The sequence below is a fragment of the Ochotona princeps genome, chromosome 12 (genome assembly GCF_030435755.1).
Source record: "Ochotona princeps isolate mOchPri1 chromosome 12, mOchPri1.hap1, whole genome shotgun sequence".
Lineage (NCBI taxonomy): Eukaryota > Metazoa > Chordata > Mammalia > Lagomorpha > Ochotonidae > Ochotona > Ochotona princeps.
The window spans coordinates 34,131,195-34,275,373 of record NC_080843.1 but is presented as its reverse complement, the minus strand read 5'-3'; positions in this window follow the sequence as shown (position 1 = coordinate 34,275,373).

Sequence of the window (144,179 nt, the reverse complement as noted above, 5' to 3'; positions counted from 1 at the left end):
AAGCAGGGAGCTCGATGGAGAAGCTGGCATTAGAACAGATACATCTATAGGATCCTTGTGGATACAACATGAGGGCTTTAGTCACTAGGCCACCACACTGGGCCCCTAATTAGTTAATTAATTAATTAATCAAAATTGGGGGGAAGCCAGATATACAGAGATGAGGAGAGCCAGGAAGATGTTCCATCTGTTGAATCACTCCCCAAGTGATGCAGTGGCCAGAGCTGAGCTGATCCAAAGCAGGAGCCAGGAGCTTCCTGTGGGTTTCCCATGCAGGTGCAGGTCCCAAGACTTTGGGCCATTCTCGACTCTCCATTCCCAGGCACAAGCAGGGAGCTGGATGGTAAGCATGGCCACCGGGACATGAACTGGAGCCAGTATTGGACTTTGGCACGTGCAAGACAAGGATTTAGCCACTCAGCTACTATGCTTGAGCCCCTTATTCTTATTTTTAATACTGGTTACATAGTTAACAGGGTTACCTACCCTTGTGGGTTTCCTTAAGGATAGGGAGGGTCAAGGTATACAGGACGGTGTGTGGAACAAATGCTTCTTATTTTTTTCTCCTTTCCCCCTTCACCTCCTTTTTCTTCTTCTTTCGCCTCCTCCTCCTCCTCCTCCTCTTCCTCCTCTTCCTTCTTCTTCTTCTTTTAATTCTCTCTGTTGCCTGCAGGAGGGAGTGGAGTAGGCCACTCTTTGCTGTGAAACTGCACCAGTACTCAGAGAAAGGGGACTGTCATTTGATGACACCTTAAAGACCCTGATATAGGAAGAATGTTCTGAGATTGTTGATTGAGTTGTTTGAATAGTTATGAGATGTGGTCAGCTTTTTTGGACCAGGGTTGAGAACTTTCCAAGCTTGATTGGCTGACCACATCCACCTTAGTGCATCTGCAGTCGCAGGGACATGCTGTGAATATTTTCCATAGGAGTGATCTAATCTATTCTGCTTTCCATCCTCTGACGAATTCTGCTGGTCAAGATGATCTGGCAATCATGTCTCCCATGTGCATCTGTGCAAGCTGCCCACTGCACATCATAACCGGCCCCAACACACCCATTCCACGTGGCTTAACATAACTTGTAATTTTTCCTGTGGCCATGTCTGAGTCCAGAAGTCCAATTGGAGTGGCCTCAGACTTGACTGCTGTGAGTATTATCTAATACAGGGTCAGGTTCAATCTGTCACTTGCACCAATTAATGCACATATTGGTTCTTGCAGCTAGTTGCCTGGACACTTTTACCCCCAGCCCCATCTTCCCCATGAACTGATGGGTGTTGCAATCTAGCTCACCCCAGACTACCACAAGCCTGGTGTTAATGCATACCAGCACATGCGGCAGCTTATTTAGGACAATAAGCCTATTGGGCCTGCCCCAGTCTGTTATTTCATGTGTGGACATGTACTGTGGACTAGCCCACTTTGCCCTGCATCCCATCTGACTTTCATGTATATCCATGGGTGCTGTGGATTAGCTTAGCCCAACCTGTCCCCAAGGCTAGCCTATGCGTATGCCAACCAGTGCTGCCATCTGGTTGGCCTCCAACCTAGCTCTCATGCTTACCAGTGGGAGCTGTAGCTGTGAAAGATAGTACCCACAGTTCGCATGCAAGGTCTGTCCCCAGCCCCAGATCTTGTGCTTTCAACAATACAGCCTGACAGGACTTGCACCTGGTGCTGACATTTCTCAGTGGGTATTGCAGATGAGCCAGCTGGCCTGCACCCATTCTGGTGCTCTCTGTCTCTCCAGTGCTCGTGGCAGCTTAGACCAATCCGGCACACCTCCAGACCCAGTCTACATGGTAGCATACAGGTGCTCTAGCCCTGCCAAAACTGGCCTGTCCCCAGGACAAGCTCTCATGGTCACCAGTGGAAGCAGGGTCTTAACAGGTGAGTCCCAAAATGTATCCTATCAGTCCTGCTCCTTGCCAGCAGATGATGTGGCCCAATCTTAAATGACCTGCCCCCAGGCTCAGCATTCAGAAGTAGATGCTACAGTCTGACAGCCTAGCCCATTTCCAGTTTCAGGTGGGAATTTACCTGGAAGTCAAATCAAATTCCACTATCACAAATTAATAAACAGGTATTCTTTGGTTAATGACTCATCAGCTGAACAGCATTTGAATTATTTCCAGATTAAACTACTCTTAATTCTCACTGGATATTTATTGATGGATGGAGTTTCATGGGAACTTAAATTTCACTTCACATAGTAAAAACATTAGAAAGGGAATTCTTGAAAATTAAGGATATATTCACACTTTTAAGAAACTGATATACTGTTTTACTGATTGACTAGCCATTTTACAATGCCTCCAGTAATATACAATAGTTCCAGTTCAACATCCTAACTAATACTTCATCTTGTCAGCGGCATTTTTGTGTTTATGTATGTTGTTTCATTTTATTTTTTCCATTTCAAGAGCAATGGAATAGTATTTTTCTTTATCTCTTAAAATTACATTTCTCTTTTGATGGATGGAATTGAATATCTTAAGTATTCTCTTTTATTATTCACACTTGGTACATAGCAGCACAAAAAGCATTTAAAAAATAGACTGTATTGGTTTTTTTTTCTGTTTTAAAGATTTATTCATTTTAATTGGAAGAGTTACACACACACAAACACACACTGAAAGAGAAATGGGGAAAGAAAGAGAGAGAGAGAGAGGTGGGGGAGAGAGAGAGAAATAATGCATTAGCTGGATCACTCCCCTGATTACCACAAGAGCTGGAGCTGGCTATTCAGAGCTTTGATCCAGAAACTACTTCCAGGTCTCCTATGCAGGTGCAGGGACCACAGATTTGGGTCATTCTTTGCTGCATTCCCAGGCCATTAGCAAGCAGCTGGATCAGAAGTATAGCATCTGCTCTCGGAGGTAGCCTACCTGCTAGTCTTTCTTTGAACGCACCGGGATCCTATATGGACTCCAGTTCAGATCCCAGCAGGCCCTACCTCCCATCCAGCTCCCTGCTTGAGGCTTGGGAAAGCAGGTGAGGATGGCCCAAAGCCTTGGGACCCTGCACACATGTGGGAGACCTGAAAGAGGTTCCCAGCACCTGGCTTCAGATTGGCTCAGCTGCAGTCATTGCGGCCACTGAGTGAGTGAGTCAACGGATATAAGATTTTTCTCTCTGTCTCTCCTCCTCTCTTTATATCTGACTTTAATAAATAAAAGTAAATAAATCTTAAACAAATAAAGTAGAGCATCCAGAACTTGGTCAACATCCACAGGGATACCAGTGCCACAGACAGATTAGCTTCCTGTGCCACTGTGCTGGCTCTAAAAAAAAATAGCAATCCTAATGTTTGAACTTTTTTATGTTTTCCTATACAAGAAAAGTGGTTTAGGTTTCTTCTTACTTAAGGGGATTTTTTTGCATAAATTTATTATAAAATCAATACTAAAATAAGATATTAAACTGCAGTAAATGCTATAATGCATGATCTCATGTTAGGAATTATTCCAAGGGTATTAAGCTTAATATTACACAAGTTAAATCTGAACTTAATATTTGTAAAATTAATGATTCACTCATGGATTTGAGAAAAATATTCCAAGTGGTCACAATTTAAAAATATATCCAAAATTATATTGGAAACTTGGATTTCTTACTTAACAATAGGTTTTGAAGGTGATTATTGGACTATTCTTACATTGTAAACATCTATAACTATGAAATTTATTTGAACTACAGTTATATGATGATTTTAGTTTCTATCGCCAATCGCTACTTTGTAATCAGAGTTAGATCTGATAAAGCTGAATAATTTATGCTCTGAAGCAGAAAATAATTTCCTATATATTCATTACTTTATGATAATTTATAAGTACTATGAATTTTGCTAAAACAACATAACATACATTTAACATAACACAAGTCAGACAGAGAAACTCAATCACTTAATCTAATAAATAGTGACCCACACCCTGTTGCAGCAGGATTAGCTTCTGCCTGTAGCTCTGGCATCCTATATGGGCAGTAGTTTGAGTTCCAACTGCTTCACTTCCAATCCAGCTCCTTGTTTATGGATTGGGAAAGCAGCAAAGTATGTTTCAAGGCCTTGGGTCCCTGCACCCATCTGGGAAATACAAAAGTGGCTCCTGCCTTCTGGCTTCTGATTTGCTCAGCTGTAGTCTTTGTGGCCAATGAAGCAGTGAATCTGTGGGTAGAAGCTATCTCTTATCCCATCTCTCCTTCTCTGTAATTCTTCCTTTCAAGTAAAAAGAAATCTCCAAAAATTCTTAAAAAATCATGAAAGTAAACAATGCTTCTAGACAGTTGATGCATTTGTCATTGAATTATGATTTTAAGTAAGCATAGTTCATAGTTGGAGATAATAAAGTCTTACCACTTTTCAACCACTATTTGCCCTCCAGGGAGTTTGAAATCACTTGTTCTTATACATTAGGATTTTATTATCACACGTTATAAAAGATAATATAAAGTGACTCTGTATTTCATGTCATATAAACTAGTCAACATAACAGGTTTCAGGGGAAAAAATATTTGTAGAAATAAAGCAGTATTTGACTATTTTTCTCTTAAATTGCATGCTTCCTCAGCTACAGAAAAATCACATAAATCCATTTATATAAAGAAATTGCAAAGTATAATTTACATTTCATTTCTCATCAATTTTATTCAGCTTCAGTTAAAACAAAACCAAATAAAACAGAACTTCTCTTGATAGTAAATGATGAATGCCTTGAGAGTTTGTGGATATATTGGTATTTAACAATGTAGCATGCTTAGCTTTTACGTAAAAATTTCAGTTTCATCCTCTGCCTTGGCAAAAAATCATGTGCTTATAAGCATGATTACAGAGAGATGACTTCCTTATAGATGGAAAATATATTTGCCATAGATATCATGGATATTAAAATTTATATATAGCCACATCATTTAAAGTTTCTTAGGACAGCAAAGTCTTGGATAGTTAATTGATCCATTGAAGAAAAGAAAAAAAAATAGAATTGTATTGGTGAATATGACAACCATAACAGCTCCATTCTTTTCAACTTTTCTAGTCGTTTTGCCTACTTATCTTTCAAGTGTACCTATTACAAGTAGCAATTTATGTGAGTGTTTTTCTTGATGTGATCTTATTTGCGAATCAGTGATGGGTTTTGACCCAGGGATTCCCAAAACCTAAGCTGTGTGCTTTGTCCAGTTCTCATCACCTACCATAGCAATCCAATATATTTCGAGACTTACCACATTCACTCATCATCATGTAGCACATACTAACTTTGCATCGGGTACCAGGCACTGTGACGCTTACTTGAACATAATTGTACTCACTGCAGCCCCAACCCTTACCACTGGAAAAGGATAAACTAAGTTGCTAAGGGTACAGTTTTTTGTCTCTTGAGGTTACCTACAGTCATGTGTGTATGTGTATAAACTTGTCTTTTCTGTTCACAATGACCTACATGTTCCAGTTGTATTGTTTTTAAAGATTAAAAAAAAACTTGTATACCAGAGATAGGAAGACACACAGAGATCTTTGTCACTGGCAGAGAACAAACGCTTGGGCCATCACCTGTTGCTTCACTCAGGCAATAAGCAGGGAGCCGGACTGAAAGTGGTACGCCTACATACAGCGCAGCCCACATGTGTTGCTGCCAATGAAGGTGTCGGCCTTCTGTGCTGTGCCCGTGTCAGCCTCTGCAGTTGTACATTTCCATGGAGAAAGACAAGGCAAGCTAACACTATCTGGGAATACCCCCAAACATAGATAGGCCTCTCTATATGCACAATATTATTTGGAGTTCTGGCCCCTGTAACAATTTGAAGCACACATTAATAAGTGTTGAAGTAACTATAAACAGGAAAAATATGAGTGGAAGTTAGCCACTGAAGCCTTTAATTAGCAGATGAAAAGTGAACATAGAGTTTACTTAGTTTATATTACTGGATGATGAATAAAATCCTCTTACGGACATCCATATTTTTGAAAATATTTCCTGCCATTATTGATCTTTTCAGTGAAAAATCTTGCAGTTTTTTCTTTCCTTGTCAACAAACACTGCATCCCTGAAACAATAGAGCCACATTAGGTATTATATCTAAGTCTATGTCTATATGAAATTTTTATTAGGATGAGGTTATTTATCTGCTCCCTCACAATTTGGAGTGACACAATCTAGTATGGGTTATAACCAATAATAAAAATCTCCAAATCCCAGCTTCATTCATATGCATTACAAAAAGAAAACATGCTATCTCTCTTATGGGCACTGGCTTATTTCACTGAACAGGATGGTCAACAATTGTATGTATTTTGTTGCAAAGAGAGGATTTTGTTCTTTCTATGGCTCAACATTATTCCATCATCCATTTCTAGCAGTGTTTCTGTATCCAGTCTAGTTGACAGAATCTGTGTTAATTCTGTATCTTAGTTGTTTTGTACGCTCAGTTTTCAGATACAAGTTTCCACAGTACACTTCCAGAGGTCACTCAGTAAGTGACTAAACACTGCTTATCTAGGTCACTTGTTTATTTCTTCCTCATTCTATTGCTTATTGTGCATGCTACTGAAATCATGTGTATACTGTTTATACACACATACAGATTGGAGGTATAATCACAGATGTGCTCTCCAGGATAACAATAGTCTATTATACCAAAAAATAAAATAAAGTAAAATAAAATAAAATAGGATTCAGTAATATTTAAAAATCAGTGTTTTTTATCTTGAGAAAATTGCATATCTTACAGGGCAAAAAGAAAAGGGACACTGTTCAAAATTAATACTATTTGTGACAATTCAAAATAGTTTTTAAATTAAGAAACATTTTATTACTCATTCCTCTAGTCTTGTTTTCAGTTTCATGTTTACACAAGCTCAGAACATAACTGAATTGCACCATTCCAACCCAACTAGTACCTGAGATCCTCTTTTCCCAGAAGAATATGGGTATGTGTTGCATGCCTCTATTAAATACATCCAGCAAACACAGTAAAAGCATAATTTTGAAACAAGTTTTCATATTCAAATTCTTGTGATGTCTGGGAGTGCACAACTTGCTGCATTGAAATTCCCTCATGTCCTGTTACAAGTGTTTCTGGCATCGGTATCATGTAGAAACCAGTTAAGGATCTGGAGAAGCAGATTCATGTATGGAAATACAGATAAGAGTGTGGATATTATTACTTGCTGAATTGTGCTACTGCTTAGAGGAATAATATACTAATGACTAATGCTGATGTTACAAACAGAATGTTGAAGTTCTTAAAAAAGTCTCATACATACACAAAACAACTTGTGTCAACTTCTTAACTCAAAAGTTAGAGGAATTTTAAGTTTTTTTTTTTTAAATTCTCTTCAGTTTTTAGTCTTTTCTATTTAAGACTAGGTTCACAGCAGGAACATCATTACTTGACAAAATGTAATGGGGAATCGAGGATAGGGTGATGACATGAAATGATTTATATCTATTCTATCATTTTTTAGAGATTGTGGATCAAGATAAAGTTCATTTTTTTAAAGATTTATTTTATTTTTATTACAAAGTCAGATATACTGAGAGGAGGAGAGACAGAGAGGAAGTGGAGCTGCCGGGATTAGAAACACCGGCCATATGGGATCAAGGCGAGGACCTTAGCCACTAAGCCACGCTGCCGAGCCCTTTTTTTTTTTTTTAAAGATTTAAAGTTCATTTATTTTTAATAAGAAGAAATAAAGCCTTATTGTAAGCATCTGGTTGAGTGTGTGTACTTCTACGTGACTGGCTTGTTTTAGAAAGCAAAGCAAATAATAATTACATATCTATTGATATCTAATTTAAATTCTGCTGAATTAGAATCATATTGGTATCTAAAGCAGGCAAAAATGCAAGAAAGAAATATTCCCTTTAGATGATATACACAGAGGAGGAGAGACAGGGAGGAAGATCTTCCATCCGATGATTCACTCCCCAAGTGAGCCGCAACGGGTCGGTGCGCGCCTATCCGGAGCCAGGAACCAGGAACCTCTTCCAGGTCTCCCACGCAGGTGCAAGGTCCCAAAGCATTGGGCCGTCCTCGACTGCTTTCCCAGGCCACAAGCAGGGAGCTGGATGGGAAGTAGAGCTGCTGGGATTAGAACCGGCGCCCATATGGGATCCGGGGCGTGTTCAAGGCGAGGAATTAAGCCTCTAGGCCACGCCGCCGGGCCCTGCAGGCATACTCAGAAAAAGCAGCCTTAGCTTTGCAATTTAGATGTATATCATATATACATGCAAAAACTGCTATACCAGTAATTGCCGTAGTTTCAAGTTATGAAATAGACACCAATAATCTTTGCTTTTTGGGAAACAAATAAATAATTTTGCTCCAGACATAAGTTTTTTGTAACAATTTCTTCCTTTAAGTTGTTTGACTTCATGAGTGTAAAAGCAATGCAATCATTAATAACATTAGCCAATGAACAGCTCATAGATGTAATGTTTAATATGAAAAATTAGTTATTTTTCATCACAGATCAAAGATCTTACTAAATTATAGTCTTATGATATAAGGTCATAATGGAATTGTTTCTTAAGTTCAGATATCGAAATGCTAAAGATGCACAAAACAATGGGAAAGCAGAAATGTATGCTGCTGCCAGTGCTTCAGAAAAATTCATATGATTATGTTTGGCACTTTAGCTCTGAGTGTAGCCATTGCCTTTGAAGCTGACATTCTATACAGGCGTTGTATAAGAGCTGGCAGCGTTACATGTGATTCAACGCCCTGCTAATGTGCCTGAGGAAGCAGCAGAAGATGACCCCAAATGCTTGGGCCAGTGACGTCCATGTAGGAGACCCAGATGGATTTCCAGTTTCTTGGCTCAATCCTGACCCAGCCCAGGGTTTTACAAATATAAGATAAGTCAAGCAGTAGAAGAAAGAACTGTGTGTTCTCTCTTTTATTCTGCCTTTCAAAATTAAAATAGTTTTTTTTTCAGAAAATGAGGTATTATTCTTAAGGTGTAATTTAAAAAATTTATATGAAAATATATTTTATCTATTGAAAGGATGGTTGTTTAAAAAAACCTTCAGTGAAATGTAAAACTTATATATAAATAAAATGATTATATTATATAGGGATAAAAATACTTGTATTATGGTAAGCTTTTTACATATACTTTGTGAAGTCTTATGACACTAAATTAGGAAAACTATGAACAGTTAAGGATATATAACATAATACCAAGTCACTAATATCCGTAGCTTAAAACTAAATAGGAGATTTAAAAGGATATTTTATATACACAGTTTGTCTCAAATACTTAAAGAAAAAGAGAAAAAGGAAAATATAAGATAAAAATAGAAAATAATCGACAACATGGTGGATAAATATTAACTAAATGTAGAAGTGAGTCTAACAAGTCATTTCTCTGCATGTTGTGTGTGATTCCTTAATCACAAACACTGAGGTGATATTCCATGTTTATTCACTCAACAGGAAGAATAAATGAAGGGTCTAGAAGAAAACTCAACAAATTTTAACTTTTTCTCATATATCAAATTATATCTTTCACATCACACTTATGTTGTAGTTATATATGAGGTCTTGGTTCCAAGATGATTTTTCTTCTGAAATTGAATACAAAATGTACTCACCTCCCGTTTTACCATTGTGTAAATATCGATGTAAAGCCTTCTTGTATTTTTTCTTACAGAACAAGCCCATTTATTCTTTCAACAGTATGACAGATCGTTAACATCAAATAAAGAACCTTTTCAATAATTCACTTTTTTACAATTTTTTTTATTCTCTAACGGTGGAAATGTTATTATAAAGATGTAGAAAAGAGGGGAAAAAACCTTCTACAGTCTGTTCCTTCTTACATTGTACTGTAGATTATAGAAACTTTTTCAACTTCCTATGTAAAACCACTACACAGGCTTTCAATTGAGAAGAAAATTATAAAGACTGGAAAGGTCAAGTCAAAAATTTTACACATGCATTTCAATATCAAATATCAAGACGGTTAATCAAAGGCTTAAAGAAATAGCAGCATTTTTGAGTTATTTGAAAGAAGGCAAGGTAAGAACTTTCTTTAGTTTCCCACGTAATTAACCACTTAGGATTTTGCTGAAGACAAATGCATCCTGATGAATTATGTGCATTGCTGTGAACTGTATCAGACAGCAACTCCATTCACAGCTAATGTTTCAGAGATAGAATCTTTTATGGGACAAATCAATATACCCTTAGTGTCTGGTAAATAATCAATGGTGTTGTAAATTACTATCTCTATGAAAATAAACTAAGAAAAATAAAAGTCATTTTATTCCCATTCCAAGGAAAGCGGCATGCCTTTATTCAATGCTTTAACTTGTTCTGGGATACATGAACGATCTAGCTCTGACTTACACTTAATGTACAAGCTCATTTATCACATCGACATGCATTGTCGATGTCCTCTACAGAACAGTGCCATTCCTAAATAATCTATACAAATTTGAAGATTCCCTCACCTTCTTTAAAGATCTGGAGGAACAAGCGTATTACATAGTTCTTGGTAATTAAGTATAATATTTTTCAAAATTAATAGCAACCAAATTTCAAATCTAAATTAATAAGAGTGGTACAAAATGAAGTCTTTGTATTTTTAAATTTACATGCATAATGCATGTGTGATATTTTTTATATATTCATATATTATTCTTTTTTTTTTTTTTTAAGATTTATTCATTTTATTACAGCCAGATATATACAGAGGAGAGACAGAGAGGAAGATCTTCCGTCCGATGATTCACTCCCCAAGTGAGCCGCAACGGGCCGATGCGCGCCGATCCGAAGCCGGGAACCTGGAACCTCTTCCGGGTCTCCCACGCGGGTGCAGGGTCCCAATGCATTGGGCCGTCCTCAACTGCTTTCCCAGGCCACAAGCAGGGAGCTGGATGGGAAGTGGAGCTGCCGGGATTAGAACCGGCGCCCATATGGGATCCCGGGGCTTTCAAGGCGAGGACTTTAGCCGCTAGGCCACGCCGCCGGGCCCTATTATTCTAAATGTAAATAATTTCCCCATAAAGAGTACTTCAGTGCAAAACAATCTTCAGATATTTCAGGATAATGTAAAAACAGATTTAAAAATTGGTCTGTATTCCGTTGTGCTTGTGGCTTCTATTACAAGGAGGCATGCTCTATGATGCTTCTGGCAGAAACAAATAGAAGAAACAGAAAAACCCACAGGAGTTTTGTATTAAAGAAGTATCGTCTTAGAAAATACACCTTTCCTTCCCATCAGGTAATGGATTCAGGGAATTTGGAATTGCTCTGAGAAATTCATCCTTGACATTGCATTTCCAGTTATTTTAAACTGTTTGAGTCATTCAATGCCTACACACATAGATTTGTCTTTATAAATGATCATTTCTTTTACATACTGTGAAATCTACATCTATAAAGCACAACCTCAAGGAGCAACTCAGATTCGATTGGAGTCCAAGGCATAGCTGAATTGCATTAGTAAGAAAAAAATCTTGCTTTGCAAGCTCTGTTAAAATTCTTGAATTCCAATTTTTTGGAAAAAAAAATATTTACCATGTTGTCTTTAAAAGTGTTAATATTCTTAAGATGGTAAACACTGTTTTTAAATTAAACTTTTCTATCATACTGATAATGTCAACAAAATACATCAAAACAATTTGATTTCACTTATATGAACCTTAATTTTGATTAAGCATATTAAACAAAAGTTTTTTTCCAAATTATGAAATTTATACCACCAATTAAATGAGAAATGTACTTATCAAATAAAAGTGTTTTGTGTCTACAAAGAGGAAGAAATTGAAATTTTCTCCTTAATACTTATATCATCAATAAAATCCAATATGAAAGACAATTTTGATTTAGGTATCATAAAGAATATTTTTTTAAATGTCAATTTAAAGCAACATGAGATTTAAACAATATTTGTTATGCTTGAAGGTTGTTTTATACTATTGAGGTATGAGTATGTACGTGTGCATATCCAAGCTGATTTCAAACAATGGAAATGAAATAATAGGCAATTCCAGATAACTTGAGACCCTTCCTACATGAGGTATATGTTAAGACATTTCTAAAGTATGGCATATAATAATAAAACTAAAAAATTTGGTTAAGAATATAAACTGGATTTTATACCATTCTCAACTTTTGACCATTGTTGAGGGACTAAACTATTGCTACGAAACAGGGGTAAACAGTGAAGGAACTAGGTGAGATAGGATGGAAGGGACATCACTGGCCCTCACACTGTATCATGAAAAATAAAGGGAAAAATAAATGTATTTTGTGGTAGCAATTTCTACATAAAAAAACATTTTTAAGCGGCATAAAATTGAAAAATGATTTTGTGAATTTTCAAATCCTTAATCCTTGAAATAATTTTTTTCTGTGAGTTTTGAATATTCATATTAATCATGCTTTGTTTTTATACAAGAATGTTCACAGTAAAGATGAGATAATGATAAAATAGAACATGAAAAGAAAAACAAAAGGCTTAGACAGATGTATCCATCCATTTTCAGATCATTTTATTCAGTAATACTACGATTCTAAATCATAATGAAATTAACTGAGAAGAGGTTATTCTCATTAGAATCCACCCTACCAGAAATTATCTGTGTGCAGTCTGCTTCCTGCTTTGCAACTCTTCGTAGTCTATGAGGTTTGAGGTGTGACGTCATTATCTTCATGGCAGGTGGCTGCCAGAAAGATACTTATTTTAGTCTCTTTATATTTGCCATAACTGAACATGTGAGACTAGAAAACTTATGAAGAAAATTCATTTATTTCTCATAGTTTTGGAGGCTTGGGTATCAAAACCCTAGGACAAGTGCTTTCTTGCTACCCTGTAACGTAACAGAGGATTTAATGGAGAGGCTGAGTAAGAGCACTGGGACAATTCTCGCATCGTCTTCTTATAAGAAAATTAATTCAATCATTGGGAAGCAACAACCATGAATGTATAGAAGCATAACTGACCCTGAAATTGCATACTTCCACAGTAGTAAATGACATGTCAGTTATTTTTATTTTAATGTTTCTGGAATAAAATAAAATTATGAAGCTATTACATCAAATAAGTCATTTATTACATTAGTATGAAAAAATAAAAAGCATGGAACTATACATGTATCTTCCTACAGTTCATTTAGTAGTTCTTCTGTTGTATCTTTTATTATCTTCCATGTAATAATGACAATAATATAAGTGTATCCCAGTCACAATCATTGCATATATATTCTTACAAGTATTCAATAGTATCAAATACTATCACTAGTTAAAGTCATTTAATATTCATAGGACACTTGTAAATATATATTTAAATCTATTGACAGTATCCATAACTGATGAGTTTCGCTCTAACTTTTAGCAGTTCAGTGGTCACTAACAACTCATGTGTACTTGAACTCTGTCTAGTCTGAATCTATAGTTACCAAAGCTACTTCAGAAGCTTATCGCAAGCCTCTTTAGTTCACTCCACATGTATCTGCCTAGTTTTGTCCCTGAAAAGCCTGAAGGACAGTCAGGGTCAGACCAATTAAACTAGATGTCATCATAGAGCTAGGAAGCAGTTAGATTGTTTGCTTTGTTGATGATAAAATAGATTGCTCTTCCTTTAATGAATACAAGAAATGGTGAGTAATTTAATGAATCCATAGCCTTCTAGGAAAAGCCAAGCAAGTTGCCTTAGGGAGGTCAATTATTTTTTATGTCTTTTTAGTGTTCATTTTATAGGTTGGTATGTCTGGATTAATTAGCACCAGAACTGTGTAGGAAAGCAGCACAAAATAGGCTGTTTTGCCTAATATGAGGCTGCATGACATAAAATAATTAAAATACAGTCATTTCTTGGACGTTTTCTAATATTATTTTATGTTTTGAAATAAACCATTGCACAAAGTATAAGATATCATTAGCACACATCACTGAACCTTGTATGTCATATATTTTTGTATTTAACTCAAGATTAAAATTTCCTTTGCCTCTTTGTACCTTTTCTATTTGTGGTTGTGCAGATGATTCACTTTCTTTGTTTTTCACATAGAATGGGTATATCTATATCTGTATGTATATCTTATAATTTTGGTATGATTAAGATCTAGGAACAACATATTCATGCATGTTTTGGGGTTGCTTCACCAGCATGTGAAATACAACCAATGTGTGATATCAATATGTGATATCTCCTGTTTGTCTATCACATAGTCAAGAACTTGACTAAATGTAAAGCTAATGACACTTCAGGTAGTGCACTCCTGTACAAATGGAAGAGTTGATGTACCCACTGAGTAATTCCTAAGAACACTCTGCTCTACTTCAAACAGTATTTAACAATCAAACACCACATTCAGCATAACATTCTTATTTGCAAGAATTTCAAGCAAATCCTGCCAGTTCATCAGAAAGGAAGTTTATTGAAAGTGTATCGGGCAACTGACACAACCATTAGGTGTTCTGGGAACTCTGCCAGATGATAAGCAGTGAGTAAAGTGCCCCATCATCATACTGCTGTGTATTGTGTACTTTTCCTATAACATTGTCTCTAAATTGTTTCTGCTGATAGACCTGCCTGTTTGTTGCTACTCTTTCAACTTTCAAAAATCAGTGCTGATGTGCTTTTGTTTGTTTGTTTGTTTGTTTGTTTCTCTGCCAGTACTCATGTGCCCATCTTGTAAGGGTATGGATCACACAGTTACATCTAGTTGGGATCTGAGTTCTAAATAACAAGGAGCTTATAGTTTTTACTCTAGCAGGAGGAGGTAGTGTTTGGTGAATGCTTAAGAATGTTTGCCTTAATTTAAGATGATATGATGTTATGTATAACATGTTATGTTATGAATGTTATATGTTGCGTATAAACTAAAATTGAAATGTAAGTGAGGTGGTCACAGAAGGTGGCTAGGAACTCGCATTTACTTTTACCATATTGGTTACTCATTACTATGTCAATTAATTCCATAATGATGTAAATTTTTGCTGATGGTATGTTGGAGCTTTCAATTGACTGGGATGATACTCTGCTGGCTCTGTCTTCAGACCAGAAAGAGTATACCTAAGAAGCCGTTGAACTTGACTGGACAATAAGATGCTGAACTCTATGTTTGGTATACGCTTGCAATGGGGGAATCTCAACTGAACTTGAACTGTGGTTATGCAACAAGGTGGAGGAATCCACCATGGAGGCAGGGTTTGGGGAGGGGTGGAGAGAACCCAAGTACCTATGAAACTGTGTCACATAATACAATGTAATTAATGAATTTTAAAAAAAAAGAATCATAACACGGGGCCTGGCGTGGTAGCCTAGATGCTAAAGTCCTCGCCTTGCATCCCCCAGGATCTCATATTGGCCTTGTTTCTAATTCAGGCAGCCCGCTTCCCATCCAGCTCCCTGCTTGTGACCTGGGAAAGCAATCGAGGATGGCCCTACACCCATGTGTGGGAAACCTGGAAGAGGATCCTGGCTCCTGGCATTGGCTAGATTCAGCTCTGGCCATTGCAGTCTCTTGGCTAGTGAATCAACAGACAGAAGATATTCCTTTCTGTCTTTCCTCCTCTTTATATATCTGACTTTGTAATAAAAATAAAATAGGTCTTAAAAATAATGTAGAGAGTGCTCAAACCATCAAAGTTTATTCAGACATACATGTGTGTACTCTATGTTTGGAAGTGTGTAGGATAGAACCAAATGTGCACCTTGTGCGTGAGAATGGGAAGGAGAAGATAAATACTTTGTCCAAGATCACAAATGTAATAACCAACCTTCTCAATATTCTAAAGGCTTGGTTGGAAAATTTCTCTTTATCTACACTTGAAAAATTAGAAAGAAATTAAATGGCATTTAATTTTTTCTTAATAGCTATACTTATTATATGACAAAATGATTTAAATTTTCATTGAGCTTCAAATTATTTCCACACACAAAATATTATTATAATGTATGTACAAAGATTCTGAAAGTAGCATAGAGTAATGGGATTCGTCCTCACAATTCACAGTGATTAAGCTCTTGTTAAGAACATATTTTTTCTAATTAGTCACATCAGTAGACTTAGGGTTTTAAAGGAAATCAAACATTAATATTACTGCAAGTGAAGAAATTGTGAGCTTGTAAAATGACATTCTTATATATGAAATGATGCAATTTAATATTTTAAATGATCCCCTCACTGAATTGCTGCTCCCTGTTTAATGACAGATCATCAACTATTAACACTGATTTGGTCCTCTCTGAACATTAGGATAAAATCATGAAATACCTCAGGAACTATTATAACAGCAGAAGTAAGTCTCTATTTATTTATACTTTACTGATAACACATCAGACGTTTGAATATAAAATTAAGCATGATGCAGCGTTGAACTTTAATAACGTCCAATGTTTCTAATGAGACTTCAGTCTGCATTTCATGGAAACGATCCTCTGAAACTGCATATCTTTCCCCTTATTCTAAGGAAGATTACAGGACAGGAAGCAAGAGATAAAAAGTGAGAATCTATGTTAAAGGTAATGATCTTTGATAATTTTCCCTAATTAGTAATTTGTGGCTCAGTGGATTTCAAGAGATTATTGGTTTTGGAAATGAATTCTATCAACTAATAAGATAATGAAAATCATTAGTACTGAATCAAATAAAACAGCAAATTTATATTACACGCAAGCATTCTACAAGTTTCTAGTTTCAGTGAAAGTTGAAAATATTTTATAAAAACATAATTATGAAAAAATATCTCTGTAGATTAATATATTTCTACACATGCAATGAATTCCTGTTTTTCTCCAGAGGTAATGTTCTTTGCAAATTTTGAATACAGCAATTACAGCAGTGTAAAATTACAATGTTGCTATAAAATATGAGAGAACAATTATTTGCATGAAATTCATACAAAGTAGTTGGAATATATATAAATTATATTAAAACATTTTGAGAACTTTTTGCATTATATATTTGAAATAATAATTGTCACTATCATTTTCATCATTTTTAAATTTGTGTATGTCATACTAAGATCATCTAAAGAATTCATTCACATTTTTTATTTTTCAAGGCCTAGAGTTGATTGTAACCAACTACCCAAATGGCCTTAATGGCTGGAGCTGAGCTGATCTGAACCCAGGATCCAGTAGCTTCCTCCACGCCTCCCATGTGGATGCATGGACCCAAGGACTTGAACCGTTCTCCACCTCTTTTCCAGGGCCTAAGCAGGGAGCTAAATGGGAGGTAGAGCATCTGGGACACAAACTAGCACCCATATGGGACGATATCAGCACTTGCAGTTAGAGGAACAGGACATTGAACCATTGCATTGGCCCAAGTGACAATGTTTTCTAAAAGGCAAAATCTTATTTATAGCAAAAAAGAAATGTCTGAGTAATGTTGATGAAAGTAGGATAGATTTTCATGGGGGATTCCACTTGACTAAAATACTAGCTATGTAACTTCATCTAGATTTCAATTGCATGTCCAGTTATTTGATTACATTTCTTCATTTATTACTAAACCGAATAAGTTTTGATCTGCAGTTCATACCTTGATTTACAATCAATCTAACAAAATCTTACAGTTATTTGAACTCACATTGGTTATGTTTTTGTGTTTGCTAAGAGATACTTCCAGTGATAAATATTTGCTTGCCACAGTATATAGCCAATGTGTACCCAAAAGCTTCCATTCCCCCACTCTAAGGTCACTAAGTATGTCATATAACCCTTCTTGATAAGGCAAGCACAAATACAATTCATTGTAACTAAAAAGCTAATCCCAGGGCCCGGCGTGGTGGCCTAGCGGTTAAAATCTTTGTGTTGCATGCTCCCGGATCCCATATGGGCTCCAGTTCCAATCCGGGAAGTCTCACTTCCCATCCAGCTCCCTGCTTGTGTCCTGGGAAAGCAGTCGAGGACAGCCCCAAGCCTTGGGACCCTGTACCCAGATGGAAGACCTGGAAGAGGCTCCTGGGTTGGAATTGGCTCAGTTCCAGCCATTGCGGCGGCTTGGGGAGTGAATCATTGGACAGAATGTCTCTCCTCCTCTCTGGATATCTGACTTCACAATAAAATTAAGTAAGTCTTAAAAAAAAGAGTTTATGTAATTTCCTCAATATTTTTATAAAACCACTGAAAAATTGCTAACTGGATAATGCATGTCAGTTGTTCATTTGAAAAACTCCTTACACTACACTTACTTTTCCAAAATATAGGCAACATATCTGCAACTACGTTGGGTTAAACACTGTTCTTTGATATCACAAATAAATACTGCATAAGACATTGGTAATGAATGCCCTCTGTCTTTTCAACTATGTAATGAGCTGTACCAGTAAAAGTGTTCATTCATGAAGCCCTTATTGGTGACTTTAGCAGTTTCTCACCACACTTGAAGATATAAAGGAAGTGCAAGTTTAAAATTATTTACTTTCTTAATCTTATGCACACACACGTGTATATAAATATATACACGTATTTATTTTTAAGTTGTTTTGATAATTAATTTATTGGAAAGCTGGAAGTACAGAGAAGAGAAAGAGAGATGCTACATCAGGCGGTTCCCTCCCCAAATGTCAGCCATGGTCCAGCTGTGGTCAGAAGTGAATCAGGCTGAAGCCCTGAACCAGGAGCTTCACCCAAATCTTTCACATGTATACCAGGAACCCTCTCATTTGTATTTTCTTCCACTGGTTTTCCAATTAACAGTAAGCTGGATTAGAAGAGCAGCTGATACATGAACAGCCAACATGGGATGTTAGCTTTGTAGTCATCAGCTTTATCATATATGCCACAATGCTTGACCCTTAGTTTTAATTTTATTTATTTCTGAACTTATCTATATATTCTTACTCTCATTCTCAGTTGGGGTTTGGCATGTCCATGATTTTCTAAGTATTTGAGAGGAATTCACAGATTAATTGTTTCAAATAGTTCTATTTTTAACCTTAAGTTCAGAATAGTCTTAAATTTGTAAAGTATCATGAAGTAGTACATAGAATTTCCATATACACCACACACAGCTTCCCAATAATTGCTTTTATATAAGTACTGTGCATTTGTCACAATCACATGCTTCATCTATTGTTAGCATCTCAATTTACTATGATTTCTTTTTTTCAGAATATATTCACTTACTCCTTCTAATTTTTAACTTAATATCTACAGATGATGTATTGTGTCAACACAGAAAGTTACCACCAGTTTCATATACCAGAAAGTGGAAATCAAGAAAGAAATTGCATTCACTTCTCGGCAAAAATAATAATAAATACTAGAGCACCAATTTAAAAAAGTGAAGTATATGTTCAAGGAAAATTGTAAAACATCAATGAGCAGTATCATAGGGAGAAGGTAAGGAAACAACAATATTCCATATTAAAATATTAACAAAAGTCCACAGTACCTAAAGCATTCTACATAATCAGTGCTATCTCCATTTTATCCCTTTGATGACCTTATGAAAATAACAATTGTAAAATACACAAGAAACCACACACACACACACACACACACACACTAACCATAAAGGTCCTGACATACAACAATTTGGAGTCTTCACAGATTCAATTTCAATGCATACTGAAAGGCTACCATAATTTAAACAAGAAGTGGTTGGTGTACAAATCAACAATTATTACCAAAACAGCAAGTCATGAATACTTAAGGCTTTGTAGAAAGGGGAGCTCACAAAAGTTTCTGGAAATACAAAGTAGCAGATGCACTATTGAAAGCAACATGAAAATTTGTGTAAAAAGTGAAAATAGAATTGTCATGAAATCTGATTATCTCACCATTTGGTACATACACAAAATATATATAGTTATTGTATTAAAAACATCTACTCCATCATGTTTAGCATAGCTCTATTTATAGCTACCAAGACGATCATGAAGTCTGTCATGATTTGAATGAAGAACTGTACAATGTATACACAATTGAATGTCATCCAGTAATAAAAAGAATGACAAAATGGATTAATTGGAAGTATGTACTGTTAAGTGAAATAGATCAGACACGGCGAAGTGATTATCACGTGTTCTCTTTTACTTAGGGAAGGTAAGTAAATATAAGACAACCAGAACACAGAGTTTTGATTCCCAGAGTCTGAGGCTGAGAGGAAAAGGGAACAGGTTGGTTTCAAGCCAAAGTTTGGTCAAAGGTGCAAGTTGCCAGTGTTGCACGCCATAACGGGGCTGATTGCACTTCATAGTAATGCAGTGTGTATTTAATGTCCTCCTGGAAGAAAAGAGAACCAAATGGTCCATGGGAAAGTGATGTCCAAGAACCCATCAGTCACCATGATTTAATTGAATTGTATACGTACTTTGTAATGCCATACTGTATCCCAGAGACATGTAGAATAAGTTTAGCAATTCAAAAGTAATACTACTTACAATTAAATTTATGAAAAAAAAAATCACAGGTTAATTCAATCAGGGTAATCAAGAGGACAAATCTTCATGCTCTCAATAAAAAGAACATACTGTAGCTGTTTTTTATTTTTTTAATGTTAATACCTAATTGCTAAGTGTATACCACATTATTACACTTTCTATTTAATTATTTCCATATGACACATGTTAAGGCCTATAAACAGAAAACAAAGGAATAATTATGTTGTGTATTTTTAATATTGCTTATGAGGGAATCTATGATTGCGTGACACTAACAGTGTTCTTTGAAGACCATCACCATTAACCTCAGGAAATTCTGAGGGCTAGCAATGCAGAAGAACATACCCAACATTACTTCCCTAGAATTCTTAGATGCGGATCCAGATTTTCTGCTGTAATAATTACCTATGGTTTAGATCCCCTAAAAACCAGGTAAAGAGCATAACATGTTTGAGAAAAATGAATTCTTGAGGAGGAGGTCAGGATTTAGCCCAGCGGATATGACTGCATCTACTTGCCCATGTCCCGTATCAGGGTACCTGAGCCCTGACTCCAGATTCCAGCTTTCTGCTGCCAACTCTCGGGGCTAGCAATGATGGCTGAAAACTGAGCTCCTGCCTCGTATGTGAGAAACCACTGCTTACCTAATTCTGGGATTTAGGCCTGGGTTATTCTGTTATTACCAAATTCCTAAAAGAACTAGTGAATGGGTATTCTCTGTTTCTCTACTATGTATAAACGTAAAAATAAGTAAAGGCAAAAGTGGTGAGTGTCCATATTTCCGAAACTGGAAGGAATTGGTATTGACATTTCAGTGCTGGCATCACAGTATCAGAGGACGAATTAGTGTCTCCGCTACTGAACTTTCACTATGGCTTCCGTTATGATGCTTCTGGAAAGGCAGCAGAAGATGAACAAAGAAATTTAGACCTGCAAGCCAAGTGAGGATCTTGTATGGAGCTTCCTTTAGCATGGTTCACCCTGGCTGTTTAAAGCATTTGAAAATGGACTACCAGTTACAAAAGGTTTCTTTCTTCCTGCCTTCCTTCTTACTGTTTTTTTCTTCTCTTCTTCACTCATGCATTCCTATCTTCCTTTCTTCTTCTTACTTTCTCTCTCTTCTCTTTTTCTTGCCACTTCTCTATCACTCTGCTATTCATATAAATCTAAAAATATCTTTTCAAATAAGCTATAAAAATTATAAATTAGTGATAAATATAAGATGCTTCATTTCTCATAGGTTGGCACAAATTTGATGGCATGTTTCAATGTTAACATGCTTCACTATTTTAAGATGCAGCATTTAAAATTGTGTAATATTCTGCTAACACATCTCATATACACCACAGAGTCCACAGGGATTTTAACTCACAGCAGCAAGAATGAGAAATGCAACCTCTAGATGCATATATTTTATATTTACATTTTTTCTAATAATATATTGGGGAGAGATTTTAAAAGCTGCTCTGTACATGAAGTATTGATTTAAAAGAAGGAATAAAAATTGCATCATAGTTATAGCATTCTGGAAAAGTTTAATGAAAGTTTGTTCTTCATATTCTTCATAGAAATAATTATTTTGTCAGTGAAATGTACTAGTGACAACTTTATGAAGACACAAAGAAGACCAGAATAGTAATTGTGACATATTCATCAAATTTTTACATTAATAGAAATAGCTTTACTAACTATCACTATTATAACTAAAGTTTTGCATGAAAATTCCAAAGAACTAGTTCAAATTTATTAAAGGCTCATAAAATTTTCTTGTCAGGGTTGAAAGTTAGTTGGAATAAAATTTTAAAGAACTTCTGCAAAATATCTGCGAACACTAAATCCAATTGTCTACAAACTGTTCCAAAAAAGGTGAAAAGAATAGAATTCTGACATAATCTTTTATAAAGCTAACAATATGCTGAAACCAAAATCAAGCAGACATAGCAGAAAAAGAAAATTAAGAGCACACTCTTGATGCATATGAATGCAAAAATTCCCATCCCAAATAGCAAACTGTATAAAAAATACCATACATCACACAATAATTTATCCTGTGTTCTAGTGGTTTGAGATTGGTAATTTAATAAAACTCATAAATCATATCAGGAGAATGATGAGTAGAAACCATGCAATCCCTTTAACAGGTAAAGAATCAAGTAAGTTTCTATTTCACTTCATTATAAAAATTCTCAAACTAGATATAGGTATGGAAAGAATAAACCTCAAAATTATAAAAGTTAATGCAAACAAATCAAAGGCACATTTTACTGACTGAGGAAAAGCTGGAAAATTGCTTAATTGAAATCTGAAATTTGAATGTTCAATCTTAAAACTTTTATTCAATATAATATTGGAAGCATTAGTAAGAACAACGGAGGGATGGAATAGAAATGACATCAACCCTGGCATGGAAGAGGACAAAATATTCATGTTTCAGATGACATGGTTTTATAAATAGAAAAACTTGAAATTCAACCAAAACAAACTGTTGGGGCTGTTAAACATATTCAGTAAATTTGTAGGAAAGAATGAATATGTAAGATGAGATTGTTTTTATACACCAATAATGACCTTGTGCAAATGGAAATGAAAAAGTACTACTGGCACCATAGTCATAGAAATGCAAATATTATGTGGGTAATGAAACCAAAGAGGGCAAGATTTCAACAATGAAGCACAAAATACTGATGAGAGAAATGGAGAGCACACACAGATACCAAAGATATTGTTTGTTCATGAATAGGAAGAATCAATATTATAAACATTTATTACCAAAGCAATCTACAGAAACAGTGCAATTGCCAACAAAATACCAATTAAGTCTTTACAGAATAAATCCTAAACTTCATACAAGTACATAAAAGACCCAGGAAAACCAACATGATCTTGAGGGAAGAATGGGTAAATATGTTTGGGGCATCATAGCCCCTGAATTGGCAACATACCTCAAAAATACAATAAATAACTCACCATAGCATATTGACCCTATATTATGACACAGTGGGTTAGAAGGACACAAAGGTAACATCCTTTGTCATTCTGCTGATCCAGATACCTGCCAACACCTGTGGGAAAGCAGTAAATGGCGCCACAAATACTTGAGTTGAGGATCAGAAGTGGAACAGCTGAATGCTAAACCCACACCCATATGGAAAGCCAGAGGAACGGGCAACAGCTCAACCTAATGTCGAAGTGCAGGTGGGAACCCTTTTGTTCTGTTTTCTATCCTTGAAGTTGAGCATGTTAAAATATGAATAATGCAGTCTGAGAGACACAGCTAATTTCTAGAATTATTGAGCATTAGTACATTTTTTTTCTTTTCTGATAGTAGTTAACCAATCCTAAGATTTATAGATTTGTGTATATATATATATACACTATATATATATAGATTATATATATTATCTATTCAGTCTTTCTCCTTTTTTCTCTTTGTAATCAAAGTGAAACGCTATTAAAAATTTAAGATATAGATTTCTGACTTTTCAGTTACTAGAAAATCTTGATGCACAGTAAGATATAATGGATTGAAAAAATACAGTTTTTAAATATAAAAGTTATGATACTAGGCAAAATTAGATCTATAAATTTTTAATCCATAAATATTCATGAAAAATAGCAATGAAGTATGAAGTGCCATCTCATATACAGCAAATAAAAATATAATGTATATGAATATGTACTTATATCTAAATGTCGTAACCTATAGTAAAATGATAAGAATTTACAGCACATTTAAAACTCATAAACAGTATAAATAATTTTAAGCTTAGGTTGGCTCTATATAGATTTATTTTATTAATATTATGCTACACATTTCATAAAATATATTATCACATTTTATTTTATTTTAAAGGTTTTTAATAGACACAAATAAAAAAAAAAAGAAACAGAGAGTTACAAAGAGTTCTTCTATCCCTGGTTAGCTCCCCAGATGCACACAAAAATTGGTGCTGGACCACCCCCCCAGCAAAAAAAATAAAGAAAGAAAGAAAGAAAACAAACAAACAAAACAAAGGAAATACAAAACCAATTCAAACAAACAAACGCCCTGAATTTCTTTATCTGGGTCTCCCTGGGTAGTGGTAGAAGTCAGCTACTAGGGTGAGGATTTTCAGTCCTTCAGCGCACAATTAGCATGAAGCTCAAATTAGAGGCAAGTGGAACTTGCAGCCATGAACCCCGAGGTAGGATATAGACATCTTTGTCACCATACCAAACACTAACCTCTGATAAGAATGAAAACCTGAACTCCAAATTGAGGAGAAAATTCAACAACAGGTAAAAACCCTCCACCCAAACAGCAGTATATTTGGATAACAATTGTTGTCCTTATATTTATGTGTACATAATATATGTGTATGTATGTGTGTATACAGCAAATTAAGTAAGAACTAACATTTTCTAAAATTTGTTTTTGTAAACATTTTTTGTTCAACATAAAGTGAATTATCCCTTCAAAAGCTCTGGAATTTGTAACCCATATTTTGGCACATAAATTTTCTGTAACTGGGAAACAGAGCTTTCCTTGTATTAAAATTTGAACTAAACTGTCAACAAATGCATACTATTATAATGAAACCCTGTTTTGATTGTTCATTTTTAATAAAACTTAATTTGAGATATGTTATCAAGCCATAGATAAATGTCTCTCTCTCTCTTTTTTTTTTTTTTTAGATTTATTTTATTTGTCCTGGAAAGTTAGATATACAGAGAGGAGGAGAGACAGAGAGGTAGATCTTCTGTCTGATGTTTCACTCCTCAATGGGCCACAATGGTTGGCGTTGAGCCAATCTAAACCCAGCAGCCCAGAGCTTCCTCCAGGTCTCCCGTGCCAGTGCAGGGCCTAAGGCTTTGGGCTGTCCTCAAATGCTTTCCCAGGCCACAGCAGGGAGCTGGATGGGAAGTGGAGCTGTTGGGATTAGAACAGGTGCCCATCCAGGGCCCATGTGAGGTGAGGACTTTAGCCACAAGGCTGCCTCGCCAGGGCCAAATAGGTGTCTTTTTATGTTAGTACTACCACGCGGAAAGTTTTAGTCACATTATTGCTTTAAATAAATAATCTGAACCGTTAAAAACAAAGCACTACTAATTTTGAATTGCCTGTACCTGAAAACATTATCATTTTCCTATATTTGATGGGAACCCATAAACAGCAAATTAATTGATGACCATAATAAAATTTAAAAAGATCATGACAAATCTTAGAAAGGCTGTTTGTCTTTTTCATTATTATCTTTCAAATATTGTATTGCGTATAGCTTTTCTACTTTAATTTTCAAAAATCAAAGTAGTCATATCACCAGGAACGTGACTTTGCTTGAAGAGTACTTGGACTTCTGTTCATTTGTAAATTTTCTACAACTTAAATAGATCCTTTGTTATCTATGCAAGCACACAGCTAGCAATTCTTGGTAAATGACAAGATTGTGCACACTATTTAAAAATGCCTTATATTGCAAACAAAAGGCTTTTGTTCCTGTAATTAAGAACTAATTAGAGAATGAAATATCTCCTTGTTTAGACAATCTTCTGTGGCTGCCATGAAGAGATGTGGCATGTTGACATGATCTTTCAGAAAGTGATTTCTACAAAATAAAATAAAGCAGTTTTAGAAAACTTTGTAAGTAAATTTCTATATTCTTACTTGGTTTCATAGTTTTCAAGTCAGTATGTAAATGAAAAAATTCACTGTTGTTAAATTTCTCTTAGCTGTTTACTTCACTGTAAGATTTGAGTCCTTGGTTTATCTTGAGCATGTGATAATATAATTTGGTTCATTCAATTTCTTTTTCATGTATTTTTGACATTTTTTATTCTATAGAAAAATCATTCTCATTATGTTCTTTACATCAATAAGATATGTTTAATCATACATGCACAAAATATTTCCAAACTGGCATTTTTCTTCCAGTCATTAGACAGTTATGCATTTTTTTCTATCTTGTTTTCATCTTCCTTCTAAACCTGGTCTCTATAGTAGGAGATCCTGTTAAATGGGAGCTACAGGGAGAAGAGAAGAGACATGTAAAACAAAACAAAGACACGGATGCACAAACACTCCTTCTGGGAAATGTATTAATTTAAAAAAAAAAAGAAAAGCAACTCACAACATGGCACCTGTTGTGCCCCATTGTAAAAATCATGAAAATTCTACCACTAATCTAGATTCGTTTCCTGAAATAAACATTGAATTAATCTATTTTGATATCTATATCTATATCTACCCTCTCTATATATCATATAAGGGACCTAGCAATTTTTGAATGACTAATATCTATATACAGATATATTATTTTTGAATTATATCTGTATAATTTGAGTTATAGGTTCAATTATAGATATGTTATTTTTAAATTATATATAATTTGAATTACATATATTTTATTTGAATATATAATATGTAGTTAAATACATAATATATACGATATATACAATTTGAATATGCATATATATATTTATATTCAAAAATTGCGAGGTCCCTTATCAGGATACAGAACATAAGCACTATCTAAGTGTTAGTTAATCATGTACATGAAATACACAAGCACACCTCTAAGTATACGGGCAGATGAATGTATACATATGAAACTGAGTCCCAGGCAAGGACTAAAATGCACCTGCTTGGTGCCATCCTTCCATTTCCAGCAGTCTTTCTACAGTCTCTCACTGCTTAGCTTACAATTTTTTTCTCCTATTTATGACTGCGTCTTTCACTAAAATCAGTTCACTGAAGTGAGGGAGTGGCTAACAGGACCTATAATTTCCCTAATCACCTGATGCATGAGGTCATTTATCTTCTCTTGATTATTAATAAAATATTCTTATCAATAAAAATAAAATAAATAAATGACAGATGAATCAAATATGTAACATGCAATTTTCCGATTTTATGCCAAGACTGATATAGCCTCGCTCTCTATCATTAAGAGGAACATGTCTACATGATACGAATTTCACTGTTACATGGAATCAGAGCGAAACAGATATTTTTCAAAGCTGGCATTGTGATACAGTGGGTTGGTTTGTCAGCTGCCATGCTGGAATCCCATGAGTGCTGGCTGAAGTCCAGGCTACCCCACTTCTCGTCCAGCACCACACCCATGAGGTGATGCACCCAGAAAGGCTCTGGATGGTGACTTCAGAGCTGCGACCCTTGTTATTCATGTGGGAGACAAGGTTAGTATCTAGACTCCTGGCTTTGGCTCATCCAGAGTACTGTAGCATCTGGGAACAGAACCAGTAGATAGAAAATCACATTCTCTATCTTTTGCTTTCTCTTGCTTCCGAAAAGTTGACAATCCTTTTTTATTATTATTTAAAGATACTTTCCTATACAGTTTAGCTCACTAGAAATTTTAACACAATATTGTCGAAGTCATGATAGGGAATTCACACTAAGTTTCAGAATATACCATCATGATCTTCATTTAGTTATGTCCTGGTGCTATGCCTGTTAGAGTTCAGTGATAAAAAATTAACTACTAAAAAAAAAAAAGCAAAGAAATCAGCAATGGTTACTATCAGATCACCCATTCATTCTTTACAAAATAATAAAGTTCAAATAGAACCTTAGAAAACTCTGTCTCTTGTCAAAATTACACATAAACTTCAAATCAAAACAATTTCCCCCAAGACCTAAACCTGTAGAATCTAGGATAGAAAGAGCTCAACAGCACTGTGTATGTCCATTGTAGCTCTCCACACACACACACACACACACACTCCAGAACCAAGTAGTTTCCCTCACCGTCCTTTATCACATTGGTCACAAAACGGCATCTCAAGTCATGAGAGTCCATCCTTACAAACCTTTGGTGAATTCTTCACTTTCCCTCTTCTCCCAGAGGTCTCTAAAATTCCTTCCCCAAAGACAAAGAAGACAAGATGTAAATAAGACATGATCCTTGACCTCAGAGAAGTTACATTTTAATGTAATAAGGCAAAAATTCCAAGTACTCTTCTGTGTAATAGTCTTTCAAACATATTGAAGATTGGCTGGTTAGCGTGCTATTTCCTGTTCTCCTTGACAGTACACTCTAGGAAACCCACCTTGAAAATGTTGCTTAGTGAAAGTGAGTGATATTGAGCCAAAGGTTAGTGTTGGTAATTGTTTTCCTTGAGGATTTGCTGTTTTCCAAAAGCCCCAGGGGCTTTGCCAGCATTGCTGGGATTAGTTTTCATTTCTAGGACCCTCGTTTTCATGACCTGATGCCCCTCAGTAAGCACGGAAACACAATCTCATCTTCAGGGAAGAGATTGTGTGTGATGGAGGAGGCTCTTGTTCCAAGCTGATGTGATATAAGGAAAGCTACATTTATTTAAATTACAAATTTGAATTTCATTTTGTACTGCAACAGAAACCAATCAATCTTCATGGGAAACAAAGAGTGTGAAGCGTGTGTGGTGGAATCAGCATTTAAATGTGATGCAGCTTTATAGCAGCACTTGTTTTAAGCTCCAAAAGACTGATTAACTTAAAAGTGCTTTACGTGAATATGTTTTAGCTTCAGTAATTTTTACGCAGGCTACAGTCCATGGTGTTATATGTGCTTAAAAAAGCAAATTTAAAATGGACAAATGAAAATGTATCGTAGAAAACGTATTTCTTTGTGATGGAACCTAACACTGTCATTAAAAAGTATAGTTCGATATTCCTAAACACAGTATTATCACTTTTAAAATGTTTAAATATAATTTAAATATTTTATTATTTTATTATTAATTAGTATTAAATATTTGTAATATTTATAAATATTTAGCTAAATATTATTAGTTAAATATTTATTTTTTTAATCTGTTTATTTACTGGAAAGACAGATTTACACAGAGAAGGGCATACAGAAAGAATTTCCATCCATTAGTTCATTCTCCAAGTGGCCGCAACAGCCAGATCTGAGCTGATCAAAAGCCAAGAGCCAGGAGCTTCTTCAGGGTCGCCCACATGGGTGTAGGGTCTCAAGGCCTTGCACCATGCTCTATTGCTTTCTGAGGCCACAAGCGGGGAACCAGAGGGGGAGTGGAGCAGCCTGGCATCCAGCTGGTATCCAGACAGATGGGGGAGGATATAGCACAGAGGCTATTGCGTGGGGCCCAAAAGGCAGTATTCTGAGAATTATACCGGAACATTCAAAAAGTATTTAAAATAAATTATGCATATTAGGGCAGCTTTTGATCCAAATTGACTTTTATTTGTTAAACCCTACGAAGAACATTAGGACACATTAAAAGATCAACAATGCAACAGAGATAGCCAAAGGAGAAGCAGAGAAATGTGTGATCTGCTTACACAGCCTTGATTTCAAATCTGACTGGATGATTTCATATTTCGTAGACCTGAGTCTCAAAAGATTGAAGGGAGTCTCACTGGATTAATATGAAAGCAAGAGAAACACTGTCCCTTTCCGGAGTTTAGGGGTCTCATCTGGTCCTGTGTCCCCGGATCATTTACTTATTTTCCTTCTTCATATTTATAAGTATGGCAAGTGAAAATTTCATGATGCGTCCACTATATTTTTCTTCTTCTTCCAACTTTGAGGACTCTTCTGAATACATTCACCTTATTCAGATGATTTAGGATAACCTTGCTATTTTAAAGTGAATGGATAGTAGCTTTTTTTAAAAAAAATTCATCGTATTTGAAAGGTAGAGAGAAGAGTGGAGGGGGATAGCGAGAGTCATTCTGCATTCACTGATACAATGGCAGAAACTGGGCTAGTGGGCAGCCCAGAGCCTGAAATAAGCTGCAGAGCCAAAGTGTTTGAGCCATATTCTGTTGCATTTCCTAGTCAAAAAACAGAAATCTGTAACAGAATGTGAGCAAGCGGTGCTTGAACCAATGCCTACATAGATTGCCAGCAATGTATATTGTGGCTTAACAAGCTATTCAAAAACATTGTCCCAATTAATTGAATCTTAGGTTTCATTGCCTGTTTAATAGCTAACTTACTTATTAGGTAAGCTAACAAATTCATAATTTCTAGGTTACCTGTCTCTGGAGGACCATTCATCTGCTTATCATGTAGAGCATTCCAATCAAATGTATGTTTGTGTGTGTGAGTGTGTGTAGCATTGTGTGCACAGATACAGAAGTATCATGGATTTAAGGTGGGTTATAATAAAAAATGTATTTGTGTGATTGTTGCTCAGAGTTGGTTAAGCAACTGCTTACAACACTGGCATCACAGGACGGACTCAATTCCTGGCTGCTCTAAACTCAACCCATCTCCCTGATAGTGTGCCTAAAGAAGCTGAAGACAGCCTGCCCTCTGCCTCTTTCTTGTGCATGCATCTTCCCTGACTACTAGGATCATTTCTAAGACAAACCAGTGAATAAAAAACGCTTCTCATTCATTTAATTTCTGTCTCTTTGCTTTGTGAATAAAAATAAAGCATCTTTTAAAAATATGTAAAATGCTTGCTTAATTCATATGAGAAAAATTTAGTTCTGTATGTCAGTATTTTGATTGACACAGATACATTTTTCACAGCACATGTATTTATAGATACTGCCATCAATGTAAATAGAGATGGGGCTTTTAGAAAAAGATGGTATCTTTTAGAAAAAGATGGCATCTGTGGGGGGGGTTTCACTCCCTGTGTTATAACAACAACAGCTAAGACAGGAATGCAGAGGATAATGCGATTACTACAAATGGATAGAAAAGGAAATGTTGTTTCAGGGCCAGAAGTATTTAAATCCACTCATGCAAGTGTGCATGAGGCTCATGCAGTTATGGGAAATGGGTTCTTGCTGCACTTAGGAAGCATATATGATGAAATATGGAAGAAAATGTAAAACACAATTAAGAACCGCTTTTGCTCATTAAATTGGAAACAATGTAACTGCTCATGAGACAACTCAATGATATGAAATTTCTAAATCATATAAATTAAAAACTATTTTAAACGATATCTCATTTCTAAGTTACATTTCACGTTTTCTTGACAAATAGTTTGTGTCTAGGCACTACAAGAAAACTCTCTTTGCCTTACTGATTTCTGATAGTGATAATTTTTTTAAACATTTATGTATTTTCTTACAAAGTCAGATATACAGAGAGGAGGAGAGACAGAGAGGAAGATCTTCCGTCCGATGATTCACTCCCAAGTGAGCCGCAATGCCCGGTGCGCGCCGATCCGAAGCCGGGAACCTGGAACCTCCTCCGGGTCTCCCACGCGGGTGCAGGGTCCCAAAGCTTTGGGCCGTCCTTGACTGCTTTCCCAGGCCACAAACAGGGAGCTGGATGGGAAGTGGAGCTGCCGGGATTAGAGCCGGCACCCATACGGGATCCTGGGGCATTCAAGGCAAGGACTTAAGCTGCTAGGCCACGCCGCCGGGTCCAGATAATTTTTTATAATAGTGAAAATCATGTTTTTAAATGAAATGAAGTGAATTTCAAACAACACTAAGCTTCATTAATGAATAATTGGTGCAGTTAATGTCAAAAGTACAAGGATGACAAGTAATCTTATTTTACAGAAATAAAAATTGAATTGTAATTTCAGAGTTATTGTGATTTGGGTTCTCATGGTTCTTCGTAGACCCTTTTATGTTTTTAATATCTTTTTTTAAGATTCATTTTATTTCTATTAGAAAGTCAGATATGCAGAGAAGAGGAGAGACAGAGCGGAAAATCTTTCATTGAATGATTCGTACCCCAAGTGGCCTCAACGACCAGAGCAGAGCCAATCAGAAGCCAGGATCTTGGAGCCTCCTCTGTGTCTCCCATGCAGGTTCAGGGTCCCAAGACTGGGGTGTTCTCAACTGCTTTTCCAGGCTACAAGCAGGGAGCTGCATGGGAACCTGGGCTGCGGGAAATAATCCAGTGCCCATGTGGGATCCTGGTCCAGGCAAAATGCGGAATTTAGGCATAGGCAACTAAGCCGGGCCCTGTTTTTAAGATCTTAATATTTCAGTTTAGCAGTTTGCTTTTCATGCTACCAAACTTGAGCACTGATTGGGCAACTGAAATATGTCTTTATATTTGAAAAAAAGTTAAAATGCTACAGCAGCAAATTATGCAAGTTATATTATGCCGAGGAAAATATTAGAGTTCAAATGAAAACAATTTCTGGGATACTACAGTAAAATGGAAGCCATGGGCTGAGATTGTGTGCAGCACAGTTCCAGTGCTTTTGAATACAGATGGACGTTTTCACTGGAGGGCTTTTCCTACTCCCAGAACGCTGAAGTCTACACACCAGGTTAAATCAACTGACCACCTCATCCTAGATTCCCCCAGGCTATTTCTTTTCTGCCTGTTCTGTTTAACCTCTAATGTATTTTTCATAAACTCTTTAACCTCCAATAAATGCACTAGTCTTGAAGTTTGTTACTATTTGTTTTTAATTGATTGAAGTTTTCTTAAAAAAAAAAAAAAAGAATAGCAAAGCAAACTGTATAAACACACAAATGCAGTACCCTGAGTGAACAGCAATGTTTAACTTTACTGCCTTCTTTAAAAACTCAATTGCTCTAAGCTAAATTATACATGCAATTTGTTGGTAGATTATCAAAGCAGGTTACCAGTTGAGAAGAAATGAAACATAAAACATAAAACATATAGTTGTAGATTCAAATAGGGAAAGTAGACTAGAGGATGAGAACATAAACAGAGTAGTTTGGAAGAGAGAAGAAATACATAGTGAAATGGTCTGTTAAGTTCAGTTTTAACAGCTACTATCACCTATCCTCTCTGATGTTAAGGAAAGTATACACATGTTCATTCATAAGTATTTTCAAAGAATTATCAAAACCAAATAGTATAAGGTTAATTTAGAGAGACTTATAATCTAAGTTTAAAGTCTGTATTTCAACCATATTTTAGCATTCTGACAAAAATCAGAATACAAAGTAACTTATACCATTGCTACTAAATAAAGAAATGAACAAATGGATGATTGAATGGATGGTGGCGTACATTTCTAAAGAGAAATCTTATCAAGAGAAATGTTATAAAGAAAGATTACATATAAAATTACAATATGTTTGCCCTTATTTTTCAATCCACAGAACTATTATCATATACAATGGGATTTAATTTTTATAGACTGAGCCAATTGCATGTTTCCCAGAATTGAGTTTCACTAATCGATGTGTCTGACATATGAGTGTATTTGTTTCTAAATACATGGTTGCTAAATCAGTTCACTGTATAACTATTGTGCACCTAGTAGTGAAATGGAATGGCTTAAAACAGATGTAGAAGTAAAAAATAAATAGGTGGATCCGTCACATGTCTCTGCATGCACAGGGTTGAGAGCAGGGCTTCCATCTTTCACCTGAGAACTGGAATTGCTGAGATTATGAATCGGAAAGTTTTGACTTTTTTGTGACATTGTATTTTATAGGTGATTTGCTTAAACTTACGTTTGTAACGTTACTTTTACTGGATTTCCTAATTAAAGCATGGCAAAGCAGAATCCTGTGGCAATAAGAATAAGTAAATGTTTTTAAAAAATAAAATAAATTATTTCAATTCTGACACCTTTGATGTATCATTGGTTAGTTTCAACGTGCATCCCACATTTCTAGGGCTTTAAGCAATTAATTTATCAGCGCTTAGATTGTTGAACTTACCTGACCTCTCTTTCTTATATATAATGTTCACATATATTCTAAAATGTGTTATCCTGAATAGCCACACTAAAAATGTGTGAAACATGCCTATGCCAAGGAAATGATTTAACACAAAAGTGTTGGAGTTGAATATCATTTGGTTTTTAATAAATAAAGTGGACATCATGAAACAATAAACTTAGAGTAACTAATCCATGGAGGAAGACCTCAATGTTAAACAAAAATTGAATGCATTACTTCATATGCATGAACTTCATATCCTAACAAAGTCTGTTTTATTGACATTACAAAATTCATCTTTCTTGGATTCCAAGATTTCACTCAAGATGCTTGCATCTTTTTGCACATGGAAGTTACACCTTAATCACCAGAGTACCTTACCATTTTGAGAGGAATTTGACATCTTCAGTGTCATGATTCCATAGCATTTTCCTAGAGATATAAGGAAATGTCATTTTCTCAATCTTGATTAAAATGAAATTATGTCTGTGCGTTTGGGAATTGGGTCATGTCAATATGTAACACCATTTGAAATACTGGCTTTGTGCCAGGCCTGGCAAGGTAGGCTAGTGACTAAAATCCTCACCTTGCATGTGTCAGGATCTTGTATGGGTACCTGTTCTAATCCTGGTGGTCATCCAGCTCCCTGTTTGTGGCCTCCGGATGCAGTCAAGGATGGCCCACAGCTTTTGAACCCTGCACCCACATGGGAGATCTGGAAGAAGCTCCAGGCTCCTGGCTTCGGATTGTCTCATCTCCAGCCCTTGCAGCTGATTGGGGAGTGAATCAGTGGATGGAAGATTTTCCTCTCTGTCTCTCTTCCTCTCTGTATATTTGAGTTTGTAAGAAAAATAATTAGTCTTAAAAATATATATTGGCCTTGCGCCAAGTTTGACCACAGAAAATTTTGCAGGGTTCTCCAAGCTCGGGTTTTGTTCACTGTCTGGTAGAACAGGGACAAGAGGAAGACTTCTTAGAGTCTCTGGGGAAAAGGAAGGCAGCATTGGAAAATGAGGTCTTATATTGAAGAGACATTTCCAGAGTAGTTATCAAGCTCTGTCACTTGTGAGTTGAGAAAATAACAATAATTTATCCCATCAAGTGTCTGAAGCAATGGTTCTGATACATATGATAGTAGAACTGCCATCATTATCTGTACTACTAAAAATATTTAAATAAAATCAATTTCTACTACTAAGTTTACTATAAAGGTCTATTAGTCATTTTCTGAGAAGTCAAAATTCTGATTCTTTCTTTAAGATTTCAGGCATAATTCTTAAAAATTTAAGATGTTCATGCTTCCTTCATTATAGTTGGTTAAAGCGGATGTTTATTATAAAGAGAATACATCTTTTAGAAAGCATGTTTTATTTGTAGCCTTATCTAATAGTTGTTAGGTTAATGGCAAGTAATTTTATGTATGTGATTTCAGTTTCTTTCTGTTTGACCCCATACACCTGATCTAATTTTAAGGCATGATGATACAGGTATGGCAAGTACTTAGGATAAGTAACTTAAGAAGCAATGCAATAAAGGATGCAAAGATTAAACATTGAAGAAAATATGTACTGAAGCCGAGGTGAGGCCAAAGAATGGAGAAGAAACGAAGCTGCAGAATGAAATGCGTTACTGCAGCGAGGGGAATCCTGCATGGAGAAATCTACATGCATGAAAGGTTGTGTTTAAGTATTTTGACTGTGAAATCAAACAAATGCGGTCTTATCAGATAGGAGAAAGATGAGCATTTATCAGTACCGAACAACTGTTGTGCCAAGGAGTTATTCAACATTCACTCCTGTAATTCACTCAATTTTGCATGGTAACTTTCATTTTTTCACAAAAAGAAGAGAAGTCGTAATGTTTCCATGTAAACTTCGTAATGGCTAGTGTCTTGTTTCATTTTTATAATTTTGTCGGAACAGCACATTCTTAGAAAAAAAATTAGAGATAAGCACATTGGATTATTCTCACTAATTTAGGCAGGAATGAATTTCAGTGTCTGCTTTGATGCAAACGTTGATGTACAATGTATGAAATCCCACTACGAAAGTTATTTTTAAAGCTGGTTGGTTTCTACTAGTCTCGGCATGTGAGTTTCCTCATATAGTAATGAAAAACAAAGTTCCTCCTCTGTAAGTGAACAATTCTTTCTCTAATGTGCTTTCAGCTCTTAATTCTAATCTCACTGAGTGTTTTCTGCTCTGATTTGATTTCATTTTTGATACTCAAAAATTGCACATATGTGAGAAATATCATGTAATATTTCTGCACATCTGTAAACAATGTAATGTGCAATAAGGTTAAATGTATTTGTCTTTTTAAGCATTTATTATTTCTTTTTTAAAAATCTGGGCCTGGTGTGATAGCATAGTGGCTAAAGTCCTCGCCTTGCACATGCAGGGATCCCATATGGTTCTGATATCGGCAGCCCTGCTTCCCATCCAGCTCCCTGCTGTGGCCTGGGAAAGCAGTTGAGGATGGCCCAAGGCCTTGGGACCCTGCACCCATGTGGGACACCTGGAAGAGCTCCCGGCTCCTGGCTTCAGATTGGCTCAGCTGCAGCCGTTGTGGTCACTTGGGGAGTGAACCATGGGACGGAAGATCTTGCTCTCTGTCTCTCCTCCTCTGTATATCTACCTTTCCAATAAAAATAAATAAATCTTTAAAAAAAATCTTACAAAATCCCCTCAACTAGTTTTGTAGAGGAATTTGTAGCATATTATCATTATATGTAGTCACAAAATCGTACAATATGGAGTACCAAAATGTCTTACTCCTATTTTCATATAAATTAGTAATCATGGAACAATATTTCTCCACCTCTCCCCAATTGCAATCCCCAAACTCTGGCTTTTGTAGGTGTGAACAAACTTTAGTGCATCATTATTGTATTTCCTTGGTTCTAAGTATCATTGTATTGGATTGACATGTTGGAGTTAACCAAAATAACCTATCCTATCAGAGTAGAGATAGTTCTTGCACAACAATTCCAGTAACGCAAAGGAATTGCCAACCCTAACTCACCCTCCTTACTAGTATTTCCTGTATTTCCAACCTGAAGTTTTGCTTGGAGATTATCGTTTGCAAGCTATTTGTGTTGACATATGTACTCAACAGAAAACAATGTTCACTTCTCCAAAAACAGTTTGTGCTGGCTTGATGAGCCATTATTTTCACTTATCACAAGTGCATCCATAATTTGAAAGTAATCTGTAACACCCATTGATGATTTTTCAAGTTATGGATCCCAGTAAAAATATTTTCAAAGATGAGGGAGTAGAGGAAAGTGATGTCTTTATGGAATATTTAGGGCTCAGCTTTGTCTTGGAGGCTTCAAATCCAGGGAAATAAATTTGACCTCAACACAATTTTATTCCCAGTCTTGTGCCATGACGGGGTGAGGCAAACATGCTTATGTCTTTTCTGAATCATTCCTTTAGCTGCAAACCTTTAATCAAGCACATGGATTCACTCAAGGTGCATGTATTTATGTGTAAGTTTTTACATTTTGTAACAGATCTTTGGGATCTAGCGATTAAAAAAATAAAAGGAAAGGAAGAAAGGAAAGCAAAATCCTCCCTTATGAAATTGTCACTGTCTGGGAGTAAGTGAGAAACAAATAGGAAAAATAGCATAGAATGATAGTACTGAATAAAAAAAAAGTGACAAGGAAAGGAACTGGTTTGTTGCGAGAATAATATGGTTGCGTCTGATTAGAAAAACTTTGACGAAAAGGTAACATAATAAGAAAAGGAAAATAAATTGAAGCCATGAATGACTTAGTTGCAAAAATCCAATAAATGAACAATTCCTAAGGCCTACAGAATTCCTATGATTTTCCCAAACAACGGACACATCAGAACTTCAGACAATGAGATTTCAATCCTAGGCAGTGGAGGATTGGCATGCCACATGTGCCTTGGTTTTTGTTGTGGGTAAAGTTGAAAATACTGGGGCATTTTTGTCTAAGAAGTAATGCCATCTGGCCTATCGTTTGACAGAATTATGCTAACTGCAATGTGCATAGGAGATTAATGCGGACAAAAGGGAGACTGGTTAGAAGACATCTTGTTTAATCAATGATTGTAATGAAAGGCAAGAGATTACTGATACAGTCATAAAGAGCTATTACAATGATTAGAAATTCCTGAAAAAATAATAAAAGACCCTAGTTTCAGTGCTGTGGAGTAGCATATAAACTAATACCAGCAACACTTACATCCAATATGGATGATGGTTTTTTTTCCAAGCTGTTCCCCTTTGCATTCAGCTATCTGCTAATGCAGGAGGGGAAGCTGCAGAACATGACACAAGTGTTTGGTTGTCCATACCCACATGGGAGACTCTGATAAACTTGATGATCTAACCATTTGGGGTGTAAAACTGTAGCTAAGATCTTTCTCTCCCTCTTTTAAATCTTTTTTCCCTCTCTCTTTATCGCCCACCATTTCTTTGCAAGTTTGCCTTTTGAACAGAATAAAATAATGAATGAATGGATAAAAAATCAGTAAGTCAAGAGGCTATTTCAACATCCAGGAAGTGACAATGAGCCTATTGGGCCACTATTACCAACGGGTTATGGCAATACTCAGGCCGGCGATGCCAGTGACTGAACTGATCGTAGCAAGGAGAAGGTGTAAAAGGACAAGAGCCATGAATTAGTTCTCAAAAAGCTGCCACAGACTTTCTGAACAGATAACATCTATCAGTATCAGAAAAATAAAGAATGTAAGAATGACACTATGACTTTGTTTACCTGTTTTCATTAAAACTGAACCTTTAGAGTAGATGGAAAAGAGTGAAACTGAAATAAGTTTTGGACAGCTGCAACACAATATTGCTGAAGTTTGAAGGTCAGTATATGCATGGCCTTTTGCAGAAAGTATCTGTTTCTTAGGAATTGATGTCTCTGCCTCTTAAAAACACGCAATCACTCTTTAAGTACTCCAGTCTATCCCTAGTTTATCTTCTCTTTAACGTGTAGTTTTGGCTGTTTCCTTTAAAACCCGTAATTATATGAAGTGTTTCATAGCTGTGGAACTATTTAATATATGTGGAAGAAATTTTAGGAAATATTTACAGAGATTGAAGTACAGAAAGCTTATCAGGTTTCTTGAAAATGTCCTTTTTACTTTATCCTGTAAAAAATTGCAAATGGTCATTACTTTGCAAATTATCAGTTGATTATAGTTCACTTGTTAAAGTAATACATTTGCCAGTTTGCCCCCTGGAGAAGAAAAGACTATCCTCTTTCATTTTCTTACTGCAAGAAGCCACTTGTATTATGGGATTTTTTTTTCCTTTAGCTGATTGAAACATATGACTTTTAAGGTATCAAAAGACCACACATCTTATACTATCCAGATAATAGCAGCTATTATTAAGATAATGGATCGTGACAAAGGACATAATCTTCCAAGCTTTCGCCTACAGTGGACTGGTTGTTGAAAACCAAGGAAGCAGGATGCCAGAATATTGTCAGTAGTGCTAGGTTTCTGGGTTATTCTAAAATTAGATGAACTCCAAAATCCTGCACATCAGGTTGGAATCCATAGATCTAGCTTCCACATCAATCCATGTTGTTATATTCTACAGGACTATCCATTGCTGAGCCAATCACTCACTCAGCTACAGGCTCTTACCTGCTTTTAGAACAGCCCAAAGACAAATGATGGATACAACCCTCAGCTTCTATCTGCCCCTGGCTAGGCCATTAACACTGGCCTTACTCCTCAGCCCAGCAGTCACAGACATAGGTTCTGGGTCAGCTTAATGCTTGCCCAGTAATTGCAGCCTGGTTTGTCAAGGTCAGTTTCTGTGTTGGACTTGTTCCAATTGGCCCAAGTTAAAGAGCACCCAGTGAACCTAAGTTGTAACTTTGGACATATAGCCCCCAGACCAGACATCCTTTTTTGGACAGCTTCAGTGGAAATAGGATCCAGATTGATCATATGGTCCTAAGCTCCAGGACAATCCTTAGGGCCCTCTGTTCTTGAGGTCCCTGAATCAAGGCCTCATTTAGCTAAGACAGAGTCAAAGCAGCCCACGCTGGTAGAAGCTGCCCTCAGGGTTGTCTCCACAGAAGAAAAGTCTCCAGATTCAATTCTGAAGGAGTCAAAGTAGAGCTCTGGTGGACTCAGACACAGACTTCAGAGTAGATTCAAGTCAGGCCTGCCCCTGTGCCAGGCCACTCCCATTGCTCAGCTATGGTGCCTATTGCAGTGGAAGCAGGCACCAGAACCATTACAGCACTTGGCCAGCCTCCATAAAGTCAAGGACTAAATCAACAAAATGTCAGTACACGTGCACCTAGGAATATGCCTCGGGGATGCTAGCAATGAGTCCATGCTTGTAACTGTAGTGAGTGATTGGCTCAGCAATGGATAGGCCTGTAAATGTAGACTCTCAGCTCAGTCTTAGCCTTTGAATGCAGATGTCATGCATGCCCACTTTCATAGTCAGATACAGGTCAGATACAGGTCATCTTTCCCTAGGATACAAGGATAAAGGCAGCAGTGGGCCATTCCAGACCCCAGTAGATGACTGGAAAAAGGTGTAAAACACTAAGGCACAGCCAGGAAGATCACAAACACTGAGGAAATCATGATACCGTAATAGAATCACAGCAAAACAGTGAATTAAATCCTAAAGCAATTTTGAAAATCGAAATTTATGACACATCCAGCATTCCCTTAAAATGTCTGGGACAGAGCTTGGGTCAACACTTATAAGTGAATACTTAATCCAGCCTCCAATAAGGATGACAGGGAACCGATCACATGAGTCATCTGCTGCTTCAGTGGCTATTCATTAGAAAAATGAATATTCATTAGAATACATATCCGTGAGAAGGAAGCTCAAATTGGAAATCAGAAATCAAGCTTCGATGTGATATGCTCAACTGTGATGTCAAATCCAGGCTCTCAATGAGAAGTTCTTGAAATAAATCCAGCTGCCTTCTTCAGACTGCATTTTTTAACTAGTAAAATCATTTTTTTTTAAGATTTTATTTATTTATTACAAAGTCAGATATACAGAGAGGAGGAGAGACAAAGAGGAAGATCTTCCATCCGATGATTCACTCCCCAAGTGAGCCACAACAGGCCGGTGCGCGCCGATCTGAAGCCAGGAACCAGGAGCCTCTTCCGGGTCTCCACGCAGGTACAGAATCCCAAAGCATTGGGCCGTCCTTGACTGCTTTCCCAGGCCACAAGCAGGGAGCTGGATGGGAAGCGGAGCTGCTGAGATTAGAACCAGCGCCCATATGGGATCCCGGGGCGTTCAAGGTGAGGACTTTAGCCGCTAGGCCACGCCGCCGGGCCCGTAAAATTATTTTTATTGGAGAACTACAACAGTTGTTAATATGTTAATATGTGTGTAAATATAGTCTAAATTGATGTTTTGGAGAGTTATATTTCATTCAATTATATAATGTGAATATATTTACGTCAGTTATTCTAAATAATTCTCAGTTTCAATAACTATAAAATATTACCTAATACAAGCTTACAGAATCAGATTCAGTATTTCTTTATTGATGGGAAGATTTGCTTAATTTCCTTTTTCCTCACTTCTATAGTTATAAAAAATCTGCATGTAATTTTTGAAAATGTGTTTAATTATTGTACTATGGTATTATTTATGGATATTAAATTCCTGATACAATTTGTCCTTCAGAAACCTGAACTTATATTCTCAGCAACAAGAATCTGACAGTATTAACAATGTGAATTTAAGGCAAACCAATTATTCAAAAAGCAAAGTTTCTGTGTGCATGCACACATACATACAGCGTTTCAGGATTATTTTGAAGTTATTATTCTCATTAATTTCAATGTATTCCTCAAAAGCAGTGTGATCCAAAGTGCTTGGGGGATCTTTGAACTGTTTACCATGTAGTCTTCATTATATCCATATGAATAATTTCATGTGAAACTTTTGACCATTGGTAGCTTTTAACCTTTGACTGAATTATTCATTAATCTATGCGAATGCAATTTACACTGTGAACATTATTTCTGCCTCCTTACTTCATGACAAAAAAATCAAATAGTCAAAGAAAACCCCCTACTGAATGCGATTTTTCTATGCTTAATCTATAATGGCACATAAAAATTAAATTGTCTCATGTGGTATTATAATAATCTCTTGAGGGTCTATAGAAAGCATTAAAACTTAAAAATGTGGGAGGAAATGTTAGTATTCGAGCTGAGCATTCTCATGATATACTAAATTCAAATAGTTGCATATTAAATATAATTTCATAATTCACATGATCAAATTAGTTTTGAATGCTTTCTAGCTTTGGAATTTTCCTTGGCACTATGGAACAAATAAAGATAACATATAAAAATGGCGAAAACATAAGTAAACACAACTTTACAGGCAATGTCACAGGTTGCAGTTTTGTTATGAAGAATAGGAAAATAAAAGCCTCTTTTGGTAGAATTCAGTAATTTTAAAAGTTCTTGAGGAGTAGACTATTAGCCAAAATCTGAATGACTTTTAGGCATAAATGTAGGCAAAAAATTGTTGCCTGGCAGGCCTCACAGGCAAAATGCTCTTGTCTACCAACTGATGTACAGTCGCCGTGGGAGGCCGAGTCAGGGACTCAGGCTCCTGTCACCCTTGGTCTACATTTCAAATTTGATGGCACTACATGTGACTTTGCATTGTTTCTGTCTGTTTAATCACACCTAGTGGATACATGCTAACATATGTCATTGGCTCCTGCAAATCCTGAAAGTTCTCTCTCCTTAGTCCTACAAGTTCCATATTTTTCCTGTTTATATTCTAGCATGTGTATTTAGTTGCCTCACGTACTTTTTCTTAATAACAACAACAACAACAATCTGACTCCAGATTATTGTGAGGCAGATTCCAGTCTTACCTGTTGAACAATGAGGCCAGCCATCTGAATCACATGAGACGATGCTAAGTTCTTCCTCAAACACCATGGATAGACAACAATATGCACCCAGAACCAATTTTATGGCTAAATGCCAGCTTGAGAATATACACAATATGGGTATGTTGCTGGAGAGGGGACCATTAAATTAGCTAGGTAGACATTATTTGCATGGAGGATGCATTAAAAAATATAATATTTTGCAGGTCAGTGAGGAAAGAAATGAAGAAGCAAATCTTGGCAATAGTCTACCATTAATGCATATCTGAAGTGTTTCTTTGTTCAATAACCTTGTCAGATGGGTCTTTTCTCTGGTTGAATAGAGAAGGAATATAACAGCACGCCAGGATTTACATGTCAAAAGCCTCGCCTTTGTTACATCTCCCCAACCCTGTACTAAGGGACAGTTATGCTTATGTTGACATTCTGAGCTGGGTTTTCAGGAATTCTACACCCAGGAAAAACTGCACCCAGCAATATTCCATAAAAATGGTAAGGGAGGCAGAAGCAGAGATTCCCAGATTCATAAAATCTCTAATCCAGGTGCATATTGGATTTTCAGTTATTCACTGAGATTCCTATCTGATCTGTCAGATGGGCTTTCGTTATTTAACTTATCTGCCAAACTTCCTGATACATACATAATACAAACATACACACATAACACACATAATACATACATAATATATACATCCAGCAAGTAAGTAAATATCATTGAATTCACTAAATTAATTGTGTGTCATGTTAATCAGAATAATTAATCTCTCTTACCCCAACCTCAACATGGAAGCCAACAGATGGAAATAGGGTGAAAGAGGTATTCAGCATCTTTAGTATGTCTGCTTGTATGTCTTCTGTATCTCTTCTCTTTGAGGTAAGCAACCAAGAATGAAGAACTTCAGGATTTATTTGTAGAGTAAGACACAAACAATTGCCATGACCTTGCATTTTATTATGTGTCATAGTGATGACAGAGCTACTCCCTTTACTCTATAGGGAATCCTTTATGGACTTTAAGCTTCTTTCTTGATTCACTCATATGTTGAATTGATTTCAACATATATAATTCTAAAATAAGCTTGTTTATTAATTTTGTCATGATATTTTTGATCTGCCTTCTTATGTGTATTAAAATATCAAGCAGATTATTAGTTTACTTAGGCAATGGGATTTAAGCTGTATTTCCTTCTATCCCAATTCCTCTATGAAGTGATTCAGTAAATGTCAACTGCTGTTGAAAATTAGTGAATTTTTATACATAGTAATGGATATTTATGATTTGTATTTGTTCATAAATTAACATTTATTCCACATAAACCAATTCTATTTAATACAAAGATTAAGGTAAACAAATTATGATTCCAGTGAAAAACCCATGAATGCTAAGAAAACAATTACTTCATATCAGTTGTGATTTTAGAGCTTTTTGGAGTGCCTGGAACAATGACATATTGCTTTCTACTTTTCAAAATACTGTGTATATTACATACTTTTAACTATTTCTACCTGCACAGTAGCCTAGTGTCTAAAGTCCTTGCCTTGAACTCACCAGGATCCCATAGGGGTGCCGGTTCTAATCCCAGTGGTATCGCTTCCCATTCAGCTCACTGCTTGTGGCCTGGAAAAGCAGTTCAGGATGACAGAATATTATCCTGATCAATTAAAAGCCCCAACACAACATCAACAACAATTTACAACATTATGGAATTAACTGACATGGTATTGCGTGACCAATATGTTAAAAAAATGCAAGTTTTTAACCACATCCTGTGACTGCTTCATTGACATTTCAATTTTAGTTTACATACAGAACTGGCTGCTATACACCTTAAAATGGCTATAGGGTACTATTCTGCCAGCTCTACCTGCAGACCAGTGATGGTCTCCCCAAGAAACCGCTGAATTTATTTGGACAATAAGATGCTGGACTCTATGCTTGGTATATGTTTGCAAAGAAAGAACCTTGTCTGAATTTGAACTGTAATACTGTAACAACGTGGAGGAATCCACCCTGGGGGATGGCCCGGGGAGGGATTGGGGGAATCCCAGAGCCTATGAAACTGTGTCACATAATGCAACATAATAAATAATAATAAGAATAAAAGCAGTTTAGAATGGTCTAAGGCCTTGGGACCCTGCACCTGTATGGGAGACCCAGAGGAAGTTCTGGGCTCATGGGTTTGGATTGGCTCAGCTCAGGCTGTTGTAGCTACTGGTTGAGTGAATCAACAGAAAGATCTTCTTCTTAATCTCTCTCCTCTGTATATCTGACTTTCCAATTATAAAAAAATCTGTATTGTAGGTGGTCTCTGTTCAAGAAGATCATTTATAATAAATCAGATTTTGGACATATGTCTAGAATACATTATCAAGGCAAGAGATATATTTGTTGGTAATATATTTATTAGCATTAGCATAATGTGTGAAAATTCATACTGTGTGTGGTGGGATTACCGATATATTCGTGCAGGTATCACATAACCTCAATATAGATTTATATTATTTTGATTTTTCCACAATTTGGCTTAAATATAAACATTAAGTAATATTGGAAAGAAGCACTTTGTTTAAAACATACATTTAAGTTTAAGGCAACTGATTTGATCAGTGAGGAAGAGTATACTTCAGAGAATTCTATAAGAGAAAGAAGAAACTACTACAGAGGTTTCATGGGGATAGTAACCCTTTTCCCTGGATTTTTCCCTGGCTTATATTTTTAAAGAAAGAACTATCACTTTGCTTCTGTATCTGTATTATGAAGCACATGAAACAGGTTAACTGCATAAAAATAAAATGCAAAAGTATCTTAAAAACACTGCCCACAAAATTTATATACTATTTTATGTCCTTGTATAATACTCACAAACCTGCCTATATCTACAATCGGACTACGTTTTTAAAACAAGATAGTGTCATGTTCTTCATTGTGTAAAATGTTGGCCCATGTCTCAAATTTGTTAAACATGAGAGAGTCGTGGGTTTGAATTGCTTAAGTTCTGTATGGATTGTTTAGGACAACTGACAGGCTCTTCGAGATATAAGTATCAGTAAAGAGGTGAAGGGTAGAGGGGAACTCATGCTGGTATCTCCACACAAAATTGCTTTGTGTTAGTCTTTTGTTTTGCATTTTAAAGTGAAAAATACAAAGATAAAAATAGGAAGAATATTATTGTAAGGGAAAGGTAACAGAAGCACAAATACTTATAGTGTTTGAGTTAATTTATTCAATGTGCAGAATACGTAAGTGTTCTGACATGCAAAGTAGATCTATGGGCATCAGAGATTGGCAGAATTGGGAGAAAAAAGAGGGACTACTAACCAGGCATCCGATTTCTCCTTGGAGTGATGAAATGTTCGCAACTGGATTGCGGCCATGGTTGCACACTTGTAAGACTATGATCAACAACTTTGAATTATACATGCAAAACATAGCCTAGCTAAGCATTTTGAAAAAGCCTTGGAAAAATAGCAAGCATTGGACTGAAAAAACAAAATGCATTTTAGATTTTGCTTTTAGTTGTATTTAGTTCATAAAGGAATAATGTTATAATGTTTGTATTTTCCCTTTTGACTATTATGTCTCCAAGGCCAGTTATGCTTAGAAATGTTTGGAGACTACAGAAAAAAGAATTCTTACATATATATATACAATACCTTAATAGCACAAATTCACACTTAAATAACTTTTTTACTTGCTTTGTTATGGTAATGTTTCACATTTGTGGGTTCTTCCTAAAGATATTAGATCTTTCAAGCTTTCTAGCATTATCATTTTATTTGCTAAATTAGACAATGATTGTCTTTTATATTTACAGAAGTGAAAGAAATATATTGATACCCAAAGTAGAAAGAGTAATTCTTTATTAAATGCTAGTTTAGTTGTATGCTGTGAAGATTTGTCAACTGTTTGATGATTCATATTAAATATATGAAATGTTCAATTGTTTTGTTTCTTATATCTCGAAACAATATGCAATTTCTTTCTTACATTAATAGTAACACTTTGCTGGCCAGTTTGTTCTGCCTTTATAATGATTTAGTGACTGACTAGTTTAGGATTCTTCCACAAAATCAAATCATCACATATGGCAATAAATGATATACTTTATCTTTACCATGATGATAATAATAGTCATCCAAGAAATTAACAATTAACTCCTTTAATTACAAGATTATACTCCATTAACTCCTCTGCATGAAAAATCGGAATTAATTAATAGGACAAGAAATCCATAGTTGGCAATTAAAAACTCTAGGACAATTAAAGGGAGGATGGAAAAAAGATCCTACATAGATTCGAAGAAGTCCAAGTAACTTATTCAGTATGATATATCTGTTACAAATTCGCCAAGAAGGAGACTATTTTGGCTTTGAAGTTTATTTTTTTCAGATCACCTAAATAAGCAGCACTGAACACAACAAACTTAAAAAAAGACCTTTATTTAAATAAGCCTAGAGTGGTGAATTAATGATAGCCTAAATAACTTATTAGAACAACATTGCCACTGATGCATTATTTATAGATATTTGTTGAAAAGTTTGTAACAGCGAAGTACTGAAGTGACATTTCCAAAGACATTAACATGAAAATGAGGAGAATTTGCAGAGAAAAAATTATTCAATGTGCAATCTCTTACTACGATAGTTTTCAATAATGTATACAACAACTACATTTTTTAACTTCTAATATACACATGTAATATTCATTGGATTGCTCTAAAGCTTTCTTCAAATTAAGTTTGCATGTATAAATGAAAAAATAGACACCTAGTGACAGTAAAATTTATATGATAACAGAATTATATCCAGACATTGTTACCATATGCACAATACTCCATGAATAAAATATCCTTTAAAGTTGTTATAGACCATAGAATTCTTAAAATAAATACTTATCCACTCTCAGACTGTGATATTAATATTTCACATTTCAGATACACAAACATAATTATACTAAATTTTAGGTGATCTGTACCTTTTGAAGATTAAATAAAAGAGAAAGCAAGTGAACACATTATATTCAGTGAAGCGTGTTATTAAGTTTCAATATAGCAGCAATTTCACTTGTTTATATTGTAAAAATGGATAACATTATGCTATTGTGAGGTAAGATCTTACTGAAATTAGCTTTTGACTAGGGATTGTACAGAAAAAAAAATACTTGACCTGATCCAGAAAATGCAGTAGCCGCTGCCATCATCATTGAACAACGGGCTATGCAAAAGTAAAAATGAGTTCTCAAGACATTTATTATGCATTCAATTTAAAATCTTAGATGATCAAGTCTAAAGCTGGGGTGATCCTTTATGCACGCTGTGTATATTAAGAAAGAAAATGCAATCACAGTACCACAGGGTCATGCATAACTCAAACAGCCTAAAAGAAAAATAGTGTGTTTTATTGATATCTGCCATAATGTTTATTTACATCCAAATTTCATGTGTTTTCCACAATACTGGGAAATGCTTATACCAATATCAAGAAACCATCAATATGTCCTTTATATTTTAGACTTTCAGGCATCAGGAAGTTAATAACCAGAAGCTTCAAGATATAATATTAATTATTTAAATTCACAGCATCTGGAAATATTCCCAGAAATGTGAATTAGGCAACTTTCTACCTTTAATTTATTTTGAGATGGGATTTTATGCTGTTTTTATTATAAAGTGATTTTGCTTGTTTTCTGTAAAATCAACAGATATATTAACAAATTTTGCTGTGTTTTCCATTCTATATATGCTACCCATAATTTGGCTAAGATAAATTCAATCTTCAACTTTATGTTTTACCTAGTCATCATTCATGAGCAGAATGAGTGACAGTTACTGATTTAGGGTTAACTTCTGAGTCACCTAAGTGAACACACTGCTTTTTTTTTTTTTCCAGAACAAATACTGATTTAATGAGTGCTTTTGGATAAGCAGATTTGTTGTCAGATGTAGAGTAAAAGAAATGGGGTGATCACGTGACTCCTAAGAAGCTGATGCTGTAAAGTACGGTCACCTTGAATCACAGTAAATGCACTTATAAACCAGAGAAGGGATAAAAGCTAGTGGTACCTTGAGAATATCATCATGTCATTGGTGCCTTCCTGCACATTTGTGAAATATGTCACTTGTAATTTAATGATATTTGAGACAATATGCTAAATAAAGGTACTTGAACCTGTAAATCTGCAAATATTAGTAATAAAGAACATGTCAACATGTTAGTGATAGCTCCTATTTGTTAGACACTAGATAACTGCATGTAGTACTTGCATTATCTATACACACACACACACACATAAAGCAATCATTCGGTAATGATTGAAATCGAGTGACAAACTGACATATAACTGTCTCATATTCTAGTAGCTAGGCCAAATAAGGATCATTATTTGATAGTGTTAAGAAGATGTTCATAGTATTCTCAGTTTTGTATTTCTAAAGGCACTGTTACACTGTGACCTTTTAGTTTTACTAGTCATAATTGCAGGACACAATCTGGCACGAGTGCCATTTTTGCACTCAACATAGTAGGTTCATAATGGTGAAAAACAATCAACTTTTGAAAACTCATCAACACAACATGTAAATTTTAAAATGATTGTTTGGGAAATCGATCTATAACTCAGTAAAGATGCATCCGCATGAGATAAAGTGTAGTGAATGGAACTGTAATGACTAGAGTAAATATAAGTTATTTCCATTTATTAAGAGATAATAGATGCCTTGCTTGAATTTTTACTTATGAAAGAATGTTTTCTAGCAATTTCAATGCACATTGTTTACTTTTACTCTATTTTTGCATTTAAGCAGCTTTAAGAAGACACTGTTTAGTATTTATTCAGTCAATCCATGTACTTAATTTTAGCAGTAATAGTCTTCCAAAGATAAACAATTAATTTGTGAAACTATGATTTTGCCCATAAATGTGAAAAGTGACTTTGAGGAGAATATACGGTTCTGTATTGCAACCCTTGCCTATGCAGAATTTGCACTAAATTTACAGTAAAATTCTTAGCAAAAGGTAGTTGAGTGACATCTCTAGACTCATGTTGATTCTAATAATATCATAATTTGAATTCCACACGTAAAGACTATTATTTTCCAAATATTATTTATTTCATATTATGTCAAAGTACTCTTTGTATAAATTTGCTCGCATCTAGATGAAAAATGAAATGGAATTTGACAAATGTGATAATTACCGATATTATTTAAGAGAAAAACAAAGACAAGTAAAACTCTGAAATAAATATTTGAAACAAATATCAACTATTTCAAAATTCTAAAAAAGTTAACAATATTTAATTAAAAATCAGAAATTATTTTATAACTTACTTGTATTTCAGCAGTTTAGCTCTTGCTTATGATTAATTGAAGTGTAAGATAAGATTTACAGCCTGTGTATGTACTTCTTGCCAATTAGTTTATACAAGGTATACTGTTAAAATGTGAATTATTACTAATTCACAAATAGTAGGGATTATTTAGACAGAAAAATAAATAAAGAAATAATTTGAGCATTCAAGCTTTATTGACAGTTTTTAATATATTGCCAATTTCCACAAAATAAAAAAATGCACAAAAATTATTTTAGTGTTACAGTAAGTAATACTTTTTAATTAGCACATACAAAGATAGTTTTGGCTTCCAATGTCTGCGAACTATTGTAATTGGAGAAGTGATACAACTCAAAACAAAATAATCATCATTGCTGTTCATTATATTAACTTGTCAGAGCAACCACTACTTGAAGATTAAATAGCTTTTGTAACTTTAACACATGTAGCAAACTTAGTCTACACTTTAACAATTTAGAAATAAAAAAAGAAAAACTGTTTATTTCCTAGGAAGCAGAAATGTTCAACAATTTACTGCTCACAAATTAAACCCGTAAATTCTATGATTTCTAGAATCTAGCTATGCATGGTTTTCCTGTGAGAATATTAAAGAGAAAAAGATGTTTAGAAACCCTATATTGAAATTCATTCACTAGATAATGTTATTTTGTTTGCTCTGTCAGCCTGAACATGTACAGATGATACACTGAATGTATTACTCCAAAAATAGCAGCATAATCCGGAGATGCAAACTGATTTTTAAAATGGCTGAGTAATTTCATGGGTGGTTGATTTGTAACAGTCAACCCAAAAAGCTAGAAATGTCTTCTGTTCGTAGTCAGTTGAGGTTAATACCACAGAAAATATTAGTATTAAACACAGACTCAGATGTTACTGAAGGTTGCGAAACAATATTCTTATCTAAGAATGGTATTTGAAGTTAAGCTCCCAAGTGGAAAACCTATGCATACATGATTCTTTTATCTATATAGCATTCTGGACATTGCCATATATTCAAAGGACAGAACAGACATATAAAGAAATACATATTTACTTTACTTGAGGAAATTATGTAATTATGTATACAGTTTTATGAGTGTTATATTGCACAAAAATATATGGTACAAAGTAATTAGATCCTTAATTTTTGTTTTCTCTCTCTTCCCCTTTTCTGCTTTATAAGAGAAAGAGACTCGAGAGAGAAAAGAGGAGAGAGACAAAGAAGGAGAAAGAGAGAGAGGGAGAGAGAGCGTGAGTGTGTTTATATGTATGAAATCACAAGTTAGTTAAAAATATCCAACTCTTTGGCCCAGTGTAACGATTCAGTAGATAAATCCTGGCCTTGCCACCTCTGGGGTATCGTAGGGAAACCGCTTGATATTTAACCTGCTCCACTTCCCATCCAGCTACCTGCTTGTGGCCTGGGAAAACACTGGAGGCTGGTTCAAAGCCTTGGGACCTTGAACTTCCATGGGAGATCAGGAATAATCTCCCGGCTCCTGGCTTTGGATCAGCTCAGCTCTGCTAGTTGCAGCCATTTGCGGAGTGAATTGACAAAGTTTTTTCTCTCCTTTTGTCTTTCTCTGTGTAAGTCTTCCTTTCCAATAAAAATAGATAAATATATCTTAAAGCAAAAAGAACACTATATAATTCAACATTTTCTATTTGCCTTCACTATGAACACTAGTGAGTGTAATTTTATTTCTATTTTTTCTTGAATCTTGGTTGTTTGTTTTGAAAAATAATATATGATGAAGGTGATACTTTGGTAGATGCAGGAATGTGTTGCTCCTGCTTGGCATGTCCATCTTCTGCCTTCAAAAACATTCACTATTAGCAAACTCCTTCTTGTGAGTAGCAGATGTACTGGGAAGCACAAGTCATGTGAACAGCTAGGTCCAGATTTTCTATTCAGTAGTCATAGATGAGTTTCCATCATCAATTCCCAACTGTATATATCTGCCAGCTTGTCTATGCCGCAAATATAACTTGAACATTGCCAGATCCCAGTAAATATTTGTTGCTTCATTACAGATTCCACGGAAGAAATGTCTTACTTAGTTCAATGAATTCATACATTTCTAAGATTAAAAAATGTGTTTTAACATCTGAGTCCATGCTTGACACTAGTATTTTTTGTGTTATTAATCTCAACCAACTATGAAAATATGACTTTTCAAGGTTTGTTTGATGGACTGTTACACGCAACCTCCCGTGTTTCACTCCCTAGGTGTTTTTTAATCATACAGAAAACAATCTCTAAGTATGTTCGCTGGAGAGAATATTGAGACAAGTGAAGGAAAAAAAAAGTACATTCAGTAGATGACCCGTACGTATGTTGGATAGGAACAATCTGAGATGGTCTGAAATGGAAAAGAAGAAAGTATCTACTAGTCAAGCAATATGAGATATGATTTAGATGTCAACCATGATAATGCAACCATTCATGAGAAGACATTGCTGAGTATGATTTCACAGGAATTTGAATCCCAGGTAGGTGTTCATGCTGGCATGGTAGAGTCACATGGGAAACTCAGCAAAAGGAACAGTGTGTCTGTCAACCAGTTGGTGGGGTCATTTGAATATTTTGTCAACAAGCATTACTGTACTAGTAGATATTTTCAAATACTATTGTACTGCATGATAGCTCTTCAGGTCCGTGATATCTATTATAGATATGGCTTTCCTTCCACCTACGAGCAGAGATTGTCACAACAAACCTCTCTGATCAAACTGGTAGGTGGAATTGTGTGACATGTCTTTATCAGGCTGTTACCATAGTTACACACCCATTCACACTTTTATCACTACAATTGAGCCTGGTATACACATGAAAATACTCAGGTGATTTAAGGTTAATTACTAATTATAATTTAAGAACAAATTAGTCAATAGAACTATATATTACTGTAGCTGTGGAAATCAGTTGTAGGGAAGAATAAAGTTTCATATTTAGAAGGTAAATTTCCATTTTATATGTTCTAAAACATCAATAATCAAGTATTCTAGATAACTTAAGAAAGAAAAATGCAGCATAAATAAAGGTAAAATGTCACTATGGAACTCAGTATGGAGAGTGCTTAGAGAACTCCAAATAAAGCTGACAAATGACCCAGTTATCACACTCGTAGGAATATATATAAAAACAATGGGAACTGCATTGAGAAGGGGATCTGAAATCCTACATTTACAGCAGAACAATTTAAAATAGCAAAGACAGAAACAATGCAGATGCCCATCCAAAGAGGAGTGGTTAAAGAAACTGTTGTACATCTACTCCATGGAATACTACCCATTCATTAAAAAGAATGAAATTCTACCATTTGCAACCAAGTGCTCGCAACTAGAGATCAATGAAATACGTTAATCTCAAAAGGACTAATTTGATATTAGGCAAACTTAATAAAAATTGTAAGATGAATAACCCTTTCAGTAATGTTTTTGCTGCAACCCTTCAGTTTTGATTTTTTTTATTTCTCCAAAATAGTTTCTTTTCTCCTGTTAAATTCTTCACTCACTTGTAAATCACACAGTATCATCATTATACCTAAGAATATTTTGTGTTTTCTTTTTCACTTCTTTATCAACACATTGGTTATTTAGTAGCTTGATACTTAAATCCATGGTGCTGTAAATTTTCTGATTTAACTTTACTCTTATTGCTTTTGCTTCATGGTTTCTCATTTAAGCAAATTTGTGGAGGAAGGGGAAATCCCAGAACCAATGGAATTGTATCATAAAATTAAAAAAATAATATTAAATAAAGAAATAAAGGTAAAATGTTATTGTTTAAATTATGAATGGTAAAAAAAGAGGATTCTCTCCTATAAGAAAGACTTGCGGAATTAGACAATCTTTTACAGTAGAAGACAAAGAAATCTCACAACAACAAATTACCAAAAATCAAACAAACAAGCAAAAAATACTCTACATTGAGATTAAGACATCCTAATGTCATTCAATTGGTTGAGAGCAGTTTTTGTTCTTCCTACACAGTGGATAAGCTGAGGATATATCCTTTAATAGAAGGGCCTTAGAATCAAAAGCATACTGAATATAGAAGAGTAACCAAATAATTAATAAAAACAGGATTAATAGGTGTATTCCAACTGGAAATCTTAAAGGTAAGACAGTATAAGTCATATCCTCTCAAAACATCTGCCGTTGAGTTTAGGCCCTGGTACTCAATACACACAATACAAATCATCATTTATTATGACTTAGCCTCTTGGACAGAATAAAGAAAAAAATGTGCTTTTAAAAATTTTTGACATTTTCTAAGATGAGAAATAATGTTGAGTCACGTGTTTTTCAAGAAATTTCACATGCCAATTGGGAAAATTCATATTATTAAACAAAGACAAATGAATAAGCATTCAGTAAAAAAATTTTCTAGTTCAGAATTCCTCTTACTGATTTTATTGTAATCTCAAGGGGCAACAACTTTGCTGTATTCAATATCTGCTATGGGTGTTTTGCAAGTTCTCCAATACTGAGTAGATAATATGTGCAGTATGTAGAAAGATTGACTCCTTTTGCTTATTTGGAAATTGCTATGTTTAAAATATTTATTATAATTACCAAATGCTATTAGTGTTTTATATCATTTATGCATATAAATTCTGAAAATTACAGTGTAACACTGCATGCTATTTTCAGGAATATAAAGTGTAACATTTCAAGCAAGGAGAAAATAGGATTTCACATCAATTCTTTATACACAATTATAATCTAATAACAATAGTTAAAACAGCAACAACTTTTATGCAAATCTTAAAACCACTTTGTATCCTCACATGGCCAAAGTAGGCTGATTGGTTCTGACTGTGGTCAGTGCTAAGGATTATATTTGCTATTGAGATTTTGTTCATTTCAAAAGAAAAGTTTGGTACCACCAGTAACTAATGATTTTATGTTCTTCAAATTGTACAGGGTTGACCAAAGCAAATGTAGTGTCTATTTGGTAATGATGATGATAAATATTTAGTGGTAACATTTCAAAAACTGGAGTGAAGGGCCCTATGACTTAACCACCCTTGACTTAAACACCCTGGATCCAAATGGGCATTGGTTTCTATCTAGGATGCTCCACTTCCCTTCCAGCTCCCTGCTTGTGGCCTAGGAAAGCAGTCGAAAAGCTGACAGTAAGCCATGGTACCCTGTATCCCCCTAGGAAACCTGGAGGGAGCTCCTGGGTTCAGACTGGATTAACTCCAGTCATTGTAGCTATTTGAGAAGTGAACAAGCAGTTGGAAGATTTTTTACGCTATATCTATTTCATTCTGTAAATCCGATTTTTCAATAAAAATTTAAAAAAATTTAAAAGTAGTGAAAATTACACCTCTACAGTTTGAAGATACTTGAAAGAATATGGAGTAGTAGATGAAAAATTAAGACAGATGTTTGAGTCATCAAGGCTTTTACAAAATATCTTGTAGGGTATATGACATTAAGCAATACATTTATTTCTATTTACTTGAGAAAGGGCTTAGCTGTAACTAAGAACAGAACTTTAGTGGCAATAAAAACCTAATATATGTGAAAACATCCTGTGATTTTTATAGCATGATAAAAATGAAAATTATCACTTCGATTATTCAAAACAGAAACAAGAATGGTTATTCCTTTGTGATTCTCTGCTCTGATGGAAAATGAATAAATTCATGTAGGCATAAGTCAGAGCAAAATCTACGAACAAAATTTGCAGAGGAGAGGCATGGTTTTGCAGGTAGTTATGACACAAATATAGGTTTATGACACATGAAATTTGAAATATAAAGAGTAAGGGGAAAAAAGAAGGGAAACTGGAGCTATTTTCACAGTTTCAATTACTGCTATTTAAATAATAGAAAAACTGGAGAATTCCAATTCATTTGAGTGTAAAGGATAAAAATCATTCTACGATTCTTTTGTACAATATGCTAATTAAGAGGTTTCTTTAATTAATTATCATTCTTTTTTATACTTTTGATTAATTTTCAAAAACAACTGACACTGAGACGATTCATACCAAAAAGACGTATCTGTAATTGAACATATATCTTCTAATTTTTTAAAATAGATATATATTTGGGATATTGATAAAATGATTATGTAATTTGATTTTGAAATGGTAGTGTAACTGTACACATTTCACAAATTTTATTACTCATTCTGCTTGTGTTCAGTTGTGATTTATGAAAGGGTTATAGGAATTTAGTTTGCACAATCCATCTGGGACTTAAGAACCCTCTAATATCTCGGGTAATAATGAAGTAGGATGGTTTCAAAGGGTAATTACAAGATAATGCAGCAAAAACCACTCTGAGACAATAGTAAAGTGTCTTACTCTCTTATCTGCCCTTCAAAATAAATTTGCTCTTTCCAAATACAGTTCAGTAAATGGAGGTAACTCTGGTTCTTCTGTAAACATTTTTGTTAACCCTGCACTGGGCTAAAACCAAAGCTTCCCATCATAGGGAATCTAGCAGCTTTAAGAAAATGAGTACAATTCATCAGGGCACATAATTCTTGGTCAAATATTGTCAAGCATGTCTCATTGACAGAGAAAATTACACTTTATATAGAATAACTTTCTAAAATGGCTGTAATGCCTCATCCAACTATTTTTTTTTACTTCAAAGTAAAATAAGACAGATAACTATAAAACTGCTACTTCCACTGTATTTAGAAACCTTAAGAAATGTTAGTGATGAACTATGATGCTATTATATTCATGTATGAGTAAAGTTGAAGAAGCAAAACTTTTGAATAATCACTTGGTTTTCAATGTAAGAACTTATTAAATTCTTTCGACTTCAATTCATCTATTGTAAGGGTAAATAAGAATATGAATGCATTAAATACTTTAATAGATGAGTTACAGGAAAGGTGCCACTAAAAGTACTGTGAAAATTTTAGTACATGTGTGCACCCGGATAAAGAATAAAGGAAATTGTATAATGCCTTGTTTCTTACTAAATTTTACAGAACTGAAGTATTTAACATAGAAATTGTTGTAAGTCAGATATTGAGGAGAAAACAGAATGGTAACAGGTGAATTTGACATCCTAATTGCATATAATTGTTTTTGTATGTAAATTATGAGAATGGTTGCTGCACATAAACAGTTGAAGTGCAAAGCTGTCTTCCCTGCATTGTTCCAAGAGATCAATGCTTGCTACGCAAAGAAACTACAAACCAAATAGCAAGAAACAAAACTTCCTGCTCCCTTTTTCTGTCACCTTTCCTTTCAAATAACTGAGAATGAAAAATCAATTTAACAAATATGAAAACAAGACTCAGGTGGAGTAGTGTTGTGTAGCAGGGTCTCCACATTTGAAGAGTGAAAAATCAAAGGAAATCTCTCTTACTCTCTGCCTTAAGTCAACTTCTAAAACTAAATCTGGGAGGGGATAACAGAGTGGAGGGGGAGGGAACTAGAGGAGGGGGAGCGGAGAGCCCACTGCCAACAAAACTGTATCAAAAAACAGTAAAAAATAATAAAATGCAAAAAATTAATAAATCTTTGGCTGATGTGATGGCTCAACTTCAAAGCTCCTGGCTTTGAGTTGGCTCATCTCTGGCGTTATAATCATTTGCAGAATGAACAAGTAGATGTAAAACCTTTCTCTTTTTGTAATTCCTTCTGTCTATAAATCCACCAATTATATCAAAAATATTTTAAAAACATAAATAATAAGCATACATGACTTTACAAAGGTACTCTCGAAACAATCATGATTTTCAAACTACAGTAGTGAGAAATGACTTGGTTTTCCTCAAGTGAGATAATTTGCACTATGCATGCAGTATATCAGCTCAAAGTTTGTAGGTTTGTTCATCAGTTTACTGATTTACTTTCTTATTTAGAGATATTTGTAAAATGTCTATCTTGCCAGCATGACAACTGTATCCATGGGAGGATGTAATCGCAGCTTTGCATCTGCCCTCGGTGATCTAAATATATTAGAGGATTCAGAGACATAAAGAGGAGCAATCAGATTCTGAGTAAGAAATTAACAGCAATTACTCTCAAGATAGTGCTTTATAAGCTCAAATTCTATTTTATGTATTTACAAATTACTGGTTGTCTGCTCAACTCATTTACTCCTAGTGGTTAGTTCTAATGTAGAAACCAAATTAGATCAGAACTTGCTAATCATCTAATTCAAGCAAATGAAACTTGATACTCTTAAGGGATGTTTTCATTAAGCTGTGAATTTGGGAAAAATATATCCTTTATACTTCAAGAATACTATAATTCTAAGTGATTCTGCATATTAGGTAAGCATTTATGGGACATCTGTTCTTTACGCCAAAACACCTTTTCAAAATAAGCATTACCAAATTGATGCCTTCTTTTTAGAATATGAAAGATAGTAACTGTTATTGTTTCTACCATTTTTCAACAAATTGATCACACACTAGGAACTTTGCTCTTTGATGATGATGAGTGGTATGTACAGAAGATAGACATGGTTTGTACTTCAATATTAAGATTAATTGCTTCAGGAAAGTGAAATGTCCTGCCATTACAGTTTTTGGCCATGATTTCTTCATTATTTCTTATTGTGAAAAGTAAAGTATTTTGAATTCCTTAGTATATATTTTTACAAATACATATTTAAATATTCTTTTGAAAGAGTGACAGGGTAAGAAAGAAAGGAGAGAAGCAGAGAAATAAAGAACATTTTTCATTCACCTGTTTATTCCTCAAAAAGCCACAACAGTAAGTTTGGACCAAGTCAAAGGCAGGATCCATGAATGGCATCGTGTCTCTCACTTGTGTGGCAGTGGCTAACTGCCACTAACTTCCACCACGTATTATCAGAAAGTTGGACTAAAATTCATGCTCCAACATAGGATACTGGCATCATAAGCAGCAGTAGCTGGCATTTAACCTACTGAGTTACCATTTGCTCTCTGCTGGTTTCCCGGCTCCTTGCTAAGGAGAGACAGGGAAGGAAATGTGGTCTTCTTTCCCAAGGTTAGGTGGACATCCTGCTCGCCCATGCTTAAAATCAGACTCAAAATGAGCCAGGAATATAAGCAATCAGAAAATATCAGAGCAGCATGCAGACTGTTACAGGTTCTCTCTTACCCAGCTCTGAGCATATAGAATCCCTGCCAGTGGGAACTCATTGGCAGTGTCCCATTAGTTGCCGCATTGCTGTGCTGTCCTCACTGATCCAAGGAATCCTTTCTATTTATTCTCCACCAGAAACTTCTCCATTACAATGCCAGGAGTTTGATTCTTCCTCTAGTCTCCTGACTTTCCCTTACTCATCTGTTTTGAATTTCTCCCAATTAGACATTTTATCTTACCACATTTATAACTATTATTAGAAGATTATTCTTCAAAAAACTGTACATAATATTTTAATTGCATGCAAAAATCACAAAAATTTAATTGATAGAAACACATTTCATGAGAAATTTGCACATGGTTCTCTTTGTGCTTTTATTTGATAAAGAAAGCTGTTGGACAAGAAAATTTTCTAGAGGAAGAGACAGGTGAAGAAGCACAGAGGGGCCTCTGGGGACAGAGAACTGGTGTTTGCCTTAAGACACAAACCCCACATCAGAGCATCTTCCAGTGGGGGGTGCCCCCGCCGGGTCGGACCCAATGCTGGGAGCTCATGCCACAAGGCAGTGAACGAGTCCTCGGCCTCCCCCAGGACCCAAGAGAGCTCTTTCTTCAGGGTAAGTACGCCATGAGGGAACTTGGGAACTGGGTCAAAATTCCTAGCTCCGCCCAGCTGCTAATATCTTGCAGCTGGGCGAGTTTGGGAGGGGTTCGGGCCTTGGGTTTGGGGACAAGTGCCGCTCCTCACAGTGTGGCGGCTGTGGGAGGTGCCCCCGCCGGGTTGGACCCAATGCTGGGGGCTCACGCCAAAGACACTGCCGCAAGGCAGTGAACGAGTCCTCGGCCTCCCCCAGGGCGGCCAGGGCACCATTGGTGCCAGGCTTTTCCTGCTTGCCGCCCGGCGGCAAACTCTGAGGTTTTTTAAGATATGTTTGCTACCTGGGGACACCCATGACTAAGTCCAATTTGAGTGTAGGCGAGTAGTGAATCTTGGGTGATTCCCAGTGACAGGGTCATGGAAGTTTTAGGCATGTGTGGGGCCTGAGACCTGGTGGCTTGGAGGGAAGTACCCAGGAGACAATTTCGGTTAGACAGATACACCAGCCCAATTAGGAATACAGAAATGGCCTGTTTGCCTAGAACATCACTTATCGTCACACACCAGCCCACACCAAGGCTATGGATGGGGGCCTCTTTGGCAGTGATGGGTACCATTACCCAACTGTTTGGTGGAGTGGTGGAGTGGTCACATTTGGTAGGGTCAAGACTTTATCCATCACGCAAGAGAACTTGGTCTGGGGGTAGACTCTATGGGGTTGTGTGGGCCCAACCCTGTGGAAATACAAGTTCCCCTGGTTACCTCGCAAGCTGGGGTTGGGATGGACTAAGCTAGATGTGACCATGCCACCTGCCATCACACACGGGTGCAGGAACCCAAAACAGTCAGGGCAGGTCAAGGCAGCTGCACCTGAAAGTGCATCCTTTAACAGGATGTGGGTTGGGCCGTGCTGCCACTGGAAGGGGACAGAATGGGCAGGGCTGAACAAACCTTAACTCACAAGAAACAACAGAAATCAGGTTGGAGCACAGGTCATGCCAAGTAGGTCCTTGCACCTACTGATCTGTGTAAGACAGGGATGCTAAGCCATAGCATCTAAGGGGACAGGACAAGTGAGGGGCTCTACCAAGTTGAATCAGAGCAACCACTGGCCTTCACGAGATCTAAGGCTGGGAATAGGCCCAGTTGGGTAGCTAAGGGGATACTCTAGCTGGGTTGAGTTTCCCACCAATGAGCGCATGGGCTGTAATTGGAGCTGCGTTCCAATCAGGATACGAGTGTAATCCCATTTGGCACAAGTGTGGACTGGGAATGGAAGCACCAAGCTGGGCCAGACTCCAACACTATCTGGTGCTCTGCAGGACTAGGGGAAATGTATGACAGACTAGGCTAGGTCTCAGCTCTTACTGAACCATGTGTAAGCTGTATAGGGGTATGGAAGAGCCATGGCTGAGTTGAAACATCCAACAATAAGAACCAGATTGGGTTGAAGAACAGTCAGGAACACCACTGTTCCTGCTAGGACAGGAGGTGAACTGAACAGGGCTGGCTCATGGACGCACTGGTATGCGGGAAACCTGGCACTGGGAGAGTTTCTGATGGAGGAGCCTGGGCAACTCCTCTGGCAGGACACAGTCCCTGCAAGCAAGCGCAAGAAGCACAATAGGAAACAGCCCAGAACAGGCTATGGAAATTATCCCACTGGTATACACATGGCATGGATTGGGGGCAGACCAGGCTGAACCTGTTCACATCACCCGTTGGTGAGTCAGAGTGCCAGAACAGAGTGTGGAGTCGAGCCAGGTTCGGTTGCGACACATACTAGTATACAATAAGGAATGCCAAGGTGAGATGAGCCGTACCAGATGTGGTTGCAGCACCCAAACAGCACATGTGATAATCAGGGGGAGGAGGCAAAGCTGACAGGGAAATGTGGGCTCCCCTGCTGGACAACTACTTCCATTGGAAAGCGTGAGTCGGGATGGGGGCAGATCAGAATAGGCAGTGCTATTACACCTGTGGGCCTCATGTGGGCTAGATAAGGGAAGGGCCATGGTGGGCTGACTGTTCCGACTGGTGCAAGCAAAAACTAGAGTGGGTGAGGGTTGGTTGGGCTAGCTGCAGTACTAGCTGGCAGAGGCTGGCACTTGGAGCTAATTCTGTCAAGTCAAATGCCAGAACCACCTGGAGAGTGCATAATCTGGGAGTGAGTGTGGCCTAGAAGGGAAATAGTGGGCACCTCCTTTGGGGCTACCACTCTCATTGGACAGCACGAACACCAGGACAGGAGCAGGGGTGGCTGTACAGAAGGGCACCTGCCAGTAAGTGTGTGGGCTGGATAGCAGGTTGATCGGGTTGAGCTGGGCTTCAATGCCCATCGACATGTGCGAGAGCTAAACAGGATGTGGGACAGACTTGACAAGCCTGCGGTGCATATTGGCAAGCATGGGAACCAGGGTAGGGGGCAGAACTGGTGGGGGTTACGGGGAGTCACCCCAACCAGACTGCAGCTCCAACCAGTTTGCGTGAGGACTGAGTATGAAGTGGGCAGGATCGAATTGGACTACAACACCTGCTGGTTCACGAGGAAGACAGGCCTGGAAACAGAATGAACCCAGCAATCCCAACGACCAGCATGTGCATAAGCTGATTGGTGTGACAGACGGTGTCGAACTCTGTACTAGCAAACTCGCGCAAGAATCAGGCCTGGGATCAACTCAGATGAAGTTTCTTTGGAGATCCCTCCAACGGAACTGCTGATCTTAGAACCCCATCCATGAAGAGACTGTCAGCCAGTGGATTCTGAATAGGATTCATTGCGATTGGAACTGAGAGATTGGCAGCAATCCAGAACTGATGAACTATCAAAACTGTATGAGCAGGACCCTCAGAGCGCGCCTCCCGTTGGGGATCTGGGATGGGTGGGAGGTTGGGTGGGGCTTTTCCCTTTGTTTTTTTCCCTGACCCCAGATACAGGGTAAAATGATATTGATGTGGAAACAATGGTATTACCCACTTTACTTGTAGCCCTTGACACTTTGTTCCCTAATCAACTAAGTAAGATTATGAAAAAATAATCTAAAAAAAGAAAGCTGTTGCAATACATTTTTAAAAATTTTCATTATAATAAAGGGATTTTTTCCTATCATTTGGCTTGAATTACCTAACAGTTTCCTGTTTTTCATGTTGCCTGAATTTTATTCCCAGCAATAGACTTTCTTTTTTTTTTTTTTAAAGATTTATTCATTTTATTACAGTCAGATACACACAGAGGAGGAGAGAGAGAGAGGAAGATCTTCCGTCCGACGATTCACTCCCCAAGTGAGCCGCAACAGGCCAATGCACGCCGATCCGAAGCCGGGAACCTGGAACCTCCTCCGGGTCTCCCACGCGGGTGCAGTGTCCCAATACACTGGGCCATCCTTAACTGCTTTCCCAGGCCACAAGCAGGGAGCTGGATGGGAAGTGGAGCTGCTGGGATTAGAATCGGCGCCCATATGGGATCCCGGGGCATTCAAGGCGAGAACTTTTAGCTGCTAGGCCACGCTGCCAGGCCCTCCCAGCAATAGATTTTCATGCACATCTTAATGTTTTGTAATTTAAATAGGTAAATTAGTCATAAACTAAATAGTAATGGTAGGTTACATTTGTCTACCAAAAGATGTATCTTTTTATGTGTCTTATTGACCTTTTAATCATTTACAAAAAAGGAAGAAAGATTAATATATTAATTTTATATCATAATAATTGGGTTCTGTCACCTGCTCACTGAATTATTATTATTACAAATGGAATGAGTTAATTCACCTGGGATTGCAAAACTAGAGATGTCTCTGACATCTTTCAATCCATGATCCTCATAATGCTTTTATTTCACTTATAATAGTTGTCAGGACGCATCTAACACGATAAACTGGAGTGACAGTTGCAAGATAGGGAAGTTGTTGAGTAGAGCTGCAGGGAGAGGCGAATGGTCCCTTGCCCTGCATGCATATTGCCCCCAGTGAGTGCTAGGTGGTGTTTTCATGCTTTCCTTGTTGATAGGCGAGCATCTGAGGTCTGTCCTGCTAGTTAACAAAGGGCAGACAGTACTCCTTACCTATTCCCCACTTCAATAGTGCTTTGCCCAAGGCTCCTTGTTAACTTTCCTTGAACTCCCTGCTTATAAATATGACCTAAATCTGAGTTGTGTTTGAACTATTATTCTACTAAGTGTATAAGAATTGTAAACTTGGAAATAAACTTTGTCAGTTGCCCAAGAGATCATTTTACCTGCCTCCACCCCATTTGTTTTTGGTTGCTACCCTCCTCAGCAATCTTGTAGGTAAACTTGCAGTAGTGGTTATTAAGAGTTTGAAGTCAGTAAGTCTTACTGACTGACAATTTCTAAGAAAAGTTGATTGTAGGTACACTAAGATTCATGTATTACTTTTCCAGTTGTATCTTTCTGGTTATAATTTTTCAGTGTACAAATTGTATTGATTTAACACATTGAGCTTGGAATCAACAGAAAAGATTTATGAAGAACTTTTTTTTTCAAGGATATTGGAAAATATCTACTGCCAAGAACCTCATGAAAGATGTATTAATGACACTTGAAAGATAAATTAGACCTCACAGAGCTGAATCATATGTACACACCTTAGCAAACACTGTTGTGCTTCCTGACAAAATGGAGCAAATATCATTTTCTAAGAGATGCAGTTTTGCCAAAAAAAAAAAAATAATGAGAAACGGTAATCACCCATATGTAAGCTGCTGTGCTTGTTCCTTGGAATAAGTTAATGTGAAAACTTTTTAACTTTTCACTGTCAATACGATCCACCAATGCTGGCTCTTTTGAAGGAAAACATGTTGAGTCAACACACAAACTGTAGCTACATCCTGTAAACTTTCTGGGCAAAGCAGCACTTTGTACTGTCAAGTCAGGCCAGAAATGTATGTGAATACTAACAGGTTCATAAACATCATGGAAAATGTGTGCTGTAAAAAATATCTATGACTTTTAAGAATCTTATCGAATTACACTAATCTAAAACAATGGGCAAATGCAAAATATGAAACAATTTGAAACAATCAATGGATTCAAAAGTTATTTTAAAAAAGGAAGAAAACACTCCAAAGATGATATACTTCAGGAATATAAGCTTTTGGTAGTAATAGAAAAACTTAACAATATATTTTACAGTATTAATTCAAATGATTTTTCAAGTCATTTGATCATTTCTATAGATTTAGAAAAAAATCACAAAGTTCAATATCCATTTGTTTACATATTTTCTTTATCGAATTATTAGAATCAGAATGAAAAATGTAAAAGCCTACAGCAAGTGTCTTAATAGGTCAGTACGTTTGCCAATTTCACTTAAATCACTGTCAGCATTTTTGGTAAAAATTACTTTTAAAAACACAACCTGTATGACTATATTCACAGTGGTTAAACAAAGAAATAATACTATGAGTGAAAAAAATGCATTCCAAAATGAATAAATGATTAATCCTACAGAACTCATAACCGAGCTTAGAAGGTAAGTTAATATAGTTAAAACGCAAAAGTCAATTGTATTGCTAAATGTCAAAAACAATGACTTAGAAAGCAGAAATTTAAATCAGAGTATAATGATTTTTTTTGAATCAAATTTCATCAGGGATTCAGTATATTTTTAATAAATGTCAAAAAGTAGAAGATAAACAGTATATTACACTATATCATAAACATAGCCTCAACAAAATTATGAGCATACATGGTTAAAATTAAACAAATGCTTTTAAATAGAGTAGATTTCAGCATTCATGGAGTACAAATAAAAATTAAGAGGAAAACACAAAATAAAAATGAAATTAAGCAGAAAGAAGTACAAAAATTAAAAAAAATGGGAAGAAGCTTAAGATTAAAGATTTGAAGAAAAAACAAATGTGGAATTTAAGTATTTTAAAGATATGCTTAAATCCAAACACCAAGGTTAAGTTAAAAGTAACTTGCATTTAGCTTATTGACAATATGTGTATATACTGAAAAAACAACATTTGCAGGAAGACTGAAAAATTATTTCAAATATAAAAGCTTGCCTATGTCTTTATCAGTTCTCAAGTCAGGAATTAATTTTGCACATACAACCTTACAAAAATACATGAAGTATTATTTGCAATAATTATTAATAAATAGTAGCCTAATTACCACTCAACACAAGACTAATTAAGCAATGTGAGATATACAATTAGCAAGTGGTAAAGCTGTATAAAAAAATGAAAAAAGCAAAACATGAAGCAATGATTAATATCACAAAATTTATATGAAAATAAATATACACATTTTGTTGCATTAGTAATAAAGTTGTCCTGAAATTGTATATATCAGTTTAATTCCATTTTGCTTCATATCAAAATGACTAAAATGATTTGCTTTTTATCAACATGTTTCTGATTCCTGATGATTTTTTCCTATTTATTGTTATTATCGTTTTCCATGATAGAGTTTTGTAGGTATAGAATTACCCCCTCTCTCCTCTCCCACTATTTTCTCCCATATCATTATAGTAGTATAGTTCTTTTTTTAAATATCCACTTATTTTTATTGTAAAGGAGGATATACAAAGAGGAAGAGAGACAGAGAGGAAGATCTTCCTTGACCGCAATGGCCGGATCTGAGCCAATCCTAAGCCAGGAGCCAGGAGCTCTTCCAGGTCTCCCATACTGATGCAGGGTCCCAAGGCTTTGGGTCATTCTCCACTGTTTTTCCAGGCCACAAGCAGAGAGCTGGATGGGAAGCAGGTCAGCCCGGACTAGAACTGGTGACCACATGGCATCCCGGCGCGTGCAAGGAGAGGACTTTAACCACTATTCTATCGTGTCGGGCCCTCAGCAAGTCACAATTTAAACATTCTCCTATCTAAGTGTATCATTACATTATACATATAAGCAATGGTAGGAAATCTAATATCATATTGTCAATAGATATTTAACGGTTTCATTGGGAGTCCTCCTTTTATTCAGCAGTAGAGACACATACTGCATGCTCTTCTCACATCCCTTTATGCTTGTCTCCATTATGCCGTTCATCTATGAGAATATGCATATATACCTGTTTCTTTGTATACATATTTGTTATGTATTTTGCATGACATTTGCCCTATATTATGAAAAAGTTGATAGGTAGTATAGAAGTGATTGCAATTAAAAATAGATGGCTCCCTTCAATTTTCCCTCAGTCATAGATACATAAATATAGCATATACATACATACACACACACACAAAGATCAAACTGTGTTATCACTAACAGGATGCACCCAGAAGACATTACATTGAATAAAATAAGACAGACACTGAAAGGCAAGTACTTCATGATCTCATTCATATGTGTAACCTAAAACAGATAATTATATAGAGGTAAAGAGAATGATGACAATTACAGCAGGCTGAAGAGAGTGAGGAAGAGGGAGATGGAAAAATTAGCTCGACATGTTCAAGTACACACCTAAGAGAATAAGTTCTTCTGCTCTAGTACACAGTATAGTGCCATAGTCACAAACAGCACAGTATACATTTCAAAATAGCTACAGGAGAAGTTTTTAAAACCCCACAGTATGAAAGAATGCACATTTTAAAGTGATGGATATTCCATTGACCCTGATCTTGATTTCCACTGTGTAAGCAATTATCATAACATTATATTGTATCACATGAATGCGTACAATTATTTTACGTATATTTCAAATGTCAGTATTAATTCTAAACTATTTTTTCTAATATTAGACATTTTATTATGAAATAAACAGAAACATATGCGTTCATTGATCTAGAAGTCTATTGCCTAGGTTGACCTTTCCATTTTACACATCCAAATGTATAATAATATGTCCAACATATGCCCCCATAATATTTTATTGTGTTTTAGATCTCTTACATCTAAATAAGTTAAGAAATGAGCAAATCCAAGCACATACATTTTCCAGGGATGGGGAATCTTGTTTGTCTTGAGATCTGTTCGGGAACAAATTAGGACACAAGTGAGAAAAGTTAGAATAGATGTAGACAGGATATATTAAAAAAGATGATTCAAATTTTAAGTTTCATTTGTATAAGAAAATGAGATACAAAAGCAATAGAATGATCATTTTTGTTGAATGTGAATTGTCCAGCGCTTAAATCTGCTTTGATTTTGTTCTTTCCAATTCCTCTTGCACTCATTGTGCCTGTCTGAAATCTGGTGACTTCCTTGGTTTTGGGAATCCCTCAAATTAAATAAAAGAGATTCTATAATCTGCTTGCATTACAACAGCAAATGCAATAACTTGACAATGATAAAGGATCAATACTCAGGTTCAATATGAATTAAATACCTAATTGTCATCATCACTATGCCTTCAATTAAACATTGGAGCAAAAACCATAGGAAAACATAAATGTAACATTATATAAACACATTTCAAAGTCAATTAATAACCCTAAATCCTGTCAAATGATGTTTCTGATATTTCTTTGAAAAAATAAAGAAGGGTAGTTTACTTGATTCTGAAATGAAATGATGAAAGATAAGAGGAAGGGGAATTCTAAAAGAGATTATTCTCTTGAAACTAATTCATTATGGTAATGAATTGGATTTAGCATGATAATTTCCTTGAGAGATGTAAAAAAATATAAAGTATCATTTAAGGCATTGGTGATCTGTTGATTACATTCTTAAATTTGAGGGAGAGGTGTTATTCTGTCCTGAGCCTAAACTGCCTCTATATGGAGCATTTATTTTCCTTGAACAATGATGGGAAGGGCATGTGCTTCTGTTGTACACTCTGTTCATATATCACAATAGCATTTGAAATGCAAATTCATTGAGAAAGCATCAATTAAGCAGAGGGAGTTAAATGAAGTATGCTAATATGTAATGATACTAAACTACCACAGGGTGGTAGAGATTCACTTTCCACAACATTTATCTAATTGGCTGAACTAACTGCTTTGCTACACTTCTACCACATGCAAATCCCTTGTTAGAAGCTATATCACTGTTAATTCTGAATAAGTATGAATAAGATCCCAGAAGCAAAATTAGGCTTTAGGATACACTATACTTGAAAAAAGGTCAAATATACTAAGAAAGATTATGCATTCATAATCTAAATTGACATCTTTGTTGTTTGGATGCTTTCCTTGTCCTTTTTGTTTCATGAAAAAAAAATGTAAGGGAACTTCGTAAAACAAATCATAAATTCAATATAATTTATATTGATACATTGTTTAAGTGATTGTGTTGTTACAATATAGCAAATATGACAATATTTATGTTTATGAGGGGAGTTTTAAAAAAGTTAATAGCAATTGTGTGTTATGAAAAAAATTACACAATAACTTTCTGTGTGCCAAAATAAATGTATTGTCTTATTTTGCCTGAACTTATTTCATTCACCTGGAATTAGATAGTATTATTTGACATTCTTAAAAAATTTTTATGTGTTCAAATGGGACTGATAAAATCACTGATATATTTTATATTTTTCATAATTTGAGTGGCAATTTTTATTAATGATTTATCCTCTCAAAATTCAACTTGCATACATTCATTAGATTACAAAAATGAGATTTAAAATTGTTTACTGGACATATCAAAATAAAAAAAAGCTTGCTTGTCAAATACTTGATAAAAAGATATTCAACAATTAGCACTACTGTTTAAGATGTATTTATTCATTTAAGATTTATTTATTCATTACAGAGAGAGGGAAAGACAGAAAATTTTTTCGTCTGCTTTTTCACTCTCCAAATGGCTACAGGTTCAGAGCTGAATTATAAGCTAGGAGCTAGGAGCACTTTGGGTCTCCCATATGGTTGCAGTGTCCCCAGGCTTTAGGTCATTTTCTCTACTGCCTTCCCAGTCCACAGGCAGGGAGCTGAGTGTGAAGTGGAGCTGCTGATACAAAAGCCAGTGCCCATATGGGATACTGGTATGTGTAAGGTGAAGACAGCCATTGAGCCATCACACCGGGTCCTTGGAAGCTGGGATTTTTCAAGTTGGTTAGGACACCCATTAAGATGTCTGCCTGGCTGTGTACATTCATTCACATCCTGTTTCTCTTAACAAATTTGGTTTCTTTCTAATGTGTAGCTTTCAAAGCACTGGATGGTGGCTCAGCCACCTGGACCCTTTTCATCTAGTTGGGAAATCCATAATAAGTTCCAGGCTACAAACTTCAGCTTGTCTCAACTTCAGTTGCTGTGAGTATTGGGATATGAACCAAGAGATTAAAATTCCCTCAACCGCTCTGCTAAGAGTAAAATGGAAAAATAATGACATATCTTTTCTCTTCCTTATAAAAGAAAGAATAGATTTAATGAACCATGATATTGAAAAAGATTGAGTATATTTCAAGAAATAGCTATCTCCTTTATTTATTTCATGTCAGTAAGAGTATCTCCAAAGTTTATTAAAATTAAATAAACAATAACTTGAAACTAGTATAAAATATTTGACATATATATGATATATGGTGTTATATAAAGAATCCATCATGTATAATATCATATAATCTCATATAGTCATAATATACATGATTGATTCTTTAAAACAATCCCTTTAAACATTTGTTTTGAAAAACTTATATAGATCTCAAAGTTTTGAAGGTCAAAACAAACTGATCTGCCTTTCCAATAACAAAAAACAAATCATTTTTACAAAAAGGAAAAATATTTTTTCTATTAGATTTGATCCATACATTCATTAAAATATAAGGGATGCACTGGGGTCGCACATGAGTACCCTTGGGATCCTACACCAATGTGGCAGACCCGGAGGAGGTTCCAGGCTCCTGGCTTGGGATTAGTGCAGCTCCGGCCGTTGTGGTGACTTGAGGAGTGAATCACTGAATGGAAGATCTTCCTCACTGTCTCTCCTCCTCTCTGTATGTCTGACTTTGCAATAAAAATAAATGAAACTTAAAAAAAAAGAATATATGGCATTTAGTTGATAATTTACATATAATGTACATAGATTTGCATGAATAATTAAGTGGCCACAAAGCCATAAAAAGTGACATTTGGGGAATGAACAGTGAATGGATGACTTTCTCTCTCCCTTTGCTTCACTATGTAGATCTTTCTGTTTAATAAAAATTAAATGAATCTTTAGTAAAAATATAAGTAGATCTCAAAATAATATGCAAAAAGGAGGGATTATCATAAGCTAAACTAAAAGTGTTAAATGTCAAATTGTATTATTCAAATTGCTTTTAATATTTTCCCATCCAATTAATTTTCAGTGATCTGTGTAAGTTCCTTATTGGATGAAATCAATAATAGATTACCATAAAGTATTTGAGTCACACTTTCCTTTTTGTTAGCATAAATATTTTCTCAATGATATATACACTGCTGAAAAGCTACCAAAACCTTGGTCCTGTGAAAATATGGATGAGTGATTAGTACGCTGGAGGTAAATATACATTTTTAAAAAAATATGTACTTTCATTGGAAAGTCAGATGTACAGAAAGGAGAGACAGAGAGGAAGATCTGTCATTAGCTGAGTCCCTCCCCAAATGGCAGCAAAGCCGGAGTTGAGTCTAACCGACACCAGGAGCTCCTTCTGGGTGTTCCACGGGAGCCTAGGGTCCCAAAACTTTGGGCCATCCTCTACTGCTTTCCCAAGACACAAGCAGGGAGCTGGATAGGAAGTAGGGTTACCAGGATATGCATTGTTACCCACATGAGATACCAGCGTGTGCAACATGAGGACTTCAACTACTAGATTGCCACACTGGGTGATGAGTATACATTTTTAAAAACTATTTTACTTACTGAAATGCAGAGACAGAAAAAAATCAAACAACTTCAATAAGTTGCTTGACTTCCCATATGCCTACAAAACTTTCCACAAAATGGAAGATTTTGGTCTCTGTCTCTCCTTCTCTCTGTAAATCACACTTTTAAACGATAAATAAATAAATAAATAAATAAATAGTTGGAAGACTTGAATAAATATTTGATAATTTCCTCCTGCTGAACCTTTATATCCAATAACTAAAACAATGTTTGAATTGGACTAAAGTGTTCATGCTCAGTTTTAATCTTTACATGGGATTCCACTATATATAGCGTTAGTATTTAGACTCTTTGACTATCTCACAAAGTCATTTAGAATGAGACTAAACACACATTTATCACTTGTCTTTCTTCCTCTGTACTATGTATGTAGTCTCTGTCTCTATCACTCCTAAATCCATGCTCATCATTCCTTTAGGGCTCTACACATTCTGTTCTCCCATCCTTCAATGTACATTTCCCACACATCTGCCAAGAGAACACATGCTTGTTGCCAAGGGCACAAATTAAACACTGTAAAAATGGATTATACAGAATAACACTTTGAAATCAGCACTTTGTAGATAGTAATGTAGTTTTTTAATCACTTCTTTATGATTACAATGTTACAAGTTCCTATTCATAAGCAGAGTGTTCTCAGCTGCAAAGGATCATTTCTTGTCCTTTTTTAGTTAGCCTATTTCATTTACCAATTAAATATCTTTGGACAGAACATTCAGTATTTAATTTCATCTCAAGTTTTTTTATAATCTCACATAATTTATCTGTAGCATATCACTTTATATGAGACTACTTACTAAGCTTTCCAGATTAAATTTTTGAAGTTACTGAATACATTTAACATAATTGTTTAATAAACACAAATGACTAGCCAAGTTAGAAATCATGTCTGATTGCTCACATAAAAACTCCACTTTGTTAAAATTGGAAAGGTTTAGGAAAGATAGGAAGATAGACAACTTCAGAGGATCCTTAACCAACAGAAGGTTGTGAGTTCACCATTAAAATATTCCAAAAGTCCAGCTATATTTTACCTTGTATAATTAACACAATTTTAACTATCTTCTGATATTACAGTTACATGAATTGACATTGTGGGTTAAGTTTAAAGCATGAATTATGTCCCACCAGTGATGAAATGTCAAGGACTGTACTTCATACACTCATACACTTTCTTTATGAAGAAAGAATGTTAATGAATTCATAAACAATGCCCCATGTCCAAAATCTGAAAGTATATTAAAATTGAAAGGCATGACTCACTCACTGACAGTATTTTGCCTTCACAGTGGAAGTAATAAAATGATTCAAAAATCTTTCATGCCAAAGAAAATCCTGATATGATAGGAAATTAGGAGGAGAAATGATGGAGCTGTTTAGTAAGAGACATGACAGTTACTTTCGTAAATAGATGTTAATTGTGGTTATACCATCTATTCACTATTTATTATGGCTTATTTTAATATGTCATAAATACTTATGAGCAAACCTCCAGGAAAAAATATTTCTGATGCACCAAATATGAATTCAATAGTGAATACTTATTTGTGGTCAGTACATTATTAGAAACTTGCAATGCCTTCATTTATTATAGTGTTTTGATAAATTTTGAATACCAGCCTTAGCAGTGCATTGACTTTGTTTTTATTTGCAAACCTTGCTTCCAATATTGGCTTATTGTCTTGGACTATCATAGTAATACATTGTCTCAACTGTATCCATTTGCTATGAACTATCATAAATAAACTTTTGCCAAAACTTGATGTCAGTAAAATAATTAAGTCTTTCAGCACAGACACAAAGATACTGAGGAAAGAGGAAAGTGCCTGGCTTGGTGACTGGATTCTTCCCAGACTCACTGCTCATACACACCTTGGGGGCAGGAGGCCACAGCACAACGAGTGCATCCACGAAGGTGTTCCAGAAGACTTAGACTGAGTTTCAGACTCCTGTCTTTAGTCTGTTCCTGCACTGGCTATTGAGGACCCTTGAGCAGTGAACCAGAGAAAGGAGAATCTCTGTTCTTTTATCTATCTTGCTAATAAATAAAATGAATAATTTTAACAAGGAATAACAACGTACACATTATGCTCCTCAATAATTTTCTCTTTGGGGGTAAGGGGTGTATTTCAGTTCCATTTCTTTCTACCGTGTCTGCGGGGAAGGAAGGGGAGAGAGCTGCTTCCTGCTGTCAAACCACATGCACACCCTGGAATGGGGGACAGTCACCTGATGATGCCTTAGAGATCCCAAAGTGGAGAAGAGTGTGCTGAGGTGTTACTTGGGAGGTTTTCATAGTTCTGAGAAGTTGATGGCTTCATTACTACAGGACTGAGCAAATCTTTCCAAGTTCTATTGCTTGACAAAGTCCATCGTAGTGCAGTCACAGACCTGAGAACAAGCTTCAAAGTCTGACCAAGAAATTGTCTAACGTCCTCTGTTCTCCATCTCGGAATGAGGCCTAGATGAGCTCTCCTTCATGTTCCCTGTGTACATCTGGGCATGTGCTGTGATAATCACTGTGGCCAGGATGTGAATCCAATTGCCAAGTCAGACAGTCCCTCAAGAAACTTCACCTTGATTGACTTCAGACTTTACACTTCTGTAGATCATCCAGTGCAGTGTCAAGTTCAGTCTGTTGCTTCATACAGTGCTCATACTGGTGGATCCAGCTGCCAAGTCAGTTCCATGCTAGCCTTGTATCTCAAGTGAATCCTTAAATGCTACAGCTCAGCCTAGCCATCCTGCTACAGACTGGATTCTCACATGTAACAGCAAGTGCCATGGCCTAGTTGGGGTGGCATACAATAACCATACCAGGTTTGACCCTGCCCTGGTTTTTGTGCAGGCCAGCCTCTGCTGCCACCTAGTCCTCCACAGCCTCTATTCCATCCAGCTGGTGTTTACACCCATGGATGCTACATCCTGACCCAGTACAAGACCTAGCTCTCATGTTTGCCAACAGATCCCTCTGCTCTGTCCGTGCTGGTCTGACTCCAGCTCTGATTCATGTAGTCACCAGGAGCAGATACAGCCAAGCAAAATAATATTACATGCTACCTGCAATGTAGCATTTGCCTAGGTACACAGCAACCTATGCAGTTGCCTTCAGCTGGGGGATAATTTTCTTAAAATATCAATATTTTTCAGTTCATCTTATAGGCAGTTAATACATTTTGATATTTACCTGCAACATTATTCTACTATTTGAATGCATTTTAATATCCACTTATCTGTTTATTCTAAATTTTAGTCAGCGTATCACTTTCCTAAAATGCACATTTTACATAAGGAATGTCCTATATAAACAAATGAAGAAAAAACTTCTTCTATAGTCGATATTACATTAAAGGAACCAACTGTTTACTAGAATGAACATTGTCTCCTTAAAATTCATAACTTAAGTGTAATCTGTGAATGTGATCTTATTTGGAAAGAGGGTTTTTGCAGGTATAATTAGTAAAGAATAAAATATTTTGAATTACATTGGGCTATGATTCCAATAACTTTTTATGGGAAGCATATAATTTGGACACAGACATGAGTAGGGAAATTGCCTTGGGTCAAACAACATGGATATTGGAATTAAGTATAATTCAAAGCCCGAAAGAAGCAAACAATCATCCAGCCCAGTGACTCAAAGCTCACCAAGCTCTTAGAGTTCACAACTATCAAACCATACAATGATAAGGCAGCCAGGTTTCTGTTATTTCATTATACAGGCCCTGAGGGTTAGTACAGGTCCTTGTGTCATGTCAGTTTTCTTTGGATAAGAAGAAGAAGAAGAAGAAGAAGAAGAAGAAGAAGAAGAAGAAACGTGAAAACTGGGGATCTCCTTATCAGCACATGCAAAATCCCATGAAATTCAACATTACTGGAGTATTGGAATAGACCAGATACATAGATGAACTCTGACAATCTATGGGGAGGGAAAACTTTGGAAAGATATCACAGTTAAGAGTGATAGAAAAGAAACAGGAGATCATATCACTGAGCTTTATATGTCTCCAGGACTAGCTCATGCTTTATCTTGTTACAGTAAAATATGCATAATTTGCAATGCATCTGCTACCTAAATGAGCAACTACTTGTGAATGGAAGCAATTTTAAACTCTACTGATACAACAAAGTAAAGCTTTTGATGGCCAAAAATAACATTAAGCATGCAAAAACCTTCAAAATCCTAATTAAAAGAATATTAAATCAATAGAAAATGAAACAAAAATGACATGTGATAGAATTAGTAGCATAAATGTTAAGAAGACTTACTATGCTTCCAATATCATTCCTGACATGAAAAGCAATCGATCAGTTTATCGATTGGTCGATCGGTTAATCAATCAATAAGTCATCATTCTGGCTCTTACAAGTAAAGGATAAATAAGCTGACAGACAGAATCTTAGATTGATCAAATTGTGACTTTTGACATAAATGTCATAAGAAAAATCATGAAAGCATCAATGTTTACAGAAACAAAAAATTCCAGACAATCATAACTAGTACTCATTTCCTGGATAAGAAGTTTCTGGAGACACTAAACAATGGGAAAATTAAACAGTTGATATGATGAATTACTGGAAACTGAATTTAGATAAAGTTGCCAATCAGAGATCCTTAATTGGATTCCCATTTTTTCTGGAATTCCAAAGATTTATTTATTGTTTATTGGAAAGAGAGATTGAAAGAAAGAGAGAGAATGAAAGAGAAAGACTGAGAAAAAGAGAAGAGAGAGAATTATCCATTTGCTGGTTCACTCCTAAGATGCAAAAGCCATGTTCAGTCCAGGCAGAAGACGGGATCCAGGGAGTCCAATCAGGACTCCCACACGTGTACAAGGACCTACACATTTCAACACTCTTGCTTTTACAGGCACACTGGCTGGTAGATGGAAAGCAAGTATTGATGACTCAGATGGACTATTAGATAGTTAGAGTCCCTGGTCCCTGTTGGAATTTCCACTTTTAAATACAAAATTTTACTTTCTCTTCACTTCATCTCCCAAGAGCACATTCCTTCTGCCATTTGTCTTACTATAAAGAACAGTCGTTTCAGTCTGGCGCAGTAGGCTACTGGCCAAAGTCCTAGCCTTGCATGCATTGGGATCCCAGATGGGCACCAGTTAGTATCCTGGTGCCCCATTTCCCATCCAGCTCCACGCTTGTGCACTGACAAAGCAGTCAAAGTGGCCCAAAGCCTTGTGACCCTGCACCTATGAGGGAGACTGGGGTGGGGGAAGGCTCTTGACTCTTGGTTTCAGATCAGATTAAGTCCAGTCATTGCAGCCACTTGGGGAGTGAAGCAGAGGATGGAAGATGTTTTTCTGTGTTTCCCCTTCTCCCTGTAAATCTGATTTCCCAATAAAAATAAATAAATTAAAAAAAGAATAGCCATTTGGGGTGATAGTTTGAGCCTCTATCAATAGATAAATTCCAGTTCATTCAATTCTAGACAAAGCAAGATGTCAGTCCCCTTGAAAGGATGCAAAGGGTCTTTGTCCTCCTCTCTGAACAGGTGTTTGAAAGATTCAACTCCCAAGATTTTCTTATGTCTAATTGTTATCAAAAGCACTGAGTCTTATCCTTAACAAATAATCTCCAGAATAAAATACTTCAACAGGATTTTTATTCAGTTAAAGAAGAGAATGTGTCCAGTTTTGGACACCTGGGAATTCCTGTCTTTTTTCTAAGTAGGAGAAAATGCAGAGAAAGCCTTGTGAAGGTTACGCCCCAGGGACACAGGCCCACTAAAAGACCAAGATTTAATCAAAAGATTATAGAATTCTTCCTCCCACATGTACCTTGCCAACAGAGAAACAAGACTGCTGTATAAAAATTGTGGATTACAGCTGTAAAAGCTGCAACTCTCAGAGGTGTGCTTAAGAAAGCTCAGAATCAATAGCAGAGATGAAAACAGGGGTTCCAGAGGAAACGTGAAGCCTTTAGCACCTACAGATACACCAGACATGAAACAGTACAAAACTCCCAGCAACAGTAATGTAAAACCTACTGTGATTACCATTAACCTCATTTTCTATCACCTCATATTTCATGTTTGATTTTAAATATTTTCAAGACATGTTTAAGAGCAAGGAACATACACATAAAGAAAAAATCCAATCAAACAAGAGGGTTGGCATTATAGGCCAAGTGTTTGGGCCTCAGTCATCCATGTGAGAGATTCAGATAAGGCTCCTGGTTCTTGGCTTCTGTCTGACTCAGCTTTGGCTATTGTGGCCATTGGGAAATGAAATCTGTGATCTCCCTGTAATTCTGATTTACAGAAGCAAGACGAGTCAAGTCACCCAAGACTTGGCTGGTGATACAGATTGAAACTTAAATGTAGCTGTGATTGATTCTTTCTTAATAGTTCTAATGTGAGAACACATGACCAATTCATAGAAATATGAACACTCTAAGAATAAAGGAATAAAATGCTTAAACCTTAAAAATACTGAAGAAAACTCAAGAGCTTGAAGAAGTGTAATAAGAACCTACTGGATGTCATCAGAAAGGTTTATGTAGTTTGAGACTGAATGAGAAGGACTGAATGAGAATCTTGGAGCTGAAGTGCCTCAGGTAGGCCATGCTACATGACAAAGTCCAGGGCTAGCAAAGACAAGTCATGCCTTATAATGTCCTCTTTTGCAAATTTGATATCCTTAATTTCTTGCTCCTCCATAATTGCTCTCTCTCTCTCATTCTAACATCAGTAAGAATGCCAAAAGTGAGCATCCTTACCTTGCTCCATCCGAGGGACGACTCTTTCCCCATCCAGTGATTAGGGTTCTGCTTGGAGTGCCATCCGCATCCCACATCAGGATGCCTGGGATTAAGTCTCATTGCACATTTGATCTGGGTTTCTGCCTTTCTGCTACTGCTTATGTTGGAAGGGAGTACATGATATTTTGAGTGATAACTTTTAAGGCAATTGATGTTAAATCAATCAATTAATGTCCTAAAATTAAGGGACTTTTTTCTGAAAGAAAGAAAGAAAGAAAAAAAGAAAGGAAGAAAGCAAGCAAGCTCTCTTTGCAACAAAATTGTTCTGCTAATGTTCCCAGGTTTTTCCTTGAAAAGCTTGGTTCCAAGTACAAAACATCCACTAAGTCACAGTTATCACTCCATTTGTGTGCCCTGTAGAATTCCAATTTTCCAGCACCATAAATGTTTGAGATACCTCATACTGTATCTTCTTTTTCTGTGCCTTATACTCCCAACTCTTTATTTTTCTATTCTTTGTCATTTCTTTGACTGCATATCTCTGGAAAATTCTAATATGTCAGACAAAAGCCAAGATGATGGAATTATACAAACATGTTGTTTGACAATAAAGAATCATTTAACAGACTAAACATGATAACAAATCAGAAAGAAAGTATGAAACAAAGAGAAAGAAGAAAGACGGAGGGAAAGAAAGGTAAGAAGGAAGGAAAGAAGCAAGTAAAGAAAAGAAGAAGGACAGAATGGAGAAAGGAAGATAAATAAAAGAGAAAGGAGAAAAAGAATAAATAAATCTTTAGATTGCAAAATTCCGAGTATTGAAATACTATTTGAAAATAGAATGGAAAGCACAAATATTAACATATTTATAAATAAGTTATGTATATTCACCTTTTTCTCAATTATTTTTATGATTCATTATAGTCTTCCATTGTGTTTACGGTTTTCAAATATATGCACTAGAGAAAAGAAAATTTTTGTGAGTTCTGACCTCTTGTTGAAATTATCCCCTTGATGGAAAACCCCTAAAAAGGAAAGCCTCAGCTACATACTAAAAAATTCTCACGGTCTGACATTCACCAAGTTTAAAATAATCAGTGGGAAAAATAATAATGGTATGATAGGGAAAAAAACTGGAAGAATTTATGCTGTGAAATTGGAATCGTAAGTGAAAATTAGAATTATGATGTTTCACAGATTGAATCTTTTATTTTTAAAGATTTATTTATTTTCATTGGAAAGATATACAAAGCAGAGGAAAGACAGGAAGATCTTCTGTCCGTTGATTCACTCCTCAAGCTGCCTCCAACAGCTGGAGCTGCACCAATTCAAAACCAGGAGCCAGGATCCTCCTCTGGGTCTGCCATGTTGATGCAGAATCAACATGGGCCGTCCTCAACTGCTTTCCCAGGCCGCAAACAGGGAGCTGGATGGGAAGTGGGGCTGTCAGGATTAGAACCAGTACCCTTATGGGATCCCAGTGAGTGTAAGGTGAAGACCTTAGCCACAGGCTACCCCCACAGATTGAATCTTTAATTTAGAGATACCCTCAAGGAAATGAAGAGGAAGAACAACAACAAAAAAGGATACATTAAGCAAATAAGTAATGAAGTTATCACATTTAAATCTAGTTTGACATGGTACTCTGTACACCACAGTGGCAGATAACCAGGTGGGGTTTATATTGGAGAGTTCATAGAAACAAAAATAACCAGATCAGAGACACAAATTCGTAAAACTGAAATAAGAAACCACAAAACTACCTTTACTAAAACCTTTGAGTCTACGACTATTTCAAATTTAGCTTTTCTTAGGTAAATTCAACTGAAACTATTTTAATAAGCTCTGAAGACCTCTGCGTAATGAGAGATGGTGTCCCGAAGTCATTCTTCTCATCCGTAATGTAACTACATGATCTTGCTTTGACCTGCGATTTTTGGAAATCAAATAAATAACATTTGCAACTCATCTCATCTTTATTCTTGTTTGTTACATTTCATCTACATTCAAAACTTCAGTTTATCTTTTAAAAACTACAATTTTCTATTGCCTTGGGACAGACTATAACACTTCAGAATTGTTTATGCTGTTGCCTTCTACAGGACCTATAGATAGAAATCCATATAGTATAGTTCAGCAGTAATATTCATTCTAAAGTTAAACTTCCTTGTTTCAAATCTTGGTTTTATTATTAAATTGATTAAATGATTAGCTATATTATTCCAACTATATTTTAATGTAACTTTTAATTTTCTTTATGCTTTGCCTTCAAAATTATCTTAGAAACTGTTGAGATTTTTTTATGCATTAAATTTATCTCCTTTTTAAATACTGTTTTCAGATGAATTGACAGGAAAACATAATGCTATTAATAAATGTCAGTAACAAGATACAATTCAAAAAAATTATCACCTTGATATCTTCATTGAAGGGGCATATACAATTTCAAAAAATCATTTTCAATGTAAATGCTATTCCTTCTCCATGTTGCAATCCTTTCAATACTGATTATTTATTATCATTATCCACACTGAGATTCATGCTAAAATTGAACATTTTAAAGTCCTTGTCTCCTGACATTAGTGGATTTTCATTATTTTCCTTTTAATCCATGCACACTTTTTTTCTTTCCACTAAATTCTCCAAATCAATATCCCCCAAATTTTCAATGTTTGAATTAGAAAAATAGAATAAAACTAATAACCTCTGGTTTTATTATCCTGTTCTTGCAACCTGCATGCAACTGTGCCAGGTACATTTCTAATCTTTAAGCTGTCATTTAACACTTCACTGTCCAAAATACCTTAAAATATCTCTATTATGTATTCAACATGTGTTACCTGCAACAAGCCATGCTTGCATGACATGAAGACAATTTTGTTATTGTTATTACTTTAATTAGAATTTGAGTATTATTAGTCCTAGCTTCTCTGCCCAGCTACAACACTCTACTAGTTGTGTGTGTGTGTGTACATGAGCTTCCTATATAGCATATTTACTGGAGCCATGGAAGCCTTGAGTTTGTGCAGTCATTATTAGCAATATTAAACTTTAGTTTACTTTATGAAGACCTTTGTGCACCAAACTGTGTTTATTTTTCAAATTCAACTGGACAACCCATTTCTTTTTAGATCATGCTACTACCATCCCCTTCATAATGGTATGTGAGGTTTTGTCGATGCTGATTTGAAATAACATAACCGTTAGCACCTGCTGTCCTCTCCAGCTGGAATCACATCCTTCTCTTACACATCATCTGCTCAGTGAAATCCAACCCACTTCCCAGTAAACACTTCCTTTGCTAAAAAAATAAGTGTTCAAAAACATTTGCTCCACTTACATGCTTTTAAAATATTCTATGCACCTAAATATAGTCATATAATCCGTATGCTTAAGCTTTAATGATGGTTATAAAAATAAGGCATTTGGGCTAAATGATTTGCTGTTATAACTGATGGAGTTTAAACCAGATGTTGCTTCACAAATAAAGTAATTGCTGTTTTTACTGAGACCACATTGACCTCCCTAGTTATTGTCTGTATTATATCCACTGTCTAGACAAAATAAAACTCTATATGGATTTTAAAAGTTCATGTTATCTAATAATTATTTTAATATTTCATAATATTCTCTACCATTCTTCACCTTAATAATTTGATTTTTGCCTCAACTGTAATAGAAAATATTTAGAATAACTAGATGTTGATAGGCTTTAAATATAGGATTATTTATATTTAGAAAATCTGAAGTCTCCCTTCAATAATATGGAAGGGAGAAGTTTCACACAAACCAAAAAGCATACAGGCAAATTTTTAAAATCTGGGAATTATATCATTGTATTAGGAAAATTTAATTCTCAGGAATTTGAGGGATATGAAGCTGAGTACCATTTAGTTAGTTATTGTGAAAGTCAAATCCAATAACTATTAACCTACACATATCATGAGAAAACCTTGGAAAGGGATAATTCACCAGGAGTAGGCACTCAGGGAGAAAAATTGCAAATCCAAAAATTTTTAAGACCAAATAAATGTTAGAGATGGATAGGAAACACATGAGGTCACGATCAGAAAACTTGAAAGCAACAAAATCTATTTTTTTCTTTTCTATATTGCTCTTCTCCATTATTATTGTATTTTTAAAAAATAAATTAGGGCCCAGTGGCACCGTGGCCTAGCGGCTAAAGTCCTCGCCTTGAATGCCCTGGGATCCCATATGGGCGCCAGTTCTAATCCCAGCTGCTCCACTTCCCATCCAGCTCCCTGCTTGTGGCCTGGGAAAGCAGTTGAGGACGGCCCAATGCTTTGGGACCCTGCACCTGCATGGGAGACCCAGAAGAGGTTCCTGGTTCCCAGCTTCGGATCGGCACAGCACCGGCCGTTGCGTTCACTTGGGGAGTGAATCATTGAATGGAAGATCTTCCTCTCTGACTCTCCTCCTCTCTGTATATCTGACTTTGTAATAAAATAAAAAAATAAAATAAAATAAAACAGAAATTGGATTCTAATTTTAGTCTGTAAGTTTATACTTGTCCTTAAAAAACTGAAATCTCTAACAATTATCTACAGTTAACTCATAAGGCAGCTACTCTGAAGAATGGTTAGATAAACTAGATATATGAAATTCTTTGAAAATATTTATTTATACAGGCTACATAAACCTGAGTAAAATCAAATTAGCAATTCTATTGACTTAATTTATCTCAAGCTAAAAAAGTCTGTCATCCAGGCACTGTTCGAGGCATTGGAGGCTTACGAAGGAAGTATATTGGCCCTAAGTATATGGAGGAATTCAAAATCCAGACAGGAAGAAAAATGTGTACATTCAAGAGAGACAGAAAGATGGACAGAGTAGCTAGAATCTGTAAGTACAGTTAATATGAACTAGGAGCAAATTAAAACCAAATGAAGGTTAAAATCTTAACTAAGAAGTTGAGACTTAAACTGGACATATAGGCTTGGCATTTAAAAGAGAATGTGGGAATCTTGCATGATACCACTACACCAGCGGTATTTCATAGACAGCAGACTCAATGCGGCACTAAACAACAATAAAACTACTATACCAATGCATGAGGGGGGAATCGGGTGCGATCCTGACAACCTCTTAACAGGAGGTCATGTGCGTGGAGCAGGGGGGCACTCCAGAGTGGAGCAGGTGGTAAGGAGGAAGCTTGGATCCCAACCATGAAGACTCCCAGATCTTCAACACAAACTACTAATACGAGCAACAAGGACTATACCCCAACTGCCAAGGAGGCCACAGGGAATTGGATGCCCTCGGAGGCCGAGTACTCTGAGGTCACCCACCCCCAACTGGAGCTCCCGCAGGGGATGGAAGAAGTCCAAACACTACCGTGCAGAAACCAACGTCATCGGAAAGACAGCCAGAAGCCCTGAGCGGTCAGCAGACACAGAAGAACAATTAATGTCCTTCAGGACCAGGGAGGAGAGCTTTCTCTGGTCCGAGCCTGGCTCCACCTCTGGACCCCCGCCCTCCCTCGCAGTGACCATCGGGATCGCTTCGAAAACCCCTCACAGCAAACAAACAATCATACAAACTAAAAAAAAAAAAAAAAAAAAAAAAAAAACCCTAAAATAAATAGACAAACAACAGAAAGTAGAGCTTGAAATCTGACAGGAAAGAGCTGGCATGGATTGGCTCATGCCTTGCTGGGTGGGACACAAAGATTGATCACTCCTCACCATGGTGTTGAGGATTTTCCTGCACACCCTCCCCCCCCCCCAAAAAAAAAATGTTCTGCACCTTAAATGTTGACAAATATCTTGTTAGAGTTACAGGCCAGTCTGGATTATCCCAAAATCTGCCAAGATCAACAAAATTATACTTCAACACAACAAATGGCTAAATACTAAAATGAAATAGACATGAGACAGCTGAATGGTACCCTGTGGCCTTTTCGGGGTATATCGCAGCCGGTCCGGTCCTGTATATAAACTAAAATTGAGATGTCAATGAGCTAATCATAGGTTGTGGTTAGGACTTGTTTTTTTGTTATTTTGTTCTTTGTTTTTTTTTTTTTATTGTTTTTTTTTTTCTTTAACATACTGGTTACTCAAAACTATGTCAATTCCATAATATTGCAAATTGCTGTTGATGTTATATTGGGACTCTTAATTGACTGGGATGATATTATACCAGCTCTGACTTCAGACCAGAAATGGTCTCCCCAAGAAACTGTTCAACCCATCTGGACAATAAGTAGCTGGACTCCATGCTTAATATATGTTTGCAAGGAAAGAATCTTGATTGAATTTGAACTGTAATGCTGCATCAAGGTGGAGGAATCCACCAGGGGGGAGGGGAGGGGGAGAGGGAGGGGGATTCCCAAAGCCTATGAAACTGTCATATAATGCTAAATATTAATTAAAAATAAAATAAAAAAAATCATATTAAAACTGAAAAAAAAAAAAAGAGAATGTGAAGAAAACATTTGAGCTTGTTTAGTTGTTAAAGGGACTAGTCAGGATATACCTGTCAGCATGGGAAGAACTACATCAACAGATTATCCATTCTCAGTCTGTTATTCCATCCCTAATTGTCATCAAGTTTGGAAAATTCATGTCAAGAATTTTTTCATCCCACAGTTCTTCTGAAATAAGCATGCATTACTTATGTTACCTGAAGATATGTGCAGGCTTTCAAAGAGGACTAAAGGATCTGGGGTATTTTCTAAGGATGATTTAAAGACTTTAAAACACAGAGGGTGAAAATCAGTTTTGTTTCTTTGTTTTATTCCCATTTGCTTTATTCATCTGAATATTGAATGATTACGTATAGCATCAGAAAGTTGAAGCAAGTAAGATTAAAACAAACGTTCCAGTGAGACAAAAGCATGTGATGAGCCTAAAATACATCCTTTCCTGAATTACAAAACTGAGGTTAGATAGAAGAAACTTCTAGCGGTTGTAAGGCAAATACTGGGGCCCAGTGTGATAGCACAGGGTCTAAAGTCCTCGCCTTGCATATGGTGATATCTCATATGGGCACCAGTTTCTGTCCTGGATGCTCTATTCCTCATCCAGCTCCCTGTATGTGCCATGGGAAAGCAGTAAAGGATGACCCAAAGCCTTGGGACACTGCACCCACATGGAAGACCTGGAGCATGCCCCTGTATTCTGATTTCAGATGGGAGCTTAGCTCCAGCCATTGAAGCCACGTGGCGAGTGAATCCACATACACAAAATTTTACTCTCTCTATCTCTGTCTATCTGTGTATCTGCCTTGTCAATAAACATAAATAAATATTATTTTTTCTTAAAAAAAAAGAAGATAGACACTCAATTTATCCTGACTTAGGAAGGATACACTTCTGAAAACTAATTTTGGAGTTCGTGAAAGAACAGCAAGGAAAAGGAATATTTCATAACATGAGAATGACATATTTGTTATTAAACTCTCCTATGAAAAGAGCTTAGACTGCTCTTTTGAAATGAATATGAATGAGATGAAAATGATTACTGGATGTAAAAGTAATGTGCCAATCCCTGATTCATTTTTCTTAGCATTTCCTATATAGTCATGTGCTTGCAATTACTACATTAACCTCATAACTAGAAATCAGAAGAGCCACTTGAGTTTGTGTCCGCCCAGTATAGAAGGACATTACATTGCTCACTTTAAAAATAAGACATGTTTTTGAAGCCTAACAGAGATTTAGGAGGCTCTGTTATCATCATCCTTGTTTTTTTGTTATGCCTCTATCGCACATGGGTACCAAAGAAACTATTGTATGATATGACAAATTACCGTAACATACTAAAGTGATGTTAACATTTTCACTAGCTATTCCTTCTGATAAATAAAAACTTCTCCATTCCTTTGTTGCTTATCCGTGCTTCCCCTTAGCAAGTGAACAATTAAGGGGGAATTGAAGAGCTCTAATAGCTTCTAGAGTGTTCTTTCAACAGTCGTGTTTTTAACATCGCCATCGTTAAGGACTTGTCTGCATTTATAAACTCTTGCATTAGTGAAATCCTGCTTGACACACAGGCTTTCAGCCCAGCAGCAATTTTCATTTTAAACGTGAAAACACTTAAAAATCTTTGAGGATATTTGTGATTGTGTGTTGAAAACTTAAAACAAAAGTTTTCTGTTTTCAAATGGTTCCAGAACCCTCCAAAATTGTTCTTTGCTGGTTCTCTCCTTCCATAAAATCAATTAGCTGCCAGTAGCTAGATTTTTACGGTTGTAATGATAGTTACGATGTAGTATTGTACTTTAAATGATATAAACAGTCAAAAACAAAATTCCTTATAAATATGGACTTCTGCATTTTGATAATAAATACTACTCCACAATATTATAGGTGATACTCAAAATGCACATATCAAATATTTTCAATAGAAGCATTACTTTCAACTTAAATATCACAATATCTTTTAAATGCATATAAATTTATAACATTCGTTTACTATGTAGTAACTCATTTAAAAGAGTTCTCGATTCTTTCACTTTTTTTTTTTTTGGCTTCTCCTTTTTACTTAGTTATGGAAACAAGAGAATCCAAAACTGCTACTTCATACCTCTACAATAGACATCTTCCTTGATAGGACCGCAGCTGTGGTGCAACCAGCCAATTCACCAGCTGCAATGCAAGTGTCCAAGATGTGCAATTGTTGGAGCCTCAGTTTCTCCACTTATGATCCAAGTCCATGTTAATGTGCCAAATGTTTTGGCCCCTGTGCTTATACAGGAAACAGAGATAAAGTTTGTGGCTCCTGACTCCCAGTTTGACCTGCCCCACTCACAGCTGGAGTCATTTAGGAAGTGAACCAGCTCAAGGAATCACTCTCTGTCTCTCCAGCTCTCTATTTTTCTCTCTTTCTTTCACTCTGCCTTTGGAAAATAACATACATTTTTAAAAATCCTCATCTCAAGGTACCGCATTAGAAATGTTTTACAAACACAAGGAGCCTGAAATGCATATGTTCGAAGGTTAACATTTCCCTTCCGTTTCCCCACAATCAGTATGTTAGCATCTTCAAATCTGGTAATTTTCAGTGCTCAAGAAAAAAAAAGAAAAGATAAAAGAGCCCAAAAGTACACCTCAGTACTGTAAGTTTCATTTTGAAAACATATCTCAAAACTATTTCTTCCTATCACCGATACACCTAAAGAGCTGTATGTTACTGTTAAATATATAATACATGTTATTTTATATATAATTATTTATATAAATACACAATTATATATAATAAATCTATGATATAATAAATATAAATTTCATACAAATACATAATTATATAGATAGGTAGTTTGATAGGTAGGTAGATTAAAAGGGACATTTACATGCCTTCACATCAACATGTGCTTGCAATACAAATAATGTCCTAATATCATATTTCAGTGGACAAAGTTCTGTACAATAGCTTCCTCTTAAATCTGAAGCTTTAGCTCCTATTCTTTCCAGTAACACTCAGACTGCTTCTGTCAACACTGCTTTTGAAGATAGACGAAAGAAAGATCTAAAAACTTAAATATTTTCTCATTCTTTCTTAGAGTTTTCCATTGCTGACTGCTCATTTTAAGCAACAATTTAAGAAGTCATGAGCTACTGTCTGAAAGTTAAATCCAGAAAAATGTCAAAAGCATTAGGAATAATAAAAATGAAATAAGTAATTTTAACTAATTTATTAACTATAAATATATATAGGATATATTAACTTAATTTTGTGAATGTTATCATCCTAATAGTGCTTTTTTGCTGCAAAAATTTTCCAAATCCACGCCATGACAACAAGAAAACTGGCAAACTATGGCTTAAGAGTAAATTGTGATGTAATACAGTAGCAGAAATGCCAGCTATAGAATGATTGGAACACATTTCGAAGATTTTTTGCTGATACCACTAGTTAGTGAAAGAATGACAATTTCCAAACACTTTGAAATGTATCTGATCAGAGCAGGGAAATCTGATTACTTAACTGGTACAGGATACAGGATTATAGCTTAACATATAATTATAACAGCCGTATTTGCTTTGTTTTTCTTTTTTTTTAAGATTTATTTATTTTTATTACAAAGTCAGATATACTGACAGGAGGAGAGACAGAGAGGAAAATCTTCCCTCCAATGGTTCACTTCCCAAGCAGCCGCAAAGGCTGGAGCTGAGCCAGTCTAAAGCCAAGAACCTCTTCTGTGTCTCCCACGCGGGTGCAGGGCCCCAAGGCCTTGGGCTGTCCTAGACTGCATTCCCAGGCCACAGGCAGGGAGCTGGATGGGCACCATTGCCCACATGGGATCCCAGCACATTCAAAGTAAGGACTTTAGCTGCTAGGCCACAGTGCCAGGCCTGACGCATTATTTTCTTCAAGGAGGTTTTTTATTTTCTTTTTCATTTGCTTAGCTACACATAGATCATTCTGTAACAAGTTATTTAACTTCCTATTGCAAATTTTCTATCTCTCTGTCATCAACTTTGCTTTATAGGTTTTTATTTAAAGAGATGTCTAGTGACTGTGTAGTAGAGACACAATGCAATCTACAGCCCTTGTACCAAAGTTGGACTCCCAGTGAAACTGTTAAATATATTTCCTCAACTAGCAGCAATGGTCAGAACTGAGCGGATCCAAAGCCAGGAGCCAGGAGCTTGTTCTAATTCTCCCATATGGCTTTAGGCCATCGTTTGCTTCTCTCCCAGGCCATACGCAGGGAGTGTGTGGAAGCAGAGCAGTCAGGACATGAACCACTGTCCATATGGGATGCTGATGTTTGTAAGCAAAGGATTAGGCAAATTGAGTCATCTAGGGAGCACTGAAATAAATTATTTCTGACTATGTAATTTATTTGAGAAAATAGTAATACAAGAGATTTTATTCAGTTTTCTTTCAGTTATTTTGTCAAATAACATTTATTATTATATTTGTTTTTCTGATATTTTGCAGAATAAAAAGTATATTTTGTGTGTTTAAGTGGGGATTAATATTGCTTCATGATAAGGTTATATTCAGAACATAATTAAGAATAGTTGAAAGAATTTCTGGTATTATAAAATACATCACAGGAAATATAAGGCATTTCATAATTGCTATAGTATATTACTTTGTAATACAAGATCAAAAGTAGAAGAAAACGATATATTGGTATTTTCTATGATTTTGTTATTAATCTGGCTATAAATTAAGCTTTCTTTAAGTAGAATGATTTTCCCTTTTATTTCATTGAAAGAATTGTAATGGCATATAATTCACTTGATATACCAGTGACTTTTAAAAAATGTATTTATTTTTATTGGAAAGTCAGATTTGCAGAGAGAAGGAGAGCAGAGAGAAAGATCTGTCCACTGATTCACTCCCCAACTGGCTGCAACAGGTGGAGCTGAGCCTGTCCAAAGCCAAGAGCGAGAACCACTGCTGGGTTTCTCATGTAAGTGCAGGGTTCCAGGGCTTTGGATGGTCCTCGATTACTTTTCAAAGTGACAGTCAGGGATCTGGAAGGCAAGTGGAGTAACTGGGATAAGAACTGGTGCCTACATGGGACCCTGGTGCATGCAAAGCAAGGACTTTAGATGCTAGCTGTTAGGCTGGGCACATAAGTGGCTTTTTAAAGATTAATTTTCTAATACATTAATGTGCAAATTATTAACTGTATTATCATCTCATATTCAAATAAACTGTTTTAACATCTGTGTAAATAAGCAACTGTTAATTCATTTCCCACTTAGTAACTGTTGACAGCCAACTGTCATGTAACAGCAGCTACGAACTGCTTAGAGATGTCCTTAAGGAGAGGGCAATCTTTTCACCAATACTTATTGTACAGGAAATTTAATCTTGTTTTTAGCTAGTTTTAACTTTGGGAAACTCTTTAAGAAATGTAATGGGAGGGGCCCGGCGGCGTGGCCTAGCGGCTAAAGTCCTCGCTCTGAACGCCCCCGGGATCCCATATGGGCGCTGGTTCTAATCCCAGCTGCTCCGCTTCCCATCCAGCTCCCTGCTTGTGGCCTGGGAAAGCAGTTGAGGACGGCCCAATGCATTGGGACTCTGCACACACATGGGAGACCTGGAAGAGGTTCCTGGTTCCCAGCATTGGATCGGCGCGCACCGGCCTGTTGCGGCTCACTTGGGGAGTGAATCTTCAGACGGAAGATCCTCCTCTCTGTATATCTGACTTTGTAATAAAAATAAAATCTTTTAAAAAAAAAAAGAAATGTAATGGGAGAAATATTTAAGAATGAATTATTATTACATATTATTTAATTTCTAACTGTCCAATATTATATCATTATATATTCATCGCTAAATATTATTGTGCAAATCATAACATGATATATAATAATATACATGGCATATCATACATAATGCAATTATCACATATTAATGTATGTTTGTCTCTATAACATTTCCAACAAATAAAACCAAGAGGATTTCAAAAAATAGGCACAAGGAAGAATGGCAACTGTTCCTCAACATCATCAAATCTGAGAATTCCTTTCCCTGTCTTAGTTAAGAGTAGATACTCACAGTAGCAGCAGGAGAAACATAAGAGAAGAATCTATCTCAGGTCAGAGGTAGGACACTGTATCAGAGGTTCAGCAGTCAGGACAAGAATGGTGCTCACAAGGGGTTCCTCTGCCCGATGAGTAACCTAGCCCACTATACCAGAGAGCTGGCCAGTAAGGCTCTAATATTATTGCAACTAATAATTGCTTTTTAAAAAATTCTTGTACATTAAACCTCCCAAACATACTTTAGCATTGAAAGCATTACAATTTTGGACACAAAATGTGAGTAATGTCTTTTTAAAAACATTTCTTAGGTTTATTTGAAAGGTAGAGTTACAGAGGGAGAGAGAGAGAAAGAAAATGAAAGGGTTTCCACATGCTGGCTCACTCCCCAAATCGCTGCACCTAATGTAGTTGATCAAGCAAATTTCAAGAACCAGGCACTTGATCATGGTCCCGTTTGTGGATAAAGAGGTCTGAACCTTTAGGATATCTTCCTCAGCTGTCTTGGGAGCATGAACACGGAGCTGGATCAGAAACAGAGAGGTTAGAATGTTCACCCCATATGGATTGCTGGCATTATAGGTGGTGTTTTAACACACTGCCCCACGGAAGCATGACTCCCCCAAGTAATAACTTTCAATAAAGAGAATCAATATGAAAGTAGTACACTTCAATTAAAGAAAACAACTAGTTTCACACAAAATTCCACTAAGACATATAAATGTTTAGGAGACTTCTGTTAGAAGACAGAGATTCAACTTGAGGTTACTTTCACTTGACATTTAGTGGCAGGCACCAGGAAGAAGCACAATTTAATTTGTGATTAACCATTGACCACTTTTCTTTTCCTGTTCCTTGGAGATGTTCACCCTCTAGTTATTTCATTTCTCATTAGTGTTTCTATCAATGAATGCTATTGGAAAAGACAGCAAATGAAATTCACAAAATCAATTAAAATCCTAATTTACAGTCTTTTATGAGATCAGATGTAGAAGTGATTGACGTTTCTTTTGCTAAATAGCTCTACTTGCACTACTCCTTGTGTGTTCTTGACACTGAGATGGTGAGAAATAGAGGCATGTGTGGTTTACAGGCACACATTCTTGCAGATAGAGTCATTTACGACACAGTTGCAAAGACCACTTCCTGAATTTAAACACAGCTAATATTTATTTTCAGATTGACCACCAAAATAGTACTAATTGTCAGATATATATGCCTCGCGTTAGTTTCACCCTCATTATTTTTTTACTTCTTATTTTGTTTCTAGCTTCTTTATTTTTTATTTGAAACCTCAGATCTTGAAATTTACCAATATAATTTAATCAGAAGGACACATTTCTCTGTTTTTGTGAATATAAATATAACTATCATTGCCAGAGCTCTCAAATGTTAACGGCCATTATTTATACAGTCTCAGTGAGACATACACACTTTTAATGGTTACTTCAGCCTTAATTTGGTTATTTCATGGACTGAATACTATATAAAAGATGTAAATGTCTTCCATAGGTTTTGAAGCTTAAAATTCCTCTTCATGTGTGTTTTGTCAATAAAATTGACTGCTGTTGCTATTTTAATATAAAACTTAAAAGAGATGGGCCAGGCACCATGGCCTAGCGGCTAAAGTCCTAGCCTTGAAGACCCAAGGATGCTATATGGGCACTGGTTCTAATCCCAGCAGCCCTGCTTCCCATCCAGCTCCCTGCTTGAGCCCTGGGAAGGCAGTCAAGGACAGCCCAAAAGCTTGGGACCCTGCACCCATGTGGGAGACCTGGAGGAAGTTCCTGGATGCTGGATTCAGACTGGTGTAGCACCGGCTGTTGTGGTAACTTGGGGAGTGAATCAGTCAACTGAAGATCTTCCTCTCTGTCTCTCCTCCTCTCTGTATATCTTTCTTTCCAATAAAAAAAAAAATAAACCTTTAAAAAAAAGTTAAAGAGTTTAATTGAAACTTGTCGTTTGAAGAAGGTACGTACAATGCAATTTTATTAATTTTCTTCCTAAAATTCGAAATTTACATTTAGAAAATGATCTCAATTCCTCCTTGAATAATATATATATATATATATTATTTGTTATATAAATATATATATATATATATATATATATATATATATATATAAAACAAATTCGGACATACAGAGAGGAAGAGAGACAGAGAGAAAGATCTTCCTTCTGATGATTCACTCCCCAGGTGAGCACAATGGCCGGTGCTGTGCTGCGCCAATCCGAAGCCAGGAGCCAGAAACTTTTTTCAGGTCTCCCACGCAGGTGCAGGGTCCCAAAGCTTTGGGCCGTCCTCGACTGCTTTCCCAGGCCACAAGCAGGGATGGAAAAGTGCAGCTGCTGGGATTAAAACTGGCGCCCATATAGGATCCCGGGGCGTTCAAGGCGAGAACTTTAGTCCCTAGGCCATGGCGCCAGGCCCATCATTTATATTTGTGTTGAAGTAATGCTAACAAAAATATGTAAACTCTAATAAAGATTGGGTGCACCATTGTCATGTCTCAAACTCTGCATTATAAAAAAAATAAGAAGCAATTGTCAGAAAATCTTAATTTCCAGATTATAGGACATGATATCTTGTTCAAATCTGATTTCATTATTGCTTAGACATGTGTGCTTAGACATTTTAAATGATTTGCACTTTAATTCTCAAGTTAATTAAATTATATCTAGTAATTAAACTCAATTGCTTAAGGGTAATTCATAGATGGATATGACAGATATATAGATAGAGATATAGATATGGATACAGATATAGATACAGTCATGGATTTATTGTGTTCCCAAATTACAATTTTATGTATGTAAACACTAAACTATAGTTAGTAACCCTTATTAGTATTATTGCTAATATTTGCAGTAATATTAATATTATGAAATGAAAAAGTCAGTGATATTTGAATGTATGTTTTCAGGCCAATTATTCGTATGATATTAGAAAAAGAACTTTGAAACAAAAAATATAAGAACTGTTTTTAAAAATAAGATTCAGACTAGCACATTTTTTGTCTTTCATCAATTTGTACATGATAGAAAAGAGAGAAGCAGGGAGAGAAGTAGAGAGAGAGAAAGAAAGACACACACAGAGAGAGATTTCATTCTCTATTTCACTCAAAAAAGCCTAGAATAGCTGGGACATCAATGCAAGACCGATGGCAGGAGCGTAAAACTCAAGAACTGTATGCAGCATTCTGCATGTGCAGCAGGAAGGTGAGTACCTGAACCATCACTGTTGGTTTCCCCAAGTCTCCATTCATTGCTAACCAGAACGGAAGCAGAGTTAAGATCTGAACCCCGACACTATGATAGGGGATGCAGGAGTCCTGAACAATAGCTTAGCTGCTATGGCCCAACATCCACTGTAGAAAAACTTTTCTCACCATTGAATCAAGCTGGAAAACAGCAATCCCTTTACTTCTCTATTCATTTGAAATAGGTAGCAAACGTTAGAAGATATATCATACTGTTTTTTTTGTTGTTGTTTTTTTTGTTTTTTTTTTTTTTTATTATTACAAAGTCAGATACAGTGAGAGGAGGAGAGATAGAGAGGAAGTGGAGCTGCCGGGACCAGAACCAGCGGCCACATGGGATCAAGGCGAGGACTTTAGCCACTAGGCCACACCGCCGAGCCCGATATATCATACTGTTTACTGTTTCATTTATTTTTATAAACCATTTCTTTCCTCTTTTACAATCCTGTCATGTAGAAAAATGAAACCTAAAATTCCCAGGCAAGTAATTTCTCATCAGTTGAAATAATATTTAACTTCTTGAGTCTCATTCTTCCCCAAACTAAGTCACTTTTGCCTGATCGGTGAAGCTCATAAACTCAGAACACTAGGGAACTATATACTGTATTATGCTATTGCTGCTACAGCACTAACTGCCACCTTCATTGTGTAGTATATAGCCGTGGGGAACACACGGCTCATTAATACTTTTCACATATAATGCAGTGACATAGTCTACATCATTATTTTCCTGCTTATATAAGACCTCAGTGACTCCTTTCATTGAAATCAAAATAAAATACTTGCAATTTTTAATATCCTTGAAATAGGTCTCTAGTTTATAAAACAAAGGTATGTTGGAATCTTTTCAGTGTAGAAAATAAAATACAGAAAAGCTTTTCTGTTATCCAGGAATGGCATTTTATAAATTTATATGAAGATCAGGTGTTTCGAGAGTGCATTAAATCAAGCTTAGATTATCCTGACTTGAAACTAACAAAGTGAATTGTTACATTTTGCCCTATTTCTGCATCCTTTTGATTGGGCACAGTCCCCATGCCATTGTTAACCAATATTTAGGCTACAGAAGTACCATTCTCAATAAAATATTTTACATTTAAAACATTGTTGTAATAAAATAAAAAAAAATATTTCAGACAGGATCCTGCCCTGACCCTTTGTTTGTCTCCAGTTATGAGCCACTCACTCCATGCAGCTTCAAACCGTGGAGGGCAAGAAGATAGTGGACCCTAAACACAGCATTCTTTGGACTGACCTGCTGTAGACTTGGACAACTCAGACGCACACCCAAAAGAACCCAGTATGAACCCTCTGTGACTCTCCTGGAGAGTGGCAGTGAGCACTACTGCCATTTTAGGTGTGCCGTATGCAAAATTAACAACCACATCCACGGACACCAAACCAAGTGCAAACCAATGTATGGTTAGCTGAAGATGATCCAGAAAACTAGAAACAGAAAGATGGCTCAGTATTTCCCCAGTCTGATTATTTAAAAATAAGCAAACAAACAAAAACAAACACCAAACAAAACTTGCTTAGCTCTCCTCATGCTGGATCTTGGTGGAACCTGTCCCTATCCCGTGGTCTCCCTCATTGTTCAAGCACAATATTGAATAAATCTTATCAGGGTTGAATGTTGACTTCTCAAATATTTCTTTCCTAGCTTTCATTTAGTGACATAGGAAGCAAATTCATCCTTTTTTAAAAAAAATATTTTAAACAACTTACCCTTTCTAAACATTTACTTATTCATTTCAAAGAGGTGAAGAAAGGGAAAAGAGAAAGAGATCTTCTATCCATTGGTTCACACCCCAAATGACCCAAATGGCCAGGTGTGTGACATGCGATGCTAGGATCTGGGAGCTTCATCTAGGTCTTCTATCAGATTGCAACAAGCCTAATCACTTGAACCATAGGAAAGAAAATGGATCAGAAGTGGAGCAATCTGGATATGAAATGTTGTAATGCTTACATCCTGGATATGAATTGGTTTGATGCTTACATAGCCATTGCTGGCTCTATCTACTATGTCACAAAGTTGGTCCCAGCATGACGTTTTAAAGAATGTCTTATGTGATTAGTGTCATTATGGTCAGTTGAATTCTACACTGTTGACTTATAGTTACAAATAGTAGAAGAAATATAATATTATAACAAGACACTGACTTGCCAAAGCTCGCCAAAGTTCTGTGCTGAAAGTGAATCAAATTAGAAGACCTTGTTTAACACATTAAAGAAAAGCTCAGATTTTTAAAGGAAGCCCATCTCTAGTAATCAATGAAGAGTAAAATTACTTTAAATCATAGAGTGCCGCTATTTCTTCAAGGCAAATTGAGGGAGTGGGTTTGGCATGTATCCCATGTAGCAGTCTAAGAGACAATGCATTTTTACACCATCACGCAAAGTATTCTGATTTTTAGGTTTTTTTTTTTTTATTTCATTTCATTTTATGACACAGTTAAATAGGCTCTGGATTCCCCCAACCCTTTCCCATGTCCTGCCCCCTTGGTGGATTCCTCCACCTTGTTGCAGTATTACAGTTCAATTCCAGTCATGAGTTTTTCATTGCAAGCATTTACCATGCATAGAGTCCAGCATCTTATTGTCCACATAAATTCCAAAGTTTCTTGGGGAGACCATCTCTGGTCTGAAAGCAGAGCTGGCAGGATATTATCCCGTCCAATGAAAAGCAACAACATAACATCAACAACAATTTGTAACACTATGGAGTTAATTGACATGGTATTGAGTGACCAATATGTAGAAAATGCAAGTTCTTAACCACATCCTGTGACTACTTCAAGGACATTTCAATTTTAGTTCATACAAAACTGACTGCTATACATACACCTTAAAATGGTTATAGGGTACTACTCAGCTGTCTTGTGTCTATTTTCACTTTAGCATTTATCAGTTTATAGTGTTGAAGCATAACTTTTACTGAACTTGGCGAATTTTAGGATAATCCAAACTGATTTATAACTCTAAAAAAGCCTGTATCGGGCCCTGAGCGAGAGCGTAGTGATTAAAGTCCTCGCCTTGCCTGCGCCAGGATCCCATGTGGGCACCAGTTTTAGTCCTGATGGCCCTGCTTCCCATCCAGTTCCCTGCTTGTGCCCTGGGAAAGTAGTCAAGGATGGCCCAAAGCCTTGGGACCCTGCACCCATGTGGGAGACCCAGAAGAGCTCTTGGCTCCTGGCTTCATATCAGTGCAACACCAGCCGTAGCGGTCACTTGGGAAGTGAACCGTTGAATGGAAGATCTTCCTCTCTGTCTCTCTTCCTCTCTGTGTCCTACTTAGTAAGGTATATGTGATTCCAAGTTGACCACTTCCTGTCTGGTTCTAAGCTTTCCTTAATTGTCTCTATCTAATCTAATTTTTTTGGGGGGGTGGCTCCGGAGTGACCCTGATGGTCATTGCAAGAGAGGGTGGGGATCCAAAGTTGGAACGAAGTAAGGACCAGAGAAAGCTCCCCTCCTGAATCTCGAAGGAGTTTACTGCTTTTCTGTTTCTGAGGACTGCTCAGGGCTCCTGTCTATTGTTCCGATGACATTAGATCCTGTGAGGAAGGATCTGAGCATCTTTCATCCCATGTGGGAGATCTGAAAGGGAGTGGATGACCTCAGAGTTCTCAGCCTCTGAAGGCACTCCAATTCCCCATGGTCTCCTTGGAAGTTGGGATGTAATCCTTGGTACCTGTACTGATAGCCCTTGGTGCCCATACTTATAGTCCTTGGTGAGGATCTGGCAGTCTTCAGGGTTGTGATACAAGCCTCCTCCTGTCCACTTGCTCCACTCTGGGGTTCCCCACTGCCCTGTGCATATAACCTCCTGTTAAGAGGTTGTCAGGATCACTCTTGATTCCCCTGTATGTCTTTATAATTTTGCTAATGTCTAATGCTGATTTGAATCTGTTATCTATACTTTTTTTTTACTATAAAAATGTGCTACTTCAAGCCTTAACTAAAATCATTTACCAGTTGAGTGTTCTATGGATACAGAAACATTCGTGGAAAAATATCAAAGAAAAGTCAAACAGTTACACTCAGGAGGAATTTGTTTATTTGCATCTGCTGGCTTACAGATGTTCCTCTCCCCCAGGGGCCATTCCACATCTAAGTCTCCCAGAGCACTCCAATGACAAAGGAGAGACAGAAGACAAGCTCATGGGCATCACAGTTTTACGGAAACTTGATGAAAAGTGCACTCATATAGGTATATTTATAGAAAGACATATATATAAATATATAAAGAATCTGAAAGAATTGTAGATAGGGAAATGTTATGATTATAAGTTCCTTTCTTGAATATTTATAACTGAAAGTAATATTTCCTTGAATTTAGTTAAAAATCAACCACTACATTTGAAAAAAAAATCTGGTGCAACAGTAGTTCTGATGAAAATTATTGTGATAATGAGATATGCATGTATAATTTTTTAAAGAAAAATAAGTAATACTTTATACACTGAATTTCCCTAGGCATTTTATTAATTACAATGAATGTAATTTATAAACAAAACAAATATTTGCATTCAAAATTCATGCAGGTTAGTTAATTAAAGTTAGAAGGGCTGATCTTGTCCCAATTAGACTTTTGTTATTTTAGTTCATTTTAGCTCCATTGCATTCCTGCATTTATGTCCTACATAGTTAGTATTTCATTGGCAGCAAACGGGAAGCAGGGTTGAACTCACTTAAATGAAGTAGACCTTAGCAGATTATTGCCATTAAGCATTTTTTTTCTTATAGATGGCGCATGATGTAAATACAGTACTTCCTGAATACAACCATAATGGGGTACACAACAATTATGTACAACAATTGAGACCTGTTGCATTCATATGAATTTTGATATATATTGTATTGCTGTGAAAAATAGGACACTAGCAAACATTACCATTTTCAGTTGATTGTTGTGTAACGCTTCTTCCTTTTGTTGCTTAGCATTAGAAAAGATTAACTATGTTTTTTTCTAAAGTTGTGCATTCTGTATAAACATAATTGAATAAATGAATATTTTTAGAAATGAAAGTCTCATAGGCATTTCAGCCAAATTTTATGCTGAATGTAAGCATAATCAATTGGATACAATGCAAATGTTTGAGAAATGACGTGTGACTCTCCTGTGGTGCAGTTAAATGGGCATCACTTTGTTGTTGCAATCTCATTTTTATGGCAGGCTGGTTATGTAAGGTCAGAACTTCATTTTATGTGCCTCAACTCTTCTCATTTCTAAATTCCCTTTCAGTTCAGAAAACATTAGAATAGAAATTATATTTTTTCTATGAGAGAAGAGAGGGATTCTTTTCGTATCAGGAGTAGCTTTCATGAGAACAGAGAGCTCCAATGGTAAGCTTTACCTTTCCTTTACCTTCAGCTTCAGGAGTGGGTTTGAACTTCTGTGGTTACAGAGTGAGCACTGATAATTAAATGCAAGTATCTAAGAGATATTCAAGGACAATCTTAAGAAAATCTGACAATTTTGTGCAGGGCACACAAGCACTTTGGAAATTTGGATGGAGTTCCAGAGACCTGACTGAGCCTGTCCGTTGTAGCCATTTGAGAATGGAACTAGCAGATGGAAGAGTCTGTTCATCCTCTCCCCCGTCCCGTTCCATTCACCTTCACTGTACCCCTGCCTTTCAAATAAATACCTGTCCAGTGGGGCTGATTCCTCTAAGGAAGAATAGTTATAATTTTGTTATTTCTGTATGGCTCTGCTTCTAAAGTAGAATCATTCCAGGGTTGCTTAAGTGAGGAGTTGGTAGAAGAGGTTAATGTGTGGAGAGTGACAAAGGGAAAAGTCTCTTAGCATGGGCCCTGCACAATGGCCCAATCTGCTCATCACCCACCTTTGACCATCAGGATCCCCAGTGCTTGACTCTGCTGCTCCACTTCCCATTCAGCTCCCTATTTGTGGCTTAGCAAAGCAGCAGAGGATGATCCAAGTCCTTCGGACCCTGCACCTTCACGGGAGCCCCTGCTTATGCTGTGGTGTAACAACAGAAGATGACTCAACTCTTTGGGCCCCTGAATTCTCTTTGGAGACTGGGCAGAATTCCTGGCTCTTTTCTTGTGGTTTCTGATCAGCTCAGCTCCAGGCATTGAAGTCATCTGGTGAATGATGCAACGGATGTAAGATCTCTCACTCTCCTCTCTGTAACTCTGAATTTCAAATAAAAATAAAATAACTCATTTTTTTCTTTTTAAGATGCTTTTGATTCTTCACACTGTGCCAGTCTTTCTAACCTCCTCCTCTTGCACAACAGGTGGAAATATAAAAGATCAATTATGCAATAGCATCCTCTTAGGATTCTGGTTTCTAGTTTCTTCATTTCTTACTTCCTTCGTTTTTCTCTTTCTCTCTGTTTCTTTCTTTCTTTCTTTCTCTCTCTCTCTTCTCTTCCTTTTCCTTTTATACAAGTTGTATTTATTTTTCTTGGAAATGCGGATCAGATTTATGGAGAGAAGGAGACAGAGAGAAGTATCTTCCATCTCTTGGTTCACTCCCCAAGTAGTCACACAGCTGAAGCTGATCAATCAGAAGCCAAGAGCTGGGAGTTTCTTCCAGGTCTCCCATGCAGTTGCAGTGTTCCAAACCTTAGGGCCATCCTCTACTGCCTTTCCAGGCATGTCAGGGAGCTGTTGGAGAAACTGACAGCTGGAACACAAGTCAGTGCCAACATAGAATCCCAGTGCCTACAAGGTGAGGACTTAAGCATTGAGCCATCATGCTAGGCCCAGTTTCTAGTGTCTTTAAGGAAAGGCTGTTATGCAGGACCATATGGAGAGAACAGAAACTTAACACATGATAACAAAGCTGCGGCTGCCTATGGTGACTAAGGACAAATTCAAGTTGACAGAATCTTTGATCAAGTCTTGCAAATTGGTAGCATTGGCAATTTCAATTTCATAGGCAATGAAGAGAACCATTAGTTTATTACGGCACCTATGGGGCCAAGAACATACATTCATATTTTAGGATGCTTTAATTGTTCTATTGATATGTCATCTTTTTGTTGGATTTCTTCCTACAAAAAAATTGCAGTCATTTCTGTTTTTAGAAATGTATGTGAAACATACATTATTGATTAACTAAGTTCTATTGTGCTCTCTTCCACCACTACTGTAAGTTAGAAGGAGTCGAAGGAGGCAGATATTGATTGGATTCAAGAGAGAAAAGAGTACAATTGGTTTGGCTTTTGAAAATAGCAAAATAGGTTTGTTTTATAAATTGAGTATCTATTTATTTATCTATCTATGCAGAAAATAGAAGGGACCTGGAAAGTCACTGTATTATTATCCTTTCAAATAAAACTTTTCTCATTGTTATTTTAGATATTGAATATTTATGGGGAAATATTAGTTTAGTTCTGATACATGGTTTGAGCTAATTCACCTACAGTTTGCTTTTATCCCCTTTGCATACTACTTGCAGGGAAAAACTAAAGGCAAATTTACTCATGCTTTACACGAGTAAAGGTCCAACATAGCTACCTCAGGATTACACAGAATATCTGTTCTCTGTCAAGAGATATTTTTTTAAAAGATTTATTCATTTTGTTACAGCTAGATATACAGAGAGGAGGAGAGACAGAGAGGAAGATCTTCCGTCCGATGATTCACTCCCCAAGTGAGCCGCAACGGGCTGATGCACGCCGATTCAAAGCCGGGAACCTGGAACCTCTTCCGGGTCTCCCACGCGGGTGCAGTGTCCCAATGCATTGGGCTGTCCTCAACTGCTTTCCCAGGCCACAAGCAGGGAGCTGGATGGGAAGTGGAGCTGCCGGGATTAGAACCGGCGCCCATATGGGATCCTGGGGCTTTCAAGGTGAGGACTTTAGCCGCTAGGCCATGCCGCCGGGCCCAAGAGATATTTTGTGTGTGCTTCTCAAACTCACCTAGGAAGCTTCTCGTAGAGCTATCTGATGTCTGTTTGGAGTAGGGAGAGAATGAATAAGTGGAGAGTGTAATGAGAATAGCTTTTCTACTTGGAACTTAAGATCATACATTTATAACAACACTCAAAAGCACAATGTAAAATAAATGATATATTCACCACTGGGAGAACAATAAATAATCTATACCTCTTGAATTTAGAAAAAAGTTATTATCCTTTGAATATAATTATTCCTTTGAGAAAAAGCTGTATACTTTAATATGAAACTGAAATCATCTTCAGTGCCACTCAAAATTTTTGTTAAAAAATGTAAAGAACCCGAAATTTCCCCGTAAGAGGATAGCAACTCAGATTGAACTTTGTTTTCTGCTCATGGCTATTGTTGAGAAGTAACACTCAGCTGCTGTATACTAAACGTCTACTGCTAAGTGCTCAAGTGGTTCTAAATTGCTAATCATAAATTGACTATTGTACTTTCTTTAAAGTGTATACAGTGCTGTGTAGAAACAATCTATTCCCTAGATAAAACTGTATATAGAAGTTCAGTCCCAGGGCTATTTTGGGAGATGGATACATAGCATGTTGAAAAAGGTGGTAATTCATACTATACCAACATCAAGGTATATGGTTTTATGAGTACTACTGTAGGTCCTTTGAACAGAATAAAAGATAATACACTTGGCTAAAATATGGCCTATTTGATACACTATCTCCAAATAGAAATTAGAAATGGATAGATTCAGACATACATTTTTAGTTAGATTTGGACTTGAGTGATAATAGGGATAAATATTTCCGCTCAGTAGATGTTCAGGAAGTTTTTTGAGGTATCTACTTTGGGATAAGAAATACATGTAGAGATTAACATCAATTCAAAAACAATCAGTCTTGGTGAATGAGAAGAATTTGAGGAATTAAACAAGACTTGTACATGAATTTGTAAGTGGAGTAGAATTTTAAACCTTTATTGAATAAAATTTCAAGGATTATTTTTATTATTTTTGCATATTCACCTAATATTTTCCACAGCGATATTACCAATAAATAAATGAGGAATATGGTATGGGACTCATACACAGTTGAATTTTTTTTGTTTGTTTGTTTTCCACCCTGGGCTTACATTATACCTAAAAGTTGTATAATCAGAAGAACTTTTTTGCTAGTAAACTGATCTTTTTAATTAACTATGTTATTATATTTTCATGTGGATGATACAATTATGAATTCTTAAATAAATTTGAGATACACATGGATAAAGTCTTGCAATTCTTACATGCAACACTTCTAGGCTTATCATAAATGAACATATGAGCTACTAAACACACCACTTTATTATTCCTCACAGCATCTGAATAAAATTGCACATTTCTAAACACAATTAAAACAGAAATTGGCCTATTAGGGTTCATAGGTCATTCCACATGTTACATTAATCATTGGCAGCTGGCCTTGTTGAATAGGTATATGTAATTTGAAGTTTCTAGTCATGTATATAAGTTGAGAGGCAAAGTGTTAGAAGGATAGATTTGTATAATATAGATTATAGCATCTGCTCTCCAGCAATAATCAATAAATGGTGCAATATATATCAGTCTGGAAATAAAGCAATAGCAGTGTGAATGATAGTTTTAGTGCTGACATAAAAAGTTATCTGAGAGGGCACAATATTGTTCTATTGAATTGAATGTTAATCTAGTTCTCAGTCATTAGTTTTCTTGCTTTTGTTTATTGTTGCTGTTTGCTGTGATATTGAACCAGCAGTCAAGCAAGAGGATTGCTTTGTAAACTGAAAGATTGATCAAGATTACAATGGGTATACAATTGCACTTATTTCAGAGGTTGTCTGGAATAGAATGCCTGTAATCTCTGCAGCATTCTTGTTAGTATTTTACTGTCAAATAACAAAAGTTAATACAAAATAAAAGCAATCAAAAAGAGAACCATTAAGGATTGAGACTCTTCAGCAATCAAAGGTTTTTTTTCATTCTGCAGGTAAATACTTAGTCCAAGTGAAAGGAAATGAGGAATGAGTAATAACAGATCAACTGTGGATTTATGACCAAGTACAGGAACAACAATTGTATCATGTCTGCATCTTTCCACTTGGTTATTATATTTTTATGTATTGACATACATGCCTTCATCATTGTGTTTTGAGTATATTTACTTGTCTTTCCCTAATTATTTTATAAAAGGATTCTTGGTTTTGGTTATTTGCATGGCCTAGGGGAGAGTCTAATGATTCAGGGATATTGCTCAGAGATGGATACTGTGCCAATCTCCCAGATATGGCTCTGTGGTCCATAGCAAGTCTATATAATTGTTGCAAGTTTGCAATACTATTTTTTGACAGAAAATTTTGTTTATTTTTGCTATTATTAGAGATGCTGGTTGTTTTTGTTGTTAAATATCTGTGCATTTTGTGCTGGATTTGTAATTATTGACTGTCACTTTCAAATCTGTTTTAGTCTGTGCTAGTAATAGAACTCTGCAAATAACTCACTATTTTCTGGATCCATGTAGACTGAGATGGAGGGAGTGAAGAAGAGAGACAGAGACAGAGAGAAAGATTCATTTGGCATGACTAATATCAAAAGAAGGTATCTTCAATAATCAGGTGGCCATACTCAAGCCAGCAGGAGCTTAAAAGACTAGATGGGTAGAGTGGATGAAGATTCCATTAACACTAACTACTGGAAAATGGTAAGTCCACATACAAAGAATTACTGCACAGTGTGGAGTAGAAGGCAGACCTTCTGAACTTGCAGAATGAATATTAAGTTAAGATTTGGGTATGTCTCTGGATTACCTTTCTAGAATGGAAATGTCTGAGAAATTGGTTACTACTTGGAAGAGAGTGAGAGGTCATTGGAGTTATATTTAAGGATTGAACATCACCAATCAATGAGGCAGGTGGTGTGCTAAAGAGAGATTATGGCTGAAGAAATAAATCTTTGCAGATAAGAGAAAAGAAGAAAATCAATCCAGATTCTTATCTTAGAGACTGAGCTTTCACAAGAGGAATGGGATTCGTAGGTCATAGCTGGAGGCTAAGATTGCTGAAGGGATTGGAGATATTGGACACTTTAACAGTTTATGACATAGCAATTTCTTCATTTTTATTTCATTTTTAAGGATTTAGTTATCTAAGATTATCAGAGACAGACAGAGAGAAGATGAGAGAAGGGCGAAGAGAATGAGTGGAGGGGAGTGGCGAGAGATCTTTTAACTGTTAATTCATTGCTTAAATGATTAAAACAGTCATGACCCACTAAGCCACAGCCAAGCACTCCATCAGGATCTCCCTGACGGGTGACATGAGCCCAAGCATTTGTCTTATCTTCTATTGCAAGTCACATTAGCAGGAATATAGATTGGAACCAGATTAACTGGACTCCAGTTAACAGTCTGTATCCCAGGAAGTGACTTTACCCACTGTGCCACAATATGGGCTTCTCTCTCTCTCTGTATATATATATATATATAGTTCAATTTAAGATAAAATGTAAAAATACATATGATAAAATATATGTAATATATATGAATATATATTATATATGAAATATATATATATAGAAAGAGTTCAATTTAAGATGAAAATATAAAAAAAGGAAAAGGCAACTTGTAAAACAAAGAAAAAGGTTGAAGTTGCCATATAGGCATGTTATTATTATACAAGAGTAAAGTGATCATTAAAAAATAAAAAGGTTTGATAAGAATTTTAGTTGCTTAGCAGCATTGGGAGTGTAAAGAGATGCTAAACAACTGTTTTTTATGGGCAAGCATCTAATGCAATGATTGAAGCGTTAGCTTAAGTTATCTATATTCCATAGATTACTATCTTTTCTATGTGTTTGGGCTCTGCCTCCCCCAGCTCCTCTCTTTGTCCTTCTCTTTGAGTCTCCTTCACTTCTGTGTAACTCTGACTTTCAAATAAAATGAACAAATCTTAACAACAACAAAAAAATGATGGCCAGCTAACATGCATGTGATCTTAACAAGCTTGAAATTCTGTGTTTGCTGAAGTAATAACTAAGACAATTCTAGCTCTTAAAATTGTCTTAATTTAACTTCCTAATCAATTACTTAAGAGTTATGAAATAATGGATGCTTATATTAATCACAACAGCTAATTTGGATCATAATGTTCAATATTAAGAGTTCTGATCAAATATTTAACTTGACTGCTTTTATTCTAATGTCTCTAGCAAATTCAGAAAATAATTAAGTGCCTAGAGAGCTACAACAGGTGTATGATAATTTTAGCAAATATTTTAAATAGAAAAACCTATAAACATCAGTGTATTTTAGTCCCTGGATATAGTGAGCCTTCTTTCTCGTAATATGGTAGAGGGAATTTTAGCACTTATTTCAAAGTATAGCTTTTGAGCTCTTTAAATTAAGGCAAAATATTAATTTACTGAAAAGTATGAATAAAAATGGGAATTATTTCCATAATTTGTAGTCTTCTTGTTTTACCAGTATTAAAAGCAATCTGAAATGGTCTAAGCAGAGAATCTGATGAGCTCCCAGACTGAAAATATTTGAGAAAAAATAGATCTCATTTACTCTGTGAACAGTCTATAAATTGGACATTCGCAGAGGCACAAGATCATTAACTATCCTTTCAAAAGTCAATTTTATGCTTCCTAAATTAGATCTAGAGTGAGGCTATTTTGAGACAGCAGGCTGGGAATAATACCCAGATTTTTGTGAAATCAGTTTTAACCCATTTCAGCTAAATCACATTCAACTCAATAACAACCACTGAAAACAAAAAAGTCAATAAAAATCAGTTGCAGAAAATTCCTTGTAGATATTACTATTAGGTTTTCAAATCATTTATGCTATGAAATTGCAGATAATCTTAATTGATCAAATTTTGCCTCTGGTCTGGAATTTTTCACACTAAAGAGAATCAATGGCACTATGTGATTGCAAGTGTCAAATGCAGTCCTCCTACCTTTCTTTAACTTTGTTTTTCTTCCATGTTAAATTTTAGTTTCTATAAAGTTGAAAAGCTAAAAATGCTTTAATAAATTAACTGGTAATTTTAGATTCTAGCAAGTTTCTTTTGACAAACTATAGACATTGCAGTATGATAGTTTTAATATCTATCTGCTGTAGCATGTAAAGGAAAAATGTTATTTTATGTCTCAGCCTAAGCAAAGAAATCATAAAACACATATTTCTTTTTAATCTGATCACGGAAGCTAATTTTATGAGCTAGTGAGTTCACTCATTGCTTATAATACCAGAATCAAATAACGATGGTGCAGGTTCTATTCCAAGCCACTCTGTGACTCAGCTCCTTCCTAAAGTACAGTTGCTGTATCTTCTCTTCTTAATATATCCATCAATGGATTTCCTGCAATGCTTAATTTCTGTCACATGTCTTAATGCAATTGCAGTGTTCTAGTACACTCACAGTAGTACTTACACTGTAATCTTTTTTTAATGAAACATACATTTGTATATATGCAGTGTTTTCTACAACTAGGATGTAGAAAAATTTGGTCAAGTCTGTTCATTAAACAAAAGCATGATGTTGTGGCACAGTGAGTTAAGCTTACAATGCCAGTTGTACTGACTCCAATAAACCTCCTTGGTGCTGTGGTTGATCAGGAAGAAGCAGTTAACTCCAGATACTCAGCTCCCTGCCATCAAAGTGGGATATCTGGAAGGAGCTTTTGATTCTTCACTTCAACCTTACCCAATCCTGGCTGTTGCAATAATTTTTGATATGCACCAGAAAACCCAAGATCTCTTTCTCTCCCTCTCTCTATTCCCTTTTGAAACAAAGATACCAGTGATATCCCGTGCTGAAGGAAAATGCCCAACATTGTTGATGACTGTATCTCCAGGATTATCTATTGTATATTATACTGCAATTCCAATAAATTATCATGACTGACCAAAACTCACAGATAACAAACTACAGAGTAAGTCTTTGTGAGAGAATGAGTGGATGATATGCTGTACTGTTTTTCTTAATTTTGACTCATGCAGAAAAATATGCATATTTATAGTACTCTGTGATGCTTGAATACACATAGGTAGATGCACATATTGCATAAATTTCAAATCAGGAAAACTGTTTATTTTATCAAGTATTTGTTGCTCATATTACAATGTTCAAAAGTCCTTCTTTGCAAGAGTTAAAAATATACATGAAAATAACAAATCGCTATTTATAACCACACTATTTTAAAACAGAACAACAGAAATCATTTCTCTCATACATTAATAATGGTTGTTGTTAGTAATCATTTTAACATCCTTCCCTTCCCTCAGGCAATCATCATTATTTATTTTTAAGATTTTTTTTCTATTGGAAAGGCAGATATAACAGAGAGGAGAGACAGAGAAAAAGATCTTCCAGCAGATGGTTCACTCCCAAAGTGGCCGCAACGGTTGGAGCTGAGCCGATCTGAACCCAGGAGCCTCCTCCGGGCATCCCACACGGGTGCTGGGTCAAAAGCTTTGGGCCATCCTCAACTGCTTTGCCAGGCCACAGGCAGGGAGCTGGATGAGAAGCAGGGCCTCCTGGATTAGAATCGGCACCTAAATGGTATCCTGGCTAATTCAAGGCGAGGACCTTAACCGCTATGCTATCGCGCCGGACCCAATCATCATTCTTTAACATACAGAAGATTAGCTATTTCACATTTTGCCTTAGAGTTATACCATGTGATATTCATTTTTTATGCTCAGCCTTTTCCATTGAACACATTGAAAAGTCCAGTACTATCAATATTATTGAGAATGCCATAATTCCATCATTTAATAGCTGAATAGTATACCATTACATTTGTGTTTGAATGTGTGTGTGCTCATACCATGTCTTCCTGGTCCATTTGTAGCTAAACACATTGTTCCCTTTTTTTTTCATGTGTGAATAGTGTTGTCATCAGCTGGTGACTGCAGACCTCCTTCTGGCAGACTAAGTTCATTTTCTTTGTATAGATCCAGTAGTGATATTACTGAAGCATAGGGTAGTTAACTTCAGAATAATTATAAAAATTAAATGTTCTGCTTTGGCTTAGAGATGTATGTTACCTAGCTTAAATGGAAAAATATACATAGACATGATGAAATCAATAGATTGAATCTTAGAATGTAATTTACGATATTTTCACCTGTACTTCATTCAGTATTAAACATAGTTTTAAGGGTTTGGTGCACTGGCTCAGTGGCTAAATCCTCACATTACAAGTGCCAGTATTCCATATGGGAACTGCTTTATGTCCCAGCTGTTCCACTTCCCATCCATCAGGCTGTTTGTGGCCTGGAAAACCAGTGAAGGTCCAAAGCTTTGTGGTGCTGCACTCATATGGGAGACCAGGAAGAACCACATGGCTCCTGGCTTCTGAGTAGTTCAGATCCAGCCATTGTGGTACTTGGGGAGTGAACCAGTGAATGGAAGCTCTTTCTTTCTGTATTTTCTTATCTATGTAATGCTGCCTTTTCAGTAAAAATTTAAGAAAAAAACATTCTTACAAAAATGTTTTGTTTTTTCAGGCACTGCGATATGTCAGTCTAGGTCACTGACTGCATCCTGACAAATCCAAATGCTAGTTGCAGTCCCTGATGCTCAGCTTTTCACCCATCCCTCTTCAGACATGCGGGGATGCAGTGCACGATACTGAAGGACTGCCTCTTGCACGCGGGTGTGACTCTTGCCTTACAGCCGACCAAGAACCAGTGGTTGTGGACATTTGGGAATCAAACTAATGCAAAGTACATCCTGCTCACTTGCTTGCTCTCTTACTCAGGTTTTCTTTCAAATGAATAAATATGTTGCAATACGTATCTCTACTCTTGAATAAAATGAACAACTCAGAAGTACCTCATTTTCTTTTACCTGTAATGTTTATTCAGGCTTGGATTCAGAAGATCGTGTTCCATAAAGATAACTTAATTCCTTCCAGTTATACTTTTAATGCTTTTTTCCAAGTCTAATGGAACATATAAAGACTTGGTTTCTAATATCTCATTTTATTTTTCATTCATTTTATAAACTGAACTCTGCTCCGTTGAATGTTCATGCACTGCACCAAAATGCTTGCTTCCACAATGTGGATATTGACATAAAATTGTATTCCTCCATTGAATAATCTCTGATTTGCAAAAACAAACAAACAAACAAACAAACAAAAAAAACAAGCACAAAACCCAAAAAGCTCTAGTTTACAACTTTAGACTTCTCCTTTCATTGCTTTTCATGACTCCAGTGAGGATTTGGAATTAAGAAATTGCTACAGGACATATTTCATCTCTTAACTGCAGGTTGGACAGGTGCTTATTTCCCTTTAATAGGTAAAAAATTTGTATTTTTAGGCAATCTGCTGGCTATTAGAACTAACATATTCATGGCTAATATAGAAAACAAAATAAGAAATGGTTAGAATTGTAAAAGTTATTTCTTTTTATTGTCTTGTAAATTAAAGATGTTCACACAGATTTAGGAAAGATACAAGGTATTTTATATATCTTTTAGATTAAGACCATTAATGTAAGAAATTATTTATTGACCCATCGCCTAAAGGAGCATATTTACAAGTTATATGTTATTTTTCCAAACATGCAGCATTACAAATCGTGAATAGTGTGAAGACTGAAAAATGTTTTTATTACATTGTTATGAATGGTTTTCTAATTCCCAAACTCTAGCAGGATAGTGAATTGAACAGCTAAGAAAAACACCCCTCTGTATCGATTATGTTCTATGGTTCTTTCCCTAGGCACTTTATGCTCTTTCTCCCCTTCTCATTCTACCATTCTTATAGCAACAACAAACCACCCGCTCAGCACACACACAATATCTATTGTGTATCTGTTTAAGGCAGGAACTGAAGATTTCAGATGAGCTAAAAAATATATTAGTGCTTTGTTAAAGCACAGTGTGTTTTTGTATTAGGATTGCACATTTTTCCCTTTTTAGGACTTTCCAAGAGTTCATGATTTTTCAGTCTATCTGTATTTTTCTAAATACTGCTCGTGAATATTCCAAAATGTGCACTTGACATTCTTCTGTACCCATGTCAATGCAGATTCCATCCCAAGACCCAAGAGGCCCCTTGGTATAAATGCACCTGTGATGGATGGTGACATGCTCTGGTATTTATAGCACAGCTGTGGGGACCACTGGATAGAGTTAGTGATCTGTGAAGGAAAACAGCTAGTGTTGCTGAGACATACTGTTTGTGATCAACTGCCTGCTTAACAGGAAATTGCATGTCCAAGTTCAGAACATGTCATTATGATTAGTTTTTTGAAAACATGTACTAACTTTATTTATTTATTTATTTATTTATTTATTTATTTATTTTGTAATAGTTTCAATCTGTTTATTTGCAATATACATACATTGTGCTCAAATTTTCCTTTATTAAATAAAATAACATGAAAATCACAGTATTTTATTACTTTTATGTTGTCCATCTTTATTTTTAATTTTTTTTAAAAATTACTTATTGTCATTTATTATTATTATTATTTTTATCATTTTATGATACAGTTCCATAGAATCTGAGATTTCCCTTATCTCCTTGTCTATTCCCTCCCCTCAATCCAGTGAGTTCCCTTATGTCATTACTAAAGTACAGTTCTTCATACAGAGTTACATGTCCATTATTGCTGGCATGGACAATGACAGAGTCCAGCATTCTATTGTCCAGATATACTTAGCAGTTTCATTAGGAGTTCATCTTTTATCTGGAAATTGAGATGTGTACTGCATTGTATCCTCACATCTGGATATGATAGTCTCCATTACACAGTTACTGTACTTTCCATTAAATGAAAAGTCACAGTATAAAATCAACAACAGGAAGAAAAATAATAATTTATAACACCATGAAGTTAAACAACATGCTACTAGATATGACAGTTTCCATTACACAGTTACTATACATCACTTAAATGAAGAGCCACAAGACAAAATCAACAACAGGAAGAAAAAGAAATTAACTTTTTTAAAGAAAATAAATTGTAACTGACAAGGTAGATATAGATAGGAGATACATAGAAATAACATCTATCCATTGATTCACTGTCCCAGGTGGCTGCAATGGCTGGAGCTGAGCCGATCCAAAGCAAGGAGTCAGGAGCCTCTTCCAGATTTCCCACATTGGTGAAGATCCCAATGCCCTGTGCAATCCTTGACTGCTTTCCCAGGACACAAGCAGGGAAATGGATGGGAAGTGGAGCAGCTGGAATAAAAACCAGCACGCATATGGGATCCTGGTTCTTTCAAAATGAGAATTTAGCTACGGGGCTATTAATCTGGGCGTCCTTCATTATTTTTAAATGTCTCAGGAGAGAGGAAAGAAGTGCTTGTTGAGATTAAAAAAAAAAATGCTTCTCACGGGGCATTAGCATAGTCCTTAGTTTTACAAGATCCACAATTTATCCTTAGTTCCTTTCCAGAACTCTTACAGCAAACCTTTGTTTTGTAGTATAGCATATGTAGGTCTTGGGAGGTGTCACTCTTGTTCACATAAAAGTACAAAACAAAAATGTGTGTGTATGTGTGTGTGTGTGAGAGAGCGAGAGAGAGAGAGCGTGATTATGTATATGAAACAATCTGAAAGTTAGGGACAGCTCACCTGAACAGAAATGCAAGGGCAGTGTATTTCCTGGAACCTAGGAGTATTGTGAGGAAATCTACAGCATAGTTGACAAATTGCTTAAGACTCAATGTGGACAATTAGAAGTTAAAACTTTCAGGGGATTCCATTCTTTGGAGACTACACACGGTTTGGTGAATGTTATCTGTGATAGCTTTACCAGACTCTCATGTTAAATAGAACTAAGAAATTCCCTAAATGTTACAAGCAGAGCAATAGGAAAAACAAACACTATGAAATATGTCCAGAGTGATCTGCTCTTAACAAGGACTGTTGTAATGAGTACGTGTTTTCTGGGCTTGACGTGAAAGTCTAGTGGCTAATGTCCTCAAATTCCATGAGCCAGGATCCCATATGGGCACCGGTTTGAGTTCCTGTGGGCACACTTCCCATCCAGCTCCTTGCTTGCCATCTGGGAAAACAGTTCAGGATGGCCCAAAGCCTTGGGAACCTGCACCCATGTGAGAGACCCAGAAGATGCTCTGGTCTCCTGGCTTTGGATTGGCATATCTCCAACCATTGGAGCCACTTGGGGAGTGAATCAGCAGATGGAAGATCGTCCTCTTTGTCTCTCATCCTCTCTGTATATCTGACTTTCCAACAAAAAAAATGAAATAAATCTCAAAAAAAGATAAGGACTGGGAGTTCTCTACTGTTAATTGAGATGACATACTTAAGTGTAACTCAGCTGGAAAAAGGAAAATACTGACCATCAGTTCCGTAAGTGCTTTATATATCATCTAGTGGGAAAAGAGAAGAAACAAAAAAAAAATTCACTATTTGTGAAAATCTTAGCATAGGGATACAAGTCCGTAAAAACATGGAGATCCAGTCACCCGATGTACACTGCAGACTCCGGATCCATGCTCCTCCTCATGACTTCTCTAGAACCAAATAATCCAGAAAGAGTGCATGTGTCCTATGGCATAAAGAGATATAGAGAGAAATTCAGATCATTCATAAAATACCAAAACATTAGAAATGTCTAGTTTGAAGAGATGGATAAGTGATCAGTACCAGAGTAGACAACATGTAGACAAACAAACAAAAAGATGACTAATGGTTAGAGTCATGAAACCTGGAAGAAGAAAAGAAGAAACTGAAAAACATCATAGAAGAAATGAAGAATATTTTGGATAGATCCCTCAATAGATGGAACACAGAACAGAGGAAAAACTATTTCAGTAAATTCAAACTTCTCTGACCAAAGTTAAAAGAGAAAAGAATGAAAGAAACAGAATATATGAGGACAACATAGAAATCATTACACAGCATGATAATAACAGAAGTGTTGGAGAAATAAACACAAAAATTTTAAGTAGAAATAAGTGAGAATTTCCATTAATTAATGATAAACAAGAAACTGTATATCTCTGAATCCATGAAGCAGGATCAATTCCAGATAATCCATGTGTACTGATACATAATTTCACATGAACATAAATAAGACAAAAATACTGTTGAAACAGACAACAGAAAACTATCCCTGCGCTTTTCTAAGGCTTAAACTATTGCTCTTGCCCATATTTCTTTTCAACAGAATGTTGAACAGAATCAGTATTCAATTAAACAATGGTTTTCTTCTTTCACGATGTTATTCTTTCACCTAATCCATAAAGTGTTTATCCTGACCATAAGAATCACATAAACCCAACTTTAAATAGCACATTCTGGATGCTCTTCTAGTTGCCTCCATGAGTCACTGGAAGCTTGATTCAAACAATTTTACTTCAACACAAACTCCAATTCATTAAATCTTTCTGTTTTTTGTTGTTGGTTGTGATGTTGTTGTTATTTTTCTGCATGTCTTCACTTTCTGCGATCTTTGGTTATATTGCTCGATCTACCATTAAAATATCTTACTCATCACAAATTGTTCTAAAATAGACTCATAGAGCCAGTGAAGTAACACTATGGGCAAAGCCACCACTTGCAATGACACCATTGCATATGAGTGCACCAGACTATCCTTGATATTCCGTTTCCCATTCACTCCATGCTTATATAATGGGCTAAACAAGCAGATTTGTGAGATACCTGGATGGAGTTTCTCAAAAATGATTAGAGCATGGCTGAGCTTTATCTATTTTAGCCACTTAGGAAGTAAACCAGCAGATGGAGGGTCTCTCTCGTTCTCTCTCTCTCCCTCCCTTTCTATCTCTCTCTCTCTTCTCTCTCCCTCTGTACTTCTATTTTCAAATAAATATGAAAATTAAATCCATTGTTTGTACTGGGAATATGTCCTTCATTTTACACAGTTGCGCTCATGAGTACATTTGTTCAGTCCCTCCACTCTGAAATGATCATTCATTCAGTTAATGGCAAGCAAATTATCTTGCTATAGAATAGAGACAATCAGAAAAGAAACACATATGCTCTCCACAGAATCTCTTTATTTGTATCTGTATTTTCTTGAAATAAACATTTGATTTTCTATTCATGGATAACCCCTTCACATCTAACCCAGATAGTGTTCTGTAAAACAGAATTAAAGATTGTTTTTCCAGAATGTTTCCTCTTTCTTTCTCTTGCATTTTAAAGTCTTCTTGCTCCCCTTCTCCACTTTACTTGTACATTCTACCCTGAACAAAGAAAACACAGAATATTATTATAGCTACAGATGGTATATTTACAGATGAAATTGTTGTTAGCCATATGTGACTTAAGCGGTTAAACAACATCATTAAAAAGCTTCTTATCTTTTGTAAAATTACATTTCTCATTTAGAAATAACTACTTTTTATTCAACTTAGATAAATACGCAAATGTACATATGAACTTGAATGCATTTATCTAAATGATTTAATTTTACATTGTCATTTTTCCATACCTACTAATTCTATCTTTCTGTTAAATTAAACAACATAGAAATATATGTCAAAGGAACAGACAGCATTTTTTAACCAGGCAATAAAAAAAAAACTCAGAATATTAGTATGGAAGAATATGAGAAAGTTAATCTTCAGAAGAACAGAGCAATAAAAAACAAGGTCTGTCCAAACTCTTCATTAATATTTGAAACATGGGTGTATACGTGAAGTGCTTTGTAAATAATGAGCACTAGACATAAATATTTAACAGTTTCTTGTGAAATGTGTCCTAAATTATGTCTAAATGTTAACAAGGATGTCTTATACTTGACAGAACAATGAGTAACATAAATATTTCAAAGCAGCAAGCATGGCAGGTGGAAGCAAAAAAAATGTGAGGAAGCTTGCATGTTCATCTAACACTTCAACCTTCAGATGTGTGCTTTCTAAGTTTAATAGGAACAAAGTGTTTCTCCATCAAAGCCAAGGTTTGTTTCAGTTACATCAAAGATACACTGGGATGTCTTTAAAACACACTTATCGGACAAATAATGCATACACAGTGCTGTGTCGTAGTGGTATAAAGGGAATTGACACATAAGACAACTGACTTGAAGGGAAATGATCTCCTTAACAGCTAGTGCGCCTAACTTTGCTTTCTGACCCACCTCCCTTACAAAGAAACGCATAAATGGCGGCCAATACTCAATGCTGTTGCTTCACACGCACACACACACACACACACACACACACACACCTCCCCACATATGGTGAAATATAAGGAGAAATTGACAAATACATAAACACACACACAGGGCAGCAAATGAGAAATTTAATTATGCTTATTCATTAATGGAAAACTTTTTTTTCCAATAGTGTTACAAAAGCGTGATAAGATAGGATACAATGAATATGTAAGTTATTCAATAATGATATGTTTTGCAATAGCCAAGATTTAGTATAACATACTAAATGATCAAGTCAAATCAAAATAACATAGGTGGTTTTAAATCTTGAAAAGAATATGAAGACGTGCTTAAATGAAGAACGCATATTCTGCCGCAGTTCAGCAATAGATTGTGAAATGTTACAAATGCCACTCACATTCTCCTGAAATAATATTGTTCTCAATACAGTAATAAAAAGAAAGGTCAATTTTAACACAAAATTATATGACAGCATAAAATATAAGAATCTAGTTGAGCACTGAAACTATTTGATGAAAAGATTTCCAAGAACCATAACACAGTAGTATCTCCATTAAAATGAGCAATTAGATCATTGACTCTCTGTATATGAGGAAGTGATTTTTCCTAAATTTAATAAATATTTCCAGATGATGGTGACATTTGCTTTTTGTTTTTTGTTTTTTTTACTATACAAGATAATAGTTCTGCAGCATTATATTTTATTACTGCCTTTGTTTCTTATTTCTGCAGTGTGATTTCCCTCAAATGACTCCGTCTGAGACCATTGATAATTTTCCTATAGCTATATCAATGTTTTTTCAAAACAATATTTTCTCATACAAAGCCACTACCATAATGACACTAATCATTGCTCTTCATCCCATCATTTAAATCCAGTTATTTATTTATTCAACCTTATTGTAAAAAATAATGTTCTTTGCCTGGAAATTATCCATCTTAATCATGAAATTTTAGTTTTACATCAAATTTGACTCTTAATGTTCTCTTGAACATCTTTTACTACTGAATATTCATTCATGAATAACTGACTAAATAAATAATTTCAAACTCTAAAAACCACCTACAAATGTAAAAGGCATAATTATTCTCAGAGAAGAAAACCTTAGCACTCCCAATATTTTCCTCTTAAAACTATTTTAATTATTTTTGAATATTACATGCTTTTCTTGTTTTAAGGTTCAAACACATTTATGCGCAATTTACTGCCTGTTATTGCTTTGTGGTAAATTAGATCATTCACCATTTTAAAAGATTTATTTATTTACTTGGAAAGAAAGGGTTACAGAGAAGAGATACAGAGAGAAAAATCTTCAGTCCCACTTACCTACAACAGCAGGAGCTGAGCTGATATGACGTCAGCAACAGAAGCTTTGTCTGGGTCTCTGACTCCTGTGGAGGATCCCAAGGCTTTGGGCCGTCCTTTATTACCTTCCCAGGCCACAAACAGACAGCTGGATGGGAAGTGGAGCTGCCATCACATGAACTGGTGCCCATAGTGTATCCTGGCATATGCAAAGTGAGCCTTTAGCCACTGAGCTGTCACACTGGGTCCAATAATATCATTTATATCACAGCTATTCATGACATAGATATTTCATTTCCCAATTATCTTTCAAGATTTTTATTGATCTAACCATCATTATTATGCATTCCAGGCACTCATCCTCTCTTCTTATGTTTTTAAGGTATATACTCCATGAATTCATAAAATATACATTTCCTTATTTTATATATAAATGTGTCCACTAATGCTTAAATTACACTTACTATTATCATTAAATTACATTATACATATCAATATATGTAATTTACTAAATGTTAAAATTAATTTAATTACTTGTTAAAGACAATACCAGATTATATTATTATTAAGTATATAAACATAATTTATTGTTATAAAGGAAATAAAAGTTCATCTAATTCTGAAAATTCAGACTGGTATTATTCATTTTTTAAAGTTATTTTATTTTTTTATCTAATTTATATATTTGATGAGTATACAGGTCCATGAGGATCATTGAATATGGAGGGCAGGGTAAAGGTATGGGGGAAGGTGGGTGGGAAAAAACTTCCTATTTTCTATTTCTTTCCTTTTCTCCACCATCTGGTGGTGAGTGGTGTGTGAAGCTGGGAAGGGGATTGTTCCCCGCTGACAAACTACATCAGTACTGACGGATGGGGATTGTTCATTTGATGTCATCTTAGAAACCCTGATGTGGAAAAGAATATTCTGAGGGTATTGCGTGATTGGTTTTGATTGTTCTGAGACGCGGTTGGTTTTGTTGTTCCAAAGTTAAGGAAATGCTTCCGTGGTCCACAGGCTGACAGAATCCTTCCTAGTGCATCCACTCACCCTGATACGTGCTGCCAAAGATAGGCCAGGAGAGATGTTCGATCCATTTTGCTCTCCATCTTAAGTGGCACTCACTGTCCTCTGCTGGCCCAAATGAGCTGGCTGTCATGTCCCCTTTATGCATCTGGGCATGCTGTCTACTACACAGGCATCAGCAGTCGAGGAGGCACAGCCCCAATAAATGCATTTATTTGAGTTTAGTGGTCAAGTTATGAAATTCCCCAAGAAACCTCCCCTGGGATATCCCCAGACCTGACTCATGATTGTGCCAGCCAGTAAAGGGTCCAGTTCAGATCATCACCCATAATAGCTTACACAAACACTGGTGATTGTAACTGCTTGGTGAGCACAATCACCAGCCCCACATTCCATGCAGAACAAAGGATATTGCAAGTACAATAGCACGGTCGGTGGAAGTCTCAAAGTCATTCCTCATCTGTAACGTTCTCCCTTAGCAGTCCTCCTTCCCACACATTCCAATACTGCCTTCCCCAGACAAGCCACAGCCCCATGACTATGAGTGCACAGGTCCCTGCAACCAATCTTCAGGAAGGGCCCTGCCGGGCTTCGCAGGCTCATACATACACTGGTATGTGGGTTCCCAGACTTGTCTGCCAACATGCCCTAAGTGAAAGTATCTCTCACACAAGGTCCTGAAAAACGGAAATGAATCATATGTTAGGAAATGAATCACAACCACAACATGTAAATTTGAAATTGATTTTCAACAAAAGTATCATCTTGTTTTATTATTAGCGAGAATAATAAACAAAAAGTGTTAGTCTTATATTGACCAGGCATAACAAGATAATGCATGGAGGGAAGTGAACAGATGTTGGTTCTGCAAAATAATTCCCTCACTAAATAAATTAGAGAGCACAAAATATGAAGTCAGGGGCAATGTTATTCTATTTTTATGCTCTTACAAATGTTACAAACTGATATTTCTCCTTAAATTCTAAGTCTTTCAGATATTATGCTTTTTGAAAAATATTAGCAAACAATGAACCCTTAGAAGTTGTTGTGTAGCCAAAAGCTGTGGATTTTTTCTGTTAATATGTGGTTATAGTGTGAAATGTAACTGTGAAAATGACATTTTGTGCTGCTATATTTATTCTCTTAATGACTTCAGCAACACATCAAGTTTGCTTATACTTTATAAGTTTATAATTACTTTTATCAGTTAATTCTTCAGGCAAACGTTAGAGAAAAACAGTCATTACTTTGCAAGTCTTACATAGTTTTCCTTATAAGAGTTCAGTATTTCATTTATATTGGAAAATTGATGGACTAAATCGAAATATACAGTAAGTCAGTAGCTTGGCAAAGTCTCATTGATACCTCAGTGCTAAATGAGTTTTCACTCTCTTAGTGCTTTGGTCTTAAGCTTAACAAAATGTGATAGGATGCAGTACATTTTAAACATTTTTTAAGAAGTATCTTTATACTAGACAATTAAAATTTCAGTGATTATTAAAGGAACTATCATGACCAAAAAAATTTGAATAAAAATCACAGTCTTTTAATGCTAGAGTAATTAAGTAGCAAAGTATGGTAAGTTATCATACCATAATGCAAAATAGATGCAACTAATATGAAAACACTATGCTTTCTGACTATGGTTCAGAATGTACAATACTGCTAGGAGATTGTGACTTCACCTCATTAGAAACAATCCAGAAAAAATAAAATCATATTCCTCAAAGAGAAAAATGGAAGATAAATATACAAATTAATAATGATTATCACAGAAAGCCACCCTTGAGAATAGGAGTATCATTCCTATTTTTCAGTGTTGTGTTCAAAATTGATGCAAGACATTTGGAGAAAGCTTTGGAAAAATTTAAGACAAAAACTACAATTCTTAGATCCAGTTGAGTCAACCAGCTTCTCATTGAAAGATAACATACCACAAACGTGTAAGTAGTGAAAGTAGTTATTGAAACCTCCTTGTAAGGGGAAAAATATTTGAACCCAACTATATTTATATTATTTTATCAGTGACTGTCTAAATAAACATGATCTGTAAGGAAAATTAGTTTTATTTAGCTACATGAGTGGATTTCTAAAAATACACACACTGAATATCAAAAAGAAAATCAGAGAACATATGATTTAAATTCTGGGGCATGTCATGTAATTTAAAAGAAACAAAACAAGCAAACAAATTACACTTGGGCAAATGCAATCGTTTCTAGGCTAAGACTTCCCTGGATGCTGGCATCCCCTGTGTGGCAGCTTCATGGCCAGGGTGGCACACTAATGATTCAGAAACTCTGTTATTCACTGCAAGCTAATGTACTTACTTCTTATGCTTCTGCTGTCCAAAATCACAGTAATACACATTAAAGAAAACTGTGTGGAGCTTAAGGTTTTTGGAATTAAGTTTTTAGGCATATATTTAAAAATATTTTTAATATTATTCACAAGGTTGAAAAGGATTAATGCCCATGCTGGACATCATTCAAGGTAAAAAGTGTGCAGGTGTGGAGGAAGGTGAATGGAATAAATATTTCAAACCATTTTTCTCCAGTGTCAGCATGGAGAAAAGGTGCAGGGGACACTCTCTTATGTCATGCTACATCGGTTCCTGGGAATGGGAAATGGACATTTCATGATGCCTTCGAGACCTCGAGTGGAGAAGAAGGTTCCCCGGGTGTTTCTTGGGTGTTTTTGATAATTCTGAAATGTTGTCAGCTTCATTGCACCAGGGTTGGGGAAATCTTTTCAGTGTCTATTGGATGATGATGTCCATGTTAGTGCATCCAAAACAAAACATTTGATGCCAAACTTGGCCAGGAGAGTTCTACAAACTGTTCTGCTTTCCATCTTCTGAGGAGGCACTCTGTGTCCTCTGCTGACCTAAATGAGCTGACTGTAATGTACCCTATGTGCATCTGTGCAAGTCATCCACTGTATGGAAATCAGCAACTGAGGATGCCCAGTCTCAACATATATATATATATGCCTATGTATATATATATATATGCCTATATATACAATATACAATATAGGCATATATATATGCACTCATATATGCCTATTTAATGTGCATGTACATATATACACACACACACACATTCCTAAAAACCCTGTTAATGTTTATTTTAAAACCTTCTGAGTCAAGAGTGTGTTAACTTCATTATTTCTGAAAAGAAGCCATTGCTTAATAACATTTTGTATCAATAGCTGAAATACAGGGATACAAATTTATCATGGGTACATATTTGCCACGAAAACACTAAAAGTCATAGCTGTTAATTGCAGAATGTTTTAATGTACTTTTCAATTCTGTAACCAAGCTTGAATTCCAGACATGTGAGAATATCTACAGTTTTTCCTCAATTTTCAAAATTGATAGAAAATAGCAAATTCCTTTCCAGTTTCAGATATGTTTTTTGTATTGGAAGCAACTTGAAAAATTTCAGATGAATTAAGGTTAGAATCTTGCGATAAAGTACAGCATTGTTGTCTAAATGTATTGTTTACTATTGATCCAATAGTCTCTTTGACCTTACATACTATACAGAGGTATAAATACCAAGCGCAGTATATCAAAATTAAGGATTTTTGTAACAGTCTTTGAACTACTTGAGAGCTAAATTCTATTATTAACTTTGAATATTTTATCCTTATATGCATTTTTGTGAAAATGTTCAAAAAGGTGGATGCCTATAACTTCTGAATAATTTTAACAGCACAGAAATTAATAGACATATTCATAAAGTAAAAAGCAATCTTTCCATAGTCTGAAAAGATAATGAATGTTTTCACTATTACTTAGGGCACATAGGCTGTGAGTGTAGAGGCAATGTGGGTAGTCAGACAGGACATAAAATGTACTATGCCAGGTTATAGACATTTAATGGAAATTTTACAATATATAATTATAGATGTAGATATTAAAGAATTATGGATCATGATGTTCTATAGTTGCCATGGTAATGGGAATATAAGCTGATGATGCTATGAATATTTCTGTTGTTATAGAAACATTTTTTTTAAAGATCTATTTATTTATTTGAAAGTCAGAGTTAGAGAGCTAGAGAAAGATTAACAGGCAGAGAGAGAGATTTTCCATCTGCTGGTTCACTTCTCAAATGGCCACAATGGCCAGAATGGGTCTGTCAAAAGCTCAGTAAAGAACATTCGCTGATTCCCCCAAGTGACTGCAGAGGACCACGCACTTGGGCTGCTATCTCCACAGTGCTGCTCCCAGAAATATTTTGTACTCTGAAGATTATAGCACTGAAAATAGGAAAATTCCTGCTGGAAAATTTCCTGCATCTGTGCATTGTGTGCTGCTAGCCAAATGATATAATCTTTGAGGAAAAACACCATGCTTTTTTTATTAGCGTCTACACAGAAAATACACAGGTCAACATAACTATGTATTTCTATAATGATGGGTAATTTGGGGATACATGCTGTTGATCAATAAATAAAATTGAAAGAAATTAACAGTAAATGCGGTGCTGAAAAATGCTGAAAAATTGAACAATGTTGATGTCTTTTCAGAGATTATTATATGAGTGCCAAAGCATATGTTGCTGTTAACAAATGTTCTTTATAAGCATGACTATTTGGAAAGTCTAGTTTGCGTTTAGTAATATAGGTGGTCTACGAGTGTCATTTATGAAAATTAAGCCTAAAGCAGCCTTTATTGAGAAGCAGTGAGTTAAACTGCAATCTTTAAAGCTAGCTGCTCTGCTTCATTCTGTCTTCCTGCTAATTTGACCGGGTGTGCAGGGAAACACAGCAGAAGCATTTAACCCCAAGACGCCTACATGTAGACCCAGGTGAAATAAAGTCCTGGCTTTGACCAGGCCACTTTCTTTCTATAGCTCTGCCTTTCCAACAAGTGAAACAAATCTTAAAGTAAAAATAAAACTGAAATATTTGGAGTTTTTTTAACTTTACGAGAAATGATAAACAAAATCAGAAAGAAGAAAATGTTTCAAGCTAAATAGTATCTGTCATGTTTAGTTGTGCCGTTTCAGAAGTGAACATTACTGACACACTTAAAACTAGAATGAATCACATTTCAATTGAACAGATTGGGGAAAACAAAATACATTTCTAGGTGCAGGCCACTCAAAAAAATGCTCTATTATTATTATTATTTCGTGTTTGTTAAGTTCCTTACATTTACAATTAGGTACACGGGAGTTGATCAGTATTATCTATTGGTGATGGATGAGATTTATGATTTCTACAAGTCAGCTTTCCAGATATGCCTTTAGGTAATTGCCTGCCCCCCCCCAAAATCACGGCATGAACAAATATGATTTTTAGCTTTATTGGTCAGCAATAGGTGCAGTGTTTTATTTTAAACCTACATTAACCAGAATCCTTACAAAATGATCATTCATTCCATAGTTAACCTGCATCTTAATAAATATCAATGATTTGTTAGTAATATAGGAAGAAATGCCTCTTCAGAACTAGTGTTTGTTACAAATGAATTTTCTTAAAAGCAGATTGAAATTAATAAGAAAAAAGAGCACAGAATTCACATAGCTTATTTTTAATAAAGGTACTCCATAAAGAATCTTGTAACATTCATAATATTCTTTTGACAAAGCAGTTTTTTAAGTATATCACTACATAGAGTATGCTAATAAAGTTTTAGATGATCCAATAAAATTCTTTTAAAATCTTACTCAGTAATCAAGAATAAACAAATATATATATATGTTTATAGGATTTATATATATGTATAATATATATATATATAAAAATCAGCCAAGAACAGTTATTTTTTAGAATATTTATCCTAATGAATATTTCAAAATGTGTTGACAAGAAGGTCGTTTCCAACAAACATTGCCTCAAGCATCCTCCAGAAGGAAGAGATTTAGTTACAAGCCTACTCTTATCTCCTTTCAGGAAACATGTGTAAGGCCCATGTTGACTTCACATGATATATAAAGAAACGCAATCATTCCAAAACACAATTTAAAAAGAAATCAAGAATTTTATGCCAACCCAGAAATAGAGAATAAAAAATATAGGGAAGAATAACGTATCAGAGTAAGAATACCTAAAGAACAAACTAGGCCAAATCTATACTATGTTGTAGAAGAGAGCTAGTCTGGAATTTATACTTTAAATGAATGGTTTATTAAGATTACAGGAAGGTATACCCCACTGCATACTTGCCACAATCAAGAAAGTTGCCCAGGAAAGAATGAAGGACAGAAAGTCCCTCCCTGGCATGCCTCATCTCCACACCTCTAACACATCGGCATATACTGTCAGACATTGATGTATTTCAGGTCTTTGATGGAGTTAAATGAGTTTGTATTCGTGACAGGTGTGAATAAACATACATGTATTCCCTTTTTAAAAAAATTGTTTTTGATACAATTTAGTTGGCCCTGGGCTCTCCCTTTCCCCACACCAATGTTCCCTCCCCTTCTCTCTGTTCTTTCCTCCAGTCTCACAATTGGTGTCTCGTGAATTTTCTCAAGTCCATCATGCTGTCACTGGAGTGCCTCTCGATCATGTAGGAGACTGACTGTCATTTTGTTGTGAAATCATTCTTGCATTCTAGGGCCCTCATGTAGGTTCAATGAGGATTAGAGTTTCGTTATTTATGGGCAGCACCAATAACAGTGATAAAAGGAACATTCACCATCTCAGGTGATTATAAACAATCAGCCTCTTATGGATTGCTGATTAATCGATTACATCACAAGATCCTTTTACAGAAGGTACAGGTAAGTATGAAGTGACATAAGGTAAGACTCACATATAATATCCCTAGTTTTGACATCACATTATCTTATATTTAGACAGACGTATGATATCTGACCTTTTGGAATTCGATGATTTCCCTTAGCATAATGGTCTCTAGTTTGGCCCATTTGGCCACAAAGTATTGTATTTCTTTTTTTTTTTTTTCAAATAACCAAGTGGTATTTCATAGTGTAGATGAACCAGTTTCTTTTTCCTCTGTTAATGGGCATCTAGGTTGCTTTCATGTTCTTGCGATTGTTGATTGTGCTGCAGTGAACATTGGGGTGAAAACATTTTGTTTTCTTGTGTAACAAGTCTTTTGGATATATTCCTAGAAGTGGTATTGCTGTGTCATATGATAGGTGAAATTTTAATTGCCAAAGTGTTCTCCATACTGACTTATATAGTGAATGCAACAGCCTGCATTCCCACCAGCACTGGGGTAGGGTTCCCTTTTCTCCACAACCTTGCCAGTAGGTCTTTTTGATAGTTTTCTGTTTATGGCTAATTCTTTCTGGCTTTAAGTGGAACCTCCGTGTTGTTTTTATTTGACTTTTGTCTAGATTTAGTTTCTTATTTTAATTTTCTAATTCCAAAAGTAGATTTCCAGAGAGAAGTAGAGACAGGGAGAGATATAAAGCTGTCACCTGCTAGTCTCCCACATGGGTATAGACAACCAAGGACTCCAACAATCCACTGCTGCTTTCCCAATCCATAATCAGGGAGCTGGATTGAAAGTGCAACAGCTGGGAACAGAATCATTGCCCAGATGGATGTCAACACTCCATCTGAGGCTGAGGATCTAACACTGCAGCCCACTAAGCATCTATACAGGCTACTAGCTGGGATTTCTTAAAGTAGGCAGTCTGTTTCACAGCTTATCTCAGTGTCACGGCTTTTTTCCAAATTGGACAAGGCAATATTACTGTCACAAATGATTTTGAAAGGATCTATTCTATTTAGAAACTTGTTTTGGATCCATATGTAAAAAAATATATTTTTTCATATATATATATATATATACATATATATTTAAATTCATTTCTTTCTATTGGAAAGGCATATTTACGAAGAGGAGAGACAGAGAAAAAGATCCTTCATCTGCTGGTTTGCTACATAAGTGGCCACAATGGTCAGGGCTGAGCCAGTCCAAAGCCAGGAGCCAAGAACCAGGAACTTTTGGGTTTCCGCTGTGGGTGCAGGAATCCCGAGGCTTTGGGCCATCCTGTAATGCTTTCCTAGGTGTCAGGGAAGGGACCTGGATAGGATGTGGAGCAGCCACAACTCATATGCCGTAGGGAATCCCAGCATTTGCAAGATGATTTGGCCATTGAGCCATCACTGGGGTACCTATACACTTCTTTCTAAAGGTAGATTGAATCGGGGAGGGAAACAGAGAATGTGAGTAATCTTTCATTCTATTTCTGTCTCACTTTGCAAACACTTGCAATATCCATGGCTTGGCCAGACAGAAGACAGGAGTCAGGACATACATCCAGGTGGTCTTCCATGTTGGAGTCAAGAAACCAAGCACATAGATGATCATTTGCTGCCTTCTGAGGCATATCACTGGGAACCCAGACTGAAAGTTGAAAGAGTTGAGAATCAAGCGACACATCGCAATATTGAACACCCATGTCCTGAGCAGTGCTCAGCCCATTTTGACACAAAACATGTCCTAAAAGTGACTTTATCAATCAATGTATTTTACTCTATGACCAAGAATAGAAGTGTTTATGGGTATTGATTAATACCTTAAAACAGTTCAAGCCACTTCCAGATTTTATATATTTAGTGCACATGGCACAATTATCAAAAATTTCAACTCTTTACCACTAACACAAAGTTCTGGAAAATAGTCAATAACACATCCTTAATAAAAAATCGTGAAATGTTTCATCTTGTAAAGATTTATTACTGTATTTGAAAGGCAGATCGACACGGAGAGAAGGGAAAGTAGAGGAGATAGCAAGAAAGAACGAGAGAGTGAGACAGAATTTCTATCCACTTGTTCACTTCTCGTATTGTCACAACAGCCCAGCACAGGCCAGGCAGAAGCCAGAAACTTCTTGCAGGCCTCCTACATGGAGGATCGAGTTGTGCTGGTGGAGGGGGGCAGGGACCCAGGCACTTGGACCTCATCTGCTGCTTTTCTCAGGCCATTAACAGTGAGCTGGAGTGGAAGTGAAGACATGGACCAGTACCCACATGTGATGTCAGCATCACAGGTGGCAGCTTTACAAGCTACACGCAGTGTTCCTGGAATCTTTTTCCTGAAACAGCCGAAGAAAAAGCATACCAAACAGCGTTCACAATAGAATGAACTGCACCATGCACATCGATGTTCAAATCAGAATTTTAATGCTTCATTTGTAAATAATCATATGAACATTATTTTTAAGGAACACTCCAGTATTAAAAATGAAAAGGGTTCAAATTCTTATCCTAAGACAGTAAAATGTACATTTGTTTACATGGTAAAAATCACAGAACATCAAAATATTGGATATTAAATGTTTCTATATAAAATCTATACAGAAACAAAGATAAAAATGGAGACGATTCCCCAAATTAGAACAGAAGCAGAAAGGCAAGGGTAACAGGTGAAAACCATAAGTCACTGAAAACAGCAATCTGCTGAATTCAAGATCCAACTGGGTGAAATTTTTATCCTAGGGGATAGAGGGAGGCAGTAGATAAAAGGGGAATGGAATGGAAATTTTCACATGATAATAAAATGTATCATCTTCAATTAATATAAGCTCATGAAAGCATATATCTATTGGCTGGTTCAAATAATAAAACATTCGTATGAGAGTGTATCCAAAAGGAATGTCATTATATTCTTACAATTTTATCAAAAAACCTATCCAATCTTTAGGGCCTGGCTCACTGGTCTAGCAGCTAAAGTCCTCGCCTCGAACACGCCAGGATCCCATATGGGTGCCGGTTCTAATCCCAGCACTCCAGTTCCCATCCAGCTCCCTGCTTGTGGTCTGGGAAAGCAGTCAAGAATGGCTCAAGTCTTTGGGACCCTGAATCCATGTGGGAGACCCAGAAGAAACTCCTAGCTCCCTGGCTTTGGACTGGCGCAGCACTGGTCATGCGGCTCACTTGGGGAGTGAATCATCAGACAGATCTTCCACTCTGTCTCTCCTCCTCTCTTTCTATCTGATTTTGCAATAAAAATAAATAAATGATTACAGGGCCCGGTGTGGTGGCTTTAGTGGTCTAAGTCCTTGCCTTGAATGCACTGGGATCCCATATGGGCCCCGGTTCTAGTCCCAACAGCTCCTCTTCCCATCCAACTCCCTGCCTGGGAAAGCAGGTGAGGATGGTCCAAAGCCTTAGGACCCTGCATCCGTGTGGGAGACCAGGAGAAGTTCCTGGCTCCTGGCTTCGGATCGGTGTAGCACTGGCCATTGAAGTCACTTGGGAGTGAATCATGGGAGCAAAGATCTCCCTCTCTGCCTCTCCTCCTCTCTGTATATCTGACTTTGTAATAAAAATAAATAAATCTTTAAAAAACAAAAAAAAGAAGCAATGAAGAAACAACAGCAAAACACCTGATGAAGTCTACTTGAAGCAATATTTCAGAAAATGAACTGCAGTGGATTTCTGAAGATCGGTAAAGGAAGGCAGAATTGACAGTCAAATTTTGATGTAGAATTTTACCTTCAGACAATTTTTTTCATTTACGTACACTTGTTCCCCTTCATAATAAGCAGCCCTAATAAATTGACCTGATTTAAGTACTTTCTCAGCATATTACCAAGAAGGAAAACAGGAAAGTGATTTTTGTTTGGAGGCAATAATTCCAGGCAAAAGTGCGTGTGTGTGATTTTTATCATCAGGACACAGGGGTGATTGCTATAAGGATATAATGATGAAACCTTAGTTTTGTGTTGTGAGAGATAGAAAATCCCATTGGAAGAAGATCATTAATGAGGAAAATGAACTGTTCAATTATGCATCAGAATAACATTTGCAGAAAATAGTGGTGAAAAGTACATAAAGGATTCAGGAGATTGGAAATAGTTTAATATGCATAGTTTGCATATTGCGATTCAAACAAAAATACAGTTTTTTTAGTTATTTGCTTTATATTGAATTACAAGTGGTTTATTTTTATTTTGTTTTATATATATATATAGAGAAGGACAGACAGAGAGGGAGACCTTCCCAGCACTACTTCATTCTTGAATAGCCACAATGGCTAGAGCTGAGCTGATTCAAACCAGGAGCTTCTTCAGGGTCTCCCGAGTGCATGCAGGGATCCAAGGACTTGAGCTAGCCTCCGGTGTTCCCCTGAGTCATAAGGAGCAAGCAGTAGTGGAAATGGAGGAGATGGGACTAGAACTAGCCTCCATACGGGATGCTGGTGCTGCAAGGTGAAGGAATAGCCGGCTGTGGTGCCAGGACAGCCCCTATAATCAGTTATTTCTATCAAATAAGAACTTGTACAAAAACAAAAATCAAATTGAGATATAATATTTATTACAAGATAGAATAAAATTTTTATATTCTGATAAGGTGTTTCAATAAAAACTCTGGGATCACTACATTGGATTAATTATGAAGAAGAGCAAAGTTAGAGATACAAGCATAAGTTAACATAAAGTGCATTTAATAAATCTCATTATTTAGAATTCAAAATGTGACTGTATTTCAACCATTTGTTTTCAATTCCTATTTATTTTTGACTATTAGGACAATGTCATCTTTTCAATATGAAGCAAAAAAAAAATGCAAGTTCAACACAAAATAGAAATCTGAAGTGTAGGACAAAACCGAAGGGATTTGGTGATCAACAGCAGAAGGAAGAGATGAGACAATGCAGACTGGGCACCCTGTCTGCTCTGGGTGGCAGGAAAACCTCCCGCGTCATGTCAGGGTTGGATATGCGAGAACTTCCGGGGGCTTAGGACCCTCTCCTTCAGTCCCTTCCCTCTGATCAGGGGTAGGGAGGAAATGGAACATTGCAAGTTGAGTCCAGGACAGAACCTAGAGGGAGACCTGGGACAGAGTATTTCAAACATCGTAAATTGTTTTCTCTTTCTTTCTTTCTGATTCTATCTCTTTTTTTCCCCTTGCTTTTCTATGCATCTGTATCTATATAACCATATACATACTTGTAACTATAAGTAGTTTTCCTTTTATTTATCTATTCATCTATCAAAAGATATTTTGATAGATGCATTTCCATTCTTAGTTATTTAAACAACTGTGAAATGAACAAGAGTGCAGATATATTTGTATAAACCTGATTTGTTTTCTTGACAAATGCTCTGAGTGCCGGCTTACAGCATGTTTTTACATATGTAGTTTAAGGAGATAGATTCTAGAAGAAACAATTAAAAGTGTAAAAAGATTTATTTTCAGAATCCAACTTGAAGAAATGAGCCTTCTGTTGTCAATGTTGTACTTACAAGGCAGTTTTTGTTTTTGTTTAAAATACACAATTTCAAATGGCGTATATTAAAAAATATATTTCTACAAGCATGCTATACGTGGAATCATTTCAGCAAATACTACACATTTGAATTTATGGGATATTTTATAGGATGGCATTTAAACCAACATCATATCCTAAGACACTAAATACTCTAGATTTTTTTTTCCTTATGGTAGTCCCTACATCCTGCCAAACACTCTGTCACATTTCTTGATCAGGATTTACATTTGATGTTCTCCACAAATACGTAAATGTGGCTCTGGCAATTTGAGGAGAATTTCTAAATTAGACTAAATGACAGCCAAACTTAAAATTGAGTGTTCTTATTCGCATAACTTAAATGACAGAGGGCCAAGAACAAGAAAAATCTTAAGTCTCTGAGAGGAAGAAGAGAACTCTGTTGAGCTACATCTTGATTTTCAATTTCCACTTTAAAATCATGTGAACTGATTTATATATTACTTAGAGAACTTCATATTCAAAAAGATGGCTATTTGCTGCTCATTATTTTCCTTATTTTAATAACCATTAAGTGTAAAGAGTGTTCATTTTGCACTTCAGTTGATCTCTATCTACTCTGCATTTTATACAAAATTTAAACACTAAAATTATTCTAAATATTCCTCTTCATCAAAAGAAGCCACCCCATGTGCTAGTTCTCATTTCTTGAAATATTTGACATCATGCATCACTCACTGGTAAATTGTTATATTTTAAGAGTCCTACGAACACCATTTTTACAGTTTTCTCTTTAGTCATATAAATCGCTCATCATTTATTTTCTTCTACCTTTCTTTGTCTTTTACTTTACAAAAAATATTCTTTGTTGAGATAGTACCAAAATTATTACTCCCATTTCACAGATGAGTGAAGTGTGGAATCATTAAATTGCTTTCCCTAAATCACAAAACAAATAAGCACTAAAGTGAACACTGTGTCTCAAAGATCCATGACCTGAAGTACATGATAATTATGAAGAAAAGTCACTTAAGGTGACACCCCCATCCTATAAGGAAATGCAGTGTCACTCAGGTTTGAATTTTAGAGAAATGTGTCAATTGATCCCTTTAAAAAAAGTAACCATGCGATTCTGATTAGGCCTGCAAAATAGTTTCCATGTTTCCTGTGGTGTTTTATTTTACCACCATGTAGCTGGAAGTCATTGCAATTTTCAACAGATTCCTAACTGTAACTTCCACTAAGAAACCACTTCTATGTTTGCTCTTTTGAGTATTCATTCATGTTTCCTTCTACCCTTCCATCTTCTCCCAATTTTTTGCATTTTGGAATAATTTTTACCTTTCATTTAATATGCATTGTGTGAAAGCTCAGCTTCATCTGTCAGGTACCTACACTGATTTCTGATATTCATATGGCTAACTCATTCCTCTTACTTTACCTCTTAACAGATATGTTTGCCTTCATATCCAATCTTTGACTTCTCTAGTTTTGTTTTGTAACTGGGAGCCTGACACCTACAAATTGCTTCCCATACCATAATTCCATCACATTAATTTACCCTGGTTCTGTCACTGAGAGGTATTGACAAAAAGAAATCTGATCACATGTTCTTTCTCTCTTTTCTCAGTCCTAGGCAGTTGACTACAATATGCCCTTTGGGTGGCCAGTTCTTTCCAAGATACTCAATATCCACCAAGTAACAACAGGTCCTGAGTTCCAGTAGAAACGTTAACTTTATTTATCATTCCAGTTTTCTCTGGTCCATCAACTTGCATTATTTTTAATACCATGTGCTGAATTTTCTCAGTTTAAATACATGCATTAATGTTTTGTTTTACACCTTTACAATTAGAATATATGCACATATTAAATCCTGGTCGATGGCTCCTTGTCTTTTGCTCATGTCAGTACTTTTGTTTTCCTGAAACACTTCCAGAATTAGTGGTCAAGTGGACTTTATTTGCCCTCTATGACAACATCTCTATAGTGATAAATTATGATTCTGATTAAACATTAGAAAATGAGTGTATATCCAGTTAATTTCCAAGTCTCTATAGATCATTGTGCTAATCCTCTTTTTACAAAGAGGTAAATAAAAATATATTGCTTTCAAATATGGTTTCATTCTGGCCCACCAGATTCACAAACTAACACATCTGTAACGATATTTGCGATTTTGGTCTACTTTGATTATATTCTATATTGTCACTATCAAATTGGTAACTAAATTGAAGTCAAAATAACTAAACTGAAATAAAAGCCTCAACAACTGTTTATAAATTTTGATTTTCACTTGAGGAAATTTCAAGATTGAATCTTCAAAATGACATGCATAAACTCCTATTTATTAGTACTATTAGCCACCTTAAGAAAACCATTTACAATGATTGATTTCTGTTCATTAGAATATATCTGTCTTATGAGAGATCCCTGGAGACCTTCCAAGTGCTTTCGCCGCAGAAACAGTGAATACTTCATCAAGGATTGTCAGTATGAGCACCAAGGATTTTAACATGACTGTCATAAAGATCAAAGTGAATTTGAGTGCCTTCAAAAGCCCAGAACTCTGATGTCAGTCATTTGCTAGTGGATTTCCCAAACAGGATTGAAGCAGCCCAGAACCCTCCTCATAGGGTCTGGTGTGGAACAACAGCCAGGAGCCCCAGGAGGTCCTCAGAGATAAAAGAATTGTAAATTTCCTTCTGGACTCAGAAGAGGAGCTTTCTCTGGTCCTTAATTCCAGCTCTGGCTCCCTATCCTCTCTTGCACTGACCTTCAGGGTCGCTCAGGATCGCCAAAATTGTCTCAGATAGACAGAGAGAGACTAACATAGAAAATTTTGAATAGACAGGAAGAAGTTAGCTGGTCTATAATTGCTCAGCCTGTACCCTAGGGTCAGTTTCCCGACTTGGCTTCTCTTAGACCTCACTAGGTAGGATGCAGAGTGCAGTTATTCCTCACTGGCCAAGTTAATGGGGATTTTTCTGCTCAATGGCCTAAGACTGTTCTACTCTTCTGTTGTTAATATATGGCTTGTTAGAGTGACAAGACTGCTTTGATTGTCCTAGGATGCAGGAAGTTCTGTAAAATCTTGCTTGAATACTATAGACCGCTAAGTTAAAAAAAAATACCCTCCCCCCCAAAAAAAACTTTAGAGAATTTCCATTCAATGTAATATTGCTGTTTTAACTGTATTGTAACTGGGGTGCGGTTGTAAAAAGGGAATGGGGAGTTAACAAATGACTATTTTGTTTGTGACCACTCACCTTTAATTTTTGGGGAAATAATCACTGTGTAACAAAAATAAACTAAGATAATTAATCCTCTTTAAAAAATGAACCCAAATAAACATGACATTTAAAAAGATTTTGTAAAAAATTGAAAAAAAACTTTAAAGAAAGAACATATCTCTTAGAGAACACCACTTACCAAACATGAACATTCTCCTGGCTCAGAGAATAACATGTCTCTAGGTGTGAAGCCATGTCTAAATACAAAATTTAGGGTGAGATAAACATTAGTATTGACCCTTTATGTATCTGAGAGTTTTGGCGACTGGTATCGATAAAAGGTAGTTTTAATAAATAATTTTTTAAAAAAAGGTAGTTTTGAGACTTCTTTCAAAAACATTTTGTCTATCCTAACCATGGCATTGGGAAAAGAAGGGGGGGAAAAAAGACTAGCTAGTCACCATCACACTCTTATTCTAAAGCATGAGATGATCAAAAGGTGAGTTCCTTATGCATAGCCATAGACTTTAATTAGAATCGCATAAAATAACAAAGAAAATACTCAATAAATGATGAAGTACAAGGGTAGGTGAGGGGGATCACTGGACTAATCCTTGGTTTAGGATGCAAGTTGGTGCATCTGGAATCGAATTCTGTTCTATTTCCCATCAAGATTCCTGTTAATGCATGCCCTGGCAGGCAGCAGGGTATTTATGCCTCACATACTTTGATACCTTCTACTTGCATGAAAGAAAACCCAAGCATCTCTCTTGCACCTGCCCTACTGAAGGCTATTGCAGGTATCTAAAAATTGATCTTGAATGTGAAAGTTCTTTCTCTCTGTATCTCTATGTTTTTATATACTTTTTATAAAAAATAAATTAGTGAATGTTTAAAATAATGAACTTTGGTAAAATGTTATATTAATATTGTTTGATGATAAACTTTATTGCTAATGTTATTTGATGATGTATTTAACTTCCTAACTATTTAAAGCAAAGACTTATTCTATAAATCTGATATTTTATTCATACTATGAAAATGTCAGTAAGAACTTTAATTTTGCATATTATTTCACCCATCATGCTATCTTTAGTCTCCAAATAAATTAAGCATCACATGTTTATTATAAGAAGTGTTATAAATCAAACATCACATCTCAAACGTGAATAATTTTCTCAGTAAATATATTAGGCCTTGATATTTTTACCAAGTATTATAAGAGCATAAAAACTCCTTACTTTGAAAAATGGGTCAACTGAGATTAGGATCTTTACAGATTTGGAAGGAACATATAATGACAATATCTGCAAATCTACTAATTTAAAATTTTGATATTACATATATAATATGTGCTGATGCATGTAGTAGTTCCGGGGTACAAAAAGTTGAAAAAAATGTATCCTGCTGTGGAGATAATATTTTTTACCACATGTGAGGGGGAGGTGGGAAGGTTAAACAGCCCCAAAATTAATGAGATAATTTCAGAGACTGAAAATGATTATGGATGTAATCAAATAAGTAATGTGGTAAAGAATGACTAAGAATGAAAGTAATAAGTTTTACACAGATTTATTTGAAGAGATTTCCCTAAGGAGATAATATCTGAACTAAGATTATATTGAGTTTCACAATACACTCACATAAATGTGTCAGAAAGAGGATTTTAAACGTAGTAAACTGCAGTGCCAAGAAAATAAATCTGCACAATTAAGAATAAAGGCAACGGTATGTGAAACTTACCTAATAAGGCTGTGTGTTACAACATGATAGTGTAAAGAAAAATAGGTAAAGCAATATATACAATCCTGAGAGATATTTTAGAATTGTAAAATCTTATTCTGATTTCAATGTGAATAGATAGATGCTCAGTAAGTAGCAAAAATAAGAGATACTCAATAAAACCATTTTAAAAAGTGCTTTTAATTTCCTTTCTCATGTCTTCTTTCTCTAATAGACACTGACCATGGCAAGAATGAACAGAAATATTGTTGGTCCACATATTCATACAGACGTAGTCTAACTCCCGTGGCCATTGCAAGATGGTCAGAGCTGAGCTTTTATCTTTAACTGCTCTCTTGGAGGGTATTCTTGTGTAGCAATTGTCTTGCCCACTTGTGCACAGTGACGCCAGGATAGAGTTGGGAGTCTGAGTTTCAGAACCATATATAATCTTGTATCTTATGACTATTCACTTATGTTAAAATGTTTCAGCCTAGGACCAACTTTGTAGTGCGGCAAATACAGCTGATGCCTGGCATGCCAGCATTTCACGTTCGAAATTGTGTCCAGATTGCTACACTTCTATTCCAGATCTTTGATAATGGCCTGGGCAAACCAGTGAAGGATGATGCAAGTCTGGGCGGGGGGTGGGGGGGGGTTGTTTCCTATGTGGGAGACATGGATGATGTTTCTGGCTTCTGGTATTGCCTTGCTCAGCTTCAGCCATTCACAATCCGGGGAGTAAACCCATAAATGGAAGCTTTTCTCTCTTGCTTTTGCTCTTGTTTCTCTCTCTCTTCCAAACTCACTCTGTTAACACTGGTGTTTAAATAAATAAATCTTTTTTTTTTGTAAGATACAAGCCTAGGTTCAAAAAGGAAAAACACATTTTGCCATGATATGATAGGTCACATTTATGGTAAATAGTCATTAATGCTTACAGAAATAGCTAAAAAAAATAGTAAGTAAACAAGAGGAATAGAGAATTCTAAATGCAACATCTAAAGGATGTTGCATGGATTTCCAAATTTCTTCACACCACAGCAAACTTACCATTCATTCTATTTTCTGTGAACATTTAAGTACTCCTACAAAGAATCCACTTCCTCTAACATTAGAGTCATTTATCTTTATGGGAAAGAGATTACATTTATGGAAAGAAGAGACAATGAGAAATATCTTCCATATGAAGAATAACTCTCAAATGGCCACAGTGGTCAGAGCTGAACTGATGGCTTCAGGTGCTTCTTCCAGGTCTTCCATGCAGGTGCAGAGCCTCAAGGCTTTGGACAGTCTTCTGTCCCTGTCCATAATCAGGGAACAAGATGGGAAGTGGAGTAGCAGGGACACAAACCAGTGTCCAAATGGGATCCTGGTGCTTGCAAAGTGCGGATTTAGCCAAAAAGCCATTGATCCAGGGAGTAGGCTGAAAGTCAGACCGATTTCCCCAAGCCTGGTTTCTGCCTGGTGTGTCTCTGTCTTCCTTACAAATAAAAACAAATATGGTTTTACAATTCAATGATATTTCTTTTAAAAATGCTGCCTACAATCTAAATGTGTGAAAATGTTTTTATGCAGTTTATTCCATCTGACTCAATATCTACATGTTACCAGCAACCTGATATTTTATAGGAATTGAAGGGAATTTTACTCAACTAATCTGTTCTTTTGGCAATATAACATCTTAAACCTCCCAGATTACCCATTTTCTGTGCTTATAGAAAAGGGAACACGTTTTTGTGTTGTTTTTCTTCTAAATTTGTCTTAAATACAGGTAGTTGGGCCCAGCACGAAGGCGTAGTGGAGAAAGTCCTTGTCTTGGGTTACCACCCCCCACAGGAGGGCACGAAAACTAGGACAGGGGCTGGGGGGGCTAGACAGACACCCAACAACATCTGTGAAGGCTGGACAGTTGAGCTGGTTAGATGGAACAAGTTTTAATACCCATTGACATGTATGAGCAGAAGGGGATGTGGGACAGACTGGACTAGTCTGCCACACATTTTGACAAACCAGGGCAGGGGGTGCGCCTGGTGGGGGTTATTGTGGGTCGCTCCGACTAGGCTGCAGCTCCCACTGGTTTATGTGAGGGCCGAGTATGTGCTAGGCAGAACCAGGCTGGACTGCAAACACCCATTGGTTCCAGTGGAAGACAGGGATGGAAACAGAACGAACCCAGCAATTGTAACCACTATCTGATCGGGGCAATGGACTGTGCCGGTCCCTGTGCTTGCCAGTACATACAAGAAACTGGTTTGGAAACATCACACACAAAGTTTCTTTGGGTATCCCCCCAATCAAGCTACTGGACTAAGAACCCTAACCATTAAAAGACAGAGGACAGAACAAGTCAATCAACCAACTCAGCTATATGTTGGCAATGAAAATACTGGGCAAACGGAGACTATATGATGGACTATGTCAATCAGTGGATTCTCCAAAGACCTCATCGTGCTTGGAGTGGTGAGAGTGGCAGCAATTCAGAACTGTTGAATTATCAAAACCATTTGATCAAGACCCTCAGAGCATGCCCCACATCTGGGACCTGGGGTGGGCGGGAGACTGGGTGAGGCTTCTCCCTTAAAATTCCTTTTTGCATCAGATATATTAAGGAAACAATACGGAACTAATTGTTTTGCCCATGTTCCTGTAGTGCTTGAAACTTTTTACCCTAATTATGTCAAGATTATTAAAAAATATAATTAATTAATTAATTAAAAAAAAGTCCTCGCCTTGCACGCGCCTGGATCCCATTTGGGTGCCGGTTCTAATCCCGGTAGCCCTGCTTTCCATCCAGCTCCCTGCTTGTGGCCTGGGAAAGCAGTCGAGGGTGACCCAAATTCTTGGAACCCTGCACCCGTGTGGGAGACCCAGAAGGAAGTTCCTGGCTCTTGGCTTCTGAATGGCACAACACAGGCCATTGTGGTCACTTGGTGAGTGAATCATCAGAAGGAAGATCTTCCTCTGTCTCTCCTCCTCTCTGTATATCTGCCTTTCCAATAAAAAATAAAATAAATCTTTAAAAAATATGCTGGTAACAGGTCATAAAAAGGCATTGAAAAAGCCACAGTAACACTGTCGCTAAGGTCATGCTGTGTTTGTCTCAGCAGCCTTCTGCATAACTATCTCCAGTGTCCGGCTGTTGTGATGTAAGCCATGTGACATTTAGTAGGTCATGGCTTCTTTTGGCAACCCACATTAAGTTGGATTTGTGACCATCTAGATCCTTGAATGTTACTAAAGTAGAATGGGAATCTTGAGATTCCTTTCTAGGCATAAATTCCACTGATAATTTGGGGATATTTGTAGCAAGTTCCAAATGATAAATTTCCAAAAGGTTTTGTTAGTGGCTCTTTCTTCTTCTTCTTCTTCTTCTTCTTCGTCTTCTTCTTTGGGGGTTTTTAGTAGTTTCTTCAACTCTATCTGGAACCCTGTCTACCCTAGTGATAGGAATGGAGAACTCCTCCTTATTGTTCTGTATTAGTCTTAGAGGCAGCAGATTGGGCACCTTGCTTAAGTAACAACCTGCCAATTCAAAAGTTAATGTCATTCAGAAACTGCCTTATAGACACAGTCAGAACAACGTGTCAGCAAATACCTTAGTAAATTATGTCTCAGTCAAGTTGAAATGCAAATATTATAAATATTTATTAATTATTGGAAAAAGAAATAAAAGCTGAGTTGTGGATCTTTTCTGCGCATTGACATAATAACAACAAATACTAGACAAAAATATGTGAAAAAATGTTATTTATGTCACTGACTAACACTGAGAGGAAAAACGGCTCATTCTTCCAAACAGAAACAGATGAGGTGACCTTTAAGTTATTTTAGCTGGCCACATCGATAGTTTCAATACATTAATACAAGGACAAAGAATGCAAGTTGAGCCTGGGATTTAGTGACTTGAGGAAATTTATCAGAACGATCTGGATGGAATGCCTAGCTGATGTTTTCCATGAAAAGCTGCAGAGATCATTGGAATCTACCTAGGCATTCATTAGAGACCTTACTAGCTTATGTACACGAGAAAATACTCCAAACACAATTGTAAAACACCTGGAAAAAACTAGTTGTGTTGATCTCTGATCATTACAACATGCTTAGCATCAATGCTATGCTTCCAGTGTGATTGGGAAATATAATTCTTGTGGCTTCAAAGCAAAATTAAGATTATGCATGGTTAAGTACAGAGGAATAATTATTCCTAAATTAAATATAAACCTAGTTCAATTTAGAAAAATCTTAAAAGCATTGTATGAAGCTATTAAAGGTTCCCAGGTAACTTTTACTAAATATCGGAGCAAAAGGCAATGAATATTTATAAGGATTAAAATATCTAGTAGAGAAAAATTGTGTAAAATTAATGATACCTGGCACCTTGTCTCCAATTTTCAGGCATGCAAATACCAAAGTAATAAAAACTGTGATGAGGAAGAAATCACAAACTGACTTCTCGGAAATATAGGTACTAGAAACAATAGACAAAAAAATTTTTTATGGTTATATTAAATCCCATGTGTTTAATGAGTTACTCGTGGAAGACATATAAAACTTAAGCGGAAAGCTAATGGTAAAGCTAACAATGGAAATACTAGTTGTTTAAAGACTATACAGGAATATTTTGGTGAATTTGAAGATTTAATAAAGAAATTATCCAAATGAAATTTAGAAATCAAGAAAAGAAAATGGTGTTGTGGTTTAGGGACTCATTGAAGTCCTGGCCACACAGCGTCTGCCCAGCTCCATGATAATGTACCTGGCAACTCAGAATAGTATCAAGTCCTAACACCCCTTCCACTGACAGGAAATAGGAGGTAGTCCCAGGATTCCAGCAGCAGATGTTGGGTCCATTTGGGAAACAAATGTTTGTCTGTCACACCCTGTTAAGTAATAAATAAATACATTATTTCTTCAATATTCAACAAAACTTAATCTGTTAACTGATTAACAAATAATTGGTTTTCAAGTTAAGATATCTTAGGGCAATTATAATAAGACTTTGAGGAAATGTGTTTCATATGTCATTGACTAGATAATGTATATATTTAATCCAAAGTAAAATCCAAAAATCAGAAAAATTCTGCAAACCTCAAGACAGCCATATAACAAAGCCTTATAACAATGTGATTAACCGAACTGCATATTTCTAGTGACAAAGGGAAAATCTAAAAGCAACTGCAGAAAAATCAAATTGACTGTTAAAATAAAATGTCTAGGTTCTTATCAGAAAGCAGAAACTTCAAGGTTGTTTTTTGTTTTTGTTTTGTTTTTGTTTTTTGTTTATCTTAATGTGAGAAAAAGAGCAGTAGCAGTCATTAGCAGTCAAGAGGCAGCTTCATGGGGTCTTAGGCATGTGTTTATGTAGCTAATAAGATGTGATTGAGGACTACCCATTACTATAACTGAGAACTTGGGCTTGATTTTTGCCTCTGGATATGAATCCCACCTAATGTGAACTCTCCAAGGTAGCAACAGTGTTTGAGTTCTTGGGTTTCTGCCTGCTGTGTGGGGAATCTGGATTGAGTAGCCACCTTCTGCTTTACTGCCCCTACTGCTGGTGGAGAATAGCATGGAAGGGGGAGTTGCTTGCAATTTGGAAAGGAAACAAGACCTACAGATTCAAAGAAGGAGCAGGAGGGAACTCTCTCATTAAGGTAAAGGAGAAAGCACCTGTTGACTGTCCAGCACCATTGATTCTCTGGAAAGCATTATTAGCATTAATGCCGAAGTGTCTACAGGGACATCCTAAGACAAGGGGAACAGAGACTGGATGCCCCTTCCCACAGCATGACGTTGTCAATCACCATCTTTATCACATATCTTGAGCTTGGCTTTGCTAACCATTGATTTGCCATGCAGCTTGACCTTAGGGAACTTCTGCCTCAAGACTCCAAGTTCACATTCTTCCTATTGCATTTCAAGCTACGTAAACCTTTTCTCTGATGACCATTGGCATGTATCCCAGCCCAATCCAGACCATTAAAATCTTTTAATGAGTCAAATAATCATAGGCATGTCCACCATCTCTCTTTTTTTCTCTGTATATCTCCAAAAAGTAAATAAAGTAATAATTTAAAATGGGTCAAATATTCTGAATTACAATTGACAAGAAGCCAAAATGTGACCTGAATCTTGAAAAAAAATGCAAAGAATCTAAACTAGATACCAAGCATTTTGAAATAACACTTTTTTAGGACAACCAGAGCTTGAAATCTGTTTTCCCCAACTAATACAGCATTACATAAAACTAGATAATAAAGCAATGGACAAGAATAGAGAATCCAGAAATATATTCTTTTTTTAAAAAAGATTTTATTATTATTGGAAAGCCAGATATACAGAGAGGAGGAGAGACAGAGAGGAAGATCCTCCATCCGATGTTTCACTCCCCAAGTGAGCTGCAACGGGCTGGTGTGCGCCGATCCGAAGCCAGGAACCAGGAACCTCTTCCAGGTCTCCCACGTGGGTACAGGGTCCCAAAGCTTTGGGCCGTCCTTGACTGCTTTCCCAGGCCACAAGCAGGGAGCTGGATGGGAAGGAAATATATTCCTACATATTTTCACAACTAACTTTTAAGAAAAGCACCAAATGTAATTCAATCAATAAAGAGTAGTAGCTCAGCCAATTTATACCCATAGACAAAATGTCAACTTAGGAGAATGTTTTATGTTGTAGCAAGAAAAAAGAATGAATGACATCCAAAATGGATGTTGCCTCATGTCCTAGCTGTTCCATTCCAACCGATAACACTGCTAACAGCCCAAGAAAAGTAGCAGATGATGGCCAATGCTTGGGCCACTGCATGGGATTCCCAGATGAAGGTCTTGGATCTGACATTCTGTCTGGCCCAGAACTGACCATTTTGACTATGTAAAACAGCAGATGCAAGCTGTGTATTTTTTTTTCCTGCTCCTTCCTTTATCTCTGAAAGAATGGTTTTCAAACATAAATTAATAATATTTTTTAAAATCACCTTCATTTCATACCCAGAATCACAGTCAAAATTACAACATAAATAATTGTAAACCCTAAAATATAAATATTTAACACAGGAAAAAAATTCAAAGACGCACAAAGGAAATTATGGAATATGAGTAAAACTCCATTTTTAAATAAATATTTACTATTTATTTATTTATTTGCAAAGGAAATACAGAGAGAAGGACAAAGAAAGATCTTATGCCCACTGGTTTACTCTCCACATCGTTGCAATGGATGGAGCTGAGCCAGTCCAAAACCAGGATCCAGGATCATGTTGTGGGTCTCTCACATGGGTTCAGGGTCCCAAATCTTTGGGCCATCCTTAGGTATTTTCCTAGGCCATAGGCAGAGATGGATGTGAAATGGCACACCCAGGTCAGAAACTAGTACCCTTACAGGATTCCAGCACCTGCAAGGTGAAGATTCAGCCACTGAGCTATTGTACTGAACCCATGAAAATAACTTTAATTGGCTGTTATTCCAGGTTTGTATCTGTTAAAAATTATACAGTTTAACACAATGCAATTCTACACATCGATTTGCTATTAATGAGATTCTTTCATAGGAGTCTTAAATTTCTATAAATTCAAGATCATGAATCCATTGCAAGATATGTTATGCAATATTAGAGATTGTTTATAGTACATGACAGAGGCTCTTTTTTTAAATTTTCATGTTGATGTTGCTTATATAGCTGAGGAGTATACATGGGGGTGGGAAGGATCAAGGAATATGGGAAAGTGGATGAGACCATTAAGCTTATCTTAAATAATAGGTCAGAAGGCTATTTTTTTAGCATGAACATTTAATACATTGCTGTTTGTCAGTGAACAATAGTCTTTCAAAACTATTCTCTAAACACAGTGGTAATATTCAAGGCGATTTGCAAATATCTGAAGAAATATTTTTTAAAATCAAATTACACTTCAGCAGATCAGAGAAAGAACTGACTTGCTCTTGAGCAGTTTCCAAGCAATCTGGCAAGCACTGCAGGTGCTTCAATTCAACATTAAGGAAAATTTTAAACAGGTGGTATTTTAAGCTACTTTGATATTCAACTGATTGCTAATATGTTTTGTTAAGTGTCATGCTATGGATTTACACAAAATGTAAATGATAATCTTTAAAAATAATCAATCCAAACGGTTGCTCAATAATCCATCAATTTCCCCTCCTAATGATACAATAATGTTGGCTGCCATTTTTGTTTGTTTGTTTGTTTTAAAAAAGGATTTGGCCAAGGCACAGTAGCCTAGCAGCTAAAGTCCTCAGCTTGCAGGAGCAACAATTCCTGTCCCAGTTGTTCCACTTCCCTTCCAGTTTCCTGCTGATGATCTGAAAGAAGCTCCTAGCTTTGGATTGGCTCAGCTATTCAGGCCAACCTGACTACTGTGAATCAGCAGATGGAAGATCTTTCTCTGTATTTCCTTCTCTGTGTAAACCTGACTTTCCAATAAGAAATAAGTTAATCTTTTTTTTAGAAAGAGGATTTTTTGGGCCAGGCGGCTTGGCCTAGCGGCTAAAGTCCTCACGTTGAAAGCCCCGAAATCCCATATGGGCGACGGTTCTAATCCCGGCAGCTCCACTTCCCATCCAGCTCCCTGCTTGTGGCCTGGGAAAGCAGG